General features: G+C 35.1%; 5 protein-coding genes across 6 annotated transcripts; 3 read left to right on the top strand and 2 right to left on the bottom strand.

Annotated features, from left to right (window-relative positions):
• The first annotated feature begins 48,996 nt into the window (after positions 1-48,996).
• Positions 48,997-49,653, top strand: LOC142225162 (cdc42 homolog). Its single transcript, XM_075294938.1, has one exon. It carries the CDS (start codon positions 48,997-48,999, stop codon positions 49,651-49,653), a length of 657 nt encoding a protein of 218 aa, XP_075151053.1.
• A 4,855-nt stretch (positions 49,654-54,508) lies between these two features.
• On the top strand, positions 54,509-60,651 carry LOC142225160 (cytochrome P450 6g1-like). Its single transcript, XM_075294937.1, has 2 exons — positions 54,509-55,582; positions 60,478-60,651. Exons 1-2 carry the CDS (start codon positions 54,509-54,511, stop codon positions 60,649-60,651), a joined length of 1,248 nt encoding a protein of 415 aa, XP_075151052.1.
• A 4,913-nt stretch (positions 60,652-65,564) lies between these two features.
• Positions 65,565-75,747, top strand: LOC142226707 (cytochrome P450 6g1-like). Its single transcript, XM_075296842.1, has 2 exons — positions 65,565-66,871; positions 75,387-75,747. Exons 1-2 carry the CDS (start codon positions 65,606-65,608, stop codon positions 75,696-75,698), a joined length of 1,578 nt encoding a protein of 525 aa, XP_075152957.1. The 5' UTR covers positions 65,565-65,605; the 3' UTR covers positions 75,699-75,747.
• Positions 75,748-80,057: 4,310 nt separating this feature from the next.
• LOC142226706 (32 kDa beta-galactoside-binding lectin lec-3-like) lies at positions 80,058-88,754 on the bottom strand. 2 transcript variants are annotated; one of them, XM_075296841.1, is made up of 3 exons: positions 88,626-88,754; positions 81,268-81,383; positions 80,058-81,199 (listed from the first exon to the last, which is right to left on the bottom strand). In XM_075296841.1, exons 1-3 carry the CDS (start codon positions 88,638-88,640, stop codon positions 80,278-80,280), a joined length of 1,053 nt encoding a protein of 350 aa, XP_075152956.1. In that variant the 5' UTR covers positions 88,641-88,754; the 3' UTR covers positions 80,058-80,277. The 2 variants fall into 2 exon arrangements, with proteins under 2 accessions (XP_075152956.1, XP_075152955.1); XM_075296840.1 differs by lacking the exon at positions 88,626-88,754 and adding an exon at positions 81,450-81,604.
• Positions 88,755-97,355: 8,601 nt separating this feature from the next.
• Positions 97,356-140,517, bottom strand: galectin. Its single transcript, XM_075294936.1, has 7 exons — positions 140,371-140,517; positions 133,626-134,447; positions 105,037-105,152; positions 100,130-101,126; positions 100,046-100,071; positions 98,122-98,728; positions 97,356-98,053 (listed from the first exon to the last, which is right to left on the bottom strand). Exons 2-6 carry the CDS (start codon positions 134,145-134,147, stop codon positions 98,200-98,202), a joined length of 2,190 nt encoding a protein of 729 aa, XP_075151051.1. The 5' UTR covers positions 134,148-134,447; positions 140,371-140,517; the 3' UTR covers positions 97,356-98,053; positions 98,122-98,199.
• Between the last annotated feature and the right edge of the window lie 3,662 nt (positions 140,518-144,179).

Below are 144,179 nucleotides of genomic sequence, written 5' to 3'. Positions count from 1 at the left end.
GCGCTAGCTTACATTTGACCAAAAACAACAACGTGTTGATGATTCTGAGCGGTGTTTGCAGCTGTTAACTCGTAATACACCCGAATTTTTCCGTCGATATGTGACAATGGATGAAACATGGCTCCATCACTACACTCCTGAGTCCAATCAACAGTCGGCTGAGTGGACAGCGACCGGTGAACCGTCTCCGAAGCGTGGAAAGACTCAAAAGCCCGCTGGCAAAATAATGGCCTCTGTTTTTTGGGATGCGCATGGAATAATTTTTATCGATTATCTTGAGAAGGGAAAAACCATCAACAGTGACTATTATATGGCGTTTTTGGAGCGTTTGAAGGTCGAAATCGCGGCAAAACGGCCCCATATGAAGAAGAAAAAAGTGTTGTGCCACCAAGACAGCGCACAGTGCCACAAGTCATTAAGAATGGCAATGGCAAAAATTCATGAATTGGACTTCGAATTGCTTCCCTACCCACCGTATGCTCCAGATCTGGCCCCAGCGACTTTTTCTTGTTCTCAGGCGTCAAAAGGATGCTCGCAGGGAAAAAATATGGCTGCAATGAAGAGGTGATCGCCGCAACTGAGGCCTATTTTGAGGCAAAACCGAAGGAGTACTACCAAAATGGTATCAAAAAATTGGAAGGTCGTTATAAAGGGTGATACGGTCAAAATTTGGTCAATATAAACTTGACGTATTTCTTTCAATTTTGCATTTAAAAAACCTGAACATCCCTCATTTTGAAGGTGTGTATGTGTAGAATGTTGCTCCTATTTTGATTTTGGAATTCACTCTTCAGTTGTCAAAATGCCGTCCAAGCAAGAAGAGCAGCGTATCAAAATTTTGCTCGCGCATCGCGAAAATCCGAGCTATTCGCACGCAAAGCTAGCAAAATCGCTAAACGTTGCCAAATCAACCGTTACAAATGTAATTAAAGTGTTTGGGGAACGTTTGTCGACAGCCAGGAAGTCTGGATCGGGGGGGAAATCGAAAACCGGAAGCCGCTGAGACGACAAAGAGAGTTGCCAGTAGTTTAAAGCGAAACCCTAACCTCTCTCTCCGAGATGCCGCAAATAAGCTGGGTGTATCGTCTACGTTGGGAGCCACCGTGGTGCAATGGTTAGCATGCCCGCCTTGCATACACAAGGTCGTGGGTTCGATTCCTGCTACGACCGAACACCAAAAAGTTTTTCAGCGGTGGATTATCCCACCTCAATAATGCTGGTGACATTTCTGAGGGTTACAAAGCTTCTCTAAGTGGTTTCACTGCAATGTGTAACGCCGTTCGGACTCGGCTATAAAAAGGAGGTCCCTTGTCATTGAGCTTAACATGGAATCGGGCAGCACTCAGTGATAAGAGAGAAGTTCACCACTGTGGTATCACAATGGACTGAATAGTCTAAGTGAGCCTGATACATCGGGCTGCCACATAACCTAACCTAACCTATCGTCTACAACCGTGCATCGAGCCAAAAAACGAGCCTGACTATCGACTTACAAGAAGTTAGTGACTCTAAATCGCGATGATAAACAAAATACGACGGCCAAAGCGCGATCCCGGAGGCTGTACACGACGATGCTGACGAAGTTTGACTGCGTGGTAATGGACGACGAAACCTACGTCAAAGCCGACTACAAGCAGCTTCCGGGACAGGAGTTTTATACGGCAAAAGGAAGGGGAAAGGTAGCAGATATTTTCAAGCACATAAAACTGTCAAAGTTCGCAAAGAAATATCTGGTTTGGCAAGCCATCTGTACCTGTGGCTTGAAAAGCAGCATTTTCATAGCTTCCGGGACTGTCAACCAAGAAATTTACGTGAAAGAGTGTTTGAATAAACGTCTGCTGCCTTTCCTGAAGAAACACGGTTGTTCCGTACTGTTTTGGCGGGATTTGGCATCTTGCCATTAAGGTAAAAAGGCCATGGAGTGGTACGCCGCCAATAACGTGCAGGTGGTTCGCAAGGACAAGAACCCTCCCAACACGCCCGAGCTCCGCCCAATTGAGAAATACTGGGCTATTGTTAAGCGGAACCTAAAGAAGACCAAAAAAACTGCTAAGGACGAGCAGCAGTTCAAGGCAAACTGGCTTTCTGCGGCGAAGAAGGTAGACAAGGTGGCTGTACAAAATCTGATGGCAGGTGTCAAGCGTGAGGCCCGGCAATTCGGATTTGGAAAAGCGAAAGCCTAACTGAATATTTTTCCTGAATTTTGTACTAATTGAACTTGAAAAAGAAATTTAATTTGATTTTTTAAATAAACGATTTCACCGATTTACACGCGTTTTCCCTTGGCCAAAATTTGACCGTATCACCCTTTAATCGTTGTATCGCTCTTGAAGGGAACTATGTTGAATAATAAAAACGAATTTTGACAAAAGAAAATGTGTTTTTCGTTGTTAGACCGGGGACTTCTCAGCCAACCTATTAATAACGAAAATTTCGTTGCCTTAACGAATTTGTTTCATTGGCTCACTTTTAATGACACATTTCGTTAATATAACTAAACTTGTTCTACCAGTATAAAGTCAAGACTTTTATCCAATCTATTATGGATATATTTTGCAAACTCACGCCAGGGAATTTCAATATCAGATAAGGGTATGGCTTAATCATTGGAGTACCATGTCCTTTGCAGCATATAGATAGTTGAGTATTTGCAGAATTTACTCCTAGACCATAAACTCTCCGCCATTTCCCACTCATCCGAAGAGCTCTCTGTACGATACCATAACTCCTAATATATTCGGGAATTTACCCCTTTACCTATTAGTAACCAGTGTAATTTCCCACAATTATCCACTATTTGCCTCGTAAATCGAATTTTAATCTCTTACCGGTAACCCTGGTCACGCGTCTTTATGGTATGAGAAAAACGCTTTAAATTGAAGTTTTGTCACAATCCACCAACAAAAACAACATCACTAAAATCACTTAAAACCTCAATCAAAAATTGCATCAATAAAAAATCTACTCCAAACGGCACCATACACATAAACGCACATAGAACTGCCAAAATAAACGTTAAAAAAAAAACTTAAAATTCAATTGCATTTCGATTTGAGATGAGAACACAAAAAAACGTTACGTTTTTGGTTTAGTTGACTGCGAAAACCAAAACAAATCGCGTAAAAAAAAAAAAACAAGAACGCTTAAATCAGTTTTGGAAATCAATCAATGTAACCATGTACATTCAATTCGACCGGTATCATCAGCTTAGCTCAGCTCAGTTCAATTCAGTATGCGTTGTTAGGGTTTTTGGTTCGGTTTTGTTACCTAAAATTGGCTTAAGGTGCGCCTTCTCATTTAATTCCCTTTTCCGCCTTTTTTTGCCATCTTTTTTAATGGAACATTTGTCCGGTTTTTGGTTGAGTACTGCAGTTTATAATACACTAAGAGAAGTTTGGTTAGTAGGTCGTTTTGTATTAGGAGAAATAAAAATATTTTTCGTATAGGTTGTAAAGGATGACGGACTTATCGACCTTTTTAATTGGCTTGTAAAGCCTGGAAATTGTAATTTTAGGGACGATCCTTCGTATTAACATTAAATTTCCAAAAATATTTCTTACTTGAGAAGAGGCAAAGAGCACAAGCACCATTTAAGAGCAAAATGCCATGTTACATTCTTCAAATCGAGTCCTGTGTAGTATCGAGTTTAGCTTTTGGATACCTAGTTCTGTAGTAGGATTGGTACCTTGTAGTTTCCGAACATGGTTGGTAAGGGGTGGATCCATCGCAAGTATTAGCATGCCGATCTTGCATAAAGTCAATCCTAGTTTCGGCGTTGGCTAATCTCCTCTCATTAACGTTGGTGAGTGTTTCAAAGCTTTTCTAAGTGGTTTTACCCTAATGCGAAACGCCTTTGGAATTCGGATATAATAATGAGGTCCCATTCCATCGGACAGCACTCATTGATAAGAGCAAAGTTGACCAGTAGAAGTAACACAATAGCCTGAATGGTCTAAAGTAGCTTAACCTAAGGGGCTGTCACTATAATGAACCTAACCTAAGGGAGGTACGTTCGGAAGGATTTCTCGCAATTTTTGCCTAGTTCGGATCTTCTTATGCTTAATAAGGCACTGCTGGGTCAAGAGAGTGCAATGTGACAACATCTTGGACTGGATATGCTGCTCAGATATCTTTGGTTGGCAACTTGTCGTGACCATCAGTGCGGTATTCTGGGCTGTCTGTAGGTTTCTTCTTTGCACACCACAGATGCGCAGGATCTTCTATACCTCTTATGCTTAAAAAGGTGCTGACGGTTTTGGATGGACAAAAGTCATATACCAACGACATCTCTGTACCGATTGATCAGCATTGTCTCCTACTCCGGTTCCGTATTATTCAGTTTCAGTGCCGCCTGCACTCATCATCGCTGTTGTCGTAAATCGGATGACCAATTGAGATTAATTTCGCCCTAAAGAAGCCACATGATTTTTGCATGATTGGGATGTTCAAGGTTATCATCCTTAATGAGGTACTGCGAGGCAATGCATATCACAGACTATCGGAGTCCCTATGAAGGCGGCGATGGACCGATTTATCAGCCATCTACACTCATTATTGCTACAGCCGCAAATCTGACGACCAATTGAAATTAATTTCTTCGTAAAAACCTGATGGGTGGTGGCTCGATCGAAAAGACCCAACCAGTTTGTTGGGATGTGTTTGGCTTCTGTTCTTAAGGAGGTTCACAGAATGCCTTCTGATGAATGACAAACTAACGCGATTTGTATACCGATCTAATGGGACGTCCCTAAGATTCTCCATTGAGTATAACTGACGATCGAAGTCCGGATGGTGGCGGCGCCATTATGACAGGCGTTTATTCAGCGGTAATCTAGGCCGTTTGTAGGTTTCTAAATTTCATATCACAGATAACCAGATTCTCGATAGGGGCGGCTTAGTCTATTATGGAAGACCTTATTGACTTCTTTGTTGTTCCCTGTACCTGGCCTTCATGGTTTTGGATGGAGGTGGTCTTACACCAAATACATCGCAATATCGATTGATCAGCATTGCCTCCTGAACCGTTTTCATATGAGATAGTCACAATGCCGCCTGCACCCATCATCGCTGTTGTCGTAAATCTGAGGACCAATTGAGTTTAATTTCTTCCTAAAGATGGGTTCGGAAAGAACCCACAAGATTGTTGCATAGTTGGGATATACTAGGCTACCGTTCTTAATGAGGTATTGCGGGGCAAGAGGTTTCTCCACTGCATATCATAGACGACTGGAATCCCAATGAGGGCGTCGTAGGTTCTATTGACTTGAAGGTCACTCAACGTCTTGCCTAAAGGGTGATACGGTCAAAATTTGGTCAAGGGAAAGCGCGTGTAAATCGGTGAAATCGTTTATTTATAAAATCAAAATAAATTTCTTTTTCAAGTTCAATTAGTATAAAATTCAGGAAAAATATTCAGTTAGGCTTTCGCTTTTCCAAATCCGAATTGCCGGGCCTCACGCTTGACACCTGCCATCAGATTTTGTACAGCCACCTTGTCCACCTTCTTCGCCGCAGAAAGCCAGTTTGCCTTAAACTGCTGCTCGTCCTTAGCAGTTTTTTTTGGTCTTCTTTAGGTTCCGATTGACAATAGCCCAGTATTTCTCAATTGGGCGGAGCTCTGACGTGTTGGGAGGGTTCTTGTCCTTGGGAACCACATGCACGTTGTTGGCGGCGTACCACTCCATGGCCTTTTTACCGTAATGGCAAGATGCCAAATCGGTATTATAGAAAAAAAACAAAAAATATTAATAATCGAAAATATTGTTTTGATCGACTTTTGCATGCCTATGAACCATTTGTGGAAACTCTTTTGCCATTTTGGTTCAGGTAACTTCAAAATATGCATTCTGAACGCTTCAACCGCTTCAGGTCGAAATCGTTGACGTCTCACTTTATTTTTGACGTACGGGAATAAAACCTAGTCATTTGGTGCCAAGTCAAGACTATACGCTAAACGGGTGCCCCATCAAATCGATGCTTTGAGTATTCAAACATGCAGTTGCTTGATGCGATGTGTGAGAGCTCGCATTATCGTGTTGAAGAGTTATCCATCTTCGGCGATTGGTTTTCGTGATTTCTTGGTAGAGTGATACGATTGTGACATGTCTAGTAAGTGGTTTGCTTGTAAGTGGTTCGTGCGCGAGCTACTTTTGTTGGATTTGGCTCATCTTGAAACACCCATACAGTCGACTGCTATTTACTTTCGGGCTCATAGCCCTAAATCCACGATTCATTACCTGTCAGAGACGTGCTTCGAAGCACCGCGATCATATTTTTGTAGCATTTCTTTCGACCAAGCGACACGAGCCTTTTCTTCGATTGACAATTTTTGTGGGATCCAACGCGAACAATTTTTTTTTTTTGACGATCAAATGTTCATGCAATATTGAATGGATGCTGGTCCAACTAATGCCTAAGGTTGTCTGAATCTCACTATTGGACGCATGAGTTGGCGAACAACATCATTGATTTTTGGGAACAACAGCTAATTTTGGAAGACCTTCGCGAAATTCGTCTTGGAGTGAATCAAGACCTCGATTGAATTCACTATGGCATCAATAAAACCTGGTCTTTGACGGAGCTTCATTGCCAAAAATTTAATTAAGGGAGTGAAGGGAGGGATTTTTCTAATGAAGATTAACTTTGCAGATGAGATTGGTACAACTACTTTTATCCCAGCTGAAGGACACCTATAAGTATTCACACATCTCGAAATAATGACAGCTGGGTGATATAGTACACAGACTGGACGGAGGGTTTCTTCCAAATCAGCATTAGCAAGGTACGATAAGATAGAGATGTAGAAGAGCACATTTTGATAGACATCAAAACTTTCAACTTCGTATGAGTATTCGTGGACTATATACACCCAAAGAAAATATACTAACTTTTGCTGTCAAATGTTAAGGCCATAATATATAATTGTGACATGGAAGGATCGGTTTATACTGGATCTACAAGAAACGTTTCGGGAAATGGTTTCATCAAATTGTATTGTAGTTATTTTCTCTAAGTGCTTTACTTTAGTGGCACTTGGCTTATTTTGATTTTTCTGTTTTTTTTTTGTTTATTTTTAGTGAACTGCATTCGGAAATTCCACATACAAAAATGTCAAAATCAATTACGCGCTTTTGTACGCGTGAATTGACAAGAAAATGTTTTGTTCTCCTGATTGTTTGGATTGCCTCAGATTGTTTGTTAAGCAAGCTGAGCGCTCCATCATCATCATCATCAATGTTGCGAATCTTGCGAATGAAACTGCTGGCATAGCATACATGCTGATGACTGTATGTCGATGGAAGCAAAAGGTTCGAAAGGATGAATGCATAAATTGCTGAAAGGATAATTTGAAAAATTTTAAATTGCAATGTGTAAATTGTTACAAAATCACATAAAAGGTAAAAACGCTTTATATTTATTTTACTCGCGATTTTCAGCCGTCTTTTGTGACGGTAAGAATATGTCGTGTTAATTTTTGCGATAGGAATCAGATGACGCAAAAACAAAACAAAAACACCAAATACCTCAATGTCATACATAAATGCCTTCATATCATTTTTGTTAATTTTTTTCTTTTTCATTTTGTTTTTATTCCAGATCCATCGTTGGTATTTGTTTCGTATAATTTTAATGAAGTTTCGCATTCCGAAAATTTGCTGGAAAATTTCGTTTTTTTTTATAAAATATCGTTTATAGATCAGTTTTTGCTAGTTTTTGTTCCTAGAAACAAGTGTTTACTAGTACTGATCATAGTCTTGACCTGTGATATGAATATCAGGTTGGTTCCAACCTTACGTGTGGACTTCTCTCACATCAACGAGTGCAGGGATCTCCTTTTTATAGACGATTCCTATTGGCGTATTGCATTACGGTAAAACCACATGGAGAAGATTTCAAACACTCAGAAATCCAACATTTCAGCGTAATTCACGGCTGAAAAATAGTGATGGGCATTGTAGTTCAATGAAATGATCGCTCACTTCAGCTCTTTTCCGGTCAGTGAACTAGTTCGGTCAGTTAGTTCATTGTCGGCCAGTGAGGGGTTCATTTCCAGTTCTTTTCTGGTTCATTTCAAATTCATAATAAATTACAAGTATATTGCGTTGTTTTATTCATTCTACAAAAATAAATATGAAAATAATTCCGAATAATTTATGTGCAACAAAAAGCGATATGAGTTTAAGGACTGAAAACTATGACAATGCCAAGAAAAGCAAAAAATAACTGAGCGAACAAACTGCTTAGCTAGCTGAACTGACATGGTGAATGAAAAAGAACGATTGATGTGAACTAGTTCAGTCCGTTCATTTCAGTGATCCGTTCACTTGAACTAGTTCGTTCGCGAACTACCCAACTCTACTGAAAAACTTGTTGGTGAACCCATGTCGCTTTGTCTGCAAGACGAGCATGCCAACCATTACCGCATAGTGGCGCCTTACAGGGTTAGTCCGACGGATCTTATCTGCAAGGAAGAGTTTGTAGTTCCATAGATCGAGTAAGTTATTGTAGTCACCCTCAATTCTTGTGGGGGTGGGGCGCTCAGTAGGTTAGGTTAGGTATAAAGGCAGCCAGCTACTTCAGTATCTCTAAGACTATTCAGTTCATTATTTTACAACCGTGGTGAACTTCATTCTTATGACTGAGTACTGCCCGATTCCATGTTTACCTTAATGACAATCGATTTCCTTTTAAAAGCGGAAGGCCGAACAGAATTTGGTCAAAACACTTTGAGACACTTGGAAGTACTCCTGCATTACTGCGAGAGGTGATATTGGAATTGAACCTATGATCCTTTTTAGTCAATGCGGGCATGCTAACCATTCCAATGTAGGAATCACCACCTTCATAAATTTGCTCTAAATGGAACACAGTTCAAACCATTGGGAGGTTAGGTTAGATTAGGTATAGTGGCAGCCCGATATTATAGGCTCACTTATACTATTCAGTCCATTGTGATACTACAAGTGACAAACTTCTCCCTTATATTTTTATAGGTGAGACCGCGTGTGGTTTCAAATTGCGGTGAAACCACTTGCAGAAGATTTAAAACACTCTGAAATGTCACCATCATAACTAAAAGTGGATAATCCACAGTTTCAAAATCTTTGGATGTTTGGTCGAAACTGAACCGCACGTTGGCTCCCTCCGCCACTGACATGTTCTTCCTTATAGAGAACATGTAAAAGATGGAGACTCGGATCCTCAATATTCGCCCAAACTTCCCTTTGGTGGCATTCGGGGGTATATAGACAATTAGTAAAGTACAGTTAGATGTTTGAACGCGAAAGCAAAAGGCTACCCCCTCGGATAGCCCCCAAATGAACATCAGCCAATGTCATCAGCGGCAAATGATGTGGCCACAAATATGCTGAATAGTATAGGAGAAAATGGTTCCCTATTCACCACGGGAGCCACCGTGGTGCAATGGTTACCTTGCCCGCCTTGTATACACAAGGTCGTGGGTTCGATTCCTACTACGACCGAACTCCAAAAAGTTTTTCAGCGGTGGATTATCCCACCTCAGTAATGCTGGTGACATTTCTGAGGGTTTCACAGCTTCTCTAAGTGGTTTCACTGGAATATGGAACGCCGTTCGGACTCGGCCATAAAAAGGAGGTCCCTTGTCATTGAGCTTAACATGGAATCGGGCAGCACTCAGTGATAAGAGAGAAGTTCACCACAGTGGTATCACAATGGACTGAATAGTTTAAGTGAGCCTGATACATCGGGCTGCCACATAACCTAACCTAACCTAACGCCTTAGTAATTTCGGACATCTAAAAAATAGGGAAGGCCTAGATCTGGACCCTGGAAAACCCAAATACCTTGCAGGCTCGTAACTAGTCGTTTACTGCTTACTGCTTAGCTTCTCAGAAAAGCACTCTTTGAATGGACACCAGCATGCTTTTCAAGTGATTAGGAAGTGTACCACTACACGTGGTGAGATTCTTATATTTACTACGCGAAACTACGAGACAAAAAGTCACGTTTTACAAGTATGCCCTCCCACCAATTAATATCCTGTGCGTCTCTCTCTTCCTCCAAGAGAACACCACCTACATTCAAGGACTATAAAGGGAATTAAAGAGCTCAACTTTCGCGAAAACCCCAAAATTCTTAGTATGGCGTCTTAACAGTCTGTTCCTCTTCAGTAATAATGCGCAAGTGGTTACCAAAAACGTGGAGAGTAACAACAAGATCCTGAGGCCATGAATTTGTTGAGCAAAGACTATGCGAAGGATATTTGAGTCGATTGTCCGTCCGATTATCTATTCTGAGGCAGCCGTTTGGACTCAAAGCATCAGTAACACCGGGTGGGAATTAATACAAACAGTATCCTACCACTTACTGTGGTTCGAATTGATGATCACCCTCAACATGAGCCCAAAGTATTCTTGTTGTAAGAGCACTAGTATAGTGCAATGGGATTATTCATCATGCTACCGGGGTGCAATGGCCCGCTTTGCATATGAATGAGGGCAGGCGGTTGAAAAACTACCTTTTTCTTCCAGTGGAGATTAATAACATACTGCATTGAAGAACACAACCCTTTTCAGGAAAATAAGAAGCGACAGTCTAAAGAGACACAATCGACGCTATCCCCGCTAAGATCATGTACATTCATTTATCTTGACAGCCATCTTTTCAAACTGAACCAAGCAATGAAGTATGGAAACCCGACCTCACCAATAGCTCGCCTCTTTGAGCTAGATGTAGACATGTCTTCATCCGGAACTATGACTAAACATCAAGAGTCCGCACAAATATACTGTTATCGTAGCATTGGATTTGTCCAAAACCTTTGGTGAGGTTAGAATTCCACCATCTCGAGAGATGTTATAGATACCTTCATCCATAGCAGACCTGATAACGTTTGTGGACGACTAGTGACTATGTGAACAGATGTGAAGTGGTGAACGTGCACACACATTTGTGGGCAGAGGATCTCAATCTTAACGACTCCTAATCCATCGGGGCTTCGGTCGTCAGTAATACCCAATGAAGAAACCTGTAGACGTCCCAGAATATCGGGAGATCTGCGGAGCGCCTCCAACACATGTGAGGGCACGTTGAACCCCTGTGACCCCAGTGTCTGATTAAGAACGTAGGCTAGAACACCCAAAACCATGCAACAATCTGATCAGATCCTGCCAAACGAACCTACCCCATCAGGTATTTAGGAAGAAACGAAGCTCAATTTGTCATCAGATTTGCGACAACAGCGATGATTGGTGCAGGCGGCACAGACACTGCGCATATTCAGGCAGTTCAGAATACAATGGTGATCAATGATTAGAGCGATGAATTTGGTAAAAGTCCACTGTCCATACGAAACCCTGACGACGCTGGCTGGCAACAGATGAAGCAACATACAGGACAATAGGGCCTTCCATTATATGCGAGACGCCTCCACCTCGGAACTCTGGCGAAACCTCTACCCACCAGTGTCTCGTTAAGGACGGCAGCGTAAAACAACACAACCATGGACCATGGACCTTCCGAACGATCCAACCTCATCAGGTCTTTAAAAAGAAATTAAGCTCAATTGGTCAACATATGGTAACATATTTGCGACAACAGTGATGATGGGTACAGGCGGCATAGACACTACCTCATATTTAGGCAGTTCAGAAGACAGTGCTAATCAATCGGTACACAGATGCCTTTGGTAAAATATCACAGTCCATCTGAAACCCTGAACACGTTGACTGGCAGCACGTGGAGGAACATACAGGACAATAGGACCCTCCATGATAGACTGGACGCCCCACCCTCGCTACACCGGTCTTCTGCGATATGCAATGGAGAAAAGTCTTCCCAAGCAGTAGACGTCCTACAATATCGGGAGATCTGCGGAGCGCCTCCAACACATGTGAGGGCACGTTGAACCCTTGTGCTCCCAGTGTCTCATTAAGAACGTAGCCTAGAACACCTCAACTATGCAAATATCTGGTGAGATTCTACCAAACGAGCCTACCTCACCAAGTATTTAGGAAGAATATAAGTTCAATTAAGACCATCATCCATCCAAAACTATGAAGGCGCTGGCTGGCAGCACGTGGAGCACTATTCATGTCAATAAAACCTTCCATGATAAACTACGCCGGTCCCTAGGGACTCCCGTCGTCTGTGATATGCAATGGAGAAATATACAGACGGCACTAAACACCGGCTGTGAAATTCGATTTTGATTCGATTTCATTCAAAGAAGCTATTCCAGCTCGAGTGCAAGATGTTGTCAGTGAGAGCACATTGCACTCGCTTGAGCCTCCAGCACATTATGAGGCATAACAGATATAGAACCTCCAATGAAAAAGATCCTTTTAAATGAACCACCACCCTTAAGATAAAATTGATATCAGTTGGTCCTCTGAAAACAGAAGCATTTCAGGAGAAAATGCTGACCTGGGTTGTCTACATTGGAAGACTGCATATATTTGAGAAAGAGAGAAGATTACCTAGGGAGACAACGTCGATGCTATCCCAGCTGTAGTACTGTAAGATGGATGCCCGACATATAGCTCCAAAGAAAGCATTTAATTCAAATCAACTTTGATCAAATATATTTTCAATATTTAACCAAATCTATGACTATTTCATCATTTTCTTTCCGACATTTGTACATCTATGGATGCAGATACTATAAATCTATTCAGAAGATCTTTGATCGAACCACTCGCAAAGATTTCTCGATCACTTTGGTAGTTTTCACGTTATGTTATTGCCGAAATGTGAAGTTTAAACAACAGAACATTTCCTGAACCAATGTATTCCTTAAGGCGATACCACTGTGTACATTGAAAAACTCCCAAAATTTCCAAAAGAACAAAAAAACTAAACCACCGAATAACAATTGCCGCATAAAAATATGCAATCAGTTAAGGAGGACAGACAACAAAGATTGCAACAACATGGAGAACATTTCTGAACGAGATTGATCGCATTGATATTCCAGGAAAACAGCCAAACTAACGTGAATAAATTTAGCCAACGGAGATTGGAGAACACTTCTTTCCATGTGCGAAAGGATCAAACGGTATAGAGCGGAACTCAATGAGCTAAGGTTGAGTTGACAATGCCAAAAATAAAACCAAAAAACAGGCACATTTTGGAAAGTCTCATTTGGAGCGGCTGGCCATAAGGGACTATGGCCTGGAAAGATTGAATAAAAATACTTGCGACAAATGTTGTATAGTATTTGGTACATATTTTTGGTCAAATGAAGTCAATGTCGGGGTATAGGGATGCCATCAAGAAATGGATTTTAAAAATCTCAAACTACTTGTCTAAGTTTTATTGTAAACGTTTTGGCAATTTTGAGATTCCTGAGTTTGCTATTAATTTATTTCTTTATCTCCATTTGGTTAATTTTAAATTTTGTATATGACATCTCTAACATCGTAACACATTTGATTTTGCTGGCTAAGAAGAAGGTGGGGCATACTGTTTTCCCCTCATCCTGTCGCTCCATTCGAACATCCCTACATTCGTCCACCTATTTGTCTGTCTGTCCGTCCTGAGACTTGTAGTAGGAATGTACGTAAATAATGCACCAGTGACTGACTGATCGCTTATCGATCGCCTTAAATATCACCATGTAACCAGAAGCAATATGTACGCATGCGCATTTCAACAGACAAATAACTTTGACCACTCTAGGGAATCACCATTGGCATAGAGTTCAGTAGCCGCGATCCAATGCCGCTGCGGGTACATGAAATCTTTGTGTTTTAACAGAATTTACGAATTTTTCCATTTCAATAGAATCCCATATCCCAGTGCGCCCCCAAAAGAATGGCTGAAAAGAATATTAACGAATATTGAATAAAACAATGAAACAATCACTATTGCTAGCGATGGTGATGATGGTAGTTGTATTTATTCTGATTTCATTGGAAACTTTAATGAGGCCTTGTGTAAAATCGCAAATCTCAATACGTAATTTGTTCTGGCAAATTTCGAGCAAGATATTTCCACAAATCTTAACTATGAGGCAATGGGGATTCTGAATAAATATCTCTACATCCAAAATTAAATTTCGAAATTAACAAAATTCTACAGATACAAAAAATGTAGCAAAATAAAAATGTATACGATAATCATTTTCTAAATGTTTTATATTATTGCCATTTATAACCGATACCAAGATTTGTCTTCTTGAGCTTCTAGACACCACCATTTTTAATCAATTTGTCAGTAGTTGTACAGGTTGGCTGATATGTATTACAGCCAAAATAATGTTGCCACCATTTCTAACCAGCTGCGTTGACATGTAAAAGCCAAGCAAAAAATGGAGCACTATCGCAGCAGGATTGTAAGGGAGAGAGGCTGTACCAACTGCTTACAAAACAACCGAATCAGCGCTGATTTTTGTGGGCGATGTCCCGATTTAGAGCAGCTTCTACATCAAAGGCCTGCACAAGCCTATTCGAAGTAATCGATGTTCTAGTGAAGGCAACACACTCCACGAATACTTCGATTAATGAATAAAACAAAACCACTGTAAAGCGATTACAGTGTCAAGCATTGCAGAGCCATCACATTCAAAAGGAATCGTTTTACAGTTCTTTTGAATATTTTCGTTTTGAAGTAATCGTCACGATACGAGTAAATCAAAACATTTTTGGTGAAGATAGAATCAGTGCTGCCGCTAGTGAAAAATTGAATGAAGTAGATTTTGGAAAAAAGTGGAGTAGATTGAATCAAATTGAAGTAGCATACATTTTTGAAAACAAAACAATAGAATACATTTTATTATACCCTCCACCATAGGATGGGGGTATATTAACTTTGTCATACCGTTTGTAACACATCGAAACATTGCTCTAAGATCCCATAAAGTATATATATTCCGGTTCGTGGTGAAATTCAGAATCGATCTGAGCATGTCCGTCCGTCGGTCCGTCTGTTGAAATCACGCTAACTTCCGAACGAAAGAAGCTATCGACTTGAAACTTAGCACAAGTATTGTTATTGATGTAGGTCGGATGGTATTGAAAATGGGCCATATCGGTCCACTTTTACGTATAGCCCCCATATAAACGGACCCCCAAATTTGGCTTGCGGGGACTCTAAGAGAAGCAAATTTCATCCGATCCAGCTGAAATTTGGTACATGGTTTCAGCATATGATCTCTAACAACTATGCAAAAATTGGTCTACATCGGTTAATAATTATATATAGCCCCCATATAAACCGGTCACCAGATTTGTCCTACGGAGCCTCTTGGAAGACCAAAATTCATCTGATTCAGTTGAAATTTGGTGCGTGGTGTTAATATATGGTCTCAAACACCCATGCGAAAATTGGTCAATATCAGTCCATAATTATATCTAGCTCCCTTATAAACCGATCCCCAGATTTGACCCCCGGTGCTTTTTGGAAAAGCAAAATTCATCCATCTGGTTGAAATTTGGTACGTGGTGGTAGTATATGATATTTAACAACCATGCCAAAAGTGGTCCATATCAGTCCATAATCATATTTAGACCCCATATAAACCGATCCCGAGATTTAGTTTTGAAGCCTCTTGGAGGAGCAAATTTCATCCGAGTCAGTTGAAATTTGGTACATTGTGCTAGTATATGGCCGTTAACAACCATGTCTAACTAGGTCCATATCGGTCTATAGTTATATATAGCCCTCAGATAAATCGATCCCCAATCACACAAAAATTGGATCAAGTTCATAATTGTATATAGCCCCCATATAAGCGACCCCCATATTTCAATTCTGGCCATATCGATTCGTAATTATTTGTAGACTTACCTATACATAACTTTTTTGTCTAATATATACCACGTATGGACTAACTCACAATTTAGAAAACGATGTTAAGAAGTTTTAAGATACCACAACCCAAGTAATTCGATTGTGAATGACAGTCTTTCGTGGAAGTTTCTACGCAACCCATGGTGGAGGGTAAATAAGATTCGGCCTGGCCGAACTTACGGCCGTATATACTTGTAAAAAATCAAAGTCTAGGTCGCAGTTTTAGTCCAATCGACTTCAAATTTGGCACAAGTAAGTGTTTTGGCTCAGAATAGAACCCTATTGATTTTGGAAGAAATCGGTTCAGATTTAGTATAGCTCCCATATATATATTTCTTCCGATATGGACTTATATAGCCCCAGAAACCAGAGTTTTACCCTAATTTGCTTAAAATTTTGCACAAGAAGAACAATTAGTACTATAGTAAAGTGTGCCAAATTTTATTGAAATCGGTTCAGATTTAGAGATAGCTCCCATATAAATCTTTCGCCCGATATGGATTAATACGGTCCCAGAAGCCAGAGTTTTACCCCAATTTGGTTCAGATTTCGATATATCTCCCATATATAGCTTTCGCCCGATTTACACTCATATAACCCTAGAGGCCAATTTTTACCTCTGATTTAGTTGAAATTTTGCACAGGGAGTAGAATTAGCATTGTAGCTATGTGTGCCAAATTTGGTTGAAATCGGTTCAGATTTGGATATATCTCCCATATATAGCTTTCGCTTGATTTACACTCATATGACCACAGAGGCCAATTTTTAACTCCGATTTAGTTGAAATTTTGCACAGGGAGTAGAATTAGCATTGTAGCTATGTGTGCCAAATTTGGTTGAAATCGGTTCCGATTTAGATATAGCTCCCATATATATGTTTTTCTGATTTCGACACAAAATGGTCAAAATACCAACATTTTCCTTGTAAAATCGCCACTGCTTAGTCGAAAAGTTCTAAAAATGGCTCTAATTTTCCTAAACTTTTAATACATATATATCGAGCGATAAATCATAAATAAACTTTTGCGAAGTTTCCTTAAAATTGCTTCAGATTTAAACGTTTCCCATATTTATACCCTGCGCCACACTGTGGAACAGGGTATTATAAGTTAGTGCATATGTTTGCAACACCCAGAAGGAGACGAGATAGACACATGGTGTCTTTGACAAAAATGCTTAGGGTGGGCTCCTGAGTCGATATAGCCATGTCCGTCTGTCCGTCTGTCCGTGAACACATTTTTGTAACCAAGGGATTAGGTAGTAATTTAAGCCCAATCGACTTCGAATTTGGCACAAGTATGTGTTTTGGGTCAAAATAGAACCCTATTGATTTTGGAAGAAATCGGTTCAGATTTAGATATAGCTCCCATATATATCTTTCGCCCAATATGCACTTATACGGCCCTAGAAGCCTGAGTATTACCACAATTTTGTTGAAATTTTGCACTAGGAGTACAATTTGTAGTATAGTCAAATGTGCAAAATTTTATTGAAATCGGTTCAGATTTAGATATAGCTCCCATATATATCTTTCGCCCGATATGGACTAATACGGTCCCAGAAGCCAGAGTTTTACTCCAATTTGGTTGAAATTTTGCACAGGGAGTAGAATTAGCATTGTAGTTATGCGTGCCAATTGGTTGAAATCGGTTCAGATTTAGATATAGCTCCCATATATAGTTTTCGCCCGATTTACACTCATATGACCACAGAGGCCAATTTTTAACTCCGATTTAGTTGAAATTTTGCACAGGGAGTATAATTAGCATTGTTGCTATGCATGCCAAATTTGGTTGAAATCGGTTCAGATTTAGATATAGCTCCCATATATATGTTTTTCTGATTTCGACAAAAATGGTCAAAATACCAACATTTTCCTTGTAAAATCGCCACTGCTTAGTCGAAAAGTTGTAAAAATGACTCCAATTTTCCTAAACTTATAATACATATATATCGAGCGATAAATCATAAATAAACTTTTGCGAAGTTTCCTTGAAGTTGCTTCAGATTTAAATGTTTCCCATATTTTTTACTAACATTGTGTTCCACCCTAGTGCATTAGCCTTAACTTAACTTAACGACTTAAATTTTGAGTCTATAGATTTTGTAGAAGTCTATCAAATTCTGTCCAGATCGAGTGATATTTAAATGTATGTATTTGGGACAAACCAACACATTTGACGGATGTGATATGGTATCGAAAATTTAGATCTACAAAGTGGTGCAGGGTATAATATAGTCGGCCCCGCCGACTTTAGACTTTCCTTACTTGTTTTTTTACTAACATTGTGTTTCATCCCTGGGCGTTGAGTCTATAGAAGTCTATCAAATTCTGTCCAGATCGAGTGATATTTAAATGTATGTATTTAGGACAAACCTTTATATATAGCCCCCAACACATTTGACGGATGTGATAAGGTATCGAAAATTTAGATCTACAAAGTGGTGCAGGGTATAATATAGACGGCCCCGCCCGACTTTTGACATGCCTTACTTGTTTTTTTTTTAATTCCTATAACTTTAAAAAAATCACCCTTTATATGAAGTAAAACATTAACATTTAATATTGACCCATAGTGCAGAATGACCCACGCTGGGTTTGGAAATAATGCTCATGTAGTAATAGATATATTCCATGCACGTTGATACAAAATAAATCAAATCCATCAACTAAATTTCTACACAATTGATAATAAAGTACACTGTAAAACATATATTACGTATACAAAGGGATATTTGCTTTTATCCATTGTAAATATAATGCAATCAAAGAGTATGTGTTGTACAAAAGGTGATATGATAAATCTATCTTTTTATATATGTAATAAGCCTATTTATTAGACTATTATTTCTATTTTTATGATTTTATGGAAAAACACAGTTAAGTTCGATTCAAGCTGACGAGAAGACAAATTTCAGCAGTCTTCTTTATTGCCTAATTAATTAACGCTGAGTGTATGAACTGATATTCATATCGAGAGTCTTGAAGTCAATTCCTTTCAAATTCATCTCAATTCATCAATATGTTTTCACTCACAATTTTTCTCTCAGTATCCTCTACATAATGATAAACAATTAAAGTAGAACAGAAAATATCTATAAAATTGTGGAATGCCTATACTTCATGTAGTTAAATAGATATCCAATGGCCATTTGCACAAAAAAAAAAAAAAACAAAAACAAAATATCCCACAGCATCGAGAAATCAATCTTGACATGATGCAACAGCAGCAGCCGCGCGTCGGCAATATTGACGTTCACAAAATGATATGAAGCGATACGCAATGCTGACTTACGCTCAAACTCATACTAGCACAAGTCATAAATGTCAAATGAAATGTCATTAAAACATGCGTACATGTCCATATTCAAGATGAGAAAGGCCTAAATCTAGAAATAACGAAAAGAAAAAAAAAAACTAAAAAAAACTGACGAGCAACATTGCCCCTAAGTTGTAGTAAATCAAAATGGTCTGTTTAGTGTGATAGTATTTGCGACAGAAGTTTCGTAAAAAACGATTCCAAAAACTACTATTTCACATTATTGTAAAAATGTAACAGTGTTTTCAGAAGTAAATTCGACTAATTAATTTTGAAAATTTTTGTGTGACATTCACCCTAGTCCGTTATAATTTGTAATATATGTAAATGTACCATACGCTATGGCACACACAAAACTATTATTCGTATAGGAAATTTTAACGGACAAAACATGCTACCCGTACTTCCGCCTAAACTCCAGAGCTTTTGGTATGAATGCTAATTCTGAACTTCGGCTGACTTTAAATTGCGGACAATCCGATACTAAAACCTGCAAACATTTTTACTGCTTCTGATATTCCGCCAATCAGAAGCAGGACAGGAACAAAATCTATGTAACGTGGGTTTTTCAGTAGACTGAGCCCTGTAGTTGTCCAGGAATATTTTTAATTCAAGATTGGCGTCGGCTACAGTTCGTTGTTGGTGATAACAACTGTCGGTAACTGTTACGGTGCAGGCGATTGTTTGGAGTTTCTGATTCAAGATTGTCACTGGTAATTCGTTGGTAATTCATTGGTAATTCGTACGGCGTGGGTGACTGTTCGGAGTTGCTGATTCGAGATTATCTTCCAAGATTTGTTGATACGAATTGTCGTTGAGTGGAACGGATGCTGATAATCGATCTGGCAGGTCGGTACAAATACTTGCAAGGGCCAAATACAGGGTTAAGGAAGCAAACTATATGCCGAAGCTACTATTATGGTATCCACCGTGGTGCAATCAGTAGCAAGCCATCCTTGCATACAATGGGTTTAGAATCCACGGTTCGGCCGGGCTGAATCTTAAATACCCACCACCATGAATCAAATATAATAGTTTCTTTGAAAACTCTTAGTCGTAGCGGGTTACTTGATAATACGAAATATATAAAGGTATAAAATGTACTAAAATTTGAAGAAAAATTTGCCAAAATACAACCAAATATGTTATGGTCTAAAATGAAAATTAAAATTTTTTAAGTTATTTATAGAAAATTTAGATAAAGTGTTATTTCTATAGAAAATTTTCTCAAAATTTTATTTCTATAGAAACTTTTCTCAAAAATTTTTTTCTACAGAAATTTTTGAAAAAATTTTATTTCTATAGAAAATTTTGTTAAAATTTAATTTCTATCAAAAATGTTGTCAAAATTTTATTTCTATAGGAACTTTTGTCAAAATTTTACTTCTATAGAAAATTTTGTCAAATTTTTTTTTCTATAGAAAATTTTGTCAAATTTTTTTTTTCTATAGAAAATTTTGTCAAAATTTTATATCTATAGAAAATTTTTGTCAAAATTTAATTTCTATAGAAAATTTTTTCAAAATTTTATATCTATAGAAAATTTTTGTCAACATTTGTCAAATATCTACTAAATAAAAAATCTTGTTTTGCAGAATTTAATAAAATTTTGGTAGTTGTTATGAAAAAACTGTTTCTTCACAGTGTTTTATTATTTTAGTTTATTTAATATTTTTTGATCACTCCTAACAGCGACAATTTATTTGAATGTATAAATATCCATTGAGACTTTCATAGTATGGTCTAAAACAACAATTAAATTTTTTAAAGTTATTTATAGAAAATTTATATAAAGTTTTATTTCTATCGAAAATTTTCTCAAAATTTTATCAAAATTTTGTCAACGTTTTATTACTATAGAAAATTTTGTTAAAATTTTGTTTCTATAGAAAATTATCTCAAAATTGTATTTCTATAGAAAATTTTATAAAAAACTAGCGTAACCCGGCCCGCTTCCCGCTTCCGCCTTCCGAAACGTATTTGGAGGAACATTTTGCGTTAACTTAGTCAACTATATCCTTCGTGCTGAAAACAAATTCGAAAAGATTTGAATTCTTTTAAACAAATCGGACTACTTGATTTTTCGTTTATAGGTACAAATGTTCTGTATTCAAGTAGTTGGACAATCTTCTATATTTCTTGTGAATTTTAAGTGTGGTTTGTCAAGGAAAGGTATCCTTCTCCTCAACATATCTGAAAATTAAGCACTATATTATAACATACAAAGAAGTACTGTTTCCCATCCAATAAATCGGAAAAAGCAAAAGTAGTGAAAAATTTTACCACATTAACATTTGCTAAAATGTTGGAAAATGATGCACCCTCTACGTTGGCTGCCAATTTCATGTAAATTTAAGTTCTTTACTAAAAAGAAGTCTGGCAGAAGCCTGTGCAAAAATCATAAAATTATGTACCGAGTTCCCATTTACGGACAACCCTCTACTTTCAATTTAAGAAAAAAAAAACGGACAAAAGGGAACCCTCTCCCCACCTTCGCTCCACTCCGACCTGATATCGGACTATCACGTACCCTATATTAACTTCGCAACGACTCAATGGTCCCTATAAATTCTATCGAAGTAAATCGACAAAGTTTATTTCAATCCCCAACCAGATATCGAAAAATCATATACTAATTTAAAAATCATGTATAAATTTAATCACCTCCTCCCACGTTCCCTGTAAATTTCAAGTAGATCGGCGATGTTTAAATTTTGCTCTATTGTTTTAAAGGGACGTCACTTTCCCCGATACAATATCGACAAACACCGTAGTGAATAGCACCCCTAACCTTCCCTGAAAATGCTTGAAACTTTCCTTCAAGTGTGGGGCAAGGAAGGTTGCCTCTTCGTTCATAAACTTCCCCACTGCCTATGTAAATTTCAAGAAAACTTAAGAATTGTTGTTTTTTTTTGCAGTTTTAGAGGAGGACCTCCTCCCCGACTAAATATCGAAAAGTGATGTAGCGTATCTTTTGTAAACGTCCCAGAAAATGTCAAGCAAATTATAAGCCTAAAAGAGCGGCCTCTCCTCCGTCCAAATATCACGAAATCAGGTACCAACTATTTATATCGTAACCTCTCCCCAGTCCTCTGTAAATTTCAAGTAACTCGGTAAAAGTTTAATTGTTTCTCTGTATGTACTTAAGAGAAGCGGATGTCTCCCTATGCTCTTTTATTTTTATTAAAAAATTAAGAACCTGATATAAATTTCATAACCCATGTTTTCCGTAAAATTTCAGTCGGGGGAGTTTAGTTTTGTTTGTACTTTCAAAAAAAAAAAAAAAAAAATCGGGCAAAGGGGTGGTCCCCCTCCCCGACCAAATATCGAAAAATAATGTAGCGGATTTTTGTCTAGATGCCAACCCCAACATTCAATGAAAATTTCAAGCAAATCGCATAATTTTGTTCCAAGTTTCAAAAAGTAGGGCAAGGGGGAGGTCCCCCTCCCCATCCACATATGAAATCATCGGGTACCCCATATTAATTCCATAACCTCACCACATGTTCTCTGTAAATCTCAGATAATTTAGAGAATTTTAGTTTTTTCACTGTACTTTAAAAAAAGTCGAACAAAGGGGTGGTCCCCCTCCGCCACCAAATATCGAAATATAAAGTAACGGATCTTTGTCTAGATGCCAACCCCAATCTTCAATGAAAATTTCAAGCAAATCGGTCAACTTTGGTCCAATTTTCAAAAAGTCCGACGAGGGGAGGCCCCCCTCCGCGACCAGGTGTCAAAAAGTGAGGTACCCTATTTTCAACACATGAACGCCCCCTACGATCTCTGAAAGTTTCAAGTAAATCGGTTTAGCCGTTTCGGAGCCAACTCGGAACATACAAACAAACAAACAAATAAACAAACATAGATTGAATTTTATATATATATATATAGATTTATAGATTTATTTCTATGGAAAATTTTCTCAAAATTTTATTTCCGTGCAAAATTTTGTCAACATTTTATTACTACAGAAAATTTTGTTAAAATTTTATTTCTCTAGAAAATTATCTCAAAATTTTATTTCTATAGAAAATTATCTCAAAATTTTATTTCTATAGAAAATTATCTCAAAATTGTATTTCTATAGAAAATTTTTGTTAAAATTTTATTTCTGTAGAAAATTTTTTCAAAATTGTATATCGATAGAAAATTTTTCTCAAAATTTTATTTCCATAGAAAATTTTGTCAAAATTTTATATCGATAGAATATTTTGCCAAAATTTAGTTTTTATGGAAAAACTCTTTCTTCACAGTGTTTTATTATTTTAGTTTATTTATTATTTTTTGATCACTCCTAACAGCAAAAATTTATTTGAGTGTATCCATTGTATTATTTGAGTATATCCATTGAGACTTTCATAGTATGGTCTAAAACAAAAATTAAATTTTTTAAAGTTATTTATAGAAAATTTATATAAAGTTTTATTTCTATAGAAAATTTTCTAAAAATTTCATTTCTATAGAAATTTTTCTCAAAATTTTATTTCTACAGAAAATTTTGTCAAAATTTTATTTCTATAGAAAATTTTGTCAAAATTTTATTTCTATCGAAAAATTTGTCAAAATTTTATTTCTATAGAAAAATTTGTCAAAATTTTATTTCTATAGAAAATTTTGTCAAAATGTTATTTCTATAGAAAAATTTGTCAAAATTTTATTTCTATAGAAAATTTTGTTAAAATTTTATTTCTATAGAAAATTTTGTCAAAATTTTATTTCTATAGAAAATTTTGTCAAAATTTTATTTCTATCGAAAAATTTGTCAAAATTTTATTTCTATAGAAAATTTTGTCAAAATTCTATTTCTATAGAAAAATTTGTCAAAATTTTATTTCTATAGAAAATTTTGTTAAAATTTTATTTCTATAGAAAATTTTGTCAAAATTTAATTTCTATTGAAATTTTTCTTTTATGTATAGAAAATTTTTGTCAAAGTTTTGTCAAAATTTTTCAAATATATACCAAATAAAAAATCTTGTTTTGCAGAATTTGATAAAATTTGGTAGTTGTTATGGAAAAACTGTTTCTTCACAGTGTTTTATTATTTTAGTTTATTTATTATTTTGTGATCACTCCTAACAGCGACAATTTAGTTGAGTGTATAAATATCCATTGAGACTTTCATAGTATGGCCTAAATCAAAAATTAAATTTTTTAAAGTTATTTATAGAAAATTTATATAAAGTTTTATTTCTATAGAAAATTTTGTCAAAATTTTATTTCTATAAAAAATTTTGTTAAAATTTTATTTCTATCGAAAATTTTCTCAAAATTTTATTTCCATAGAAAATTTTCTCAAAATTTTATTTCTATAGAAAATTTTGTCAAAATTTTATTTCTATAGAAAATTTTGTCAAAATATTATTTCTATAGAAAATTTTGTCAAAATTTTATTTCTATAGAAAATTTTTATCAAAATTTAATTTCTATAGAAAATTTTTTCAAAATTTTATATCTATAGAAAATTTTCTCAAATTTTATTTTTATAAAAAATTTTTGTCAAAATTTTATTTCTATTGAAAATTTTTGTCAAAATTTTATTTCCATAGAAAATTTTGTCAAAATTTTATATCGATAGCATATTTTTCCAAAATTTTATTTCTATAGAAAATTTACAGCACCTACAAAAATCTGATCAATGACATCTTTCTCTCAACTATAAATATAATATATATAAATATATACCATAAAATAATGCCTCTAGTGTAGACATTCGTCTTACATTCCGAGGCAAAATTTTGCCGGTTATACAAACGTAAAATATCTGACAATAATTTCTCCCTGAATGTATCAAAAGTTTACTGGTGGATTGATGGCAGCAAATATATATATATATATATATATATATATATATATATATATATATATATATATATATATATATATATATATATATATATATATATATATATATATATATATATATATATATATATATATATATATATATATATATATATATATATATATATATATATATATATATATATATATATATATATATATATATATATATATATATATATATATATATATATATATATATATATATATATATGATCCAAACTTAGAGCTTCCGGAACTCCGGAGAGCGAAGACTATAAGCATGTCAGAGAACCTCAGAAATATTTTATGATAGTGGGGAAGTGCAAAATCGTATCTTGACAAACGTTTATGACCCAGGGCTGATAAGAAGTTACTTAAAGGAAGACCATAAATACAATGGAACGCGATTCCTACCGATCTATGCGAGATTTTGCGGATTGCAATATAACAAACACATTCTAAATAGCCATATTACAAATGGTAGGTTAGGTCAGGTATAGTGGTAGCCCGACGCTTCATACTCACTTAGACTATTCAGTCCATTGTGATATCACAGTGGTGAACTTCTCCCTTATCACTGAGTGCTTCCCGATTCTATGTTGAGTTCAATGACAAGAAGGTCCTATTAATAGCCGACTCTGAACGACGTTCCATCAAAACTTGTTAGTATTCAGTCGAAACTTTGGTTGATCCCACGACTCTATGTATGCAAGGCGAACATGGCAACATTGCACCACAGTGGTTGCCATTACAAATGGTGCCAGACTGGGATTCATAGAAAGGGCCATGGATTCAATCATAGTTTCGACCAAATACCAAAAGAACTTCTGCGGTGGATTATCTCTTTTATAAAGGGTGATTTGTTAAGAGCTTGATAACTTTTTTTTTTTAAAAAACGCATAAAATTTGCAAGATCTCATCGGTTCTTTATTTGAAACGTTAGATTGGTCCATGACATTTACTTTTTGAAGATAATTTCATTTAAATGTTGACCGCGGCTGCGTCTTAGGTGGTCCATTCGGAAAGTCCAATTTTGGGCAACTTTTTCGAGCATTTCGGCCGGAATAGCCCGAATTTCTTCGGAAATGTTGTCTTCCAAAGCTGGAATAGTTGCTGGCTTATTTCTGTAGACTTTAGACTTGACGTAGCCCCACAAAAAATAGTCTAAAGGCGTCAAATCGCATGATCTTGGTGGCCAACTTACCGGTCCATTTCTTGAGATGAATTGTTCTCCGAAGTTTTCCCTCAAAATGGCCATAGAATCGCGAGCTGTGTGGCATGTAGCGCCATCTTGTTGAAACCACATGTCAACCAAGTTCAGTTCTTCCATTTTTGGCAACAAAAAGTTTGTTAGCATCGAACGATAGCGATCGCCATTCACCGTAACGTTGCGTCCAACAGCATCTTTGAAAAAATACGGTCCAATGATTCCACCAGCGTACAAACCACACCAAACAGTGCATTTTTCGGGATGCATGGGCAGTTCTTGAACGGCTTCTGGTTGCTCTTCACTCCAAATGCGGCAATTTTGCTTATTTACGTAGCCATTCAACCAGAAATGAGCCTCATCGCTGAACAAAATTTGTCGATAAAAAAGCGGATTTTCTGCCAACTTTTCTAGGGCCCATTCACTGAAAATTCGACGTTGTGGCAGATCGTTCGTCTATTCATGATGAAATGTCAAAGCATACTGAGCATCTTTCTCTTTGACACCATGTCTGAAATCCCACGTGATCTGTCAAATACTAATGCATGAAAATCCTAACCTCAAAAGAATCACCCTTTAGTAGAGCTGGACACATTTCTGAGCGTTTCAAAGTGGTATCACCGTAATGTGGCGATCGTATTTGGCTATAAAAAAAGAATCGGGTAGCACTCATTGATTGAGGTTTGCCACTTGTGGCATCACAATGTACTGACTAGTCAAATTAAACCTAAACTATATTTAATCTAAGCTAAGCTATGGATATAGGCTTCAAATAAATCGTCAAGAACCACAGAGTGTGTTGACAAGCGGTGACTATTTTGGCAAATTTTTTTGTGTCACTGTACTTTTTACGTTTAATGATTAAATATTCCCGATGTCAACAGAGCCTTAAAAAATAAACGTGTTTACGCTTCAAATACCATACATAGTGTATTATTTATTTATTTGTGAATGTATGCATATATTTCACCTTCGTAACCACAGTGCATAATAGTTAAGGTCATCAATTGCTGCAAACAGAGCCAGCAAAGAGCAAGTAATAAACAATATTTTAGCGATTTATTAAAAATGATAATCGATTAAATAAATGACCATCAGCGGCCATATGACAGCCAATCCCAATGTTTGAACAAAACACAGCAGGCAATGCATCTCGCATGCAAACAAAAAAAATCATACGCCACCAAATCGCAGTATAAAATATGGCAGCAACTGTTGCTCCAAATGAAGTTGAACATCACTGATGTCTTGAAAAAGAATGATGAGCCGCCGTTGCTGTTGCTGTCGTAGTTGATTTTCCCAAATAGTCAGGCGATCATTTTACGATGGCCTGCTCGCACGCTCGATTCCTCTATTGAGGAGTTGATGATGATCTTGTGATATGTTCCAAAGTTGACGTTGATGCTGATTATGATGCTGCTTGCTTCGTTATTAACTACGATGTGGCTGTTGTTTGTTTTTTGTGCCATCTCACAATTATGACTAAATGATGGACTTGGTGATGGCCATCATCGATCGATCGATCGATGTCTAACTTGCAAAGAGTTCATAATAAAATCTCAGTAACCATCATGAGGGAAAGAGGGATAAACACCAGGGCTGGCAGTAGGAGTAGGAGCAAAGTATGATTATGGTCTATTTAAAGCCGCGAGTAAAAATCTCAAAAGCGACATCTGACATTTATGTCTACATGTGTTTAGCAAGACAGTTGACATATGTTTGTTTGTTTGCTTTGTGGCATTTTTCTTTCTGCGCATGCGCCTCTCCTCTCCCTGGCAGTAGGAACATATGTTTGAGTTATTCTGGCATTTGTTTGGATGGAAGTTTACAAATGTGTATATGATATTACAACATCGTTCGAAATAAGAACAAAAAGTTTTATCGTTATATTGACGAGTCTTTTGCAACGGCTTTCCAACGCTCTAGAGGGATTTATAAGCTGGGAGATGGGATTAGCTTCAAATCCAGGGGGAAATGAATTTCATAACAATATAAACTCACATTTGGAATTCTACGTACATTACAATTCTCGGTCATCCAATGTACCCTCACTATCCATTACCAAATCACAATCTCGAGTCCTTCTCATCTACAGTTCCCCTACTGAGTTCTTCTTCTGATCTTCAATTTTCCCACTGTGTTCCTTAACTTTACTTCTTACTCTCTAAGTTCATCAAATCTTCAGTTCATTCTAGAGTACTTCAGACGATTAGTCGTCAGTAATACTCGTACTAAAGTCGATCTGAACCTAATATGGACCAGAAAATATAACCGATGGAAAGCTTCCACCGAAAAGTGTCCGATTGTATGCAAACTGAAGTTCTTGTCAACTACGGAGCCCATTGTCTACGTTTCAACAAATACACCAGTTCTTGGTCAACTATTGTCCAATCGACAATGTTTACGATTCTCAGGGTACCGATGTTCCCATCATCTACTTATCATCTAGGAACCACACTATATCCGATTAACTGCAAACTATCTTCATCTCCCAATCAACTTCAATTCAACAAAATCCTGAAGGCGACAGTTTCCAGGGAGCCACAATGGTATATGCCCACCTTGCATACAAAGGGTACCAATTTCGACCAAAGTTTTTGGGGGTTGATTATTCCCTTTTAGCAATGCTGGTGAAATTTCGGCTATAAAAAGGCGGTCGCTTGTCATTGAGTTAAACATAGAATCGGGCAGCACTTGATAAGATAAGAGAGTAGCCACCACTGTGGACGTTCCTCGCTTCATTTCTACTTCAAAATGGCCAAAAAAATCGGCGGAACTCATTCCCTTGGACTGTTTCGCTCAAGGGAAACAGTCACTAGGAAATATAAAGTGTCGATCATCTCAAGACGGCACTTCGCCAAGAATGAGACAAAATACTGCAAAGCCACTCCCCTGCAGGCTTTATCGGCCGCTTGAAAGCCACAATTCGTGCTAAAGATAGCCAATTTGAATAAATATTAGCTGATTGTAAAATTTCATGTTTTTTTTCATGTTTTGGAATTGATAGCTTCACAGACATAAAGGTGATCGGAAGTTGATGCTCGGAATTCGTTGATAGGTAGAGAATGGGAAGATGATTGGATTTTTTGTGGTTTGCAAATAATTGGAGGTTGACGAAGATCATTCATTGTAGGATCATTCGGTTCGTAGGTAACAGGTTGGCTGATAAGTCCCCGGTCTGACTCATAGATGGCGTCACTAGTATTAAATGCATATTATTTTTATATAGTACCAACCTTCAAATGATTCGTGTCAAAATTTGACGTCTGTAAGTCAATTAGTTTGTGAGATAGAGCGTTTTTGTGAAGCAACTTTTGTTATTGTGAAAAAAAATGAAAAAAAGGAATTTCGTGTTTTGATAAAATACTGTTTTCTGAAGGGCAAAAATACGGTGGAAGCAAAAACTTGGCTTGATAATGAGTCTCCGAACTCTGCCCCAGGGAAATCAACAATAATTGATTGGTATGCAAACTTCAAGCGTGGTGAAATGAGCACGGAGGACGGTGAACGCAGTGGACGCCCGAAAGAGGTGGTTACCGACGAAAACATCAAAAAAATCCACAAAATGATTTTTAATGACCGTAAAATGAAGTTGATCGAGATAGCAGAAGCCTTAAAGATATCAAAGGAACGTGTTGGTCATATCATTCATCAATATTTGGATATGCGGAAGCTCTGTGCAAAATGGGTGCCGCGCGAACTCACATTTGACCAAAAACAACAACGTGTTGATGATTCTGAACGGTGTTTGCAGCTGGTAACTCGTAATACACCCGAGTTTTTCGATCGATATGTGACGATTGATGAAACATGGCTCCATCACTACACTCCTGAGTCCAATCGTCAGTCGGCTGAGTGGACAGCGACCGGTGAACCGTCTCCGAAGCGTGGAAAGACTCAAAAGTCCAATGGCAAAGTAATGGCCTCTGTTTTTTGGGATGCGCATCGAATAATTTTTATCGATTATCTTGAGAAGGGAAAACCCATCAACAGCGACTATTATATGGCGTTATTAGAGCGTTTGAAGGTCGAAATCGCGGCAAAACGGCCCCATATGAAGAAGAAAAAAGTGTTGTTCCACTAAGACAACGCACCCTGCCACAAGTCATTGAGAACGATAGCAAAAATTCATGAATTGGGCTTCGAATTGCTTCTACACCCACCGTATTCTCCAGATCTGACCCCCAGCGACTTTTTCTTGTTCTCAGACCTCAAAAGGATGCTCGCAGGGAAAAAATTGGCTGCAATGAAACTGAGGCCTATTTTGAGGCAAAACCGAAGGAGTACTACCAAAATGGTATCAAAAAATTGGCAGGTCGTTATAATCGTTGTATCGCTCTTGAAGGGAACTATGTTGAATAATAAAAACGAATTTTGACAAAAAATGTGTTTTTCTTTGTTAGACCGGGGACTTATCAGCCAACCTGTTAATCGGTTAGAACGTCGGTTCCGTGACAGTCGGTAGTTGATGAAAATTCGGTTCGTTGACTATCGGTAGTGGATAAGAACGTCGCTTCGTCAATATTCGGTAGTTGATGGTAAATTCGGCTTGTTGATAATCGGTAATCGATGAAAACTGTGGTTCGTTGAACTGCTGATGAGATCTTGGGCTCTCAGACGGTTGCTTTAGTTGATTGTTGTTATTGTCTCGCCTATGATTCGTAGACGTGGTCTGGCCTTCTCGGGTTTGGCAGTAATATTGGATCGGTAGGGGTCATGGTAACTAGTCTACGTGGGAGCCGAACGATATCCAATGAGCCACAGTGGAGCGATTAACATTTGGCTGCACACAGAAGAAGATGCAGTGATGTCTAAAGTCTAACCCCCATATTCATAAAATTTACGTAAACTTTAAACCTACTATTTCCATACAAATTCCTTCGATAAACTGGCAGTAAATTATTGTGAATATGGGCATCAGTCTATAGTTTATCCGAACTTCCATTTTAACGGCTTCCATTAATTTAATATGGACGAATAATGTACAGTAAAATTACCTACTCAGCAAAAACCAAAGGGTGGTTAAATTGTAAGGGCCGATGTTGAATGTTAACCACACATAAACGATTTTTTCCGAATTTTATTTGACATTTCTCTATTTCAGACTTACTCAATTTGAACCATGGAGAGATACACAATCCAGCAACGTGTTAAATGGTTCCAAGAAATGGCAACAGTGGATGATCGAAAAAAATCATCTTCAGTGATGAGGCACATTTTCACCTCAGTGGATTCGTCAATAAACAGAATTGCTGCATTTGGGCGAATGGGAATCCAAGAGTGATTGTCGAAAAATCAATGCACCCACAAAGAGTGACTGTTTGGTGCGGTTTATGGGCTGGCAGCATCATCGGGCCGTATTTTTTCCAAAATGAGGCCGGTCAGGTAGTTACTGTGAATGGTGTTCGGTATCGTGAGATGATAACGAACTTTTTATGGTCCGAATTGGAAGATATGGATGTGGACGATATGTGGTTTCAGCAGGTGTCACTTGCCACACAGCTAACGAAACAAAGGCTCTTTTGCGCAACAAATTCAATGGCCGTGTTATCTCACGTAATGGCGATGTCAATTGGCCGCCAAGATCATGTGATTTGACACCGTTGGACTTTTTTCTTTGGGGTTATTTGAAAGAAAAGGTATACGTCGATAAGCCAGCAACAATTCAAGAGCTAAAGGATGAGATAATTCGGCACATTAACGGCATAGAACCTCCATTATGCCTCAGCGTCATCGAAAATTTGTACCATCGGATGAAGGTGTGCCACCGAGGTCGCGGCGCCCATTTGGCCGATATTTTATTTCATACATAATTGAGTAATACCAATATATCATAATAAAATAAAATTACAATAATTTCCTAAATAGTTTGTGTTTTATTCAAAATCAACATCGGTCCTTGAAATTTTAACCAACCTTTAGGTGTAGAACTGCTTACCAAGAGCATTTATGCCATACCCTCAGTAATATTGTATGATTGGCTAATGATTTACCACCAGAAGATTTCGATTACCTTACATCAGATTTTCATGAGTGCTATCATGTAGCGCATACATTTGTTGTTTGGTCATATCTAGTCTACGCTTGCAATTTAGCTCCTAGTAATGCTGCAGTACATTCACATGTCCTTGGAAAGGCTTCCATTTAAATGTAATTCCTTGCCAATTTTGGACTAAGTTACTTCCAATATTATTTGGTAATGATAGCTTTTGCTGGCTAAATTATTTTTGTCACGTTACAAGGCCTCTCCAACCACCCAATAATCTTGAAATCCATCAACACTCGATCAACAGACAAAAGAAGTGGCCAATAGTTTCCGATCGCATTAATCTTAGCGGGTGTACAAGTTCCCGATCTACTATAAACTGACGACTTCTTCAGTTTTCGAACATTCGCTCCAAAGATTCGCACCATTTTAGAGAGAGGCCTCATGCTCATGGTTATCTGCTTAACCCATTCCATTTTGTGTTAAACTTTCAACTGAAGATGTCTGTCTATGGTCTGGTAGACACAATTTATTCTTATTGTCTGGGCAACGAGGTGAATTCGCAAAGTCGTTGTCATCCCATCCAAGATTTATCCATGGAACTGTTATCACCATCCTCATTATTCAAAGTCTAATCGACTACTGAGTGGTTTACTACGGTTGAATCATTTGTACCTCCCATTTTTACCCAATGGACGTATTGTTCCCCTTTTGCTTAGGCTTGGTTTTGGTATCGTGGCAGCCCGTTATTTCAGGCTCACGTAGGCTATTCAGTCCACTGTGATACCATTTTTCTCTTATCGCCGATTCCATGTTTAGGTCAATGATAAGGGATCTCCTTTTCATATCCTAGTCTGAACGGCGTTTTACATTACGGTTAAACCGTTTAGAGAAGCTTTGAAATACCCAAAAATGACAACAGTATTACTGAGGAAGAGTTATCACCACTGTAAAAGATATTGGGGTTCGGTCGAAACAGGGCTTGAACCCATGATCCTTTGTTTGCAAGGCCGACATACTAACCATTGCACCACACTGCCTCCCATTGTTCCCCTTAATTATTTTTTTCATCATTCTTAATCCACCACGGGTGTATCATGCTTTCCATATGGTCTCTAAAGCCACACCCAGAAAAAATTGCCTTCGAAACTAAAGGAAAAAATTTTCATCAATATAGTTTATCCATTTTATTTCCATTAAGGTAAATTTTTGTGAAAAATAATAAAATTTACTCGTTTCAGTAAAAAAATCCTAAACTGTAAGCAGTTAGGAATAGTTCATTAACTAGAATAAGGCATGGAATTTTACTCATACTATTTTCTTCGCTGGGTATAAGAATTTACTACTGAAAAAGAAAATTTTATTCACCGATAACAAAGCATTCGTAAAAATAAACAAAAACCGAACTAAAACCAAGCTTCCTCAAAATTAGTAAAATTTCTTATAAAATGATAATTGCGACTTCCTTTATAATAGAAAGTTTTTCATACATACGAACAACACTTGGCATAGAAAAATATTTTAGTTCATTCGTACTAAGAAGTATGCAATCCTTTCAAAACTTAAGGAAACGCACTTGTTAGAATATAGCTACGACCGAACACCAAAAAGTTTTTCAGCGGTGGATTATCCCACCTCAGTAATGCTGGTGACATTTCTGAGGGTTTCAAAGCTTCTCTAAGTGGTTTCACTGGAATGTGGAACGCCGTTCGGACTCGGCTATAAAAAGGAGGTCCCTTGTCACTGAGCTTAACATGGAATCGGGCAGCACTCAGTGATAAGAGAGAAGTTCACCACTGTGGTATCACAATGGACTGAATAGTCTAAGTGAGCCTGATACATCGGGCGGCCACATAACCTAACCTAACCTAACCTAACCTAGAATATAGAAAATTTTCCTAAATTTCTATTGTCTACCTGTAATCGATACCTGTCATCGTAATCGATGTGTTTGCGCGTGGGTGTAATCGATATGTTTGCGCGTCGGTTGTTTTTTCTAGTTGGAATCGCGTTGTTTTGGTATACGGAGAGATTGTTAAAAAATAATATGGTAAAATAATATAATAAATAACAAATAAAATATATAAAATATTTGTTATTTTAAATTAGTGAGAAAAATTTTCGTTTTTAAAAATAAATCTATCAATGTTCGTGATAGTGTATAAAGGAAGAAAACACCAGCAGAATAACAACCCTTTCATTTGTCTTCATTTTGGAATCTTCAATTATCAGGTAATATTCAGTGACGCTAACCTTTTGGAACAAAAATGTTTTATGATTTTTTATATTTGTAGGTATTGAAATTGTAAAAGGATGACAAAATCGTTAGGCAGCAACTTATTAAAAGTGAAAAGTACAAGAAGAAGAAAAAGTGCGTTTTACAGTTGATAATATCACACGGAAATTGGAAATAGTGGAATAATAAACTAATATTTCAAAGAGATTCGATGCTGTTGATTCTTAATAATTATATTCAATATATTAATAAAACCTGTCTTTTATTGAAAGTTGCTTATAGAAATAAATAAAATTGTATTTAAAAACGAAGGTAAGCAGTTCTAATTATGAAGTAAAAGTTTTACCACAAATGTGTAAGATTTGTCCAAATGAATGAACAAATTTCAATAAAATCATTCCATATATGAATTCAAATTAGTTAAATTTTTTCATTCTGTAGTATAGTGGTACATAAATATAGGAAAATGTTAACTAATGTATGGAATACATTATTCCTAATTTCTACGAAAATCACATCGTTCAAACAAATAAAAATGGCTTTGGCGCTATACGAAGTTCAACTTTCTTCACAATGAGTTCATTTTAACTTAAAGAAGGGGTCACTTTTTTCTGGGTGTAGAGAGATCACCAAATATATGAAATTCAATTGATTATGCTACCATAAGAGCAACCCAATAAAATAATACAGTTCTCAAGGATGGTCAAGTTTATGCATTCATCACAAATATAAAGCTTAGGCAAACCAAAAAAAAAACTCCATGGAACTCCATGGAAGGCGGCATCTCTCTTTTTTATTCCTATATTTCAGGTTATATATGATTTTATTTAAAAAATTAAGTCAACTTCCAATTCAGTCAATCGATTGCATTATGGAAAAGAAACCATGCAAAAAAACTACAAAAATGAAGAACGCACACAATAAAAATTATGGCAACTTAAAATTGAATTGGAAATATTCTCAAATCATAAAAGCTTGCCTTTGAAATACGTGGTCATGGCCATCAACAGAAATCTCCAACATCGGTCACTAGGAAGCATAAACGAATCATCACCATCATCGTCATCAACAAATGTTTCCATAATTTCTGTTCACTGTAGACCAGACGGTAGATTTTTCAGTCCGTCCATGCACTCTTATGTCCGGCTATTCAGAACTGATGTTGATTCCGATTCTGATTCGGTTTTGTGACAAAAATAATATCGATGTGGAAGAAAAAAATGCGACCACAAAACTGCTCCATTATGATGATGATGATGATGCTGCTGCCGATGATGGAAATGATGATTCTATATGGACCCACTATGTGAACCAAGTCGATGTCCACGATTATGACGATGGTGATGGTGAAATATATGCATTAATTTTATTATTTATTACAGGACGTGCAATGCATTGTGACTTTTTTGACTAAGATTTGATTTGTTTTTCAATTTTTTTACGATGTTTTGAGGTTGTAATGAGACTGATGGTCAATTCATTTTGTGGTTAGGTTTGTAACAGTTTCAGATAGAGAGGTGACTAAAGCGATAGCTGATTTATCGTAGGCTCGAATTTAAAATTACTATTCATAGAAGATTAGTTGACCGATAATAATATACGAGGGTTGATATGATTTCAGATAGAGAGGTGACTAAAGCGATAGCTGATTTATCGTAGGCTCGAATTTAAAATTACTATTCATAGAAGATTATTTGACCGATTATAATATACAAGGGTTGATATGATAAGTATTTAGCCTACCGAAAATATAAGGTTAGTTTGGGTAAGGTTGAATAGTGAATACCGTTTTCACTTTCTAATGTCGGCTAATCTTTTGTACACCTTCCTCTTCCGTAAAGAAAATTTGGCCACGACTGTCATTCCCTTCTTCACACACGATTCCGCTCGATTTCTTCACATATCGGTCAATTTTGCCAATTCTCTACTAAGCTATGTTTTCCAGATAATCTCTTGGGGTGGTACTAGATCTTTCCAGTTCAATGTTCTCTTCTTCCGGAGAACGCCTATTCTTTCGTTTTCCCATGAAATTTTACGTAGTCTCAAGCTTCTCCTTTGGAACATCTTGATCCGACGCCTTTTTATACCCTCCACCATAGGATGGGGGTATATTAACTTTGTCATTCCGTTTGTAACACATCGAAATATTGCTCTAAGACCCTAAAAAGTATATATATTCTGGGTCGTGGTGTAATTCTGAGTCGATCTGAGCATGTCCGTCTGTCCGTCCGTCCGTCTGTTGAAATCACGCTAACTTCCGAACGAAACAAGCTATCGACTTGAAACTTGGCACAAGTAGTTGCTATTGATGTAGGTCGGATGGTATTGCAAATGGGCCATATCGGTCCACTTTTACGTATAGCCCCCATATAAACGGACCGCCAAATTTGGCTTGCGATTGCTCTAAAAGAAGCAAATTTCATTCGATCAGGCTGAAATTTGGTACATAGTATTAGTATATGCTCTCTAACAACCGTGCAAAAATTGGTCCATATCGGTCCACTTTTACGTATAGCCCCCATATAAACGGTTCCCCAAATTTGGCTTGCGATTGCTCTAAGAGAAGCAAATTTCATTCGATCAGGCTGAAATTTGGTACATAGTGTTAGTATATGCTCTCTAACAACAATGCAAAAATTGGTCCATATCGGTCCACTTTTACGTATAGCCCCCATATAAACGGACCCCCAAATTTGGCTTGCGATTGCTCTAAGAGAAGCAAATTTCATCCGATCCGGCTGAAATTTGGTACATGGTGTTAGTATATGGTCTCTACCAACCATGCAAAAATTGGTCCACATCGGTCGATAATAATATATAGCCCCCATATAAACCGATCCCCCGATTTGGCTTGCGGAGCCTCTAAGAGAAACAAATTTCATCCGATCCGACTGAAATTTGGTACATGGTGGTGGTATATGTTCTCTAATGACCATGCAAAAATTGGTCCACATCGACCTATAATTATATATAGTCCCCATATAAGCAGATCCCCAGATTTGACCTCCGGAGCCTCATAGAGGAGCAAAATTCATCCGATCCGGTTGAAATTTGGTACGTAGTGTTATATGGTCTCTAACAATCATGCAAGAATTGGTCCATATCGGTCCATAATTATATATAGCCCCCATATAAATCGATCCCCAGATTTGTCCTCCGGAGCCTCTTGGAGGAGCAAAATTCATCCGATCCGGTTGAAATTTGGAACATGGTGTTAGAATGTGGTCTCTAACAAACACGCAAGAATTGGTCCATATCGGTCCATAATTATATATAGCACCCATATAAACCGTTCCCCTGATTTCATCCGATCCGGTTGAAATTTGCAACGTGGAGTTAGTATAAGGCCGCTAATAACCATGCCAAAATTGGTCCATATCGTTCTATATTTATATATAGCCGATCCCCAATCACACAAAAATTGGTCCATATCGGTTCATAATCATGGTTGCCACTCGAGCCAAAAATAATTTACCAAATTTTTATAGAAAACATTGTCAAAATGTTATTTCTATAGAAAATTTTGTCAAAATTTTACTTCTATAGCAAATTTTGTCAAAATTTTATTTCTATAGAAAATTTTGTCAAAATTTTATTTCTATAGAAAATTTTTTCCAAATTTTATTTCTATAGAAAATTTTGTCAAAAATTTATTTTGTCAAAATTTTATTTCTATAGAAACTTTAAACTTAATTATATACGTATTTAATCGGCCCTTTTGTAGTTTAATATATACCACGTATGGACTATGTGGAATATATTACGTTGTTAGGAAGTTTTAAGATACTTTGCCATCGGCTTCAGTAGAAGTTTCTACGCAATCCATGGTGGAGGGTACATAAGCTTCGGCCTGGCCGAACTTACGGCCGTATATACTTGTTTGTTTATCGCCTGGTCCATCTCTTTCGACTTTTTTTTAATCTTACTGAGCCATAAGCACTTAGGTTATGAGAAGGCCGAAATTGAAGAACGAAATTGATGCTCAATTCATTTTGTGGTTAGGTTTATAACAGTTTCAGATAGTGAGATGACTAAATCTAGAGCTCATTTGTCGTAGGCTCGAATTTAAAATTCCTATTCACAGAAGATTAATTGACCTATGATAATATACAAAGGTGGTCCGAGAAGTATTTAGCCTACAGAGAAATACTAGGTTAGTTTAGGTAAAGTTGGAAAGTGAATCCAGCTTTCCATTTCTACTGTCGATTAACCTCTTGTACACCTTCCTCTTCCTTCCCTTCCTTACGCACGATTCCCCTCGATTTCTTCACATCTCGGCCAATCTTGCCGTACTCTACCAGCTATTTTTACCAGAGAATCTCTTGGACTGGTATTATATCTTTCCAGTCTATATCTCTCCAGCGCTCAAATGTTTTAGAATTTTTTTTCCGTCTACTACTTTTTCCGTCTTTCTGGCAACATATGGATACTGCGAAGAAAAAACGCCTCGTCTATTGGATAGTCCGCCCTAATTTTTAATTTTTTAATTTTTATAATAACCAAAATGCTGATCCAACTGATCAGCAAGGGCAATGTCTGCGCTATACGGCGGGTGGGGTAGAACTTCCCAATTCAGTTTATTCCATATAAATAAGTTTCTACGGGGTTTGCAAAATGCTCCTGTGATCATTGCACCCGGTTGCAGCAGCTCATAGTAACCTAGCCTCACACCTAGCTGGTTCCACCAAATACACTGAACTTCTTTTCATGGATATTCAACTTTGCCGCCGATGTTGAGGCATAACCGGGATATAGCTTTTCGCTTGGGATTGTCGTAGCGTATCAATTTTCACCAGTAACGATGCGATTCGCAATTGAAAATTCTCCATTCGACGTCCCTCGTCTTCAGCTCGTACGGTACCCAATTTCTTGCATTTGAATCATTCCAAATAGTTTCAATCGATAGAAGCTGGCTTGGCGTGTAACTTTGAACGGTTTTGGCAAGTTCTTCTTGCATTTGACACGAGTCCTGATAGAGCAATGTCTCCTATTCAGCATTATCAAACATTTTCGGCTATTCTTCCTTATGAAAAGCACCACTTCTGAAATGCCTCGCACATTGAAACCGAAAGAGCATACTCCCTATAAGCTTATGAGAGTACTCGATGCAATTCAGCTTCACTTTTCCTCCACTTAAAGAAGTAAATCAAAATTTCCCGGAAATGCTGTTTTGTGGGCACAAAACATGACATTTTGAGAGTCACTTCAAACGAATATAGTTTAAATATTTTCTAATATGTATATTCCGAACTACGCCATCCCGAGTTGTAGATGTCGTTGAGTCTAAGTAGTATTGCTAGTAGATGGACACAATGGCCTGAACGGGCTGCTCTATATCTAGTAGATTGTTGAGCAGTCGTATTCTCAGGAAAATCTATGTCCAATAGTATCACATCGAATATCTTCTGATGTTTTATTATAACCCGAATTGGGTGAGTGGCTGCTAATAGCTCCTAATATCCCCCCAGATTGTTCTTGTAGGCGTCCCATTGATCCGTTGCTCTAATGGGCATTGCTTTGTACCACATAATTCCTTAGACCAATACGGCGGTTGAGTTACACTCCTTTAGTCCTGTTTCGCTCCGAACCGAACTAGTTCCTATGAACATTCAGCAAATGTAACGACTGGTATTAGTTGACTATGTAGAGCGCCAGATTACAGATTACAAAAAAAAAGTCTCTAGATCAGGCAGCATACCAGACAGGACTGAAGATCTAGATACAAGCTGTTCTACCAAAAACGAAACGCAAAATCTGGGATGCCAAGTTCCTTTAAAATCTAACACTGAGATATCTTACTATTCAACTTCTAGGATATCAAGGTGACATCCAAAACCTTTGACTTTGACTCTACTTGTGGTTCTACTCTCCTATTAATTTTAATAATTATCCATACATTGTGAAGTCCTCAATCAAATTCTTTACGAAATGACGGGACTTCATACTCCTTTAGTGATTGAAGCAAACAAATATTGACATTTATCTATGTCTCTGTGTGTATTGCTCCTCGATGAAAGTGGAAATAAATTTAGATCCGTTTTAGCAACTATATAAACTAGATTTGCATCGTAGCCTGCAAGAATTTGAAACACCGAGTTCATACTTCACATATTTTGTTCTGATTAGAACTACAACTATATCTCCTTTTATCATGAGGACATTGAAGAACTGTAAAGCCATCAAGATTCCCCCGAATTCCCCCCGTCTTGATTGAATACCAAGAATATTATCTTCACAGAACTTGATAAAGTTTGCAACAAACCTCGGTTCAATATTGAAGAACTGTACAGCCATCACGATTCCCCCGAATTATCCGCCTTGATTGAATATCAAGAATATTCTCCTCACAGAACTTGATAAAGTTTGCAACAAACATCGGTTCAACATTGAAGAACTGTACATCCATCAAGATTCCCCCAAATTCCACCCGCCTTGATTGAATATCAAGAATATTCTCCTCACAAAACTTGATAAAGTTTGCAACAAACCTCGGTTCAACTTTCCTTAGTTTCGGCGGGCGAAATCTCAATCTTTTCACTTGTCACTTTCCACCTACCCGACTCACCACCAGATCACTCTGGACGCATCCCATCTTAGTCGCAAAGCTCCTTCATCTGGATACAACCTGATGTACAAAAGCGGAACCCAAAAATGTATGATTACTCAATACACTGTTACAGCATCAACAAATAAGGAATCAGGACCAAAGAAAATATAGGAATCCTAGAAAAGGAATGAATATCAAGAACATATTCTTCTGCGTGAAATGTGGTCAAACTCCACAGGAGCGAAATGGCAATCTGCGCTCTGATGTATAGAATAATAAATGATCAAAAAAGTTTGTAATCCATGAAGTTGGATTTGATTAGATTGAAAAGAAGATCCGCAGTTTCTTCTCTCATGTCAGCTGATATGGCACTAGTACTTTTGTGAGTTCTAACTCGTCCTCTTCATCGTAACTTCTCATCTTTAACGAATTCACTAATTTATTCCCTGTTCATCCCTAGTCAAAGTTACTGGATCGATGTCATCGATAAACGCCTTCCCGAAACTGATTTGCCCTGCGTGAATATTATTCCCACGATCTTCTTGATTTTTGTCCTACTCTCAATGGCCGATTTAGAACCTCGGTTCACCTTTCCTTAGTTTCACCTTTCATCATCGCAGGATTGGTAGAGAAATCAAACGTGGAATTGTTCCTACCAGAAAAAATAAAGGAGTTAGTAATATCTGAATCTTTGGTATCTCCCTCGCCACATAATAGAATTCTGGCTTTCTGGCTCAGTTTCTCCAGTTTCACAATCCTTCGACGGATGGATATTTTCATATCAACATCACGCATAGCCTTTTTGCAATGTTTATAAGAAATAACTATTCAGGGTATACACCAGTCGGTCTATCCTAAAAGTATTTGCTTACATGGTTTTTATCACTTTTGCTCTTCGATTCGCATGCCGAGCATTATGACATGAATGCCGATTGCTGCCCAGCCGGCAGCCGGACATCTCACATATACGTATTCAACTTTGCTGCTTTTATAAAACTTCTGTACGCATGCGTGTGTTATGATTTAAAATGCTCGCTCATACCAACTTGCAACTCGCATGAAATGTTTAAAAATGCGTGGCGCATAAGTGACAGTATTTAAGTTAAAGTAGTCATATGCATTCTTTATGTTTTTATCTTTGCTGCTGGATTTTTATTCAATATTCCGAAATTAAAAAAAAATGAAAATGAAATATGAAAAATTAAAGCAAGAGAAGAGATTCAGAGATTTGATCGATTTTAGTTGGGAGATGGAAAAATGGTTACTCTACAATGGGTATTATGACATTTCAAGAAACTCCATCATTACTAAAAGGAATAAAAATAGTTGCCAGCGTAGAATAGCTGACTGGGGTAAACAGCTTAATCAAGGAAATATATTATCGGAATATGACGAGGTTAACAAGCTGGACAATGAGGTCACCCAAAATTGACCACAAAAACAACAGAACATATAACGATGCAATTTGAAAAGTATAAAGTAGATGGTGAAACATAAGTCAACGGCTCAAGTAGAATCTTGTAGTTTCACCGGTAAATACAGGAGGATAATATCAACGGATGAGCTGGTCGGAAACTAAAAATAACGACGCCCCGCTTCCCAGTGTATTGGAAAATCATATGGAAGATAGCAGGTTTCTTATAGAGAAGAAGTATGAATGCTTCCTCACAAACATATATGTATAATAGACGCTGCCGGATTGGACGCGCAATAACGAGAGGTCTTTCAAGAAAAGACGGAAAGAGGTTGTACCATTCCTTCGTTGGTCTTGACTAAAGCTATTTTTTTTTTCAAAATTTGAAAGACAAGATTTGAGGGAGTCAACCATTTAACCCAAAAATTCTTGGGGTTAAATTCGACATCCTGCCCTTGTCCACTGCAATTTGTGATAAGTCCCACGGTAGAAACAAGGTCCACGAGTCGTTTGGTGTAAGCCCCTGGGTGCGGACAATGAAACTTTGTTGACTACGTATAAGCCAAATGGCCGGTTAGTGGTAAACTATGCAGCGCCAGTGTGGACACTTTAGCAAGGGGAATCACAGACCTGTCAGAACGCTATCCTTAGAACTGTGACAGAATATATCCGTAAGATCACCCCTGGATCAACTTTATGTGGAGACCAACATCATCCTTCTGTTTAGTCCCATTTACATGTTGTCAAAGCAGTATCTCATGGGTGTTTATCGCAGTAGCCATCTTGGGAATAGGTAACCATTACTCCGGAATATAAGGTTTGATCTTCACCGTTTAAAGCACGATATCCAGCGTTATAATCCAGACTCTCTAGATCAAGTAGCATATCAGACACGACTGAACTGTATTCATATGTAGGATACTCGAGCGGTGAGAAGCTACCAAGTTCTCGCTCTATTCTCGCAGTTCCGCTTGCCCAATCAAACTAACTCGACTCATGACCAGATCACTCTGGTCGCAGAGCTCCTTGATCTGATGTGCCAACTGATGTGCCAAAGCGGAACAGAAACATGTATGATTACTCAATACACTGATACATCAACAACCAAGACATGCTAAGGAATCAGGACCAAAGCAAATATAGGGAGCCAAGAAAATAAATAAATGATAAATGATTGACAGTGGCATAGGAAAAGAGATATGTTTGTTTCGAATTTATTTCGGCATACGCCGGCTATCAATGTAAAACCTTTTTTCGGAGGGTTCAAGTGTGGTTTTTGTTGGGTTTAATAAACTGCCTGAATTTATTCTGATAATTGGTTGATAGTTTTGCTGCAAGTAGAGGATGCTGATGAGGAATGTGGTAATTCCGAAACGTGCGTCCATCCAACCATCTTGCAGTCTATAGGGCTTTGCCCAAATAAATTTGACAAACATTCTTTTCCTCTGTTGGTTAAGCTACTCTTGTAGTTTAGTCAATGTATGGTTTTAAGATGAAATAAAAAAACAACAACAATGCTTAAAGAACAAAACCAACAATAACAAAACAAAACAAATGGAAATGATAAAATAAAATAATTAGATTGAAGACAAGATCTGCAGTGTCTTGTCCTCCTCTCCTAATCTTTAACGAATACCCAAATTTTTCCCTTGTCCCTGATTCTAAGTTGGGTCAGGATCTGAACCATCCCTTCCCCAAGCAGTGCGACACGCGAGACAGATGAGTTGACTTTAGCCATACATAGCGCGTGAGAGGAAGTTGGATCTCATCTGAGTGTTTCAAAGATTCTCGTTCTCACCACACTGTGGACAAACTCAAATTGTTTTTGCTAGGATGTTTCGCAATTTACTCGACCAACTATAGGGTATTGTTGCCACAATACTCTATAAGCCCTTGTATAATTATGTTAATGCTGGCAGTCTCTCCTATACCATTTATGATTAAATTCATTTAGTGTTCGCTTTTAATGAAGACTTATTTGTAATGACTTTTTCAAATTAATGTTAAATTTTTTGTCTACCTATAAAATTCTTTCAAATTTGTCCAATGGCAGGTGGAGCATGTCTGGGATCTGCAATGGAAGTTAAAGGAAACTTTTGCAAGAAAGACAAGACTTCGATGAAGCATAGACGCCAATAATTGCCTTCGTAGTAGGTCTAGAAATATTCCGAGTTTGACCACATCAAAATAATGAATATTGACTATTACGCATTTTTCCGTAATTAATTCCTTTTAGAATGGTCTTTATGATTATAATATAAACAAAAAGACATTGTTGGGTATTTAAAGAACGTCAACTATTTATTGAAGACCTTTTTTAAAAGAATTTTTCTCATCCTTTAAAAATCAATCAAAAGTCCAAACTTTATTAAATATATTCGAGAGAGGCCTTTTGAAAACAAAGGCTTTACACATACGTATATTGGTACGTAATGCCGAAATGCATGCGATTCACGAAAACTTGTGGTAACAATTTTTGAGGAATGACATCCTGACCCCACAGGCATCGGGCTTCATGGCAGCGGAAGCTAGCCAATATTGGCCACCTTCTACATTAGCTTCTACAGTACAGTGGGACGTAGGCTGCGACAAACATTTACCCCTCTCATATATTATTGGTCTGGACTGAATATTCTAAGTGAGCCTGAAACTTAATCGGACTGCCACTTAACCTAACCTAACCTATATTATTGATGCCGTCTTAAGACTTTAATCCCAGACGCAAAACAATGGTACCACGGAGCCCTTCGGGCCTACGGCTCCCAAAGAGACCTTCGGGCCTTCTGTTCCCCACAGAGACCTTCAGGCCTACTGTTTCACCACAGAGATCTTCGGGCCTATTGTTCCACCCCCAGCAAAAAATGGAGCACTATTTCAGCAGGATTGTAAGGGAGAGAGGCAGTACCAACTGCTTACAAAACAAGCGAATCAGCGCTGATTTCTGTGGGCGATGTCCCGATTTAGAGCAGCTTCTCCATAGCGCTGATATAATTGCTCATATTAATAGAAATATTGCTCAGAAGTGAAGGAAAACAGCACTACATTTCATGCATCTATACTGCATGGATTGGTTGCAATAACGTAAACGAATTATCATCACCGATTCATGCAGTGTGGATGCACTGCCTACTTTATCAACTAAACTCTTACTGCTGAAGTATTTTTTGCTGGGCCATAGAGACCTTTGGTCCTACTGTTCCCCACAGAGACCTTCGGGCCTACTGTTCCAGCACAGAGACCTTCAGCCCTACTTCTCCACCACAGAGATCTTCGGGCTCACTATTTCACCACAGAGACCTTTGGGCTCACTATTTCACCACGGAGACCTTCGGACCTACTGTTTCACCACAGAGGCCTTTGGGACTACTATTACACTACAGAGACCTTCAGGCCTACTGTTCCACCACAGAGACCTTCGGACCTACAGTTCTCCACAGAGACCTTCAGGCCTACTATTCGACGACACAGGTTCTATTGTTTCATCCCAGAAACCTTTGGAACTACCATTCCACCACAGAGACAATCGGGTCTACTGTTCCGCCACAGAGACCTTCATCCCTACTGTTCCACCACAAAAGCCTTCGAACCTACTGTTCCATCCCAGAGACCTTCGGGACTTATATTCCACCACAAAGACCTTTTGGACCTATTGTTCAATCGTAGACTAGCTAGCAGCCTTAGTAGTAGTTTGCATTATAGTCGTCAGTAATACTAAAACCGACCGTAATCGATTACCAACCCCGGACGACTATATTTCGATACCGAAGCTAACACTACACCACTTCTACAACAATCAACTGTAGCAACACTAGCAACCATTGGAAAACCGAAGATTTCATCAGAAGTTCCCAACGACCTACAAATTGACAAATAAAAAGGTCCCAATCAATTAAAAACCCACGAATAAATATCTTCCCAATCGCGAACTACTCAGCAACGACCAATCATCCATGAAAGCCCCCACTTATTAACGAACCGTCTACTACCGATCATCGACGAACCGATGTTCACCTCCACTATCGATGATTAACGAACCACATGTCTCATCAACTACCGATCATCGACGAACCGACGTCCTTCTCCACTATCGTTTATAAACGAACCGAACTTCACATCGAGTACCAATTTTCAACGAACCGTAAGTTAGGTTAAATATAGCGGTAGTCTAATACTTCCAGCTCACTTAGACTATTTAGTCCTTTGTGATTACACAGTGATGAACTTTTCTCTTATCACTGAGTGATGGCCGATTCTTTGTTTAGCTCAGTGACAAGGGACCTCTTTTCTATAGTCGAGTACGAACGACGTTCCACATTCGGGTGAAACCACTTAGAGAAACTTTGAAACACTCAGATATGTCACCAGAATTACTGAGAGGGAATAAATCCACGGTTGAAAACGTGTTTTGGTTTGGTCGTAACTAGGAATGAATCCATAACCCTTTGTATGCAAGGCTGGCATGTTAACCATTCACCATGATGGCTCAAAGGATTCGTATTCCTCATCAATTACCGAATCTCTACGAATTGACGTTCTCATACACCACCGATTATCAACGAACTGAATTCTCAACAACCACCGACGCACTCAACAACGAATCGAATCTCTCGCCAAAAAAGATCATCACGCAATAAAAGAATCGAAGTCCTTATAATCTGCCGAACCGAAGTCCTTCTTCATCTCAACGAAGAAATCAATTCCCGATTATCTGCAAAATCGACGACATCCTGAATACCTACTCCCATCAAATACTGATCATATTAGAGAGATTTCCATATAAAGGGTCATTAAATTGTAAGGGCCGATGTTGAATGTGAACCACACCTAAACGCCAAGTTTTTTTCCGAATTTTATTTGACATTTCTCTATTTCAGACTTACTCAATTGGAACCATGGAGAGATACACAATCCAACAACGTGTTAAAGTTATCCAGACTTATTATGAAAATTTTCGAAGAAAATCATCTTCAGTGATGAGGCACATTTTCACCTCAGTGGATTCGTCAATAAACAGAATTACCGCATTTGGGCGAATGAGAATCCAAGAGTGATTGTCGAAAAACCAATGCACCCACAAAGAGTGACTGTTTGGTGCGGTTTATGGGCTGGCGGCATCATGGGCCATATTTTTTCCAAAATGAGGCCGGTCAGGCAGTTACTGTGAATGGTGTTCGCTATCGTGAGATGATAACCAACTTTTTATGGCCCGAATTGGAAGATATGGATGTGGACGATATGTGGTTTCAGCAGGACGGTGCCACTTGGCACACAGCTAACGAAACAATGGCTCTTTTGCGCAACAAATTCAATAGCCGTGTTATCTCACGTAATGGCGATGTCAATTGGCCGCCAAGATCATGTGATTTGACACCGTTGGACTTTTTTCTTTGGGGTTATTAGAAAGAAAAGGTGTACGTTGATAAGCCAGCAAAAATTCAAGAGCTAAAGAATGAGATAATTCGGCACATTAACGGCATAGAACCTCCATTATGCCTCAGCGTCATCGAAAATTTGGACCATCGGATGGAGGTGTGCCACCGAGGTCGCGGCGCCCATTTGGCCGATATTTTGTTCTATACATAATTGAGTAATACCAATATATCATAATAAAATAAAATTACAATAATTTCCTAAATAGTTTGTGTTTCAACATCGGCCCTTGAAATTTTAACCACACTTTATAACGCAAGAAAATTATAAAATAGTTTTAATCAGTAAAGCCGAATTAATTAATATTAATATTTAACTCGAAAGAGATAAACACTTGTGTTCTGATTCCAAAAATTTAAGTGGGTCCTGGAGGTGACAAAGCTTACCTCAGCCGACGAACTCATCAACGAAGCTAATCTCTCACCAAGCAATAGAAGAACTTACAACCTGCCGATTAGCTACGAAGCGAATTCCTACATCTTCTCAATTGCCGATTATCTGCAAAATCGACGACATGCCGGCTGCCATCAGATCCCGATCATTTCTTATATCACATAGCCATATTATTAAATAGTTTAGTTTTAGTTTAAACCCGAATTAATTAATATTTAACCCGAAAGAGATAAACACTTGTGTTGTTTTCTTACGAAGACCCTGGAGTCTTGCCTCAGCCGACGAGAAAATCACATTACACCTCTCCGTTACCTTTTCTCTCCTGAATCTTCCTTTTAAACTTTAGTCGCTATTCCCTTAACAAAGCCTTAATATTGACATAAATAGTTCTATTATACTACTGACCTACTCTACGTTTCTCTAAGAAAGCGATATTAACTCTATCATTTACACCTGAGTAAGAATCAATTATTGTTCCTGATTTTGAAGGATGGAATAAAAAACTTAACCACAAAAAATCTCTTTCTAGTGTAGACGTGACCTCGGCTATTTGGTGTCCATATTGCTGCCTTATCAATCAGATACAAATAAATATATTCTGCACTCCAAGATATGAGAGAGAAAGTCATCATTGTACCAAAAAAAAACCAAACGTACTAAAAATGGTACATTTGCACCAATTTTTCCACCTCTTTTGTTTTCTGAGTATTAGGGGTATATTATGAAAGTCAACCAGATCCGCATGTATTTATTTTTATTAGATTCATAATGAGTAACACATATGTCTCATGTGGTTTATTACAAAAACAGAAACCAAACAAAAAAACTACACCAGTAGTCTCAATCAAATCGTCATTCAACGATGAACTGTAGAAACTCTTTGAAATGTCTTCTAATGGGAGATGAAGGTGTGGGCAAAACATCACTACAAAAAGTCTACATGCATAACTTTGGCTTAAAGCACCATGATCATCGTTACGATGGTCAACGATATCAAATTGAAGTTATGGAAGTCCTCACATTCAATCAACTCCATCAATACCATTTGTATGAAAACGAACGGGATATGATCATCAATGTCCTGTGTTTCAATGTAACGGAACGTAAAAGTCTAGCCACTTTGCGTCGTGAATGGATTCCGGAACTGTTGACCATTAACAAGAAATGCAAATTATTTCTTATGGGTCTACAGTGTGATTTACGTGAACAATTTCTCACACGTTTGACACAGAAGTGTTTCAATTTTGAGGATGGCATACAAATGTGTCTGTACTATGAAAATCTTTACTATGTGGAATGTTCCAATCTAAAGTTGGCCAGTGTTAAGGAGGCTTTTGATAAGATTTTGGAAATATTCTTGTATGCTGATATACAACGGCAAATGGAGGAGAGAATAATACGATTGTATACCACTATGAATATTAAATTTGAATTTTATGGAAAAATCAATTGGATTAATCAGCATGACGAAGTGGATACGGTGGATAATTCACATCCCGATGAGGAAAGTTTTTTATAGATAACAATTAGACAAATGTTTTGATACCATACTGATTGGCAAACTTTTATTTTTATACGTAAATAAATATATATATAAGCACTGAAAAAAATCTTGCCCGATTCCAAAGATTTTGTCAAAATGTTATTCTCGTAGAAAATTTTGTCCAAATTTTATTTCTATAGACAAATTTGACAAAAAAAAATGTTCTATAGGAAATTTTGTCAAGCTTCTATTTCTATAGAAAATTTTGTCAAAGTTTTTTTTTTATAGAAAATGTTGTCAAAATCTTATTTCTATAGAAATATTAATTACTTTAGAAAATTGTGTCAACATTTTATTTCTATAGAAAATGAAATAGAAACTAAATTTTCTATAGAAATAAAATTTTGTCATAATTTCATTTCTATTGAAAATTCTGTCACAAGTTTATTTCTATAGAAAATTTTTTCAAAATTTTATTTCTATAGAAAATTATATTACTATGCAAAATTGTGTCAAAATTTTATTTCCATAGGAAATTTTGTCAACATTTTATTTCTATGCATAGAAAGTACTATTAATTGAAGAGAAATATTTTGCAAAATCTACGCAAACGTCAAATTTTGTCAAAATTTTATTTCTATAGAAAATTTTGTCGAAATTTATTTCTACAGACAATTTTGTCAAAATTTCTTTTCTATGGAAAAGTCTGTCAAAGTTTTTTTTTATAGAAAATGTTGTCAAAATCTTATTTCTATAGAAAATTTAATTACTATAGAAAATTGTGTCAAAATTTTATTTCTATAGAATATTTTGTCAAAATTTTATTTCTATAGAAAATGTTTTTAAAATTTTATTTCTATCGAAAATTGTGTCAAAATTTTATTTTCATAGGCAATTTTGTCAACATTTTATTTCTATACATAGAAAGTACTATTAATTGAAGAGAAATATTTTGCAAAATCAAATTTTGTAAAAATTTTGTTTCTATAGAAAATTTTGTCAAAATTTCTTTTCTGTCACAATTTTATTTCTATAGGCAATTTTTTCAAAATTTTATTTCTATAGAAACTTTTGTCACAATTTTATATCTATAGACAATTTTGTCAAAATTTTATTTATATAGAAAATTTTGTCAAAATTGTATTTCTATGGGAAATTTGGTCAAAGTTTTAATGCTATATATAATTTTGTCAACTTATTATTTCTTTTCTATAGAAAATTCTGTCAAAGTTTTTCTTTTATAGAAAATGTGGTCAAAATTTTAATTCTGTAGAAAATTTAATTACTATAGAAAATTGTGTCAAAATTTTATTTCTATAGAAAATTTTATTTCCATAGAAAATTTTGTCAATATTTTATTTCTAAAGAAACTTTTGTCCACATTTTTGTTTTCTATATAAATTTGGTCAACATTTAATTTGTATAGAAAATCTTGTCAAAATTTTATTTTTAGAGAAAGTTCTGTCATAATTTTATTTCTATAGAAAATTTTGTACAAATTTTATTTCTATAGAAAATTTTGTCAAAATTTTATTTCTATAGAAAATTTTGTCAAAATTTTAGTGCTATAGGAAATTTTGTCAAAATTTTATTTCTATAGAAAAATTTTACTCACACGATCAGCGAGCACATCTATAGAAACTTTTGTCAAAAATTTATTTCCATAGAAAATTTTGTCAAATTTTATTTCTATGAAAAATTTTGCTAAAATTTTATTTTTATGGAAAGTTTTATCAAAACTTTATTTCTATAGAATATTTTGTTAAAATTTTATTTCTATAGAAAATTTTATCAAAATTTTATTTCTATAGAAAATTTTATCAAAATTTTATTTCTATAGAAAATTTTGTCAAAATTTTATTTCTATAGAAAATTTTGTCCAAATTGTATTTCTATAGAATTTTTTTTTTTCAAAATTTTATTTCTATAGAAAATTTTGTCAAAATTTTATTTCTGTAGGAAATTTTGTAAAAAATGTTATTGCTAAGAAAATTTTGTCAAAATTTTATTTCTACAGAAAATTTTCACTCACACGATCAGCGAGCACATTGGAAACTATATGGTTGATGCCTTAGATAAATCTCAAACGAAAACATAATTAACATAATTAATTAATAAATTCTTCAACACCCTGTTTTTCACATGAAGTAATTCAACACGATTGTCTTAGCCACGACCACCACCATACACCATAGACAACACTCATTACAATATTTTCACCACACTACAGGATGATTCATAGAATGTTTCGCGATTAAATTTAATAAATAGCCACAGAGCCTATAAAAAACATAGTTTTAGTTTTATTTTCATAAATTTTCTTAATTTCAATATAATTTGATTTTCATATAATTTTTACTACTTCAAGATTTTTTTCTGTTCACAGACCAACGTATCCAGGTCTGTGAATACATTTTAAGTCTAAAATATTGCACCAGTTCATTTTATGGGTCAGAATCGATTCCTATTAGTGGAAATCGATTCATTTGGCCCAAAATGCACTATGGCCTTTGCGGTCATAATTTCGACCAGCTAATTGTCATTTTTAGCATGCGCAATAATGTGCAAGGCTATTTTTTCGTTCGAATTTTGGCAATGTTGACACAACACAGTGTTAACGTTTTCTCTTGTGCAAGTCTGCACTATTTGAGAGAAATTGTTCCGCAAAAATTTTTGCATTGCGGTATTCACTGGCCAAGCAGCTCCTGTACTCATCACAAACAAATGTCCTTATAAAGGGTGATACGGTCAAAATTTGGTCAATATAAACTTGACGTATTTCTTTCAATTTTGCATTTAAAAAACCTGAACACCCCTCATTTTGAAGGTGTGTGTGTGTAGAATGTTGCTCTTATTTTGATTTTGGAATACACTCTTCAGTTGTCGAAATGCCGTCCAAGCAAGAAGAGCAGCATATCAAAATTTTGCTCGCGCATTGCGAAAATCCGAGCTACTCGCACGCAAAGCTGGCAAAATCGCTAGAAGTTGCCAAATCAACCGTTACAAATGTAATTAAAGTGCTTGGGGAACGTTTGTCGACAGCCAGGAAGTCTGGATCGGGGGGAAATCGAAAACCGGAAGCCGCTGAGACGACAAAGAGAGTTGCCGGTAGTTTCAAGCGAAACCCTAACCTCTCTCTCCGAGATGCCGCAAATCAGCTGGGTGTATCGTCTACAACCGTGCATCGAGCCAAAAAACGAGCCGGACTATCGACTTACAAGAAGGTAGTGACTCCAAATTGCGATGATAAACAAAATACGACGGCCAAAGCGCGATCCCGGAGGCTGTACACGACGATGCTGACGAAGTTTGACTGCGTGGTAATGGACGATGAAACCTACGTCAAAGCCGACTACAAGCAGCATCCGGGACAGGAGTTTTATACGGCAAAAGGAAGGGGAAAGGTAGCAGATATTTTCAAGCACATAAAACTGTTAAAGTTCGCAAAGAAATATCTGGTTTGGCAAGCCATCTGTACCTGTGGCTTGAAAAGCACCATTTTCCTAGCATCCGGGACTGTCAACCAAGAAATTTACGTGAAAGAGTGTTTGAATAAACGTCTGCTGCCTTTCCTGAAGAAACACGGTTGTTCCGTACTGTTTTGGCCGATTTGGCATCTTGCCATTACGGTAAAAAGGCCATGGAGTGGTACGCCGCCAACAACGTGCAGGTGGTTCCCAAGGACAAGAACCCTCCCAACACGCCAGAGCTCCGCCCAATTGAGAAATACTGGGCTATTGTCAAGCGGAACCTAAAGAAGACCAAAAAACTGCAAAGGACGAGCAGCAGTTTAAGGCAAACTGGCTTTCTGCGGCGAAGAAGGTGGACAAGGTGGCTGTACAAAATCTGATGGCAGGTCTCAAGCGTGAGGCCCGGCAATTCGGATTTGGAAAAGCGAAAGCCTAACTGAATATTTTTCCTGAATTTTATACTAATTGAACTTGAAAAAGAAATTTAATTTGATTTTTTTAAATAAACGATTTCACCGATTTACACGCGTTTTCCCTTGACCAAAATTCAGCACTCGAGTAATGCATACATCCAAACATGTATATTTATACAACAGTATGTGATGCACGCACACGCGCATTTAAAGAAACTTCGTTTATAACTCTAGATGCAAACATCTTATGCTTCCTTTCTTAAAAATGTTATACAAAATGCATATTTTGGGAAGACCTAAAAAATGAAAAAAACACCTATTCCAAATTTCTTCATGCTTCATGCATTTAGGATATATGCATTGCATTACTCACATTTGCGGTTAAAGCAATTCGCTTTAGAAAGAAAGCAGCGTTTTGATATGAACGAAATCCACAATATTTTTTCGTGTGCTGTATCATTATCTTTAACTTCACGTGCCAATTAACCTATATATTCCTATGAGGACAAATGGTTATTTATATATACGCTACGGACAAATGTTTATTTATTTATACGCTACAAATTCAGATATGATATGAAAAATTGGGAATCGTTTATATTTAGAATTCCTGCAAACTGGTATATAATACCAGTATCATTAACCTGCAGCACAATTCTATTCTTTGTTATTTGTAAGAAGCCTATGTATGGGTTGTTTTTATTGTAATTTGATTGAATTATTAAAGACCAATGTACCTTTCTTTACAATTCAGTGTTTCGTGAGCTTTTCAAGAGTGAAAGTTAATTTAAAATATCAAATTTCCCTGACATCAAAATGGGGAAAAATAACGAAGCTATCTTAACGTTTCTAGGATTAGTTATCCTTGTCGTATTTCTATGCTATCATTTTTACAGAAAACATTTCTCCTATTGGCAACGCCAACCAGTGATACCCAGTGTTCCAGGACATATATTCAGCGGATGTCTTAAAGACATTTTGAGACTAAAAACAAATCTTGCATTTCATATGAAAACCATATACGATGATCCGAAATTTGACCATGAAGCTGTTGTGGGTATATATACCGTTCGACCAGCACTTTTGATACGAGATCCCGAATTGATTCGATCAATTTTTATAAGAGATTTTGATTGCTTTCGCAATCGTTATATTAGCAGTGATCCCCACAGTGATCCCATAGGTGGATTAGGACTATTTATGTCTCGCGATGCTTTTTGGAAAGAGTGGAGAGCCAAATTGGCCATCATATTCACTAGTGCTAAAATGAAACAAATGTATCCGTTGGTGCAAGAAGTTGGAAAAAATTTGGAAAATTATCTCAGCACACATGGTGAACGATTTATATGTGAAATGAAAGATCTAGGATTTCGTTATGTCAGCGATTCCACAGCTACTACAATGTTTGGTTTTGAATCTAATTCTTTGGAAAATCAATACGACGAATTACATTCACAATCACTTCGTATATCAAAATTCGATGCGCATAGAGGCTTTAATTTCTTGATAATGAGTGTTATGCCTAAATGGAATCGTTTCTTTAGTACATCGGTATTCTTCAAAGACACTGAGGAATTTTTAAGATCAGCTAGTGCTATGGCGATGAAGGAGCGTGAAGCCACTGGACTAAAACGTAACGATTTAATAGACCTCTTTGTTAAACTCAAAGCTGAGGTTATTGCTAGCAATGGGGATTTAGAGGAATTTATGGAAATTATTGCTTCCCAATTGGGTATATTACTAGGAGCTGTTACCGATACATCTTCAACGACCATAGCAAATGTCCTATTGGAAGTGGCCAAACATCCAGATATCCAGGATAGATTGCGTAAAGAGATTTGTGCGGCTTTTGTACAGGGAAATGGAAGTATTTCATATGATGCCATCAACAATATGACCTATTTAGATATGGTTGTGGATGAGACTTTACGTTTGTATCCTGTTCTTCCAATGCTCGAGAGACAATATTCGAAGGGAAGTAAAGACACCAAAGGATATTCCCTGAAACCATTCTATGACTTTAATATACCAGATGGTATGGCGGTTTATATATCAGTTTATGGATTGCATTATGATCCCAAGGTAAGTAACATATGTACATGATACTCTGCAAAATTGGTGATGGTACAGTATGGTACCTTTGACCAAAAAATGGGAAATGTTATAAGTTAAAAACTTTGACCTCTATGGTCATACGAATGTAAATCAGACGAAAAATATATACGCCAGCTATATCTAAAACTGAACCGATTTTAATCAAATTTAGCACACTTGACTACATTATTAATTGTACTTCTTGTGCAACCTTTTAACCACTGAAATTTGAATTTTTTGGGACCATATAAGTGCATATCGGGCGAAAGATTTATATGGGAGCATTGTCTAAATCTGAACTGAATTCTGCCAAAATTAAAATTCTGGCCGAATTTGAATTCGTTTGGACTAAAACTTCAACTCAGACATAGATCATAAAAATGTGTTCATACTACGGTATTTGAATTCGTTTGGACTAAAACTTCAACTCAGACATAGATCATAAAAATGTGTTCATACTACGGTTGCCACAGATGGTAGAAACATGGTGGATTTTTTACTGTTTGGTAGATTTCCTTGTGTTTTGGTAGATTTTGAAAATTATTCCTCTCCAACTAAGAGGTACTACATAAATTTGCAATAGCAATAAAATTTAAAAAAAAAATCTATAGAAATAAAAATAAGAAATAAAAATTTTAACAAAATGTTTTATAGAAATAAAATTTTTTTCAAAACATTTTATAGAAACAAAATTTTCTGTAAAATAAAATTTTGACAACATTTTCTATAGAATTAAAAATTTGACAAAACTTACTATAGAAATAAAACTTTATCGAAACTTTCTATAGAAATAAAATTTAGACAAAATTTTCTAAACACGGACGAAATAGACTGTTTTTCATATGTTTTTGGAGCCAAAATTATATGTTTTAGCACATTTTTTTTAAGTGCAAGTCTATAATGTTCATAAACAAGCACAACATGTTTGGCACATATAGGTTAATATGTTAAAACATATTATGGGTGGGACAAAACATTTTTGTAAATATGGTATGTTTTTCTATAGAAATAAAATTTTGACAAAATATTTCATTTCATTTCACTTTATTTATAATTATAATCAGAAGCTCAAATAAGGCCAAAATTGATTACAAAAGTTTTACATTGGTTTGACACTTAATTATAAAATATAATTTAAGCTCATCAATATCAATACTATATATAATTATACCCTAAACCACATAGTGGTCAGGGTATAATAAGTTTGATCGGCCAAAAAATGTGCCTACCAGAAATATTGATTTTAGACCCCATAAAATATATATCGATCGACTCAGAATCACCTCCTGAGTCGATCTAGCGCTTGGTGTCCGTCCTCCGTCTGTCCATGTATTTGTTGTTCACAGGATTCCGGTCGCAATTATTAACCGATTTTGATGAAATTCGGTACAGGGAGTTTCTTGGGCACAAGGGCGAACGCTATTGAATTTGGAAGAAATCGGATCAAATTTAGATATAGCTCCCATATATATGTATCGCCCGATTTCGACAAATGGGGTCACGTTGCCCGTTTTTTCAAACGGATCGTCACCAAATTTGGCAAAAGGTAATCTTTTCAATCGCCCTTCAAGTCTGCAAAATTTCATCCAAATCGGTTCAGATTTAGATATAGCTCTCATATATATGTATCGCCCGATTTTCCCAAATTTGGCCACAAAACCTTTATTTATCAACCGATCTTACTCAAAGTTGGCTAAATATAATCTTCTATAGCACTAACTATATGTGCAAAAAATCATCGAAATCGGTTCAGATTTAGCTATAGCTCCCATATATATGTACCGCCCGATTTTTATAAATTTGGCCATGAAACCCTTATTTATCAACCGATCTCACTCAAATTTGGCTAAATGTAGTCTTCTATAGCACTAACTATATGTGCAAAAAATCATCGAAATCGGTTCAGATTTAGATATAGCTCCCATATATATGTATAGCCCGATTTTCCCAAATTTGGCCATAGAACTCTTATTTATTAACCGATCTTACTAAAAGTTGGCTAGATCCAGTCCTCTATAGTACTAACTATATGTGCAAAATTTCATCGAAATCGGTTCAAATTTAGATATGGCTCCCATATATGTATCGACCGATTGTGAAAAATTCGCCCCTAATAACTTTATGTTTGACCATACAGGCCTCATTTCGTAACTGATCTTACTCAAATCTTGCACAAGGTAACCTTTTGTAGTATTAATCAAACCAGCAAAATATTATGCAATTTGGTTCAGATATAGATTTAGCTTCCATATATATGCATCGCTCGATTTTCCCAAATTTGGCCATAGTACTCTTATTTATTAACCAATGTTACTCAAATTTCAAATTTTGATGTACTAGTCGATCGTACTTATACGTACTTGTAGCACTTACTCGATTGTTACAAATTTGTATTTATTACCCACACTAATTTAACGATTTTCTCTTTTTTAATAATGGGCTCAATATTAGTGGCATACTAACTCCGTAGGCGCAATATCAACACAGCCAGTAGGGGAAATTCCCTATATGTAGGGTTTTTTTTAAAATATTGAGCGTCTTGTAGGGACCTAGGACCACAATGTAGGGACATTTTCACTCAACACAATTTGTAATAATTTTTACATTTTGGTGGCTCTAGAGGAGGAAATTAGAAGCCGGCAAGGCTTGATCTTAAACAAACAATTTCATAAAGACTAACTCAAAAAAAAAAAAACATTGTTTTCTTGCTAATTGCAGTTTTCCTCACATCTTTCTCACATCCACGAGGTTTTTAGTTCTTAACACCCTTTCCTGTAATACCAACAATGTAGAAGAAATTATACGATTTTATAAATTTTTAAAATTTTTTTTACCTTTCGCCTGGACGGAGATTCTAACCGCGGACCATGCACTTTGTAAGCCAACACACTAACCACTGAGCTATGTACCTGTTATGGCAGTGTTGCCAGGTGATTTTTGATTCTTCCCCCCAAATCTTAAGAAAAAAACCTAAATTGGTCTAGACTTTTTTCGAAAACCCCCAAAAAATTTAAGAATGTTAATAAATCAAAAAGGTGTCCCAAATTTCGTTAAAAAAATCGTGCAGTGATACACTTTACAAATTAAATTTAACACAAATATATATACTGAAAGATTTTTTTTCTGAAGAACAAAATTTCTTTTGAAGTAAATAAAAATCAGTAGATAATATCATTATACCACTTTTCACAAATTCGGGTTTATTTGTCTAAAATTTCGTTCCTGAGGAAAGTAATTTTTCTATGGGTATAATAATAAAATAAAAAAAAAAATTAAAGTTCAGTAAATACATACATTATTCGCCAAATTGTAGGCGTGAAATTATGAGACCAATAATTCAATGTTACAATACCATTTCTTAATTTGTTTTTAATTGTATCAAATATTAAAAATGCCCCTTCAACAGATGCGTTTAAAACAGAATGCCATTGCTTACTTGCTTGTATTTAAGAACATTGGTTGACTTCCCTCATTTTTTTCAAAATTCATGCCAGAATTGTTCCAAATTTTGTTGGGAATTGCTCCACTTTATAGGGTTTAAAATAATTTTTTACCCCCAAAAATCCCCCCAAATAAATGTTACCCCTAAAAATCCCCCTAAACGTGTAAAAACCCCCCAACCTGGCAACACTGTGTTATGGTCATCAATAGATAAATATCCATATAAGTTATATTTATATAGCATAGCTTGCGGCGCCCACGAACCGAATAAACAAAGTTTATTTAACAGAAACAAACATTTAGTTTGGCACCGTGGAGCAGTGGTTGCTACGTCCGACTTGCATGCCAAGTGTCGTGGGTTCGATCCCTGCTTCGACCAAAGTTTTTGTTTTGTTTTTTTTTTTACATATATTCCAGATATGTTCGGAAGATTCCGAAAAAATGTTCAACAATACATTGTACTATATTAAATTTTGAACTGTAAAATGTGTCTTATTAAAGACCTAAAGTCAGAAAAGAACAGTGTTTGATATGAACGAAATGGACTGTGTTGTTGTTTCAAAAATATCTTTTTTTATTGAAAAAATAAAAATTTTGTAACAAACGATTTTTTTGGCGATAAAAGTTTAAAAGCAATTCAAAAAACGAAGCAATTCAAAAAACTCTAACAAAAGAAAAACGTTTTCGGTACACGTTTTCCAAACGTTTTTTTCTTTGCGTCTATAGAAAAATTTCTCACAAAAATTTGTTTACAGAAACTTTTTCCAAAATTTTATTTTTATAGAGATTTTACAAAAAAGATTACTAATTTGGGTAGAATTCTACCAACTGTGGCAACCGTGGTGGTAATACAAATTTATATTCTAAGTTATATACGTCGCATATTCATGTTTTAAGATAATAAAGTACTTAGAACCATTTTTGTTTTGTAAAATTTTTTAAATTTAACGAAAAATATAGTAGGGAAATTGTTTGGGAATGTATGGGAAAGTAGGGAACTTTTTTTGTCCTTGTAGGGTAAACCGAACATTTTCCCTGGCAACATTGACACAAAGCACCCATAGACATGTACCCCTTAATTTTCTTAAATATGCTACTGCGGTTTATCTCCCAGACCTATATGTTACCCCACAAATGCTTATGATTACTAATTCTGTAATGGTGGTTTAGGGTATGATATAGTCGGCCCCGCCCGACTTTCTACTTTACCTACTTGTTTTTGAATATATTATTAATATACTATTCAAGATTCACGAACCTAACACGAAGGAAGGAAAAAGAGATGTTTGTAGCGTAAACACAGTTCGAAAAATTTAAGTGTTAGCTATGGTAGATGTTCATAACCGAGATAAAACGATGTCCTTAAACTTAAAACATGGCAAATCAAAATTTCTATTTTCGTAAGTTATTAAGGTATTCCATAAGCGTGTGACTCGAATTAGGAACGATCGCTGCATCACCAAAGTCTGAAAACGAGGCATTACCAACGCATGCATTCTACTCGAACCTCCAAACTGGAATCTTTCTGCCAGATTTGGCGGTGTCCTAAATTTAAGTACTTTGTAAAACAGCATCATGGTTCTAAGCTTCGTGAAGTTATCGAATTTACAACCTAGGAGTTCAATTGAGCGAGATGTGACATAATCATAACAACCCAAGTGATTATGATTATGTCACATTATTTGAGCGATTAAAACACATTTTCAAATGATGAAGGCTACCTGAAGTGGATCTTGAGAATACCTCAAGTCCATATGTAATATGCGGCAGAATCAAACTAGTCCCAATCTTCTTACTTACACCAAATGGTATAGCGGACGATGTGTTATATACCCTTCGCAGAATGGTAGTGACATTTGATATAACCTTGTTCACATGCTTATCGAATTTCAAGTGATTATCCAGGCAAAAACCCAATACTCTCATTTCACTTACGTTATGAAGAATATTACCGCCAATATTAAAACGTAACGACATGTTACCGTAGATTTAAATATCATAGACTTCGACTTGCCGGCATTCACATCTATGAAATTATCCAAACACCACACAGAAATCCTTTCAAGCTCGGCATTAACAGCTTGCTGAAAGTTTACGTCCTCAATTCCGACCACTAACAACTGCAAATCATCTGCGTACAAATAATGTTTAGCAAAATTTATCACATCAAAAATATCATTCATGTAGATGGAAAACAAAATTGGGCCCAATATATATCCCTGGGGAACACCACGGTATACGCTGCGGACATCAGAAGTAACACCCTTCCACTGCACATACTGAGTTCTGCTACACATGAATGTCCTAATAAGATTGCAAAACCCAGAAGACAATCCAGACACTGCATATAGTTTGTTAATCAGTACTTCAGGGCTAATTGAATCGAATGCTCTACTAAAGTCCAAACTTAATAAAAGCGTAAATCGTCGATGATCAATATTCCCCCTGATATCATCAACAAGCTCGGCCATGAGGGTTGTGGTACTGTAGCCTTTTCTAAAACCAGATTGACAAGGAGAGAGGTAATTATTATCTGACAAGTGCTCAGAGATTTGGTAATTTATAAGAATTTCAAAGACCTTTGACAGACATGGCAGAATACTAATAGGTCGAAAGTAGGTATAGCTCTGGGGATGACGAACCTTAGATATGGGTACAACCCTAGCACATGCCCACTGCTTAGGAAATATTTTAAAATATTGTATAGAAATAAAATTTTAAAAAAATTTTCTGTAATATAAAATATTGACAACATTTTCTATAGAATTAAAACTTTGAAAAAACTTGCTATCGAAATAAAACTAAAACAAAATTTTCTAAACACTGACGAAGAAGACTGTTTTTCATATGTTTGGGTGTAAAAATTTAATATTTGAAACTCAATTCTATTTTAACACATTATTTTTAAGTGCAAGCTTATAATGTTCATAAACTAGCACAACATGTTTGGGACATATATGTTATGTTAATATGTTAGAACATATTATGGTTGGGACATAACATTTTTGTGAATATAGTATGTTTGGATGCAAACATATATTAATTTAGAAATAGACTATAAACATATATGTGTTTAGAAAGAGAGACCTAGAGAGTATGCTGCAAGTAAAAAAATTGGCGCCTTAAAATTATATATACACAAAGAAAATTTTATTCAAATTTATTTTTAGTAGTGTACGTCTTAGGCAAAACATAGTATGTTTGAACAATACAAATAATATTTTGCTTGGACTAATCCTGAAAATATATATGCTTGAAGCAAAATGTGTTTGGGGTATATGTTACAGAAGCGATTTTTTTTAGGGTGTAGTCAAAGGGTTAAATCAGAAACAGGGATTATTTTTTTAAAATGTTAGTTGGACATTTACTTCAAAATAAAATAAAATCCCAAATTGAAAATGAAATATATTTCTCTTTAAAAAAATTTGGGGGCATATTTCAGTTTTCCCAAACTGGAAAATTATTAACCCCCAAAAAATCCTTGCTTTTATTCTCTGTAGACAAATTTGGGAACATATTTCATATTGGAGACATATAACAGGTTAGCTGATAACAAAGAAAAACACATTTTTTTTGTCAAAATTCCTTTTTATTATTCAACATAGTTCCCTTCAAGAGTGATATTTCCAACGATTATAACGACCTTCCAATTTTTTGATACAATTTTGGTAGTGCTCCTTCGGTTTTGCCTCAAAATAGGCCTCAGTTTCGGCGATCACCTCTTCATTGCAGCCAAAATTTTTCCCTGCGAGCATCCTCTTGAGGTCTGAAAACAAGAAAAAGTCGCTGGGGGCCAGATCTGGAGAATACGGTGGGTAGGGAAGCAATTCGAAGCCCAATTCATGAATTTTTGCCATCGTTCTCAATGACTTGTGACACGGTGCGTTGTCTTGGTGGAACAACACTTTTTTGTTTCTTCATATGGGGCCGTTTTGCCGCGATTTCGACCTTCAAGCGCTCCAATAACGCCATATAATAGTCACTGTTGATGGTTTTTCCCTTCTCAAGATAATCGATAAAAATTATTCCATGCGCATCCCAAAAAACAGAGGCCATTACTTTGCCATCGAACTTTTGAGTCTTTCCACGCTTCGGAGACGGTTCGCCGGTCGCTGTCCACTCAGGCGACTGTCGATTGGACTCAAGAGTGTAGTGATGGAGCCATGTTTCATCCATTGTCACATATCGACGGAAAACTCGGGTGTATTACGAGTTAACAGCTGCAAACACCGCTCAGAATCATCAACACGTTGTTGTTTTTTGGTCAAATGTGAGCTCGCGCGGCACCCAATTTGGACAGAGCTTCCACATATCCAAATATTGATGAATGATATGACCAACACGTTCCTTCGATATCTTTAAGACCTCTGCAATCTCGATCAACTTCATTTTACGGTCATTCAAAATCATTTTGTGGATTTTTTTTGATGTTTTCGTCGGTAACCACCTCTTTCGGGCGTCCACTGCGTTCACCGTCCTCCGTGCTCTTTTCACCACGCTAGACTTTTGCATGCCAATCAATTATTGTTGATTTCCCTGGGGCAGAGTCCGGAAACTCATTATCAAGCAAAGTTTTTGCTTCCACCGTATTTTTTCCCTTCAGAAAACAGTATTTTATCAAAACATTTCCATTTTTTCACAATAACAAGAGTTGCTTCACAAAAGACGCTCTATCTCACAAACTAATTGACATACAGACGTCAAATTTTGACACGAATCATTTGAAGGTTGGTACTGTATAAAAATAATATACATTTAATACTAGCGATGCCATCTATGTGTCAGACCGGGGACTTATCAGCCAACCTGTTAGCATCCGCCAATAAGGATAGAAATCAGAGCACATTTAGATAATATCCCTTATTTAAAAATTAACATTGAGAAATAAGTCGAAATTATTTATTTCACAACAAAATAAATTCTCAAACTAAAAACTGAATTCTATTTCTCTGTAGACAAGTTTGGGGCATACTTCAGTTTGTGGACATATTTCATGGAGACTTATTACGTAGAAATAAACTGAAAATTAGATATATTTCTCAATATTAAATAAATTCCGAAAAATTGAATAACCCCCAAAAAATCCTTGCTTTTATTCTCTGTAGACAAATTTGGGGACACATTTCATTTTGGGGACATATGTATGTCTTGGGGACTTCTTTCGTAGAATCCACATTATGAGTGTCAATTAAGATTTGAATTGAACGAAATAAAATCCTAAAAATGGAATAACCACCAAAAAAATTGATTTTGTTCTCTATAGACAACATTGGGCACATATTTCATTTTGGGTACTTATTTCATGGGCACTAATTTTGTAGAATTGGAGGCTTAATTTAATGAAATAAATTCCTTAACTGAAAATTAGATATATTTTTCAAAATTAAATAAATTCCTAAAAGTTAAATAATCCCCAAAAAATCCTTGCTTTTATTCCACGTAGACAAATTTGGGGACATATTTCTTGAGGATTTATTTCTTGGGGACTTCTTTCGTAGAATTCACGTTTTGAATTCAATTTATTTCAATTATTCAATTAAAATGTCAATTAACTGAAATAAATTCCTAAACATTGAATAACCCCCGAAAAATCCTTGCTTTTGTTCTCTGTAGACAAGTTTGGGGACATATGTCGGTTTTCATGGGGATTCATTTCTTGGAGACTTATTTCGTAGAATCCTCGTTATGAGTGTCAATTAACACTTCAGTTGAATGAAATAAAATTCTAAAAATGGAATAACCCTAAAAAAATTCTTGCTTTTGTCCTCTGTTATATCACGGGGACTTTTTGCTTAGAATTCGCGTTTCGTGTGTTAGTTAATATATCAATTGAATCAAATCAGTTTCTAAGAAAGGAATAACTTCCAAGAAATCATTGCTTTTGTTCTCTGTAGACCACTTTGGGGACATTTTTCAGTTTGGAGACATATTTCATAGGGACTTCTGTCCTGGAAACCAAGTTTCGAGTGACTAATAATATTTCAATTGAATGAAAAAGTTCCTAAGAATGGAATAAAACCCAAACATCATTGCTTTTGTTCTCTCTAGACAAATTTAAGGACATTTTTCATTTTGGGACTTATTTCATGACGATTTATCTCGGGGACTTCTTTCGTCAATTAACATTTCAATTGGAAATATTTGCGTTTTACATATTTTGTTTTGAATAATTGAATTAATTAAATATTAATTGGTTTAATTTGTTTTGTGCATGACGACAAAAAATATTTGTTCCTTTTTAACTAACATATATGGGCCAATTATCCTATATCCGTTAGAACAAATATTTATTTATAGATACGCTACATAATCAGATGTGATATGAACATTTGGAAATCACGTATATATAATTCCTGCAAACTGAAATAAAACACGAATATCAAATGACTTGCTGTTTTTCCACCACAATTCTAATCTTTGTTATTTAGTGGAAGCCCGTTGTATGCATTGTTGCTATTGCAATTGAATTAAATTATTAAAATCAAATTTGCCTTTGTTTATACTTCAGTATAACGTGAGCATTCCAAGAGTGAACATTAAATTGAAATATCAAATTTTCGTGACACAAAAATGACAAAATATAACGAAGCTACCTTAACGTTTTTAGGATTAGTTATCCTAGCCGCATTTCTATGCTATCGTTGGTACAAAAAACATTTCTCCTATTGGCAACGCCAAGCAGCAATACCCAGTGTTCCGGGACATATATTCAGTGGATGTCTTAAAGATATGTTGGCATTTAAAACAAATCTTGGATTTCATATGAAAACCATATACGATGATCCGAAATTTGAACATGAAGCTGTTGTGGGTATATATACCGTTCGACCCGCACTTTTGATACGGGATCCCGAATTGATTCGGTCAATTTTGATAAGAGATTTTGATTGCTTTCGCAATCGTTATACCAGTAGTGATCCCCATAGTGATCCCATAGGAGGTTTGGGTATATTTATGGCACGCGATGCCCTATGGAAAGAGTGGAGAACTAAATTGAGCACCGTATTCACTAGTGGTAAAATGAAAGAAATGTATCCGTTGGTGCAAGAAGTTGGCAAAAATTTGGAAAATTATCTCAGCAAAAATGGTGAACGATTTGTATGTGAAATGAAAGATCTGGGGTTACGTTATATCAGTGATTCCATAGCTACTACAATGTTTGGTATCGAATCCAATTCTTTGGAAAATCACAATGACGAAGTATATTCACAATCCTTACGTATAATTGATTTCGATGCCCATAGAGCCTTTAATTTCTTGATAATGGGTCTTATGCCAAAATGGAATCGATTCTTTAAGCCTTCGGTATTCTTCAAGGACACTGAGGATTTTTTAAGATCAGCTAGTGCTATGGTCCTGAAGGAACGTGAAACCACTCGACTAAAACGTAATGACTTAATAGACCTCTTTGTTAAATTCAAAGCTGAGGTTGTTGCTAGCAATGGGAATTTAGAGGAATTTATGCAAATAATTGCCGGCCAATTGGGTGTATTTATAGCAGGTGATACCGAAACTTCTTCAACGACCATAGCAAATGTTTTATTGGAAGTGGCCAAACATCCAGATATCCAGGATAGATTACGTAAAGAAATTTGTGATGCTTTTGTACAGGGAAATGGAAGTGTATCATATGATGCCATCAACAATATACCCTATTTAGATATGGTTGTGAATGAGACTTTACGTTTGTATCCTGTTTTTCCTATGCTCGAAAGACAATATTCGAAGGGCAGTAACGACAGCAAAGGTTATTCCCTGAAACCATTCTATGACTTTAATATACCAGATGGTATGGCTGTGTACATATCGGTTTATGGATTGCATTATGATTCAAAGGTAAGTTCATGGTACTCGGTTAATTCGGGCACGAATTTAAAATGCATTGATCCGCTCATGCACGATCAGCGAATTTATTTAGGCATAGCAGACTATCAAAACCCTTTTTCCGGGAGGTTCGAGTGTAATTTACTTTGAGTTTAGTAAATTGGCCAAATTTATTCTCATAATTGGTTGATAGTTTTGCTGCAAGTAGTGGATGCTGATGAGGATTGTGGTAATTCCGAAACGGCCGTCCATCCAACAAACTTGCACTCTATAGGGCTTTGCCCAAATAAATTTGACAAACCTTATTTTCCTCTGTTGGTTAAGCTACACTTATAGTTTAGTCAATGTATGGTTTTAAACTATGGTTTAAAGTTCACCAATGTGGTATCACAATGGACTGAATAGTCTAAGTGAGCCTGGTACATTGGGCTGCTACATAACCTAACCTAGCCTATGGTTTTAAACTGAAATCAAAATCAACTAAAATGATTAATTTTAATAATATCGAATTAACATACAGGAAAACAATATTTAATAAATGTTATATTCCTCTAATAAAAAACACAGTAGTGGGTTCTAGCCCAAATTTTAATATTTTTATTTATATTTCAATAGACTAGTATACTTAAAAAAGTTTACTTTGATCCAAAGATTTTGACCTTCCTTTAAGGATTTTGGTATTTATTCCGAGCGGCTTCTTTAAAATAAAGACATTTTTAGAGACCTCCCTGGCTTCAAATCTTGGATCGATAAAATTAAAATTGGATACAGATCCAATTCATCAAATTGTTATTCTCTGTTTGCGATATATTAATAAAAGTATTAATGTACATACAAATTCCAGTTTCCAAATCCAAATTATGCCAAGAACTTCAAAGTAAAAACTGTTTTCTTAATGCTAAAAAAAAACTTTAAACCAAAGATGCAAATCTTTAAAATAAATCTTAGCCTATATTTGAAACATTTTTATTTTAAATTTAACAATTCAATATGTCAGTTGAGTTAAAGACGATTTCTTTAAATTAAAAATGTTTTTCTTTATTTTAAGGAACATTTGTCTTACTTTAAAGATCTACAACTTCAACAGAGGGACGCAAAATTTCAAGATTTGTGTCCTAAATTTAATGAAAACAATTTTTGAAGCTAGGATTATAAACTTTCTTTTAATTAAAATGTCATTATTTTAAAGAATTTTGTCCTTAGAATTGCGTAAATTTCGAGTCCTAAAATTTTAGTTGCATAATCTTTCATATTAGGTCAATATTTTTATATTTTTTATTTTTATATTAATATTTTTTTCAGTGTAGCTGTACCCCTACCATGGATTGCGTACAATTTTTTTTTACGGATGGCAACTTCATAAGATTTTTTTCTTAACTGGAAGTTAGCTTACGTAAAGAAAAAAATTATTACCAAAATTTTTCCAATTAAAATTTTAATTGAATTTCAAAAAATATACAATAAAATATTTAAATGGTTCAACGAATTTTGTTAATTAAAACAAAAATCAATCACAAAAATGAATTGTACCACTTAATTTTTTTAATTGGAACAATTAAATGTTTAATTGACTTTGGAGGTTCTTACTATCATTTCTGCAATTGAAGACATTTCTATTAAAAATTAATTGAATTTCGTTATTGAAGACAAAAGCTACGTATGGAGCCTAAATTAGATTCAACAAGTATATACGGCCATAAGTTCAGCCAAGCCGAATCTTATGCACAATCCACCATGGATTTCGTAGAGAGTTCTACAATCGAGTTACTCGTGTTTTGGAAACGCTTGACGATGTCAAAGTATCTTAGAGGCCATAGACTAACACGGTGTACTAAATTTTCTGCCGGATCGAATGGAATTTGTGTCAGCAGGAATCTCCGGAAATCAAATCTGGGTATAGATATATTCCACTTTTGCCACAGATTAACATCGTGTGCCAAATTTCAATCGGATCGGAGCCAGAACATAAAGGGTGATACGGTCAAAATTTGGTCAAGGGAAAACGCGTGTAAATCGGTGAAATCGTTTATTTAAAAAATCAAATTAAATTTCTTTTTCAAGTTCAATTAGTATAAAATTCAGGAAAAATATTCAGTTAGGCTTTCCTTTTCCAAATCCGAATTGCCGGGCCTCACGCTTGACACCTGCCATCAGATTTTGTACAGCCACCTTGTCCACCTTCTTCGCCGCAGAAAGCCAGTTTGCCTTGAACTGCTGCTCGTCCTTAGCAGTTTTTTTGGTCTTCTTTAGGTTCCGCTTGACAATAGCCCAGTATTTCTCAATTGGGCGGAGCTCTGGCGTGTTGGGAGGGTTCTTGTCCTTGGGAACCACCTGCACGTTGTTGGCGGCGTACCACTCCATGGCCTTTTTACCGTAATGGTAAGATGCCAAATCCGGCCAAAACAGTACGGAACAACCGTGTTTCTTCAGGAAAGGCAGCAGACGTTTATTCAAACACTCTTTCACGTAAATTTCTTGGTTGACAGTCCCGGAAGCGATGAAAATGCTGCTTTTCAAGCCACAGGTACAGATGGCTTGCCAAACCAGTTATTTCTTTGCGAACTTTGACAGTTTTATGTGCTTGGAAATATCTGCTACCTTTCCCCTTCTTTTTGCCGTATAAAACTCCTGTCCCGGAAGCTGCTTGTAGTCGGCTTTGACGTAGGTTTCGTCGTCCATTACCACGCAGTCAAACTTCGTCAGCATCGTCGTGTATCGGGATCGCGCTTTGGCCGTCGTATTTTGTTTATCATCGCGATTTGGAGTCACTACCTTCTTGTAAGTCGATAGTCCGGCTCGTTTTTTGGCTCGATGCACGGTTGTAGATGACACACCCAGCTTATTTGCGGCATCTCGGAGAGAGAGGTTAGGGTTTCGCTTGAAACTACCGGCAACTCTCTTTGTCGTCTCAGCGGCTTCCGGTTTTCGATTTCCCACCGAGGTGTGAGAGCAATATTTTAATGTGTCACAAAACGAGTGATAAAGTTTTTTCCCGGTATTCGGAAAGCATTTACTGACATCTCATACCGAATTTCCAGCGGATCGCATGAAATATGCGGAAACTCAATAAATCAAACATGACATCGGTTAAAGTTATCGATTGATATGGATTCATTTTTCTATCATATACTGGACCCAATAAAAAGTACAAATCTGTGGATCGGTTTATGGAGGCTATATGTACATTAGATAGGGTCACGAAAAAAAGTTGATGCGGTCACCCCCCAGTTTTGTAGCATATTCGAAGACAATTTCAGAACACCAAAGCTTTTTTTCCGTGCACCCTACGACCCCCCCGAAATACAATTTATTGTGCTGTGTCGTCATTTGAAGTCCGATCGGAAAGAAACGCATATCGTTGTTCGTGGTTGATCAGGGGCTATATTTCGTGCATTGGTTATTCTTGACTCCGACGTCAAATTTGATTTTTAATTTTTTTATTTCGCTTCGTATACCCCTATGATGCCCATTTCTGATAACCATTACAAAGATCTTAACAAAATATGAATCTTTTGCTTTTGAAGTATTTACTTATATTCATAAACAAAAAAGTTACAGAGATTTTAAAAAGTCAATAGGTCACAAAAATATGATAAGATAAACAGGTTTTTGTGTTCTAAATGCCTTATAAATTAATTTCGTAGATGTGAATAACGATGTGCATGTGGTTTCGATCGGACATCATGACAACACAGCAAAAATTATTTGGTGGTGTGTAGGGTGACCTATTGACTATTTAAAATCTCTGTAACTTTTATGTTTATGAATGTAAGTAAATACTTCAAAAGCAAAAGATTCATATTTTGTTAAGATCTTTATAATGGTTATCAGAAATGGGCATCATAGGGGTATACGAAGCGAAATAAAAAAATTAAAAATCAAATTTGACGTCGGAGTCAAGAATAACCAATGCACGAAATATAGCCCCTGATCAACCATGAACAACGATATGCGTTTCTTTTCGATCGGACTTCAAATGACGACACAGCACAATAAATTGTATTTCGGGGGGGTCGTAGGGTGCACGGAAAAAAAGCTTTGGTGTTCTGAAATTGTCTTCGAATATGCTACAAAACTGGGGGGTGACCGCATCAACTTTTTTTCCTCTAGGCCGTGACCCAATCTAATGTACATATGGATAGATATGATTAGAGTGCTCGCCGACACAACCTGTACCAAGTTTTATTACAAACAGATAATTTTTTGCTTTGTTCACTACGCATTAGAATAATAAAATGCTGCTTTGATATTTGGAGAACACTTCCGGCAAAAAGTGTTTATAGTTTACAGGAAAATAGGAACTAAAGCTCTGTGTGTTGCATTTCCCAAGTCTGTACATTATTATATTCCATATATCAACTTGATTGATGACTCGCCATCTCAAATGTAAAATAGCCCAGTGGTGAATATGGAGACATATGGCATATATTATTTAATGCCTCACAATGCATACGGTAGACATGAGTCGCTTTAAGATTCACAGTGTATGTAAATCGTGCATATCCTTTTGTGTGCACTAAAGCAAGTTTTAGTATACAAACAAAGATTACGAAAATAATTAATTGTTTAAAACATAATCACACCAAAAAAAGAAAAAAACATGAACTCTCCATTTCACTAAAGCCAATTAAACTTTACTTTATTTCATGGAATTATTATGTTTTTTTTTTGTGTACGTTAGTTAAATTAACTAAACCCGAGGAAAAACAAGTATATACGGCCGTAAGTTCGGCCAGGCCGAATCTTATGTACCCTCCACCATGGATTGCGTAGAAACTTCTACGAAAGACTGTCATCCACAAATTTCAACTCACTCGGATGAAATTTGCTCCTCCAAGAGGCTCCAAAACCAAATCTCGGGATCGGTTTATTTGGGGGCTATAAATGATTATGGACTGATATGGACCACTTTTGGCATGGTTGTTAAATATCATATACTACCACCACGTACCAAATTTCAACCAGATCGGATGAATTCTCCAAAAGGCACCGGAACCAATTCCTGCATGGTTGTTGGATACCATATACTAACATCACGTATCAAATTTCAACCGAATGGGAAGAATTTTGCTCTTCCAAGATGCTCCGGAGGTCAAATATGGGGATCGGTTTATATGGGGCCTATATATAATTATGGACCGATATCGACCAATTTTTGCATGGATGTTTGAGGCCATATATTAACATCACGTACCAAATTTCAACTGAATCAGATGAATTTTGGTCTTCCAAGAGGCTTCGGAGGTCAAATCTGGTGATCGGTTTATATGGGGGCTATATATAATTATGGACCGATATCGACCAATTTTTGCATGGATGTTTGAGGCCATATATTAACATGTACCATCGGATGGTGTTTGTCGGATGAAATTTGTTTCTCTTAGAGGCTCTGCAAGCCAAATCGTGGGATCGGTTTATATGGGGGCTATATATAATTATGGACCGATGTGGACCAATTTTTGCATGGTTGTTAGAGACCGTATTCTAACACCATCTACCAAATTTCAGCCGGATCGGATGAAATTTGCTTCTCTTAGAGGCCTTACAAGCCAAATTTGGGAGTCGATAGCTTGTTTCGTTCGGAAGTTAGCGTGATTTCAACAGACGGACGGACGGACGGACATGCTCAGATCGACTCAGAATTTCACCACGATCCAGAATATATATACTTTATGTGGTCTTAGATCAATATTTCGATGTGTTACAAACGGAATGACAAAGTTAATATACCACCCATCCTATGGTGGAGGGTATAAAAATATACTCCAATGAAGCATAAAGATGAACTAAATTCGTGTCTTCCACAAAATAGTTCAGAATTTCTTTAAATTTGTAAGTTTTACCAAAAATGCGTCCATCGTGAACATCGTATGTCACTAAAGATATTCTTGCAATTTTGAACTCCAAGTTTTTCCTTCAAACTAAAAAAATTTCTTTAACAAATGAAAAAACTTAGTTATGTCTAATAAATTTTCTTGAATTTGTCGAAAAATATGTACTTATTTTTATAACATCGGCGTTATGCCAACGTTTGTAATACTGTTTAGTTAAAATTTTCTACAAATATTCAAAATTTTCTAAAATTAACCGAAGTTTTCTTCCTGGTGGGTTCACTGTTTTTTCAGTGCAATTAAAAATTAACTGATTTAGTTAAATTAAATCATACAAACTTTTATAAAATTACAAGAAACTCATTTCATCAAAACGAAAATTAATAACAAATAAATAAAACTACACCCAAAAAAAAGGGCTCTAATGCAAACTGAACTTTATTTTAGTTCATGAAGATTACTTGATTTTAGTTAAATTTTGCACAATATGAGTAAATGTTCCTTATTTGAATAATCTTTTGCTAAATTTAATGACGTGAACTAAAAATAAGAAAAAAAGTTGTATACAAATATAGTGCACAATTAAAAAATAAAATAGTTCATATTTTCCTAAAATAGTAGAAGTTTGCTTAAATTGAGTTCTTAAGTCTCTCAAATGAGTAAATTTTACTAAAATTGTACCTGTCTCGAACTTCGTACAGCGCTAAAGACATTTTAAATCCAATTTTTTCTTTCAACATATGAAATTTTCTTAAACAACAGGAAAAAATTTATTATTTTTTAAAAAATTTCTTCAATTTGACCAGAAGTATTAACTTATTTGTAACATGTTGCAATTAGAAAACTATTTTAGTTAAAATTTTCTCAAATAAACCCTCATTTTCTTTCACGGTGGGTTCACTTTTTTTTGGGTGTATGAGGAATATTTGTTTTTTTTTTTTTTTTGCATCAAAATCAATTAAATTTTTAAGAAGCTTATGTTTTTGTTGCAGGTTGTGTGTGTGCCGTACATTGAATCTGGAATCCTGCGAAGCTTTTTAAATTTAGCCAAATCAAATAGACAAGTTCATGCGCGAAGGCAGGTCAGATCTGTTATCGGTTTTTATGGGGGCTATATATAGTTATGGACGCATTTTTGCATGGTTGTTAGAGGGCACAGATTAACATCGTGTACCAAATTTCAACCGAATCAAATCCAATTTGATCCTCCAAAAGGTTATGCAAGCCAAATCTGGGGATAGGTTTATGTAGGGGCTATATAAATTATGAACCGATATGGGCCTATTATTGCATGGTTTCACTGTATATGCCCTCTAACAAGCATATACAGTGCAATCGCGGTAACGTGAACACCGCTTAACGTGAATACCGCATAACGTGAACACCACATAACGTGAACACTAGATAGGTTCACGAAAAAAAGTTGATGCGGTCACCCCCCAGTCTTGTAGCATATTCGAAGACAATTTCAGAACACCAAAACTTTTTTCCGTGCACCCTACGACCCCCCGAAATACAATTTATTATGCTGTGTCGTCATTTGAAGTCCGATCGAAAAGAAACGCATATCGTTGTTCGTGGTTGATCAGGGGCTATATTTCGTGCATTGGTCATTTTTGACTCCGACGTCAAATTTGATTTTTAATTTTTTTATTTCGCTTCGTCTACCCCTATGATACCCATTTCTAATAACCATTATAAAGATCTTAACAAAATTTGAAACTTTTGCCTTTGAAGTATTTACTTATATTCATAAACAAAAAAGTTACAGAGATTTTAAAAAGTAAATAGGTCACAAAAATATGGACAGACTTAAAAAAATCATGTAGCGAAAGTGATTGTTAGAATTTGAAAACAGTAGGCTCTCAAATTGTTCTAGCAAAAACACATGCACTTTGCATAACGCAGAAAATGCCGTAGTGCAAACAACGAGTATGTATACAAAGGTACCGGTAGAAATTTACAGATAAACAGGTTTTGTGTTCTAAATGCCTTATAAATTAATTTCGTAGATGTGAATAACGATGTGCATGTGGTTTCGATCGGACATCATGACAACACAGCAAAAACTATTTGGTGGTGTGTAGGGTGACTATTGACTTTTTAAAATCTCTGTAACTTTTTTGTTTATGAATATAAGTAAATACTTCAAAAGCAAAAGTTTCATATTTTGTTGAGATCTTTATAATGGTTATCAGAAATGGGCATCATAGGGGTATACGAAGCGAAATAAAAAATTAAAAATCAAATTTGACGTCGGAGTCAAAAACGACCAATGCACGAAATATAGCCCCTGATCAACCACGAACAACGATATGCGTTTCTTGTCGATCGGACTTCAAATGACGACACAGCACAATAAATTGTATTTCGGGGGTTGTAGGGTGCACGGAAAAAAAGTTTTGGTGTTCTGAAATTTTCTTCGAATATGCTACAAAACTGGGGGGTCACCGCATCAACATTTTTTCGTGACCCTACCTAATGCACATTGTATCATTCTAATCTGTTGATGAGTTCTTCACTCGCTGAAACATAAAACAGCCCAATGGTGAAACAGGGGGTAACCTTTCTTGGCAGCATACGTATCTATCATCCCAACGTAGCGCTTTTCTAATTTTACCAATATTGAAATAAGTAGCCTAAAACAATATTTGGAAATATGTCTCAGTTAATTTTTATAATTTTTTTCTTTACAGTACTGGCCCGATCCAAAAAGATTTAATCCTGAGCGCTTTGTACCCGAAAATAAGAAATCTATGAATCATATGATTTATCTGCCATTTAGTGATGGTCCCCGTCATTGCATTGGACGTCGTTTAGGTTATCTACAGGTTAAAACGTGCGTTGCCCATATGCTTAAAAATCACCGAGTTCAGGTGTGCTCCCAGACAAATTTGAATGCTGAATTTAATCCCAAAATATTCGTTTTACAAACTATTGGCGGTACACATTTGGAAGTTGTTCGAGATGATTTGTATGATCGAAGCAAATGTAAAGAAAACAAATAAGAGAAAATTATAATATATATATTAAATAAATAAAAGTCAATAAACAAAAGTCAATTGAATCAATTGTAATACAGTTGATCGAGGAATCAAATATATTACAATGAAAGCATGTCCAAATTGGTAATATACACTAAAAGAAAAGGTTTTGATGATGTAAGATTTTTCTCAAAGCTATTAAAAAGGCTAGAGTACGTATTTCCTCTTGAAGAAAATAATAATATAGTTGTTAACTACTGTGCTGCAACGTTCTACCTGCCTTGTATACAAAGGGGCATGAGGTCAATTCCTGTTTTGACCAAACACCAAAAAAAATTTCAGCGGTGGATTTTCCCTTCTCAGTAATGCCAGTGACATCTCTGAGTTTTTGAAAGATTCTGTAAGTGGTTCCACTGTAAAGGCAGCTCTCAGTGATGAGAGAGAAGTTAACTACTGTGGTATCCTCAAATAGCATGCTGCCACTATACCTAACCTGATCTAATATATTTGCAACAATATTGTTCCAGTAATGTCGGAGACATCTCTGAGTTTTTGAAAGATTCTCTAAGTGGTTCCACTGCAAAGGCAGCTCTCAGTGATGAGAGAGAAGTTAACTACAGTGGTATCCTCAAATAGCATGCTGCCACTATACCTAACCTGATCTAATATATTTGCAACAATATTGTTCCATGATTCCCGCGAAAGAGAGACATTTCTTGATACAGGCTTGATGTGATAATGTTCCTTCTCTTCGATTCGATTCTTTAACGGAAGGAGATTTTGGAACGTTTTGCAGTCTAAACAATGTTCGTTGGGGACAAACGTATCGTAACGACTGATTTATTTACCTTTGAAGAGACATCTTTCTTTATAAAAGGTGACTTCTTTGGTTTTGTGTAACCTAACCGATGAGATTATCCACTGATTCGGTAGCCGGAATAGATTTTCCTCGTTCAGCCCAGCACAATCTATCTTATTCCTCATCTCCGCGAAATATCACCCATTTGTCCATGGCTATTATTCTGTCGACCCAACAAAGCCTCTTGAATGCGTTATGTCGCAAATTTTCTGCCCCATCCTATTATATAAAATTTAGTTTCCGTTAATCGGAGCGAAAACTTCTCTACACGCAATAAATAATTCTTTCCTCCCAAACGAAATTTTAGATAAACAAAGATCGTTTCTCATTTTCTTTTCGCTGTAAGGAAGTTTATTTATACTTTTGTGATAAATAAACTATCACAAAAGTATATACACTTTTTGTGATAAACGTTTATTCTTTTCCAAGATGTAAAAACAATTTCATAAAGACTAACTCAAAAAAAAACTATATTTTCTGGCTAATTGCTTTTTCCCTCACATCTTTGTCACTTCCACGAGTTTTTTTAGTTCTTAGCACCTTTTTCTGTAATACAAACAATGTAGGAGCAATTAATCGAGTTTATACATTATTTAAATATTACCTTTCGCCTGGGTGGAGAATCGAAAAGGTGTTCAAGATTACATACTGTAAAATGTGTCTTATTAAAGACTTAAAGTCAGAAAAGAACAGTAAACGAAATGGACTGTGCTGTTGGTTCAAAAATAATTTTAATTATTGAAAAAAAAAAAATAAAAATTTACCCCTGTAAAAATTGGGGGATCTAAGTAGATATGATTAGATCTCAAAATTGGCCGCCTTGGATCCAAGCAGACTTACTTAGATATGATGAGACACTATTAGATATTATTATATTCAATTCCACATATGACGAGATCAAACATTAGATCCAACTGTATATAGGGATAGATATAATCATATCTAAGACATTAGATCTAGGCCAATTTTGAGATCTGATCAGATCTAATTCCATAGTAATTATATATGATTAGATCTTACCATTTTTTGGATCTACTCATATCTAATTGTATCAAATTAGATCTCTCAATTTTTACTCGGGTAGTAACAAGCGAATTTTTATGGTGATAAAAGTTTAAAATTTTCGAAGAGTTAAAAAAATTCGTGTAGTTTCAATAAAAATGGGGATATAATCCGCTATACTCTATAAAATCTTTATACAAGGTTCCAACATATTCCTGAACTTTATTATGAACGAAGTCCTCTTTGGCTGCCTGCTGGTTTTCAATGATTTTGTCAGATCCTCTCAGTAGGATCTCTTGGCATATGAAAGTGGCGTCAAACAAAACATCACATTTTTATTATTCGCGGAATAATTCGAGACCACCCTTGTTCACCCTGAGTTTAAGGTGAGAGTATCTTTAGTTTTAATTTATAGAATTTAAGTTTTTTGTTTTATTATTTTACGTGGTTTGTGGACGGTTTATGGCAAAAAGAAGGATTAGTAAGAACACGCATTCAATTCGGCGGTACACACAAAAAAATATTTTTCTGATTCAATCACGAAATTAATTGATCCAATTAATTTTTTAATTGAAATGTCTTCAATCACAGAAATGATAGTATCAATTAAAAAATTAAAAAAGTCAATTAAAAAATTAATTGATCCCATTAAAAACTTAATTGATACTATAAATTTGTGTGATTGATTTTTATTTCAATTAAAAAATTTGTTGAATCAATTAAATTGTTAATTGAATATTTTTTAAAACTCAATTAAGATTTTAATTGGAAAAATTTTCGTAATTTTTTTTCTGTGTAAGTACTATCTAATTTTATTACTTCATTTCATATTTTTAATTCTAATTGTTCCTTCATTTACAATATTTATACAATTCATTTACTTAATATTACAACTGTGATGAACTCATTTGACATACGTTCATTTTTAGAACAGACTAATTCAATATAAGGAAGTTCAGCAATTTTATGAAATATTGGCATTAAACTCCAACAACCCTCAAAAATCGAAAATCCTGAAAAAATCGAATTTTTTATATGAAAAACGTATTTTGCCTATAGCTCTTAAACTATGGGCCTTAGATGAGCTTCAATCTGTAAAAAGATCGAATTGTGAATTACCTATATCATCCCATAGCGAAAAAGAATTGAAATCATTACCACCGTGGTGCGATGGTTAGCATGCCCGCCTTGCATACACAAGGTCGTGGGTTCGATTCCTGCTTCGACCGAACACCAAAAAGTTTTTCAGCGGTGGATTACCCACCTCAGTAATGCTGGTGACATTTCTGAGGGTTTCAAAGCTTCTCTAAGTGGTTTCACTGCAATGTGGAGAGCCGTTCGGACACGGCTATAAAAAGGAGGTCCCTTGTCATTGAGCTTAACATGGAATCGGGCAGCACTTAGTGATAAGAGAGAAGTTCACCACTGTGGTATCACAATGGACTGAATAGTCTAAGTGAGCCTGATACATCGGGCTGACACCTAACCTAACCTAACCTATTACCACTTTTAGAACCCACAAATTCCTTCTAAATCCTGAAAAAAAAATTATTTATATATGAAAACTTATTTTTCCCGTACCACCTAAATTATGCGTCCTAGGGTAAAAAAATCGAAAAAATCGGTTTTTATACGAAAATTTAATTTGCTAATATCTTCTAATCTATGGGCCTAAAGCTTATTTTGCTTATGTTATATCTCCTAAACTAAGCGTCGTAGAGCGAAAAGCAAGTTAACTCGTGACTACAACCAAAAAATCAATTTTCAGATAATCGAAATTTTTATATATAGAACTAATTTTGCTTATATCTCCCAAAGTATGCATGCGCCCCCCAAAGCGGAAAGGAATTTAATTCGAGGCCATATCTAAAAATCGAGAATTCCATCTCAATCTTGAAAATATCTAAATGCAAAATTTCGTTTGCTCATATCTCCTAAACTAAGCGACCCAGAGCGAAAAGGAGTTTAATTGCCTACAAAAAATCGAAAATTCCATTCAAAACTTGAAGAACGGGAAATTCTTATATGAAAAATTTATTTTGCTCATATCTCTCAAACTATGCGACAATGAGTTTAATTCGTGTCCACGCCCACAAAGCTAACACACCATCCAAATCCTGAAAAAAATCTCAATTCTTCTATGAGCTCAAATCGCGATTAACTTCAAAAAGCAACAATTCCATCCAAATCGTGAAAAATATCGATTTTTTATATGAACAACTTATTTTAATCATAGAGCGTATTGGAGTTTAGTTCTTGACCGTCTCCGGCATTTCAAATTTTTTACTGTTCCTGAGATCTTACATTCTTTATCATTTTCCATATTTAAGTTTCTCCATCGAGCCGCCAGTCGCCTTCTTATTCAGAATGATATCTTCTGTTTTGTGGCCAGTTTAATGTTTTCCTCAGCCAGTTTGTTGATCGTATTTGTCCGCCAAGATGGGAATACTTACGTACTTGTTTCAGTATGGTTCGGAATCAGGTATTCTTCTTTCTGTAAGAATTTCAGCCTTGTATGATAGTTAATTTTTTTATATTTAGTTTATTTTAGTTTAATTATTTTTTTGGTCAATATTATTTAACAGTTTAGTTTGTATTTTCTCATAGTCAACAAAATAGGATTTTAACAATATTTTAATCTAGAAATAATCAAGGATTTATAATTGATATAGGGTTTTTGTTTTACTAATTGCATTGCTTTATCACGATTTATTTTCGAGCATACCAAGCTCACAACCATCTCTAATCACCTTCTTCAATTTCGATATCGAAGAGTTTGATATCACCGGCCACCACCAAGGTATCGACATTTTTAGGATTGACTTTATAGGGATAAACCATTATGGGTTTACGATTGATATAGATCTCGAAGGCCTTCTTTCCACGAACTAGCATCAGATGAAATGCAGCACCAGGTCTTAGACCAGTGGATAATTCCGATTTATTTTCTCCCGACCAGCGGCCATTGGCAAATGAGTTACGAGATACAATCGGTTCACCAGTTTCTCCATCGGAACGAGCATTAAAGTGGAACTCTAGCAATAGAGCCACTGTAGGTTGGGGCCATATGTGTTGACCCACCTGGAGACTTAATCTAAAGGCTTTGGCTTTGGGGCGTATACGCCCCGTCACAGCCATGCTATAGCCATACTCTAGGAACCCTCGGGGAAATGAGGCAAAATAAGGCAAAGGAAGGGAACGTTCTACATCTTTCTCATTATCTTCATCTTCATAATCCTCATAATAATCATAGTCCGCAGGATCATAGATACCCGTCTCTGCATGACGATTGCTTATATGCACGAAATGTTTCGATTTCTCCGCCCGCTGAGGATAGTCTGTAACAATTTTCCTTTCCACATGGATATCCTCAACATCTCCACGAATCTCTATGGCACGTATATCATGGAAAGGTAAACGATGTTGATATTTGGCAACATGGAAACCATCAATGGCTATAAGAAATGCATCGACAGTGAAGAGTATTTGTAGTAGGAATTCAGAACCAGTATGGAGGGTAAATGGAATTTCCGCTTGGGTTTCTTCGGTACTCCAATAGCCTTTAATGCGGGAATTACGGCCAATAATATTGCGATTCATAATGCTAGCCATACGCAAAGCAATATCTTTGGATGAATTCTCCAAACAAAAATCAACAATGAATCTAAAATCAAAATGGGAAGGGACATTTTTTGTTAATTTTTATAATCATTGAGAAATAAGCCCTCTTACCTTTCTCCATTTGCATGTGTTGTCCCCCGTATTAGAAATGTCAATCCCTCTTGAATGTGACCAAGTTTGTTATTTGCATAAACAGGATCTCCACTAATGTCTTCATTTATCGAGTCCTACAATTAAACCAAAGAAATATTTCTCATTAGAAGTTTTGGAAATAATGCCCTAATTTATCTCACTGTAGATCCAGAGCCCCAGCCAAAGCATAATGAAAACATTTTCGAAATTTGAAAATTCCCTTATAGTTAATATTTTTTTTTTATGTAATAAAATTATAATTTTGAAAATTTCCAAAAATTCTATAAATACATTTTTTTTTTGATATTTCTTATTTGTGTATGACAAATAAATACAAAAAAAAAACAAACAAAATAAATGAAAATTTCTGAATGGGCCCAAAATCCGTGTTGCAAATATTGGAGAATTTCCTCCAAAATGGGTAACTTGTGTATTTAGAATAAAATTGTAATTCACACATACATGATTAGTTTTGGGACAAAAGCCTCGCATTTTGTGGACAAGAACCATAAATATACTGGCAACACTACTCTAAACAAGTGAATGTACAAGAAATTTTTAAGAAAGCATTATCAAAATGACATTTTGTCAAACTGGCATAATTAATATTTTAATTAGAAGCGTAAAAACCTAACTGGCTTTATTTATTAATTTATTAAAAAAATTATTTCCAATTAAAAATATTATTGAAACTTTTTGATAGCAAATAATAAGTTTCTATATATTTTCTATATACTTTATATTGGCTAATTAAATTATTGCTCAAATCCAATAAAAAAAATAAAATGTTTAATTGGATCAATTATTATTATTATTTTTTAATTTCCTATACTACTAACTGTACATGCAAGGAATCATAGCAATCGGTTCATATATAGATATAGCTCCCCTATTTTCCTATATTATCGTCTCCATAATTGGAGAATTTGCTATTAAAAATTAATTGAATCAATTAATATTGTGATTGAAACCAACGGTTTTTTACTGTGCACATAATTGACTGTCTCAATGAAAAACTGAATTCTTTAAAAAGAACTTTAATAAGGAGTATTTTAATTAGGTATATTTTTTATACCCATAGGATGGAGGTATATTAACTTTGTCATTCCGTTTGTAACACATCGAAACATCGATCTGAGCATGTCCGTCCGTCCGTCTGTTGAAATCACGCTAACTTCCGAACGAAACAAGCTATCGACTTGAAACTTGGCACAAGTAGTTGTTATTGATGTAGGTCGTATTGTATTGTAAATGGGTCATATCGGTCCACTTTTACGTATAGCCCCCATATAAACGGACCCCCAAATTTGGTGTGCAGACCCTCTAAGAGAAGCAAATTTCATCCGATCCGGCTGAAATTTGATACTCGGTGTTAGTATATGGTTTCTAACAACCATGCAAAAATTGGTCCACATCGGTCCATTATTATATATAGCCCCCATATAAACCGATCCCCCGATTTGGCTTGCGGAGCCTCTAAGAGAAGCAAATTTTATCCGATCCGGCTGAAATTTGGTAGATGGTCTTTGTATATGGTCCTTAAAAACATGCAAAAATTGGTCAACATCGGTCCATAATTATATATAGCCCCCATATAAACGGACCCCTAAATTTGGTTTGCAGACCCTCTAAGAGAAGCAAATTTCATCCGATCCGGCTGAAATTTGGTACATGGTGTAAGCATATGGTCTTTAACAACTAAGCAAAAATTGGTCCACATCGGTGCATAATTATATATAGCCTCCATATAAACCGATCACCAGATTTGACCTCCGGAGCTTCTTGGAAGACCAAATTTCATCTGATTCGGTTGATATTTGGTACGTGGTGTTAATATATGGCCTCAAACACCCATGCTAACATTGGTCGAAATCGGTCCATAATTAAATATAGCCCCCATATAAACCGATCCCCAGATTTGACCTCCGGAGCCCCTTGGAAGAGCAAAATTCATCCGATTCGGTTGAAATTTGGTACGTGATGTTAGTATGTGGTATCCAACAACCTTGCAAGAATTGGTTCATATCAGTCCACAATTATATATAGCCCCCATATAAACCGATCCCCAGATTTGACTTCCGGTGCTTTTAGGAGAAGTAAAATTCATCCGATCTGGGTGAAATTTGGTACGTGGTGGTAGTAGGTATATGATATTTAACAACCATGCCAAAAGTGGTCCAAATCAGTCCATAATCATATATAGCCCCATATAAACCGATCCCGAGATTTGGTTTTGGAGCAAATTTGATCCGAGTCAGTTGAAATTTGGTACATTGTGCTAGTATATGGCCGTTAACAACCATGCCTAACTAGTTCCATATCGGTCTATAGTTATATATAGCCTACAGATAAATCGATCCCCAATCACACAAAAATTGGTCCATATCAAGTTCATAACTGTATATAGCCTCCATATAAGCGATCCCCATATTTCAATTCTGGCCCCCTACGTACCGTGCAAAAGTCCATATCGATTCGTAATTATTTTTAGACTTACCTATACATACCTTTTTTGTCTAATATATACCACGTATGTACTAACTCACAATTTAGAAAACGATGTTAAGAAATTTTAAGATACCACAACCCAAGTAATTCGATTGTGGATGACAGTCTTTCGTAGAAGTTTCTACGCAATCCATGGTGGACGGTACATAAGATTCGGCCTGGCCGAACTTACGGTCGTATATACTTGTTTTTGTTTAATATATACCCCGTATGGACAAACTTACAATTAAGAAGACGGTGTTAAGAAGTTTTAAGATACCTTGCCATCGGCAAGTGTTACTGCAACCCAAGTAATTCGATTGTGGATGGCAGTATTTAGTACAAGTTTCTATGCAATCCATGGTGGAGGGTACATAAGATTCGGCTTTGTTAATTTTCGTAATTGTTACCACAATTGCACCCATCTTGAACTTCGTATGGCGCTAAAGTCATTTTTGCAATTTTGAACTCAAAATGTTTCCTTCAAACTATAAATTTTCTTTAAAATGTAAAAAAAAATAATTGCGTCTAATAAATTTCTTTGAATTTGCCGCAAATTATTATATTTTTATTTTTGTGATATCGGCGTTTGTAATACAGGTTTGCTGAAATTTTCTAAAATTAGCCTAAATTTTCCTTCCTGGTGAGTTCTTTTTTTTTTTTTTTTTTGAAGGCACACCCAAAAATGAAAGAAAATGTCGGTTTATTTTAGAAATTGTAAATGAAAAAGGTTTCAGATTGTAGCATGTGACAAATAAGTTAATATTTTTTTGTCGAATTAAAGAAAATTTGTTAAAAATACTAGCAAAAAAATATGGAAGTTGTTCCAAAGGTACAACGTTAAAAGCACTTCCAAAAATGTCCTCACAAAGATGTTCTTTTTTAACTACGTAGGAAGTTATATTAATTGAATTTTTTATAAGTCGCTTTTTATACCCACCACCATAGAATGGTGACGGGGGTATTATAAGTTTGTCATTCCGTTTGTAACACATCGAAATATCGATTTCCGACTATATAAAGTATATATATTCTTGATCAGGGAGAAATTCGAAGACGATATAACGATGTCCGCCTGTCCATCTGTCTGTCTGGCTGTCTGTCTGTCTGTTGTAATCACGCTACAGTCTTCAATAATGAAGCAATCGTGCTGAAATTTTGCACAAACTCGTCTTTTGTCTGCAGCCAGGTCAAGTTCGAAGATGGGCTATATCGTTCCAGGTTTTGATATAGTCCCCATATAAACCGACCTCCCGATTTGGGGTTTTGGGCTTATAGAAATCGTAGTTTTTATCCAATTTGCCTGAAATTTGAAATCTAGAAGTATTTTATGACCATAAAGAGGTGTGCCAAAAATGGTGAGTATCGGTCCATGTTTTGGTATAGCCCCCATATAGACCGATCTCCCGATTGTACTTCTTGGGCTTATAGAAACCGCAGTTTTTATTCAATTTACCTGAAATTGGAAATCTAAAGGTATTGTAGAACCACAATCACATGTGCCAAAAATTGTGAGTATCGGTCCATATTTTGGTATAGCCCCCATATAGACCGATCGCCCGATTTTACTTCTTGGGCTTATAGAAACCGCAGTTTTTATTCAATTTACCTGAAATTGGAAATCTAAAGGTATTGTAGAACCACAATCACATGTGCCAAAAATTGTGAGTATCGGTCCATATTTTGGTATAGCCCCCATATAGACCGATCGCCCGATTTTACTTCTTGGGCTTATAGAAACCGCAGTTTTTATTCAATTTACCTGAAATTGGAAATCTAGAGGTATTGTAGGACCACAAATACGTGTGCCAAAAATTGGCACATTGAAACCGTAGTTTTTTCTGATTTGCCTTAAATTGTAAATATTCTGGTATTTTAGGCTCACAAAGACGTGTATCGGATTAAGCTTTTATCGGTTCATTTGGTAATGCCTCTATATAGACCGACTTCACTTCTTGAGGGTGTAGAAGGCGCACTGAGATATATGGGAGATATATCCAAATCTGAACCGATTTCAAGCAAATTTGGCACGCATAGTTACAACGCTAATTCTACTCCCTGTGCAAAATTTCAACTAAACCGGAGCAAAAAATTGGCCTCTGTGGGCAAATGAGTGTAAATCGGGCGAAAGCTATATATGGGAGCTATATCTAAATCTGAACCGATTTGGCTGATATTTTGCAAGTTTTTCGAGACTCACAAAATATTCGGATGTACGGAATTTGAGGAAGATCGGTTGATATACACGCCAATTATGACCAGATCGGTAAAAATATATATGGCAGCTATATCTAAATCTGAACCGATTTTTTCCAAAATCAATAGGGATCGTCTTTGAGCCGAAACAGGACCCTATACCAAATTTTAGGACAATCGGACTAAAACTGCGAGCTGTACATTGCACACAAAAATACATCAACAGACAGAGAGACAGACGGACAGACAGACGGACAGACAGACAGACGGACATCGCTAAATCGACTCAGAATTTAACTCTAAGCCGATCCGTATACTAAAAGGTTGGTCTATGATTACTCCTTCTTGGCGTTACATACAAATGCACAAACTTATTATACCCTGTACCACAGTAGTGGTGAAGGGTATAAAAATATGGGAAACGTTTAAATCTGAAGCAATTTTAAGGAAACTTCGAAAAAGTTTATTTATGATTTATCGCTCGATATATATGTATTAGAAGTTTAGGAAAATTAGATTAATTTTTACAACTTTTCGACTAAGCAGTGGCGATTTTACAAGGAAAATGTTGGTATTTTGACCATTTTTGTCGAAATCAGAAAAACATATATATGGGAGCTATATCTAAATATGAACCGATTTCAACCAAATTTGGCACGCATAGTTACAATGCTAATTCTACTCCCTGTGCAAAATTTCAACTAAATCGGAGTTAAAAATTGGCCTCTGTGGTCATATGAGTGTAAATCGGGCGAAAGCTTTATATGGGAGATATATCCAAATCTGAACCGATTTCAAGCAAATTTGGCACGCATAGTTACAACGCTAATTCTACTCCCTGTGCAAAATTTCAACTAAATCGGAGCAAAAAATTGGCCTCTGTGGGCAAATGAGTGTAAATCGGGCGAAAGCTATATATGGGAGCTATATCTAAATCTGAACCGATTTGGCTGATATTTTGCAAGTTTTTCGAGACTCATAAAATATTCGGATGTACGGAATTTGAGGAAGATCGGTTGATATACACGCCAATTATGACCAGATCGTTGAAAAATATATATGGCAGCTATATCTAAATCTGAACCGATTTTTTCCAAAATCAATAGGGATCGTCTTTGAGCCGAAACAGGACCCTATACCAAATTTTAGGACAATCGGACTAAAACTGCGAGCTGTACTTTGCACACAAAAATACATCAACAGACAGACGGACAGACAGACGGACAGACGGACAGACAGACAGACGGACATCGCTAAATCGACTCAGAATTTAATTCTAAGCCGATCCGTATACTAAAAGGTTGGTCTATGATTACTCCTTCTTGGCGTTACATACAAATGCACAAACTTATTATACCCTGTACCACAGTAGTGGTGAAGGGTATAATTACAAAATCCACTTTTTCCTAATGTGAACACTTGAGATTTCTAATTAGATTTCGGTACTACAAAAGTGGATTTCGAGCCTAGTGTGAATAGCCCATTCACATTAAATTGGCTTAGTGAAATAGAGGGTTCACTTTTTTGAGTGTTTGTAATACAGTTCAGTTAAAATTTTCTAAAATTAACCTAAATTTTCCTTCCTCGTGAGTGTAGTGATATGATAAATTTCTCATATAGTAACTATTAAAGTGATATTATTATTATTTTTTTTTTTTATTGCTAAACATATTCACGATATTTGAGAAAAAAAAACATGCCTATTCTTTCGTTTTATTATGAAATGAAAATTGCCGGTAATTTCCCAACAATTGTTTACCAATATAAATGTACAGAAATATTTACTTCCACAATTTCATCTATCAACGGCATTTAAATTTCTGCATGTATTCAATGTAAGCATAAACAAAATCTTCATATGTATGTTCACATGACGCCGCTTGCAGCACTAGACTAGGTGTTTTAGAACACACAACATATTTATTTTCAGTGTATTGTTTTACACGCACAGTAATAAATTTTATTTTCTTACATCATTTTGGTCACAATTTAAAAATAATTCCAAAATCTTGTGGATCACGTCATTTGAGAACGATGTTCAATGAAGGTGATTATGATGTTGTTGTCTATGATGATGATGACGACGACAATCATTGCTAGCAGCAATGATTTGCACAATTCAAAACAGTGATTTATACGTTGTGTGCTATAATGTTTCGGAACTTTTATTATTTTTTTTTTTTTCCTGAAGATGTAATAATAAAATATCTAAATATAAGCAGTGGATATATAGGAAAAAAACACATTATGGGTATGTATGTTAATTGCTCCCTAATTTCGGTTGATGTTACCAAAAACAAAATTCAAAACAACAAGCACCTGTTAAAATGAGCGTTAGGTCTCAAGGTGGCCAAACGTTATCTCATTTAACTGGCTTTATAACGTTAGAATTCACACAAACACTCACGCACGCACACACATATGCACACCCACTTGTTTCGTATATTTCAATGACCTTGATATAGAATGCGTACAAAATATAATCGATTTTTTCTCTCGCTTGCTCTCAGTTGTTTGTAACCAATGTTTTTTTCTAATTAATGAAATATAACGTAATTCTTGTATTATTTTACTTAAAGATTCAAAATAATCAGCACTTTCTTTTATAGAAAAACATTTTTACTACATTGTGGTTTACATTAATATTCACTCACATCTATAATTTCCATTTTATTTTTAGATATTAACAAGTGTTGAACCTATTGTTTTGGTTTGTGTTACAACAGTACAAGTCTTCTAATGTTTACGTTTTAACTTGAACTGCTATTGGCTCTCTGGTGTCTCTATGACAGGAAATCAAAGCCAAAACAGGGGGTTGCCATTTTGACAGCATTGATTGGGGGCCAAACAGCTTTGCCACCTTTCGCTATTTTAGTTGTGTGAGAGTGAGATGTTGTCCAGTGACCGTTACATTTATGCATATTTGAATTTGGTAAATGTGAAACATTTCTACTGAAGTAAGAATTGATTGAATGTGCTATAGAATGACAATATTAGAATATATTATTGTAATTGGAATATTGGAGAGAAAATATTACAATTATTTGTTATTATTGTTATTGGTTATTTTTTATTTTCCAGTTGGGAATATTTATATATTAATAAAATAGTCATAATTGTGTCAGCGCACTCCTATCTAAATATAATTTAAAATGTATTTCGTTAAAAACTAAAAAATAAATAAATAAAAACAAGTATATATGGCCGTAAGTTCGGCCAGGACGAATCTTATGTACCCTCCACCATGGATTGTGTAGAAACTTATACGAAAGACTGTCATCCACAATCGAATTAATTGGGTTGTGGTATCTTAAAACTTCTTAACATCGTTTTCTAAATTGTTAGTTAGTCCATACACGCTCACAAAAAATCGCTTCTGTAACATATACTCCCAAACATATTTTGCTTCAAGCATATACATTTTTGGGTATTGCCCAAACATTTATATGTTTGATCTCTTCCAATATATAATATGTTTGAAAGCATATTGGTCTAAACAATATATGTTTGGGTAGTCTAAGTTCCAAACATTTTGTATTTTTGCATCCAAATTCAATAATGTTGTCTTCCAAAAAACAATATGTTATTATGTGAACATATAATATGTTTGGAAGCATTTTGCATCCAAAAATATTATATGCTTAAAAAAAATCTCCCAAACAATATTGTGCTCAAAATTTTATTTATTTATTTATATATTTACAATCATAATGAATTATGAAAATAAACAGGTAATATAGGTGCTAACAACATAGGTTTTCGACCTGAATGCTCAAAATTTTGTTTCTGCCTAATTGTATATTCCCTTCACATCTCACTTCCACGAGATTTTTTAGTTCTTCGCACCTTTTTCTGTAATACAAACATTGTAGAAGAAATTATTCAATTTTATGATTTTTTTATTTTAATTTTACCTTTTGCCGGACGGGGATTCGAACAGCGGACCACACAGTTTGTAAGGAACAAAGAAGTAGCTGATCAATTGCCCAAGGAAAAATAAAATGTTAATTTTGTAAAAACAAGCAACAACCACCAACTTAATTCAATATCGCTCCCTGTTAAATAGCGCTCCAAGCTACTAAACACATATATGTTTATAGGCTATTTCTAAATTAATATATGTTTGCATCCAAGCATATTATATTTACAAACATTTTATGTCCCAAACATAATATGTTCTAACATATTAACATATATGTCCCAAACATGTTATGCTAGTTTATGAACATTATATGCTTGCAATCAAAAATATTGTGTTTAAAAATTTGTATTCCAAACATATAATGTTTATAGCCAAACATATGAAAAACAGTCTTTTTCATCCGTGTACGTGGTATATATTTGACAAAAAAATTATGTATAGGTAAGTCTACAAATAATTACGAATCGATATGGATTTTTGCACGGTACGTAGAGAGCCAGAATTGAAATATGGGGGTCGCTTATATGTGGGCTATATACAATTATGAACTTGATATGGACCAATTTTTGTGTGATTGGGGATCGATTTATCTGAGGGCTATATATAACTATAGATCGATATGGACCTAGTTAGGCATAGTTGTTAACGGCCATATACGAGCACAATGTACCAAATTTCAACTGACTCGGATTAAATTTGCTCCTCCAAGTGGCTCCAAAACCAAATCACGGGATCGGCTTATAGGGGGGCTGTATATGATTATCGACTGATATGGACCACTTTTGGCATGGTTGTTAAATATCATATATTACCACCACGTACCAAATTTCAATCAGATCGGATGAATGTTGCTTCTCCGAAAGGCACCCGGGGTCAAATCTGGGGATCGGTTTATATGGGGGCTATATATAATTATGGACTGATATGAACCAATTCCTGCATGGTTTTTAGATACCATATTACTAATATAATGTACCAAATTTCAACCGGATCGGATGAATTTTGCTCCTCTAAGAGGCTTCGGAGGTCAAATCTGGGGATCGGTTTATATGGGGGCTACATATAATTATGGACCGATATGGACCAATTTTGGCATGGTTGTTACAGACCATATACTAACACCACGTACCAAATTTCAACCGGATCGGATGAATTTTGCTCCTCTAAGAGGCTTCGGAGGTCAAATCTGGGGATCGGTTTATATGGGGGCTACATATAATTATGGACCGATATGGACCAATTTTGGCATGGTTGTTACAGACCATATACTAACACCACGGGAATTTGACGGCTCTTCTGGGAATCCCCAAGACGTCACAAACAGTCGTATATGATATCTAAAACTCGTCGCAAAAGTTCCATCACTATTGAGAAGTTGTACCACACCAAGTTACTACAAAAAAGCATCGCATTAGTGAAATTATTAGGTGTCTTTTTAGATACATTTAGAACGACGCTAATAGGAGCCCCTTCAAACTGTTAGACAAAGTGAATTTTAATGCGTTCTACAGAATGTGAGTTTATCCGGACGGAATGTCTGTGTTTGTAAAGAATCTTACAATGTGTCCAATTGATTTTCGGCCATGACTAAATAATCGGTAAATGTGTTATCGATCCCATAAACATGCAGCATTATCGATCCATAAACATGCCTTCGGACTTAATTTATAATGTGGCCAATATAGGGGATACGTACGACACGAGCACTGTAGTCCGGATAAACTTACGAGTCTGTGGTAGCGATGAGGATGAAATGGAACTTTGAAATGCTGGCAAGGTATCTACTTTTATATTTTTGTACTTCGGGGTCTAACGAACAATAAATTATAAAATTTTAAGGTTATAAATTTTTTCCAAAGTATATTTTGAAAACCAAAATACTTACAAGCTCTCAAATACACACAAAAAAATTTCACGAAAAATTTTCCAATTAAAATTTAATTGAGTTTTAAAAAATATTCAATTAAAAATTTAATTGATTCAACAAATTTTTTAATTGAAACAAAAATCAATCACAAAAATAATAGTATCAATTAATCTTTTAATTGGATCAATTAACTCTTTAATTGACCTTCAATTATTTTCTTTAATTGATACTATCATTTCTGTGATTGAAGACATTCCAATTAAAAATTAATTAGATCAATTAATTTCGTGATTGAATCAGAAAAAAAAAAATTTTTGTGTGTACGTTCAGCAAAAATTTTGTTTGCTGTTATGCCTCAATTTGATAAATACTCAGATTTTTGGGTAAGTACTATAGATATTCATAAAATATTTTTTTAATTGTGTTACAATAGCTCCGAAGTTGACATTTTTATTTGTTTCAGCCAAACTAAAACATGTTTAATGTAATCGAGCTTAAAAAATAGCAGACAATGTTTACTATTTCAGCAAACATTGATTGCTTTCCCTCAAAATCTTCCTTACCGTTTTCCCACACTTTGCTTGGACTCAAAGAAGTTGAGTTACTTTCGAGTCAAACACACGGCTACTGCGATCTGATGAGGATGTGAAAATCCGAAAGAGCTCCGAACCATTTTGGCCAACATTTTTATATTTCCACAACACCATGAAATCAGTTATGAAAGGCCATCGTGGTGCAATGAATTCAATCCTAATTTCGACCGGGCACCAAAAAGTGTCAAGCGTTGGATTATACCCTCTCAGTAAAGCTGGTGCCGCTTCGAAGAGTTTCAAAACCTTTCGGACTCGACTATAATAAGAACTATTGAGCTAAATATAGAATGCTGCATCACTCATTGATAAGAGAGAAGTGGTATCACTGAATATTCAACATAAATTATACTAATGGCCATTTCCTGTATACCGAACGAAAGCTTTCTTTCGTATTCCAAACGAAAGAAAATTGATTTTGCTTCCTCTACAGGGTGGCCCAAAAAGGACTGAAGGATTAAAAATAACTGTATTTTTTGTTTTTATATGTATGCGCAGTTGCCCCATCTTCCTGGAACCATATGTTTTGATTATTCTCAACATGTGGACGCAAAAAATTGTCTATCATAGTCCTATACAGAGCCCCGTTAACCGTTTCTGGGCGACCCTCCACATCTTCGAAAAAATATGGACCGATAATTTTATCAGCCATAACACCGCACCAAACAGTACATCTGGCGGGGTGTAATTCACGCTGATGTAATGCCCTAGGATTGTGAGTGCCCCAAAATCTACAATTTTGTTTGTTTACATAGCATTTTAAGTGGAAATGAGCTTCATTGCTCATTACAAGATTGTTTAAAAAGTTATCATTTTCTCTGGCTTCCAGAAGAATAAAAAAATTTAATGATTTTGACGCGTTGATGCACATCATATGTAGCCATGATTTATCTCCAAAAACCAGTAAATAACCTGCAAAAGACAAAAAAAATATTAAAAACAAAAAAGATAAAACCATTTTTAATTCATCAGTCTTTTTTGGGCCACCCTGTATTTCGAAAGTCTTTTGTATACATCTTCTTGTAATTTTATAATTGTTAGAGCTGATAGACTTACCAAAATATTAAGGCCCTGTTTGGTCACCTGAACTTTTCACAGGCCCTGAAAAATGTATTATCTTGGATTGTTTTTCTATTTAAATTTTGATACAGCCCTCATGTATTCAATGTTCTTTCTTATATTCTCCCTTTTCAAAGAAAATCACATAAATTCTTCTCTGCTCTGGCATCACGATTTGTTTTTTATAGTTTTATTTTGCGATAAAAATTTACAATCATTAGAAAAAAATTGCACTTTTTTCTTACAAAGATTAATGTTGTATGTCTTGCTATATGCTGTTTGTTTAAAGTTTTATTTAGTAAGGGATTTGTTTTGTTATATATTATTATTTTTGTTTTTAACAATTAATTTTTCCAAATGTTTTTCTTTTTGGGTATATTGGACTCTTCGGATTCGAAACTTAAAAATAAATCTCATATTAAAATGGTAAAATTAACACATACATTCATACATATTTATGAGAGTATACATTTTTCTTTTATTATTATTTTTTTATTTTGTTATATACTTATATTTTTATAAAAAAAGTTATAACATTGGAATATTATATAATACATATCAAAAAAACTAACCGATAGAAAAAAAATTAATAATCTAAAATTTGTGTGTTAAAAAAATAACGCTGCTACTGTTGTTCTTGTAACAATTTCTACAGACCGTGGACTGAAGAAGAAATAGGCCAAGCATTTTTTAAAAAGATTTTCTCTTTATTATTACTATTATTTATTTATTTATTTATTTATTTATTTATTAATGTATTAGTTTATTTTTTTTTTAATTCTTGTGTTATATTTAAATTTTATTTTGTTTGATTTAGTTTAAAAATTAAATTGAGTTTGGAAAACAAACAAAACAAGGTTTCTATTAAAAACAAAGCGTATTCCAATTGGAATTCAATTCCACCATTATAAAATAATTCCCAGGTAGTTGCAATATTACAAAAAAAAAACAAATTCAAGTACATCCAAATGTCGTTTTGTTTACAAATTTAATGTTAGTAACAAGACATATTTTGTATTTTTTGACAGTTGAATGTACTCAGCTGACAGTGATGTAGTATCTTTAGTAGTTTTATCATAAATTCCACATAGAAAACATGTTGGCTTTTCGTTTCACTCACCAAATTAATTTATGAAATAATTCAAATTTTAATTTAAATTTCTTCAATCATGGAAATGATAATACCAATCAATGACGCCAATTTCAAAAATCTATGATGTGTTTTCTGTGCACAGCACAATGAGTAGAGACTCAGCAAAAATGGAGCACTATTTCAGCATGATTGTAAGGGAGAGAGGCAGTACCAACTGCATACAATACAACCGAATCAGCGCAAATTTTTGTGGGCGATGTCCCGATTTAGAGCAGCTTCTACATACCGCTGATATAATTGCTCATTTTAATAGAAATATTGTCAGAAGTGATATATAATCTTGAGTATAGCATTGTTGGCGTGAAGGAAAGCAGCACTACCGTTCAAGCATCTATACTTCATGAATTGGTTGCAATAACGTAAACGAATGGTCATAAACTAGTTTGATTACTCGTTTATATTATTGCCACCGATTCATGCAGTGTGGATGCACTTATTGTATACCAAAAAGCGAAACTAAACTCTTACTGCTGAAGATGGTCTGTCGTAAATCTTAAGAATTCTAACATACATTTACGACGCATGTTTTATTATATGTCACATTTACGACATATTTTACGTTGCAGAAAAAAGTCGTAAAACTTCGTAAAAGACTAATTCTTTGACAATATAAGAATTGTTTATGGTATATACTTATTAGAAACATTTATTTCATACTTTTCTTTTTTATGAATGTATTTTCGTTATAGAATAAAGAGTAAAAAATGGTAATATCAGCCTACTATATAGAAATAGACAAAGGCAAACTTTGTGCCAAATTTCATAGACGAGCTATTTCCAGTTTCATTTCACATAATCATATGAAAATCGGGGTTATAATAAATAAATCTAAATTACCGTGATAATTTTAATTACCAATTTTGTCCACAACAATTTTACAATTTCAATAAGTGGAAGCCAATGTTTTTTTTCGGGAAAAATTGCAAATTACTTTTGAGTAATAATTTCCAAAAATTTTAAATCAAATCTAAGAACGTTTTAAACGTTTACAACTTTTTGACAGTAGAAAACCAAACAACATATAGTGGGTATCAAAATAAAGTCTACAATGTGTTTCTTTTAAAACGAAAAGTTTTGGTATAAAATTATTACTTTTGATTTTTAGATTTAAGTAGAAATTTAAACACTCTTTTGGTAAATCAAAAATTCTCAATATAAACGCTAAAGAAAAGGCATTTGAAGCAAGTGATTGTGTACACCTTATGATGACGCTCTTTTGGTTAACAAATGCATGTTTGGGACATCCTACACTGAAAAAAATATTGTCGTGAGGTCAAAGATTTCATGTCTTTAAAATACGAATACAAATTTTGCTTATCATAGAAGACGCATTTTTCTAAAATAAAGTTATTTTCCTTGTCCAAAAGTCGATAAACTTTTCAATGAAGTCGTATTGTCCTTATAATTAAGTGATTTGACTTAAAAATGGGTATCTTAACATGAAAGAAAAAATTTATAGGCTAAGGTCAACTTGACTTTAATAATTCAGAAAAATTCTTTAAATTTAATGAAATTGTCTTTAAATTTGTTGTCTTTTTGCATCTTGACTACAAAGCAAAAAATCGTTCAAATATAGGACATGTTTTTCAAAACTTTATTTTAAAGAAGTTTTTTACTTGAAACATAGCATAATTTCTACTGGAAGTCGAGTCTTAAGTTGAAAAATAAAGTTGTCGTTAACTCGTTTTTAAAGGACTTTGATAGCATATGAAGAAAAAAAGATGAGAAAGCAAAAAATTAAAATTTGCTTCCTAGAAGCAAGTACACAAAACCCAAATTTAAAAGAGAATTGTGTCTTAAAAGTATCCTTACTTGTATTTTCCGCTTCTTTGGCTCGGAATCAATACCAAATTTTTTAAAGTAAAGACAAAATCTTTGGAACCGAGTATGTTTTTTTTTCAGTGTAATCTAACGAATGCATTCGTTTCGTTAAGAGAAATTGGGCGTAAGAATGTCGACTTCTGAACAAAGAATAAATCCCTAAGTTGGCTGTAGCTTTAAAATAGGGACCAAAAGTCCACTCTAGCAAAGATGGAATGGAATTTAAAAGTCATTATGTACACTTTATGATGATGCTCTCTGTACAGGACTGGAAAGTCGAAATTAGATGATTTGTCTCAATAAATTCAGCTGATTTAGATATACGAATATAAGAAATGCAGTCGTTTCGTATATGAGAAATTGGGCGTAAAATTTTCGACTACTGAAAAATTAAAAGAATAAAGCCCTAAGTTGGCTGTAGCTTTAAAATAAGGACCGAAAGTCCACTCTAGCATAGATGGAAAGGCATTTGAACCCATAATTTGGGTTCTCAATCATTGCACCACTTGGATTGCAGTCGACTTTCAGATGAGTAATGAAAAATCTTACAAAAAAATTAAAAGTACATAATAATATACAGTGGGATTCAAAATAAAGTATACAATGTTTAAAAAAAATTGATTTTTATTTTTGATTTTTAACTTAAAGTAGAGAGGTAAATCAAAAATTCTTTAATAAAATCTTCAACATAAAGGCTGAAATAAAAAAGGTATTTGAAGCAAGCATATCATATTCCATATATTGGGCATAAAATATCTATAAGTGGAGATCGAAGATTTTTTTTATCGCTAATGAGCTCCTTGCGTATTCTCCTTGATCTTTAAAATCAACTTTTTATGCTGAAGAAAATTATCTAGGCGATTTTCATTTAAATAGTGGTTATCAGCTTTAATAATGTTTGGCTATCCTTGGAATTCTAATTGAATTCAAACAAAATTATTTTTAAACTGCAAACAAAAAAATAAATAAAAATTTATCTTTAAATGCTTAACCTGTTTCTCTTTTCGTTTTATTTTTGTGATCTCATTACACAACAAAATATGAGCAATTAGTATAGAAGATAGAAAGAAGATGATAGAGTTTACAAGAACTATAGATAGATAGGTATATATAATAAGAGTTAGTACATGGTTTGTGGTATTGTATTAGAATGGTAATAAATATAACTGCGCTCTTATCTTTATCTGCTTTTCATCATTTGTTTTTTTTTTGCGTTTTTTTGTTACGACAAACATTTCATAGAAGTAAATTTATTGTCTATTCTCTTTTGGGAAAATTGGGATTTTTTCATCAATTTTTTTTTTCTTTTTAAAAATAATTTGATTCAATTTGGTTTTCATCATATAAAGGGTATAGATTGTATAGGTTTTTTGATCCTGAATCTTTGGGGAATAAGCCAATTTTAGATTGTTTGATTAACACGAAATGTTAAGCCTAGAAAACTAAATAACAAAACGTAAACATTTTAGAAAATAAACGAAATTAAAATTCTTTCAAGGAAAAACACTTGAAAACACATTGAATTCAAACAGGTTTCAAACATATATATATATAGTATGCGTTCTGCTCGATCGTTTGTTTTTCGAGTACAGGAATACAGGGATGTTTGTCTTGAGTTTTGTCTTAGGCTAAGCCAGTCTATCAACCATTATAGAAAAATTTAAAGCAAACTGCAAAAAAACGAAAGAAAAAATCCATTATTAAAATTTCTATACTTTCAAAAATCATCTCTACTTACTGCATTACAGCTCTTTTTAAACTCCGCTCCAGTAACCAAACATTTTCAAATTGTCATCACATCTATTGCGACATCAACTTATACGGATTTGGTATAAGGTTCCAAGGCTACATCGAAAAGTTTTATATCACCCTGTATATAGATTGTATCAATGGTTTTGGGACTAACACGAAACTTATATTCCGTTAATAGCTGATGATTAACATAAATCTTAAAGGAATCCTGTGCATGGACAATGGCCAAACTAAATGGTTTGCCTGGTAAGAATTTCGTTTCTAAATCGGATTTTTCCTCTTGACCCCAATTACCATCGATCCATGAATTACGTATAACTGTGGCCCGGCCTATGGCTCCCGATGTCTGTTTGGTAAAGCGTGGATTTAAATGCAATGCTACGATGGGATGTGGCCAACAATTGTGACCCGACTGCATATTAATGTAAAACGATTGTGGCAGTAGCCGTACTCGTCCCTCCACCTTCAAGGCTCGACCCAATTGGAATGAGTTCAGTGGTATGGTACCATAATAGGGTAACTTAATTTCATCTATTGCTAAAATTTTAGGTTCATATTCGATATCTCCATTGGCTTTTCGATATCTCCTGTAGCTTTAAAATAAGGACCGAAAGTCCACTCTAGCATAGATGGAAAGGCATTTGAACCCATAATTTGGGTTCTCAATCATTGCACCACTTGGATTGCAGTCGACTTTCAGATGAGTAATGAAAAATCTTACAAAAAAATTAAAAGTACATAATAATATACAGTGGGATTCAAAATAAAGTATACAATGTTTAAAAAAAATTGATTTTTATTTTTGATTTTTAACTTAAAGTAGAGAGGTAAATCAAAAATTCTTTAATAAAATCTTCAACATAAAGGCTGAAATAAAAAAGGTATTTGAAGCAAGCATATCATATTCCATATATTGGGCATAAAATATCTATAAGTGGAGATCGAAGATTTTTTTTATCGCTAATGAGCTCCTTGCGTATTCTCCTTGATCTTTAAAATCAACTTTTTATGCTGAAGAAAATTATCTAGGCGATTTTCATTTAAATAGTGGTTATCAGCTTTAATAATGTTTGGCTATCCTTGGAATTCTAATTGAATTCAAACAAAATTATTTTTAAACTGCAAACAAAAAAATAAATAAAAATTTATCTTTAAATGCTTAACCTGTTTCTCTTTTCGTTTTATTTTTGTGATCTCATTACACAACAAAATATGAGCAATTAGTATAGAAGATAGAAAGAAGATGATAGAGTTTACAAGAACTATAGATAGATAGGTATATATAATAAGAGTTAGTACATGGTTTGTGGTATTGTATTAGAATGGTAATAAATATAACTGCGCTCTTATCTTTATCTGCTTTTCATCATTTGTTTTTTTTTTGCGTTTTTTTGTTACGACAAACATTTCATAGAAGTAAATTTATTGTCTATTCTCTTTTGGGAAAATTGGGATTTTTTCATCAATTTTTTTTTTCTTTTTAAAAATAATTTGATTCAATTTGGTTTTCATCATATAAAGGGTATAGATTGTATAGGTTTTTTGATCCTGAATCTTTGGGGAATAAGCCAATTTTAGATTGTTTGATTAACACGAAATGTTAAGCCTAGAAAACTAAATAACAAAACGTAAACATTTTAGAAAATAAACGAAATTAAAATTCTTTCAAGGAAAAACACTTGAAAACACATTGAATTCAAACAGGTTTCAAACATATATATATATAGTATGCGTTCTGCTCGATCGTTTGTTTTTCGAGTACAGGAATACAGGGATGTTTGTCTTGAGTTTTGTCTTAGGCTAAGCCAGTCTATCAACCATTATAGAAAAATTTAAAGCAAACTGCAAAAAAACGAAAGAAAAAATCCATTATTAAAATTTCTATACTTTCAAAAATCATCTCTACTTACTGCATTACAGCTCTTTTTAAACTCCGCTCCAGTAACCAAACATTTTCAAATTGTCATCACATCTATTGCGACATCAACTTATACGGATTTGGTATAAGGTTCCAAGGCTACATCGAAAAGTTTTATATCACCCTGTATATAGATTGTATCAATGGTTTTGGGACTAACACGAAACTTATATTCCGTTAATAGCTGATGATTAACATAAATCTTAAAGGAATCCTGTGCATGGACAATGGCCAAACTAAATGGTTTGCCTGGTAAGAATTTCGTTTCTAAATCGGATTTTTCCTCTTGACCCCAATTACCATCGATCCATGAATTACGTATAACTGTGGCCCGGCCTATGGCTCCCGATGTCTGTTTGGTAAAGCGTGGATTTAAATGCAATGCTACGATGGGATGTGGCCAACAATTGTGACCCGACTGCATATTAATGTAAAACGATTGTGGCAGTAGCCGTACTCGTCCCTCCACCTTCAAGGCTCGACCCAATTGGAATGAGTTCAGTGGTATGGTACCATAATAGGGTAACTTAATTTCATCTATTGCTAAAATTTTAGGTTCATATTCGATATCTCCATTGGCCGTCTTGACCACACGCCATTGCGTTACAATTCTATCCTCTGTCTTTTCTTGTGTTGCCACTCTATCCGTTTCATCGATTGCAACATCTGGCAGTGTTGTGGATTCCCTCAAGGCACGACCCAAACGGACTTTTTGTGGTACAGATTCGGGCAATCTTTCGGGATATTGCTGTACTTCCATACGATCAACTGTTACATCTTCGATTTCACCCTTAACCTCAAGGGTTTGAACACTTTCGTAAGGCAGACGATGATAGAATTTACAAAAATGATAACCATTCACTGAGATCATATAACATTCATCGGTGAATAGAACTTGTACGGAAAACGGAGCCCCACGCCTTAGGCTGAAGGGCAATGCAGATGCTACCTCTTCTCGGCCCCATGCATTGCGAACTTTGGTATTGCGGACAATGTAATTCTGAGGTAGACGAGGATTTATGTGGAGTGCCACATCACGTGTGGCATTTTCAACGATGAAATTGATGGAAAACCTGCAAGAGAAAAGACATTGATTAAAACCAAAAGAAATCTTATCGAGGAATCAAGATAATATGCAATGGGATATAAATAAAGCAAAGCAAATGTGCTACCTCAAGTCCTACGGCGACCTACAAATCAATAGAACGTCTCTTAATAAACTTCACTCCTTCCATGGGAAATCCATCCATCACAATGGAGAAACCCATAGAACACCGCGCTTCTGTAGTCAATTCTGACATATCGGTTTAGCGTAGTCCTTGGTGATACATCAACAGCCATTAGTGAAGACAAAAAACGGTGCCCTAGGGATATCTGAAGCCAGGACTCAGCAAAAAAGGATGAGAGAAATGCTGCGTCGATGTGAGATGTGCGATGTGAGAAACGCTGCGTCTCGGCCCACATCACCATCTCAGTTTCAATTATTTCTTTCCGAGTCCCCAAGGGTTAATAAAACAATAACGCATACTATCCGAGACGACTACTTGAGATACCATAACGGTACTATGTAAGGTTATCAATATCATATGAAATTCAGAATGAATGGCCGAAATTTTGTCATTTACCTCAGGGGGTTCCTAATGGTAAATTCACTTTAGTTCTGCAGTGAAGGCAGTAGATGCAACATGGCATTTAGGGCTGTACCGGAGACAATAATAAATGCAATATAGCAAACCCGAAATTAGGAAGCTAAGAGCCTCTTACGACGTTTTCAGATATTATGCCCACTATACCTGAAGTTGGTATTTGCAATATAAGAGTAAGGACATCGGTTAATGTTTCAATAACTGCGTCTTATACCAAAGGCGATTTGTTGCACGATTTTTAAAGTCGCCCGGAGAGTAAGAACCCCAGAAACTCAAGCGCCATCTGAACCGCAGAAACACATACGACACCTGTAACTCAAAGCAGCATAACTCTCCTAGGATATATTGCTGTGTAGTTATTGTTATAACAGTTCATTATGTGATTTCATCAATTTTTTACGCTTTGGTACATCAGCTTATATCCAGATCAAGGAACACTGCGACAACGATAGGATGTATCCCGAGTGATCTAGTGGCGAGTTGGAAATGTGACGGTAATGTGGCCCTTGGTTACCAATGGAACACACGTCAGCTACGCTACTATCAATCACTGATAGGTATGAATTGAAACGTCTGCAATTGCCTGATCTTCGTTGAGCCAAAACTACCCTGATCTGACGCGGTAGGTCTCATTCTTCCGGTACTATGGACGGTGGTCGACCTCCTAGAACAGAATTAACCTCGTGGTTACAGATGGAACACACGTCACCTACGCTGATATCAATCACTGTTAGGCAGGAATTGAGGCGTCTGCACTTGCCTGATTTTAGTTTGGCCGAAACTACCCGGAGGTGTCGCGGGAGGTATCTTTCCCCCTGTGCTATGGGCGGTGATCAAGTTTCTAGAACAAAATTAACCTCGTGGCTACATATGGGACACCCGTCACCTACGCTGATATCAATCACTGTTAGGTAGGAATTGAGGCGTCTGCACTTGCCTGATTTTAGTTTGGCCGAAACTACCCGGATGTGCCGCGGGAGGTATCTTTCCCCCGGTACTATGGGCGGTGATCAAGTTTCTAGAACAGGATTAATCTTGTGGCTACTGATGGGACACATGTCACCGACGCTACTATCAATTACTGATATGTAGGAATTGATGCGACTGCACTTGTCTGATCTTAGTTTGGCCGAAACTATCCTGATGTGCAGCAGGAGGTCTCTTTCCTCTGAGAACAGATGAACCTTGTATCTTATCACCGATTCAGTAACAGTCTCCTCATGAATCCCGTTTAGACCTGTCTGCTATGCTGCATGATCTAGAGACTGATTTGTAGCGCTGAATCTCAGGCCTGTATGGTGGTGTTGAGGTATCCATACTGGCATGTTTAATTTGCCTCTGACTGCCACATTGCCTTTATGTAGTCAACAAGGTTTCTTTGCCCGCAACCCAAGTATTGCAGACAAGCTACTTGAGGACCTTGTCTCTTCAGCGGAGCTTATCACAAATTGCGGTGGCATGGCCATACGACTTGAAAAAGTGGTCGAATGTGACCCCTAGGCTAGGTGGCAGCCCGATGTATCAGGCTCACTTAGACTATTCAGTACATTGTGATACCACATTGGTGAACTTCTCTCTTATCACTGAGTGCTGCCCGATTCCATGTTAAGATCAATGACAAGAGACCTCCTTTTTATAGCCGAGACCGAACGGCGTTCCACATTGCAGTGACACCACTGCTTTGAAACCCTCAGAAATATCACCAGCATTACTGATGTGGGATAATACACTGCTGAAAAACTTTTTGGTGTTCGGTCGAATCAGGAATCGAACCCACGACCTTGTGTATGCAAGGCGGGCAAGCTAACCATTGCACCACGGTGGCTCCCGAAGAGGTTAATCGAACTTTGGTTTATAATATATATTCTTGTGAAGAAGTCCAGTATCTTATATTAGCAGACAAATTGGCGTTTGTTAACTACGGAATGTAAGCGCATCCGTTAGACCACGACCTTCTGAATACAAGGCGAGCATGCTAACCATTGCACCACGGTGACCCCTAGAATGGGCATTATTTCGTCTCAATCGAATCTGACATTCAATTGCATACGTATTTCTGCCGTCCTTATACTGGAAAGTGTGACCAAGGATTTGTTGGCGGATACTCTCCAAATGTCTAGCAGTGAAATAATTGGTAAGAAAGGTAGATGTTTAATCGATCCCATATGTCATCAGCAATGGGCCCATGATTGTACAATCGTCAGCATATGCACAATCTCAACGCTGCCAGGAGGGGCTGGAATAAAGGATAGATAGAAATTGAACAGTGCTGAGGATATCACCCCCACCTTGGGGAATTCCCAGTTTAGCTCTATGGGGTCCGCAGAGATAATTTAAAATTCAACGCTTGTTCCCTGCCGGTAGGAAAGTATTTTCATATCCTCGAAGAACCTGCCATGGTTGAGCATATCAAATTCCTTCGATAGATCTAAACTACTAATATGGTATATGCTGAAATGACATGCAATCGTCGTGCAATGTACTTTACGGAAAAATGTTTACGATTGGAAAATTCTCCACAAAATGGGGGAGGAGTAGTGCCTCCAATGTCTTGGCTACTAGCGAGAGAAGGGAGATCTCCCTGTACGATTTACCCTTACTCGAGACTTGTTGTGTATTATTTCTGTCTACCGCCGTTACCTCTATACTGTTTTGATTATTTGTTTTGTTTCCTAAATCACTCTACAATCCATCATTCTAATCGCCGCAATTAATTTGCTTCATTTTCGTACAGCCTAGTCCTAAACGGTGCTTAAAGTATCAATAGGATCTTATATATTTAGATTTTAAATACAAATCCATGATTAATATACACTAATAGAAAAACTGACGTTCCACAATCATGAACGGACGGTAACCAAATGAAACGGAAACGTTCACAAAATTCAAAACGGGTTCGTCCAAACGATATCGGCGACGGGCGTTCACGATTTCATGAAGGTCATTCATCTTTTTTAGGCCATGAAAAGTCTTAATATATACGTTAGATGTTGTTATGGCAACTCCGCCGGTGGTGCAATGTGCTGAGGCGCCTGTTAACGCGAACCAGTGCAGACAACACAGGTTCGAGTCGTGGTAGCGGAAATCATTTTTTTATTTGTTTATAAATTCGTAACCATTATGTTTTCAGACCATGAACACTGGTTGTGTTTTTTTTTTACAACGCATGGTTTTAATCGTTGCCAAATTGACACTGCCAGTGTTGATTCACTTTCATGAACGGATCGTTTTAAAATGAGCACGCCTTTCAAGATTTTTTTTATGAGTGTAGGTATGTTTATCTTGAAACTAAACACCGTTCCGTAAAAAAACTCCAAATTATATTCCATCAACTCACCTTTCACAATGTTTCTTTGTACGTCCTTTCACCGTAAAACTAATGCCCTCATGTAATCTGCCCAAGGATGGATTTTGATAGACCGGTTCATCGTCGCCATCTTGATAGAGAATAGTCTAAAAAGATACACAATAAATAAAATCAATTAATATATAAAACTACACAAGCAACACAATTTCTATGTTATTCTATTAATATTTAAATATTACAATTTTTCGCCTTTTTCTTCTGATGCGTTGACACCAGGATAGCATATTTTCAAATTTGTTAATGCATTTCTGTGCAGCTTGCTTCCGATAATGATTTTTATTAGTAAACACCTCGTTCTCTTGATTTATATAGTTATTGAATGAGATTAATTGACTTAAACACAAAGGTTCCAAATTAATTAACATTTTCAAAAATATAAGTCCTATTTTCTGTGAATATTGTAACTTATTTGGAGTGATTTAAAAAATTGACAATTGACAAAACTTTATTTTGTTTTGAGAACTCCAATTTGGATATAACAAGGAAAATGGTTAGTGTACCCTTTCCACCAACGGTAAAGTAAGACTGGGACTTTTTAAATATTGAAACAAGTTAGTCAACTGAATTTACAAATGAGTAGACCATGATTTTCCCTTTGGAGCGGGGTTATTGAATTTCTCCCAAACATTATCTGATAGCAACTGATAAGATACATGTAATACATTGGAATTGAATCTAAATCGGCGACCGATATAGAATTATTAATAAATGCATTGACCTTATATAAGGTTCGACGTCAAAATTCTACAATAAATAAAATCGGCGTTAAAGAATTCAGGTCAATGTACTATGCGTAATGCGGTGATGGGAATTTGTCTACTGATTATTTTTCCGTATTTATTTTTTTGAAGTAAAGGTCCGGAAGATAGGTCTGGGACTCATAAATTGTATTTTTGACTACATCTCGATTTCTACTATCATTCCACAGTCCACCTATTTTCAGTTGGAAGAAATTTGAAGATTTCTCTCCATGATGTGAGGCCTACAAGATAAAACGCCCTACCTCGACACCCCAGCGAATTGAGTAGATCTCGTTTTCTACTTCCATTCTACGCTGATCTGGTCTGTTCACATATTTCCATGTGGAAAAAATGTTGAGGGTTCTCAAGAGCATTTGTGGCTCATAACAGAAAATTTACAATAAATTGACTTTTTAGCGCATATGGTAAACTGGTATTGCGTTTTTTTGCATTGTAGACCTCTAGTTTATACTTCCATTCCATGCTAGTTTCCAATTTGAGGTTTCTCTGCAGGACGTGACAAAATAAACAATCACCCTTAGTCTTGAAGACGACGTCGCTTTTCGTCTGTCGCCACAAATTGGTATTCCGTTCGTCGATATATTCTTCTATCGACGAAAATCGGTATTCCTGGTGTCGCTTTTTGTCACCAATATAGTCGCTTTTTTGTCGCAGTTAAATTTACCAGCGACGAGTTTAGTGATTAATTTTTGAAGAAGTTTTTTTACACTTTATTGAACAATTGAAAAATAAATTCAAACAAGTATATACAGCCGTAAGTTCGGCCAGGCCGAATCTTATGTACCCTCCACCATGGATTGCGTAGAAACTTTTACGAAAGACTGTCATCCACAATCGAAATACTTGGGTTGTGGTATCTTAAAACTTCTTAACATCGTTTTCTAAATTGTGAGTTTGTCCATACGTGGTATATATTAGACACAAAAGTTATGTATAGTTAAGTCTACAAATAATTACGAGTCGATATGGACTTTTTGCGCGGTACGTAGAGAGCCAGAATTGAAATATGGGGGTCACTTATATGGGGGCTATATACAATTATAAACTTGATATGGACCAATTTTTGTGTGATTGGAAATCGATTTATCTGAGGGATATATATAACTATAGACCGATATGGACCTAGTTAGGCATGGTTGTTAACGACCATATACTAGCACAATGTACCAAATTTCAACTCACTCGGATGAAATTTGCTCCTCCAAGAGGCTCCAAAACCACATCACGGGATCGGTTTATATGGGGCTATATATGATTATGGACTGATATGGACCACTTTTGGCATGGTTGTTAAATATCATATATTACCACCACGTACCAAATTTCAACCGGATCGAGTGAATTGTGCTCTTCCAAGGGGCTCCGGAGGTCAAATCTGGGGATCGGTTTATATGGGGGCTATATATAATTATGGACCGATGTGACCAATTTATGGAACAATTTTTGCATGGTTGTTAGAGACCATATACTAGCACCATGTACCGAATTTCAGCCGGATCGGATGAAATTTGCTTCTCTTAGAGGCTCCGCAAGCCAAATCGGGGGATCAGTTTATATGGGGACTATATATAATTATGGACCGATGTGGACCAATTTTTGCATGGTTGTTAGAGACCATATACTAGCACCATGTACCGAATTTCAGCCGGATTGGATGAAATTTGCTTCTCTTAGAGGCCTCGCAAGCCAAATTTGAGGGTCCGTTTATATGGGCGCTATACGTAAAAGTTGCAATACCATCCGACCTACATCAATAACAACTACTTGTGCCAAGTTTCAAGTCGATAGCTTGTTTCGTTCGGAAGTTAGCGTGATTTCAACAGACGGACGGACGGACGGACATGCTCAGATCGACTCAGAATTTCACCACGACCCAGAATATATATACTTTATGGGGTCTTAGAGCAATATTTCGATGTGTTACAAGCGGAATGACAAAGTTAATATACCCCCCATCCTATGGTGGAGGGTATAAAAAGCCGATTAAATACGTATATAATTCAGTTTGACAACATTTTCTATAGAAATAAAATCGTGGTAAATTATTTTTGGCGATATGAACCAATTTTTGTGTGATTGACCAATAATTGCATGGTTGTTAGCGGTCATATACTAATGAATGTACCAAATTTCAACCGAATGGGATGAATTATGCTCCTCGAAGAACTCTGGGGATCAATTTATATGAAGGTTATATATAATTATAGACCGATAGGGACCAATGTTTGCATGGTTGTTAGAGACCATATACTAACACCATGTACCAAATTTCAACCGGATCGGATGAATTTTGCTCCTCCAAGAGGCTCCGGAGATCAAATCTGGGGATCGGTTTATATGGGGGCTACATATAGTAATTATGAACCGATATGGACTAATTGCATGGTTGTTAGAGAACATATACCAACACCATGCACCAAATTTCAGCCAGATCGGATGAAATTTGGTTCTCTTGGAGGCTCCGCAAGCCAAATCGGGGGATCGGTTTATATGGGGGCTATATATAATTATGGACCGATGTGGACCAATTTTTGCATGGTTGTTAGAGACCATATACTAACATTATGTACCAAATTTCAGGTGGATCGGATGAAATTTGCTTCTCTTAGAGGCTCCACAAGCCAAATCTGGGGATCGGTTTATATGGGGGCTATATATAAATATGGAACGATGTCGACCAATTTTGGCATGGTTGTTAGAGACCACCATGGTGCAATGGTTAGCATGCCCGCCTTGCATTCACAAGGTCGTGGGTATGATTCCTGCTACGACCGAACACCAAAAAGTTTTTCAGCGGTGGATTATCCCACCTCAGTAATGCTGGTGACATTTCTGAGGGTTTCAAAGCTTCTCTAAGTGGTTTCACTGGAATGTGGAACGCCGTTCGGAATCGGCTATAAAAAGGAGGTCCCTTGTCATTGAGCTTAACATGGAATCGGGCAGCACTCAGTGATAAGAGAGCAGTTCACCACTGTGGTATCACAATGGACTGAATAGTCCATTGCCACATAGGGCTGCCACATAACCTAACCTAACCTAGAAACCATATACTAACACCAGGTACCAAATTTCAGCCGGATCGGATGAAATTTGCTTCACTGAGAGGATTCGTAAGCCAAATTTGGGGGTCCGTTTATATAGGGGCTATACGTATAAGTGGACCGATATAGTCCATTTGCAATACCATCCGACCTTCATTAATAACAACTGCTTGTGCCAAGTTTCAAGTCGATAGCTTGTTTCGTTCGGAAGTTAGCGTGATTTCAACAGACGGACGGACGGACATGCTCAGAATTTCACCACGACCCAGAATATATGGGGGTCTTAGAGCAATATTTCGATGTGTTACAAACGGAATGACAAAGTTAATATACCCCCCATCCTATGGTGGAGGGTATAATGAGTATAATTTTTAATTAAAATATTAATTGATGCAATCAATTTTTTTATCAAACTAAAAACACTAAAGTGATTGTAAATACTTCCATTTTTAATTTAAATATTTATTGAGCTTTGCAACCAATATCAATTAAATTTATGATTGCATCAATTAAAAGATTAATTGAGTCTATCAATCAAAATCAATTAAATTTTTAATTGAATCAGTTAAAATATTAATTAATCGATTTATTTTATAATAACGTATTTGTTTATTTCTAATTATTACTGTGATTGATACTGTCATCAGATCAAGCCATTTCAATCAAAAGAAAAAAATCTTTGCCAATTTTCTAGAGCATAGCCTATTTTTTATATTTTTTAGTGAATATTTTATTGGGTATTTTTGTGAGGGATTTCAATTTAAATTGGGGATGAAAGGGTCTTTATTTGGTTATCACAATGGACTAAATAGTATAAGTGATCCTGAAAATAAAGCGGTATGCCACTTTAACCTTAATTTGGGGACTAGAGCCAGAGAAATACTGGCATAACTACATCAAGGAACGATTTGTAATGAACTGCAAATAAAATAATTGTTTGGTTAAATTACATATAGTTCAAAAAAAAAAATAAAAAACTCATATAAAAGGATTTCATTCTTTGTGAAAGCCACTTTTAGAAAAAAATTAAAAACTCATATAAAAGGATTTCATTCTTTGTGAAAGCCACTTTTATTGACACTTTTTTTTAAATTCAGCTTATCTCTTCTCATAAAGCATGCAACTTTTTGTGCCACTCATAGAAAATTCTCAACGATAACACTGTCTTGCAGTAGATGACCGTTGGACGTCTATGTTATTGACAGTTAGTTATCATGGTATTTCGCCGAGACAGCAAATATCGCAATTACTCGGCATATTTTCCGATTTTAAAATAAAAACAACTCTACATCACCCAGTAAAGAAAATAATGCCCCCCAATAAAACACAAATATTGTATAATTGGCCTTTAGTACAATAACCATGGCATTACAGGTATTGAACTTCAATTTATGGCACTCTGATAAACCTCCACAATCAATGATAGTCAAAGGGTCCACAGGGGAAAATATAATGTGAAAGAAAAGTCATTGACATCCTAATAATATATTTCATAAAGGGAATTACTTAATTATCGACATTGTTAATAATAAGCTTCTTTTTTCATACACTACAACATTTCAATTATGGATGTTGCCTGTCTATGCGATATGGTAATGACAATAAAGTGGCAACAATTGAAACCAAAAAAATCCCCAAAATCCCAAATGGGTAATTGTCAAATTGAGCAAATACCGATATGGGCGCAATGTTATAATGGTTTTTTTACCTTAAAAATCATTTCAAATGTGCACAAGTAGTAGTGGGTGGTCAACTTGACGGCACATACATACGTACAAATATGTACATATTTAACTACCCTCATAATTGTTGAGATGTATACCGTACTACAATAAATAAATAAATATGGTTATGTTCACAAAAGTATACAAATCTAACAACAACAACAGCAAAAGTATATGGAATTTTTTACTGATAACGTCATGAGTCCCAAAAACACAGAGAATAAGTCGCAATTATAGGTACAATGAGCAAACATCTTAGACATTTACAGGGTGTGACAAAGTAAAACAACAAAATAAATAAATAAAATAATTAAATTATATCAAACTTCTAAATGATTATCTAAGGAAAATTTAAAATGTCCTTTTAATTAGCGTTACAGTTAGGTTTTTCTAAAAAGTCATACAAAAGAGGCACCAAAAAAGAAAATTTTTGTAAAGAACAAAAAAATACGAAGTTTTTGTCACGTTTTTTAAACCAACAATCATTTTATCTCCATTTCATTGAAAATCATTCCAATGATATTAACGGCTTATTGCAGAACCCGATTTACACAAAAATTCTTTTGCATATTTTCAGGCGTCAACATTTTCACACACTGAAAAAAAAGCATACCCGGTTCCAAAGATTTTATCTTTACTGTAAAAAATTTGGTATTGATTCCGAGCCAAAAATCGGGTTTTGTGTACTTGCTTCTAGGAAGCAAATTTAAATTTTTCGATATTTCAGCTTTTTTTCTTCATATGCTATCAAAGTCCTTTAAAAACAAGTTAACGACGACTTTATTTTCCAAATTAAGACTCGACTTCTAGTAGAAATTATGCTGTGTTCCAAGTAAAAAACGTCTTTAAAATAAAGTGTTGAAAAACATGTCCTTTTGTATCATCAGAGTTTTACCCCCGACTTTAGACTTTCCTTACTTGTTTTTTAATTGACTTTGGTAATTGATACTATCATTTCTGTGATTGATGACAAAAAATATTTTTTCTTGTAATTTTCCCTAATTTTAAAGGGATCCGGGATCAAAATTTACGAAAACTATTGCACTAAAAAAAAAATAATTAATTAAAAAGCGAATTAATTAAAAAGGTCGTAAAGCTTCTCATACAAACTGGAATTCTAATTCCAAACACATTGAAAAGCATTTTGGCCCATAGAGAAAAAGATGAGAATTATGTCCTTATGAAAGTACATGAAAAATAAATGATTGGTATGGTGCAACAGCTGTTGCACTGAATTTGCATCACTTCTTAAGGTGTGACCAAAATTCAGTGTTTTAGATGTGAATTGACCAACTTTGTGATATTTTGCCAAATAAATAATTTAAAATGTTAAACCTTTTATATCCTCCACAATAGGATGGGGGGTATATTAACATTGTTATTCCGTTTGTAAAACATCGAAATATTGGTCTACGACCCCATAAAGTATATATATTCTGGGTCGTGGTGAAATTCTGGGTCGATCTAGCTATGTCCGGCTTTCCGTCCGTCTGTGGAAATCTAATCCGAACGAAACAAGCTATCGACTTGAAACTTGGCACACTGAAAAAAAAGCATGCCCGATACCAAAGATTTTGTCTGTACTTTAAAAAATTTAGTATTGATTCCGAGCGAAAGAAGCGGAGAATACAAGTAAGGACACTTTTAAGACACAATGCTCTTTTAAATTTGGGTTTTGGGTACTTGCTTCTAGGAAGCAAATTTAAATTTTTTTTCAGCTTTTTTTCTTCATATGCTATCAAAGTCCTTTAAAAACGAGTTAACGACAACTTTCTTTTCCAAATTAACACTCGACTTCCAGTAGAAATTATGCTATGTTTCAAGTAAAAAGCTTCTTTAAAATAAAGTGTTGAAAAACATGTCCTATATTTGAACGATTTTTTGCTTTGTAGTCAAGATGCAAAAAGACAACAAATTTAAAGACAATTTCATTAAATTTAAAGAATTTTTCTGAATTATTAAAGTCAAGTTAACCTTAGCCCAAACATTTTTTCTTTCATGTTATGATACCCATTTTTAAGCCAAATCACTTAATTATAAGGACAATACGACATCATTGAAAAGTTTATCGACTTTTGGACAAGGAAAAAAACTTTATATTAGAGAAATGCGTCTTCTATGCTAAGCAAAATTTGCATTCGTATTTTAAAGACACGAAATCTTTGATCTCACGACAATATTTTTTTCAGTGCACAAGTAATTATTATTGATGTAGGTCAGATGGTATTGCAAATGGGCCATATCGGACCACGATTACGTATAGCTCCCATATAACCGACCCCCAGATTTGGATTGCGGAGGCTATAGGAGGAACAAATGTCATCCGATCCGGTGGAAATTTGGTACTTAGTGTTAGTATGCGACCTCTAATATCCATACAAAAATCGGTTCATATCGATCCATAATTACATATAGCCCCCATATAAACCGACCCCAGATTTGGCTTGCGAAGGCTCTAGGAGCAACAAATTTCATCCGATCTGGCTGAAATTTGTTACGTAGTGTTAGTATGTGACCTCTAATACCCATGCAAAAATCGGGTCCATATCCATCCATTATTTTTATAAATCCCCCATATAAACCGATCCCCAGAATTTGCTTGCGGATCCTATTGGAGGATCGGTTGAAACGGGGTATGTGGTTTTAGTATATGGTCTCTAATCACCAGGCAAAAATTGGTCCATATCGGTCCATAATTATAACAGGTTGGCTGATAAGTCCCCGGTCTAACAAAGAAAGACGCAGTTTTTTGCCAAAATTCGTTTTTATTATTCAACATAGTTCCCTTCAAGAGCGATACAACGATTATAACCACCTTCCAATTTTTTGATACCATTTTGGTAGTACTCCTTCGGTTTTGCTTCAAAATAGGCCTCAGTTTCGGCGATCACCTCTTCATTGCAGCCAAATTTTTTCCCTGCGAGCATCCTTTTGAGGTCTGAGAACAAGAAAAAGTCGCTGGGGGCCAGATCTGGAGAATACGGTGGGTGGGGAAGTAATTCGAAGCCCAATTCATAAATTTTTGCCATCGTTCTCAATGACTTCTGACACGGTGCGTTGTCTTGGTGGAACAACACTTTTTTCTTCTTCATATGGGACCGTTTTGCCGCGATTTCGACCTTCAAACGCTCCAATAACGCCATAGTCACTGTTGATGGTTTTTCCCTTCTCAAGATAATCGATAAAAATTATTCCATGCGCATCCCAAAAAACAGAGGCCATTACTTTGCCAGCGGACTTTTGAGTCTTTCCACGCTTCGGAGATGGTTCACCGGTCGCTGTCCACTCAGCCGACCGTCGATTGAACTCAGGAGTGTAGTGATGGAGCCATGTTTCATCCATTGTCACATATCGACGGAAAACCTCGGGTGTATTACGAGTTAACAGCTGCAAACAACGCTCAGAATCATCAACACGTTGTTGTTTTTGGTCAAATGTGAGCTCGCGCGGCACCCATTTTGCATAGAGCTTCCGCATATCCAAATATTGATGAAGGATATGACCAACACGTTCCTTTGATATCTTTAAGGCCTCTGCTATCTCGATCAACTTCATTTTACGGTCATTCAAAATCGTTTTGTGGATTTTTTTTGATGTTTTCGTCGGCAACCACCTCTTTCGGGCGTCCACTGCATTTACCGTCCTCCGTTCTCATTTCAACACGCTTGAATTTTGCATACCAATCAATTATTGTTGATTTCCCTGGGGCAGAGTCCGGAAACTCATTATCAAGCCAAGTTTTTGCTTCCACCGTATTTTTTCCCTTCAGAAAACAGTATTTTATCAAAAGACGAAATTCCTTTTTTCCATTTTTTTCACAATAACAAAAGTTGCTTCACAAAAGACCCTCTATCTCACAAACTAATTGACTTAGAGACGTCAAATTTTGACACGAATCATTTGAAGGTTGGTACTATATAAAAATAATATGCATTTAATACTAGCGACGCCATCTATGTGTCAGACCGGGGACTTATCAGCCAACCTGTTATATAGCTCGCCTATTACCAGATACCCAGATTTAACTTCCGGCGCCTCTTGGAGTAGAAAATTTCGTCCGATTCGGCTGAAATTTGGTATGTTGTGTTAGTATATGGTCGCTAACAACCATGGCAAATGTAGTCCATATCGGTCCATAGTTATATATAGCCCCCAGATAAACCGATCCCCAGATTTTACTTCTTCCAGAGAACAAATTTCTTTTGATTTGGTACTAATCACACAAAAATTGGACGATACAGATATATATAATTGTATATAGCCCCCATTTTTCACTTCTGTCTCTCTTTTACCGCACAAAAACTCATACTGGCCTAGAACTGAATTATGTAGGTTTTGCCTTTTTTGTCTAATATATACTCCGTATGGACTAACTTCCAATTTAGACGACGATGTTAAGGAGGGAGCCACCGTGGTGCAATGGTTAGCATGCCCGCCTTGCATACACAAGGTCGTGGGTTCGATTCCTGCTTCGACCGAACACCAAAAAGTTTTTCAGCGGTGGATTATCCCACCTCAGTAATGCTGGTGACATTTCTGAGGGTTTCAAAGCTTCTCTAAGTGGTTTCACTGCAATGTGGAACGCCGTTCGGACTCGGCTATTAAAATGAGGTCCCTTGTCATTGAGCTTAACATGGAATCGGGCAGCACTCAGTGATAAGGGAGAAGTTCACCAATGTGGTTTCACAATGGACTGAATAGTCTAAGTGAGCCTGATACATCGGGCTGCCACCTAACCTAACCTAAGGAGTTTTAAGATACCTTGCCATCGGTATTACCACAACCCATAACAGTCTTTAGTAGAAATTTCTACGCAATCCATGGTGGAGGGTACATAAGATTCGGCTTGCCTGAACTTACGACCGTATATACTTGTTTTTAATGCATTCTAACGCTTATCTGAAACGTTTGAATATTTTCAAAAATTTGAAATTTTTCTAAAATGGTTTAAGCTTTTTTTTCGATAAAATGTAAATAATTTGTACCATTTACAATTTCTTACTCTGTTTTAAACCTATATGAAACAAAAAATTTACAATTACTCATAAAAGATATGGAAAAGCGAGTTATAAAAAATTGAGTTAAAATAACTTCCTACACGCAAAGAAAAAAAAAACGTTTGGAAAACGTGTACCAAAAACGTTTTTCTTTTGCTAGAGTTTTTTAAATTGCTTCGAAAATTTTAAACTTTTATCACCAAAAAAATTCGTTTGTTACAAAATTTTTATTTTTTCAATAAAAAAAGTTATTTTTGAAACAACAACACAGTCCATTTCGTTTGTATCAAATACTGTTCTTTTCTGACTTTATGTCTTTAATAAGACACATTTTACAGTTCAAAATTTAATATACTACAATGCAATGTTGAAAATTTTTCGGAATCTTCCGAACATATCTGGAATATATGTAAAAAAAAAACAAACAAAAAAAACTTTTGTCGAAGCAGGGATCGAACCCACGACCCTTGGCATGCAAGTCGGAAGTAGCAACCACTGCTCCACGGTGCCAAACTAAATGTTTGTTTCTGTTAAATAAACTTTGTTTATTCGGTTCGTGGGCGCCGCAAGCTATGCTATATAAATATAACTTATATGTGTTGGCTTACAAAGTGCATGGTCCGCGGTTCGATTCTCCGTCCAGGCGAAAGGTAAAAAAAATTTTAAATTTATAAAATCGTATAATTTCTTCTACATTGTTGGTATTACAGGAAAAGGTCTTAAGAACCAAAAAACCTCGTGGATGTGAGAAAGATATGAGGGAAATTGCAATTAGCAAGAAAACAAAGTTTTTTTTTTTGAGTTTGTCTTTATGAAATTGTTTTTACATCCTGGAGAAGAATAAACGTTTATCACAAAAAGTATATAATTTTCTTCCAAATACACTTCCTTGCAGCGAAAAGCAAATGAGAAACGAACTTTGTTTGTCTAAAATTTCGTTTGGGAGAAAAGAATTATTTTTTTGCGTGTATATATTTAAAATAAAGAACATCTTTGGGAGGACATTTTTGGCAGCGCTTTTAAAGTTATGCCTTTCGGACAACTTCCAAGTTTTTGCTGGGTTGTTAAAGAAAATTTTCTTTTTTGGGGGAAAAATGGAGTTCAAAAAATGTTTAGTACCATACGAAGTTCAAAATGGGCGCAATATTGGTAAAATTTACAAATTTTAAGAAACTATTTTGTGGTTCATTTTTAGTTCATGTAACTAACATACGCAAAACATTGTTTAAAATCAAGGAAACTTGATAGTAATTCCATGAACTAAAATAGAATCGCAATGGCTGTAGTGCCATATGAAGTTCACATTTGTTTGAGTGCGCACCTTATACAAAATCGTTATCTCAATAGACTACACATGCATTACCTTCTACTAAGTGGCCAGTGGCCACTCGTTAACGAGACACCCTGTGTCATATCAAACAAACATATAAACTTAGATCATAGATAACGTTATTATAATATTTTCACTTTATTTAATTAACAATTAATTATACATGAATTATTTATAAAATTCTTAACGAACACAAAAACAATTAAGCTCATATTCATAGTAGCTTGCATGCGATAGATACACTTTGTACCAGTCCGCGAATGGATTCGTCCCAATGCTACACCCATAAGCTAAGTTTTTTTAAGGTGCTATGAACCAAAACGGATATGTCGACATATATTGCTCATTTCCTTTACCTTACGAGTCATTGTGGTCGTCGCATCTACACCCCCAACAAACAGGTGTGCAATTTATAATCGTAGTGAATAGCGCCCCACCCCAAGCTAATATTTTACACGTTGAGCTATTTAAGTGAACGACTAATAACCTATTATACGTTATCAGTATAGATTTATTTAATGATAATAAAATAACATTGTCATTATTTGTTTGTACATACATATTTTGTTTTTGTTTGATGAATTTTTGAAAATATCTTGATTCTTGGTTCTCACAAAAGAAATGTGTCAAAGAATAATCGAAATGTCAATAAAAGAAAGTGATACAGATATGTACAGTCAAAAAAATTCAGTCTTTAGCACGAATCCAAATTTTTAGACCAATGAATTTTTCTCTTATTGGTAAAATTGTTTAATTATTGTAACCATTGAGATTATACATTAAAACCTCCAGGCTTGGATAGAGTATACCCATCTCTGCTTCAGGAGTCTTTCGATCTCCTGAGTCGATTTGGGTAAAAAACAAAAAGTACCGAATATTAACGGGAAATTATCGTAAAGGCAGACAAAAAATTCGGCCGCTGACCATGAACATTTCAACAGGACTTTTCACCATCACACTCAACGTGCGTCAAGAATGACTTAAAAAGGTTCCAGGAAAAGGAAAAAGTTCCACACTTCATTTGTACCGCACAAAGGCCACCAGAATCTGTGAATCTCAATCCGTTGAACTGTTGCGCTTGGGGATTTTTGGAGAGTAAGTTTGGTGCTAAAAAACACCAAAATGTCGATCGCCTTAAGACGGATCTTCGTTCAGAATGGACCAAAATACTGCACATTGACTTTTTGATGGTCATATTTCATGCCAAAAGTTTCCAATTCAAACAAATCCAAATTGATCAGAGAACTGCAACCGGTGGCTTTTTTATACCCTCCACCATAGGATGGGGGTATATTAACTTTGTCATTCCGTTTGTAACACATCGACATATTGCTCTAAGACCCCATAAAGTATATATATTCTGGGTCGTGGTGAAATTCTGAGTCGATCTGAGCATGTCTTTTACGTATAGCCCCCATATAAACAGACCCCAAAATTTGGCTTGTGATTGCTCTAAGAGAAGCAAATTTCATCCGATCCGGCTGAAATTTGGTACATGGTGTTAGTCTATGGTCTCTAACAACCATGCAAAAATTGGTCCACATCGGTCTATAATTATATATATCCCCCATATAAACCGATCCCCAGATTTGAACTCCGAAGCCTCTTAGAGGAGCAAAATTCATCCGATCCGGTTGAATTTTGGTACGTGGTGTTAATATATGATCTCTAACAACCATGCAAAAATAAGTCCATATCGGTCCACTTTTACGTATAGCCCCCATATAAACGGACCCCCAAATTTGGCTTGCGATTGCTCTAAAAGAAGCAAATTTCATCCGATCAGGCTGAAATTTGGTACATGGTGTTAGTATAGGGTCTTTAACAATCATGCAAAACTTGGTCCATATCGGTCCACTTTTACGTATAGCCCCCATATAAACGGAACCCCAAATTTGGCTTGCGATTGCTCTAAGAGAAGCAAATTTCATCCGATCCGGCTGAAATTTGGTACATGGTGTTAGTATTTGGTATCTAACCACCATGCAAAAATTGGTCCATATCAGTCCACTTTTACGTATAGCCCCCATATAAACGGACCCCCAAATTTGGCTTGCGATTGCTCTAAGAGAAGCAAATTTCATCCGATCCGGCTGAAATTTGGTACATGGTGTTAGTCTATGGTCTCTAACAACCATGCAAAAATTGGTCCATATCGGTCCATAATTATATATAGCCCCGATATAAACCGATCCCCAGATTTTAACTCCGGAGCCTCTTAGAGGAGCAAAATTCATCCGATCCGGCTGAAATTTGGTACATGGTGTTAGTCTATGGTCTCTAACAACCACGAAAAAATTGGTCCACATCGGTCCATAATTATATATAGCCCCCATATAAGCCGATCCCCAGATTTGACCTCCAGAGCCCCTTGGAGGAGCAAAATTCATCCGATCCGGTTGAAATTTGGTACATGGTGTAAGTATATGGTCTCTAACCACCGTGCAAAAATTGGTCCATATCAGTCCACTTTTACGTATAGCCCCCATATAAACGGACCCCCAAATTTGGCTTGCGATTGCTCTAAGAGAAGCAAATTTCATCCGATCCGGCTGAAATTTGGTACATGGTGTTAGTATAGGGTCTTTAACAATCATGCAAAAATTGGTCCATATCGGTCCACTTTTACGTATAGCCCCCATATAAACGGAACCCCAAATTTGGTTTGCGGATCCTCTAAGAGAAGAAAATTCCATCCGATCCGGCTGAAATTTGGTACGTGGTGTTAGTATATGGTCTCTAACAACCATGCAAAAATTGGTCCATATCGGTCCATAATTATATATAGCCCCTATATAAACCGATCCCCAGATTTGAACTCCGGAGCCACTTGGACGAGCAAAATTCATCCGATCCGGTTGAAATTTGCAACGTGGTGTTAATATATGGCCGCTAATAACCATGCCAAAATTGGTCCATATCGGTCTATAGTTATATATAGCCGATGCCCAATCACACAAAAATTGGTCCATATCGGTTCATAATCATGCTTGCCACTCGAGCAAAAATAATCTAGCAAAATTTGTCAAAATTTTATTTCTATAGAAAATTTTGCCATATTTTATTTCTATAGAAAATTTTGGCAAAATTTTATGTCTGTAGAAAATGTTGTCAAAATTTTAAACCTTTTGAAAATGTAGTAAAAATTTTATTTCTATAGAAAATTTTGTCAAAATGTTATTTCTATAAAAATTTTTGTTAAAATCGTATTTCTATAGAAAATGTTGTCCAAATTTTACTTCTATAGAAAATGTTGTCAAAATTTTATTTTGTCAAAATTTTATTTCTATAGGAAATTTTGTCAAACTTAATTATATACGTATTTAATCGGCCATTTTAAGTTTAATATGTACCACGTATGGACTACGTGGTATATATTACGGTATTAGGAAGTTTTAAGATACCTTGCCATCGGCAAGTGTTACCGCAACCCAAGTAATTCGATTGTGGATGGCAGTGTTTAGAAGAAGTTTCTACGCAGTCCATGGTGGAGGGTACATAAGCTTCGGCCTGGCCGAACTTACGGCCGTATATACTTGTTTCGTATTGCAATCTTACCCAAAAAAATGTCGGTGTCAGTGAGTAAGACACCAATTACCATGCGTTCTTTTACATTGATACAAATGCGAGAGAATAAAAACACCAATAGTATATAACAATGTTCGTATGTAGTGTCTTGCAATCTTAAACCAATCGACATCGTAACAATGCTCGGTAAACAAAAAACGTGTGTGGCACTTAATGGCGTTTTCTTTTCTTATGAAAAATGCGCACTTTTTTTGCATTTTGGCCGGAAAATGTACTTTTTAGGTTCTTTTCTAAAAAAACAGGCAAAAGTGCGAAAAGGCTTCGAATTCTGTTGTGAAAATAGTGCCACGCATAGAGGCAAATTACGGGCATTTTCAGCACTGCCAACAAACGAGAGTGCTGCGATTGCCCTGTTTCCTTCTTTGAATTTTTTTCTGCCCGCTGAAATGATAGCATTTTTTTAGGTTGCTGGTAACATTTTAAAAATGCGCATTCTGTACAGACAAAATGACGGCAAAGCACTTTTTTCAGAAAAGAAAACACCATAAGTGTGATTGCACTCAACAACAACAATTACTAGCAGTTGGCATTAGCTCAAAGGAATTGAGAGAGTACCAAATAAGAGAATACCAAACTGCTGAGATATGGGTAACCAATTTGCGTGATTACTTTACTACGGTGTTTTCGAGAGACCAACACTCATACTAACAAACACCGACAGTCGTCGTTTGCTGGTTGATTCATGGTTGATTTTTTTTACCAATTGGTGTTTTAAGATTGCAAATATTGGTGTTTACTAAATACACTGGTCGGTTGCGGTCGGCGCAGCCGTTCTCTGGAATTGATTCTAATATTGGATGGTATTTCCGGTATATTTTGCTTAAAAAGAAAATATATAACGTTTTACGTTTTGGATAGCATTAAAGCCACCCTGTATATGGGAGGTATATATACTCTCAACTGATGTGTCAGATATTGTGGAAGCTATGGGAATAGAATAGAACATTGGGAAATTTCAAATATGAGTACGAGAGTCTATCAGAGAATACACCCGAATTAGAAATAGACTTTAAATAGAAATTGGGATGGCTGTATTAAGTAAAAAAACGACTTTAAAATAAAGTGTTGGAAAATGTGTCCTATTTTTGAAGGCTTTTTTGCTTTGTAGTCAAGATATAAAAAGTAGCAAAGACTGGGTCCGACTATAAAAAGAAGGTCCTTTACATAGAATCGGGCAGACCTCATTGACAAGCGAGAACTTCACCACCTGTGGTTTCACAATGTACTGAATAGTCAATGTGAGCCTTAAATAACGGTGTACACTGAAAAAAATATTGTCGTTAGGCCAATGATTTCATGTCTTTAAAATACGAATGCAAATTTTGCTTAGCATAGTATATAACGTTTTTATCCTTGTCCAAAAGTCGATAAACTTTTCTATGAAGTCGTATTGTCACTTAAAAATGGGTATCATAACATAAAAGAAACAATGTTTGGGCTAAGGTCTACTTGACTTTAATAATTCAGAAAAATTCTTTAAATTTAATGAAATTGTCTTTAAATTAGTTGTATTTTTGAAAAAAAATCGTTCAAATATAGGACATGTTTTTCAACACTTTATTTTAAAGACGTTTTTTACTTGAAACATAGCATAATTTCTACTCGAAGTCGAGTCTTAATTTGGAAAATAAAGTTGTCGTTAATTCCTTTTTAAAGGACTTTGGCAGAATATGAAGAAAAAAAGCTGAAAAAGTGAAAAATTAAAATTTGCTTCCTAGAAGCAAGTACACAAAATCCAAATTTAAAAGAGAATTGTGTCTTAAAAAAATCCTTACTTGTATTCTCCGCTTCTTTGGCTCGGAATCAATACCAAATTTTTTAAAGTAAAGACTAAATCTTTGGAACCTGGCATGCTTTTTTTCAGTGTACCACTATATCTAACCTAAAAGTCTAACCTAATATAACCATGGATTTTGCATGGAAAATTTAAGGGTATTGTTTCCATCATTAATGATTTCAAGTCCGGCAAGTTGGCTGTGATTTCACTAGATAGTAGATAGGAACAGTAGGAATCTCGTTTGTACACACATTTGAATATTTTTTAAAAATTTTGGGAAATTTTACCAAATCAGCATTCCTCTACATTCTCTTAAAATTACACAGAATATTAGCTGTAAATAATAAATTTATATGAATTCTTATATAATAAATTTATATAACAAGTTCCCAACGATTCCTTTATTCACGTTTCAGGCTGTTAGCACTTTTACTTTTTTTTAATAATATGACATTACGTGTTATGACTACAACAATTACTATTGTTGTCCACTTTTTGTTTTCTCTTTTTTTAATTTCTGCATGGTCATGACCTCACCCAATTGTTTAAGCCTTCATTATGCGGAAGGATATATCGACATCATTGAATCACTGCCAATTAAAACGGACTATCAATAGTTTGCCAAAAAATTAACTTTTGGTAGATCTACATTGGATATTTCAGACATTACGAGAAGTCTAATAACTCTTCAACCTATTTTTTTTTGTAACATTGCTATGGCAATGGCCCCTACCATATTCGTAGCTCGTATTCATATCCATAACATTGTATACACCATGGATTTGTCATCATCACATTTGTCCTACTTAGAAAACAAACAAAAAATGAAATTTTCAAAGAAAACAAAGTAGTTACGTTTTTTGTCATCATAATAAACATGGGTTGGGAAAATATGAAGAAAATTCATTTTCATCTTTGTTACTTTTTTCCCAGATATATGTATGTATGTACGTGTGTTTCCTTGGCTATAGAACTATAGAGATACACCATACACATTGTTTATTCCCTTCCCTGGTCTTTCCAACTTGTTCTGATATCTGCCTATGTACGATGTCCTTAAATAATAATACTACATGGCAAATTGGAATCAAGGACTTCCAAGGAATAAAAGATTAAAAATAGCTTTTTAAGGACGATACAAATTAAAAGCCCTGACCTTCCATCTCCATCTCCACCTCCTACCCAATTCCATTTAAAGTAATAGGATATTGTTTACATTGGTCCTCTTTTGTATCTTTATTCAATGTAGTCATTTTGATAACGCCCTCTTAAAAGGAAAATTAATTAAGTGGCTTAATGACCCAATGAGGTAATTGAAGATGTTAATGGTATCTGCATTGTTGATGCTAGTTCACTTAATCCCCTGATACATTAAATAGTAATGAAAGAAATGCTACAACACTAAACGAAGTTAATAAAGAATATTAAAAGAATACACAGAGAGGCAAAAATGTATATGAAGCATAGAAAGATTCCCGTACACTGAAAAAATCTTATTCGGTTTCAAAGATTTTGACTTTACACTAATGATGGTATTGGTATTGATTCAGAGCAAAAAAAAAAAAAAACAGAGGAGAATCGAAGTAATAATAAATTTAAGACATGATTCCAATTTAAATTTAAGTTTTTCGTATTCGATTCTAGGAAATAAAGTTTAATTTATTCGTTTTTCAGCTTTTTTCCTCATGTCCTATCCGAGTCCTTTAAAACCGTATTAACAACAAGTAGATATTAACCTTTGTTTCAAGTTAAAAAAATCTTTAAAATAAAGTGTTGAAAAAATTTTAAATATTTAAACGCTTTTAGCCAAGATGCAAAAAATCAACAAATTTAAACACGATTTCATTAATTTTGATCAAATTTTCAGATTAAAGTCATGTTATTGAAGAGTTTATCGACTTTTGGACAAAGAAAAAAAAACGTTATACCTTATCACAACAATATTTTATATCCCATCAAAGAAATCGTCGCCAAAAAAGTAGTGAAAATGTTCTTTTTGGATCCGGAAGTGGTGCAAAATTGGCGCAGAAGCGATGAAGTTCTTCTTAAGGCACAACTTTAAGAGCACTTCCAAAAATGTCCTCCCAAAGATGTTCTTTATTTTAACTGCACAGGAAGTTCATTTGAGTCAATTTTTTATAACTCGCCTTTTTCATATTTTTAATGGGAAATTTGAAGTTTTGTTGTTTCAAATGAGTTAAAAACGGATTAAAAATTAATAAAGTAGTGAAAATTATTTAAATTTTGCCGAGAAAAAAAATCTAAATTCTTTCTAGAAAAATTGCGAATTTTTGAAAATATTTCATGTCAAACATTCCAGACAAGCGTTATAATACATTAAAAATCATAAAAAAAAAATAAAAATTATTTATTTGTCAAAATATCACAATATTTCTTTATTCACATTCATATCACTAGATTCGCATCACACCTTAAGAAGTGATGCTGTGAAGTGATGATGATTTTTGGATCCGGAAGTGGTGCAAAATTAGCGTAGAAGCGATGATTTTAACATGGGCTTGTCATAGGACGGATGTCCACCATTTCAACAGCCGCTGCACTGAATTTTCATCACTTCTTAAGGTGTGAGGCGAATTCAGTGTTTTGGATGTGAAAAAAGAAATTTTGTGATATTTTGACAGATAAATTTTTAATTGTTTTTTTTTTTTATTTTTATGCATTATAACGCTTGTCTGGAACTTTTGTGATCAAATATTTTCAAAAATTCGAAATTTTTCTACAAAGGATTTAGAATTTTTTTCGGCTAAATTTAAATAATTTGTACCATCTTATTAATTATTAATCTGTTTTCAACCTCTATGAAACACAAACAAATTGACTCAAATGAACTTCCTGTGCAGTTAAAATAAAGAACATCTTTGGGAGAGCATTTTTGGAAGTTCTTGTAAAGTTGTGCTTTGAGAAGAACTTCCAAATTTTTTTGCTGGGTTGTCGTAAGACGGATGTCCACCGTTTCAACAGCTGTTGCACTGAATTTGCATCACTTTTTAATGTGTAATCCGAGTTCAGTGTTTTGGATGTGAATTAAAAAATTTTGTGATATTTGGCTAAATAAATAATCTATTTAATTTTATATGATTTTTTATGCATTCTAACGCTTGTCTGAAACGTTTGACTTCAAAAACTTACAAAAATTCGCAATTTTTCTAGAATGAATATTGCATTTTTTTGACAAAATTTTAATAATTTGTACCATTTTATTAATTCTTACTCAATTTGTAACTTATTTAAAACAAAAAAAGTTAAAAATACCCATTAAAAATATAAAAAAGTCGAGTTCTAAAAAATTTAATTAAAAGAACTTCCTATGTAGCTAAAATAAAGAACATCTTCGAAAGAACATTTTTGGAAGTGCTTTTAAAGTGCCTTTAGAAGAACTTCAAATTTTTTGTGCTGTGATAATGTACAATGAGGCGATCTCCTTTGGTGGTATTGCAACCAAGGTTGCCACAGTTGGTAGAATTCTATCACAAATGGTAGATTTTTTATTGTTTGGTTGATAGGTAGAATTTTTACGCTTTGGTAGATTTTGCAAAATTTTGACAAATTTTGACACAATTTTCTATAGAAACAAAATATTGACAAAATTTTCTATAGAAATAATCTTTTGACAAAATGTTCTATAGAAACAAAATTTTCCCAACATTTTCTATAGCAATAAAATTTGACAAAATTTTCTATAAAAATAAAGTTTTGACAAAATTTTCTATAGAAATAAAATTTTGACAAAATCTTCTATAGAAATAAAATTTTGACAAATTTAAAACATCGAATTCTTCGCATTTATATTTTAAAGGACACCCCTAAACTTACCCCAATATATTAAAAAAGTTTAAATATTTCTGAAGTTGAAAGCAAAATACTTTTTCACTGTGATTATTTCATGTAAACTTGAGGTAGGAATTTATCCAACGCTGTGAACTTCTTTCGTATGCTTCGAGAGGCCAAAGATGTCATGTCCTTAAAATACGAATGCAAATTTTGCTTAGCATAGAAGACACATTTCTCTAAAATAAAGTTTTTTTCCTTGTATAAAAGTCGATAACTTTTCACTGAAGTGGTATTGTCCTAATAATTAAGTGATTTCACTTCAAAATGGGTATCATAACATGAAAGAAAAAATTTTTGGGGTAAGGTCATCTTGACTTTAATAATTCAGAAAAATTCTTTAAAATTAATGAAATTGTCTTTAAATTTGTTGTCTTATTGCATCTGGACTACAAAGCAAAAAATCGTTAAAAAATAGGACATGTTTTTCAACGCTTTATTTTTTACTTGAAACCTAGCATATTTTGTACTGTAAGTCTAATCTGAAATTGGAAAATAAAGTGTTCGTTAACTCGTTTATAAAGGACTTTGACAGCATATTATGAAAAAAACTGAAAAAACGAAAAATTAAAATTTGCTTCCTAGAAGCAAGGACAAAAAACCCAAATTTAAATGATAATTGTGTCTTAAAAGTATCCTTACTTGTATTCTCCGCTTTTTTGGCTCGGAATCAATACCAAAATTGTTAAAGTAAAGACAAAATCTTTGGAACCAGGCATGCTTTTTTCAGTGTAGAAATAAAATGTTGACAAAACTTTCTATAGAAATAAAATTTTGCCAAAATTTTCTATAGAAATAAAATGTTGACCAAATCTTCTTTAGAAATAAAATTTTGACAAAATTTTCTATAGAAATAAAATTTTGACAAAATTTTCTATAGAAATAAAATTTTTACAACATTGGAAATAAAATGTTGACAACATTTTCTATAGAAATAAAATTTTGACCAAATCTTCTATAGAAATAAAATTTTGACAAATTTAAAACATCGAATTCTTCGCATTTATATTTTAAAGGACACCCCAAAACTTACCCCAATATATTAAAAAAAGTTTAAATATTTCTGAAGTTAAAAGCAAAATACTTTTTCACTGTTATTATTTCATGTAAACTTGAGGCAGGAATTTACCCAACGCTGTGAACTTCTTTCGCATGTTTCTTTCGAAAAGAATGCAAAATACATAAAATTAATTACTATCCAACATGTGAAAATAAAAGCAAATACGCTCTAAGGTTTGTTTCCCTTAAAAATATCCCCTGAGATACACAGATTTCGTATATTATGAGACTTGAGCACTTACCTCATTCTGTGTGGCCTTTTGTTTTGATTTACAACAGCAAAAGGCTTTACGTAGTATATCGGCACAATTCAAAACACTCATGTATTGAAAAGGAGGAATACAACCCCGTTACAAGGTAGAGTGGACAAAATCAAAACAAACAAAAACGGCAATCCCAAAAAAAACCAAGTTAACAGTACACACAACGATGCCGATGATGACAATAACAATAAAGTTAACTACACAGCAGAAATATTTGAAGTCCTCAAAAGAGGATGAGTGTTGCTGTAGGCTTGTGTAGGCCGATGGGTGAGTGAGAGAGAGAGAGCGCGAGTGAGAGTTGAAAGAGGAAGAATACAATAAAGTCTAACGAAATTTGTTTTTGGCCAAAACAACTTTACAAATATGGAGAGTTATGCGAGTAATTGCCTGTCTTTGGTTTTACTCGTATATGATGCAGCCGATGAAGTCAGTGAATAATAAATATGGCTCTCTAATTAGGGGGTTTGTGGATTGATGATATTGAGAGCAGGATTTTTTTCTTCACATTTGGTTTATGAGTAATGCCGGGTTTTAATTTGGTAAGTGCAGGTTTTCAGATTTATTTTGTATACTTCTCGTTTTAAATTGTTTTTATTTTTGTTTTTACTTTTTTAAATTTTTTTAATTTTGTATGCTGGTCACACATAAAATCTTGAATGGTCGAAGTTTGTTATTGAAAAATCACCAAGTGCTAAATGTGTTATATAGCCTGAATGAATAATCAGTAACTGAAGGCGATCTTATTTTGTTACTGCCAATGTTTTTGTTGTTGCTGTAGTTGTCGTTATTGGCTGTTTTTTTTCATCATTTATGGTAGTAGTTGCATTAAAATTTTCAAATATTGATAGTTTGGTTGTTTCATAAGAGACGAACTTGTTTAATATGTCCGTCCGGTGGACCGAAAGCGTGTTTTGCAATTATTTAAAAACAAACAAATAAAATTATATAAAAACACTACAAGATGACATATAGGCAGCCCCCAAGAAAGTGAATCACAATAAAATTGCCTTTATTATTTTTAAAATCTTTTTTTAACAATAACTGATTTTTTTATTATTGATGTTCTTTTTTTATAAAATATATATCTTTTCCAATAATTATCTAGATTTGTAAAATTTTTTCCATTCTATTTTTATTGGTTTCACCTTAGAGATTCTTGTTTACATGGGATTTTTAAAATTTTCTATCACCGAAATTTTTTCTATTATTTCTTAGAAAAAAAAACAATTTACAAAATAAAATCTATTAAAAATTTAGTTAACATCACAGTGGCACTATTTCTTCCTCTTTCTCCCTCTATTTGGTTTTCACATGCAATTTGTTGGTTTAGCACAACAAAATCGATTTTCTTTGAATTTTTTTTTCATTCGCGTTACATTTCCTTCTGTGCTGGGATTTTAGGTTTCTATCAGATGTTGGTTGTTCGTTGTATGGCCGTGTTTCTTATCTCAAGAAATAACTTCCAATGGTGGCGGCTTCATTTATTCCTAATCTTTGGATTTTTCGAAGTTTCATTTCATTTGTTGAAGATGTTCTTGAATGATTTTTCTTTTTTTTATCACAAATTTACATTGCCTTAACCATAAAATTTTCGATTTTCTTTTCTCTTAAACCTCTCCTTTCATTTTTTATTGTTTTCTTCACTTTTGTATTTTGTTATTGTGCCATGAGTTAAATTCCTTTTTTTTTTTGTAATGGTAGCCAACGACAGTCTCGACTAGATTGCTTTTTTTCTCGTGTGCGACAGCTTCTAATGTTGCTTGCTATTGTGTTTCGTCTTTGTAATGTAACGCGCGACTGCTTGAGTGAATGTTGAAAATCTTGTTAGAAACACCCTCTCATCATATAATAACAGAAATAAAGCTTGTCCCCAAAAATGTAGTTGGAGTCATTATCTCTCTTCTCTCCCCCTTTATCAGTACTCGACAAAACTTATAGCGGTCTCTGTTTGGAATACAAAACAAAGTAAATCGATTTAACATGCATAAAATATCTATTGAATGTCATAAACATTTGGGGAGAGAAGCTTTTTAAAGCTCTCTTCTTTAACAGCGCCAAAGAGAACAAATGCATTTTTTGAGGAATAATGTTACCAGAGTATAGGATTTTTTAATCAAATGGGGATTTGTAATGAATATTGATTTGTAAAAAAAAACATTGACCTAATATAGAAGATTATGCAACCTAAATTTTAGGACTCGACATTCACGCAACGTTAATTAATTAAAAGAAAGTTTATAATCGTTGCTTTAAAATTTGTTTTCATTAACTTGGAAGTAAGGCAAATATAATGAATCTTTAGATTTAACCCATTACCGCACTCGGCCCCATATGAAGACACCTGTTTAGAGTCAAACAACTATGAGGTACCCGTTATTTTTGTAATTTTTAATACACGTATGACCGCTTTATACTGCATCTGATCTATAAACAAAGACAATTTGTCGCATTTGATAAACAAGAGTCATATTCAGAGCGTTATATCCTTGTTATTATTCGGATAACTTTCGTAAAATACTTTCAATAGTTTTATGTGTACCAAATGATCTAAAATTTATAATTGTTCGCACATAATATCTCGATTGTGTGTAGATAATACTGTTAAGTTTATTGTAATAAAAAGTTTAAAATTGTACTACCAGGAGTTTTTTTTTTTTTTGGAGAATTTCGTATTAAATCTGCCCAATTTGCCATAATTTAGAGTAAATAGTAAGTTTATTTTTACGTCGGAACTTTCGATCTACCCACATCCTCATTTCAATTTAGAGTTATTTTTTCGATTCTAGCATGTCTGAAACATTTGACCTCAAATAATTTCAAAAATTCGCAATTTTTTTTAGAATGGATTTAGATTTTTTTTTCGACAAAATTTGAATAATTTGTACCATTTTACTAATTTTTACTCTGTTTTTAACCTATTTGAAACAAAAAAGTTAAAGCAAAAAATATGAAAAAAGCGAGTTAAAAAAATTGAATTAAAAGAACTTCTTGTGTAGTCAAAATAAAGAAAATCTTTGGGAGGACATTTTGCTTTTAAAGGCGTGCCGTTAGAAGAACTTGCCAAGTTTTTCAATATCCGGTTTGGGTAATTGAATCCAGTTAACTGGTGTCGGTGGACACCCTAATATTTTACTTCCAGAGACTCTTGCAGTTGAAATTGGGTACGTGATATTATTAGACGTCCTATAACAATCTTACCAAAATGGGTCATACATGGGCCATAATTACATATAGTCCCCATATAAACCGATCCCCAATCTCCTCTTGTAGGAGAGAATTTTATCCGATCCGGCTGAAGCCATTTTTATGTAGAACATAATTTTAAGAAGTTCTGAGAAAAGATACATCGCGGCAACTTTTGCCATATGCCAAGTAACTCGATTGTGGATGTCTTTAGCAGAACTCTACACACAATCCATTGTAGGGGGTACATAGGATTCGGCCTGGCTGAACTTTCGACCGTATATACACGCTCAAAAAAAATCGCTTCTCTAACATATGTTCCAAACATATTTTGTAGGAAACACATATATTATTGAATACAGCCGAAACATTAATATGTTTGTTTTATGTGAACATATTATATGTTTGGAGGCATTTTGACCCCAAAAATATTATATGCTTGGAATAATTGGGGAATAATTTCCCCAAAGAAGATTGTACTCATTCCCTCACGTAATTTTCACTTCCACGAAATTTTTTAGTTCTTGACACCTTTTTCTGTAATACAAATAATGTTGAAGAATTTATTCAATTTTATAATTTTTTTAAATTTTACCTTTCGCCTGGACGGAGAATCGAAACGAAGACCATACAGTTTGTAAGCCAACCCTTGGCTACGTAACTGTTATAGTCACCAGTAGACAATTAGCGTTATAAGTTAAATTTATATAGCATAGTTTGCAGCGCCAACGAGCCTACGCAAACATAACAATATTTAACAGAATCATATGTTACATTTGTTGGCCACGTGGAAGTGGTTAGCATGTCTGTCTTGCATGCAAAGGGTCGTCGGTTCAATCCCGAATATAGACCGAACACCATTTTTTTTTTTTTTTTTGAATTTACACATTTATATGTTATTTATACTATATTATTTTTTTATAATGAAACTTCGAAATGTGGGTTATTAAAGATTTACAGTAAGAAAAGAACAGTGCTTTATATAAACGAAATCGACTGAGCTTTTGTTTAAAATACTATTTTTTTTATTGCAAAAATAAAAATTTTGTAACAAAAAACAGTTTTTGGTGTAAAAGTTTGAAATTTTGTAAGGAATTCAAAAACTCTAACAAGAAAAAATTGTGTCCATAATGCCAAAATGATAAATACAAAAAAACACATGTCCACACATACAAAAAATGCTGCTCTCAATGCGAAAACACATGCTGTTTTTGTCTATTCTCTTTACTCCGAATTCTCATTCTAATATTCGAATTGAATAATATTTAGACTTAAGTATATCAAATGTTTGGCCTTATCATAAAACAGTTTTCCGAAACAACATACAACCAGTTTCACCAGTTTCTCTCTATGTCGCTCTCTGAATAAAATATCGCAACATAACAATGTATATATGTATGTTTACTCGAAACTTGTAAATGTATATATGTTTACATTCACATATATTGTTTTTATGAAACATTCATACCCCAAATATAATATATTCTAACATATTAACATATGTGCCCCAAACATTTAGCGCTAGTTTAGAAATTTGTTTAAAATTTGTGCCCGAAACACATTTTGTTTATAAACATATTTTTCTAACAGTATACTTGGGAGCCACCGTGGTGCAATGGTTAGCATGCCCGCCTTGCATACACAAGGTCGTGGGTTCGATCCCTGCTTCGTCCGAACACCAAAAAGTTTTTCAGCGGTGGATTATTCCACCTCAGTGATGCTGGTGACATTTCTGAGGGTTTCAAAACTTCTCTAAGTGGTTTTACTGCAATGTGGAACGCCGTTCGGACTCGGCTATAAAAAGGAGGTCCCTTGTCATTGAGCTTAACATGGAATCGGGCAGCACTCAGTGATAAGAGAGAAGTTCACCAATGTGGTATCACAATGGACTGAATAGTCTAAGTGAGCCTGATACATCGGGCTGCCACCTAACTTAACCTAACTAACAGTGTACTTGGTTTCTTTAATTTTAGTTCATTTTTACGTTTATGAGGTGTAAGAATTTCGTAAAGGCATTTAAAAAACAAAAAAATTAAATAGTGTCGTTATTTTAATAAAATGTAGTTCAATTCTTGTACGAGGAAGTTCATTTTCCCACTAATAATGTTTACTTTTTGTGTAGTCGACAATACCATTATTAATGCCCTCATGTCGCTTTTTCACAAAGGAGGCTAGAAATCATTAATCTATTTTTTGGGCATTTCCATGACTTCCTAATCCATCATTCATTTTTTGAGGCCACTGTTAGCTCGCATTGTTTAAGGCAACTGACTTAACAGTAATGTAGGTTAAGACCAAACAAACGCCAGTGTGATTACCTTTCATTAAATCGACCCCAAAAACGAATATCAATCAAATGTAACATTTTTCTAAATACATCTAAATTCTCATATACACACTCTCTCTAACCATGGTGGAAAAATATTCTTCAGAGGTGAGTAAAGTCATACGAAAGCTTATAAAATGTAAACAAATGAAATACTAAAAAAACAGCTGGTGTTATTCATATTAATCAACAGCTGATTAAGGTGAATGGAAGCTATTCACCATTTGCTTGTGGTGTACTAAAACGACTTTCTTTAGTACATTAACGGCAGACATAGCGAAATGTCAAAATTAATACAAAACAAAGAGAAGCAAACAAATCATATGAGTTGTACTTCTGCCCAACACCTTTTGCAACCGCTAAGGGGGAAGAATAAATGAATATGTAGCGCGGTGCAAAATAATAAATGCGATAAAAAAAAAACGAAAAGCAAAACAAAATATAATAAGAAAAACACGGACACACATACACTCATACATATTTAGAATACAAACACCATAAACTGCTGCCGCAAAAAGGGGGAATTTTTAAAGAATCGATAAGACCGAATAAAAATTGAATTTTTTGCCCCCAGAGAAAATGAAGTAAACTATGCTTAAACTAAAATAACTACGTTCGTAGAGATAATACATCTATATATATATATAAAAGATATGCTTACATCATCCTCGAAACCTTCTATGATTTCTATTTCATCGGGATAATAATAGTTTTCTCTAAACTCTGCTGCATTCACACGTTCCGCTTGAAGGAAATCCTCAGTACTGGCACCTTGTGATTTGATGGCAAATGAATCGATTACCTCAAAGGCTTCCGCAGAAGCCTCTATAGCTGCAAAATCTATACCGGTTCGATGCATATCTTTTGTGGCACTTAATGGAATATAATCGACTTGGTCTTGTACCACCTCAATTAGTGTGGGTGGATGGTCGCTTTTACATAGACTTTTGGCACTATTGCTTATGGTTGTATTCACTGCTATCTTTTTGCTGAATTTTATTCTATTTTTACAGTTGTAATCCAAATGGAATTCACGCAAATACTGATAGAATAAATGAATGCGTTTTCTGTATCTGAGATACTTCAGGGTTCTTCGATAGTCACAATTACAATGCTGGAAGGCATTGGTAAATACGTACAGATCATTCACTGCACTGCACAGACAGAAGACTAATGCGGCCATAATGCTTGATAGCTGGGGAGAGCCCAAAGCTGAGCAGCTTCGTCTCACTACTCTTCTCTGGCACTTGGTAGTTACGTTTTATAATTTTTTGTTTGTTTTGTTTTGTATTCTTCTACGTTTATTCTTTTTTTTTTCACTTTATGAAAATTACCCTCACACAGGCACACAGCTTTCGAGAGCGTAATCTCTTGCTGAGATATGTATTAATTGTTGTTGTTGTTGTTGCTCTCGGGAGTCATTTGTTTTGGCGGTGTGTATGGTCACTCAAATATGGTTCAATCACTTGTCAACAGTAGCCGGCTAAAATATTGTGAATTAATTTGATGAAATTCGAAAACAAGTATATACGGCCGTAAGTTCGGCCAGGCCGAATGTATGTACTAGAGGTCTGCATCGAATAACTTTTCACAACATGCATGCAATTCGCTGTCGAATATAGTACATACACTGTCTTTCTCTCAGAGCGCAAGTAGTGAAGTGAAGAGAACACTTGCTTGTCAAATACCACCAAGTACTTATCCGAAACAATATGTGTTCCGAAAAAAAAGGAACAATAAAAATGTAAGTACTTGAGAAAAAGTACAACATGGATTCTCTTCACTTCACGTGGTACCACAAGTATTTCTCAGTTATGTGCGAAGCAAAACTTTCCATTATTATTAATCATAGATATGTATGTATATCACATATTTCATATATTTATGTATGTCACACACTTACCATAACGTTTGCCGTTCCTTATAACAAACCAAAACATATATTATGGAGAGTAACTGTTTTTTTGTATTTCTGAAACTGCACGTGGTACATGGAGTACTCTATGAAGTTTTGTTCTCGCAGCATACTCGACGTGATCACTCTGAGTACACTTCTATAAGAGAGAAAGAGGAATATGTGTTTGTTGTTAGTGACGACATCAGAGTAGCAACAAGAAGTTACTCGTGGCTTTTGGTGTTCATCAAAATGTGTACCAAAAGTTTTGCGACTCTCTCAAATAGATGTACTCATGTAGCAAGTACACGTGTACTCTGCATTTACAAATGGAATTGTGCAGACCTCTAGTATGTACCTCCACCATGGATTGCGTAGAAACTTCTTCTGAAGACTGTCATCCACAATCGAATTAATTGGGTTGTAGTATCTTAAAACTCCTTAACATCGTTTTCTAAATTGTTAGTTAGTCCAAACGTGGTATATATTAGACAAAAAAGGCGTGTATAGGTAAGTCTACAAATAATTACAAATCAATATGGACTTTTACACGGTACGTAGGGAGCCAGAATTGAAATATGGGGGATAAATAAATATAATTATGGACCGATTTTGACCAATTTTTGCATGGGTGTTTGAGGCCATATATTAACACCACGTACCAAATTTTCGAATCGGATGAATTTTGCTCTTCCAAGGGGCTCCTGAGGTTAAATCTGGGGATCGGTTTATATGGGGGCTATATAATTATGGACCGATGTGGACCAATTTTTGCATGGTTGTTAGAGACCATATACTAACACCATGTACCAAATTTCAACCGGATCGGATGAAATTTGCTTCTCTTACAGGCTCCGAAAGCCAAATCGTGGGATCGGTTTGTATGAGGGCTATATATAATTATAGACCGATTTCGACCAATTTTTGCATGGTCATTAGAGACCATATACTAACACTATGTACCAAATTTCAGCCGGACCGGATGAAATTGGCATCTCTGAGAGGCTCCGCAAGCCAAATCGGGGGATCGCTTTATATGGGGGCTATATATAATTATGGACCGATGTGGACCAATTTTTGCATGGTTGATAAAGACCATATACTAACACCATGTACCAAATTTCAGCCGGATCGGATGAAATTTGCTTCTCTTACAGGCTCCGAAAGCCAAATCGTGGGATCGGTTTATATGGGGGCTATATATAATTATGGACCGATGTGGACCAATTTTTGCATGGTTGTTAGAGACCATATACTAACACCATGTACCAAATTTCAGCCGGATCGGATGAAATTTGCCTCTCTTAGAGGGCCTGCAAGCCAAACTTGGGGGTCCGTTTATATGGGGGCTATACGTAAAAGTGGACCGATGTGGCTCATTTTCAACACCATCCGACCTACATCAATAACAACTACTTGTGCCAAGTTTCAAGTCGATAGCTTGTTTCGTTCGGAAGTTAGCGTGATTTCAACATACGGACGGATGGACGGACATGCTCAGATCGACTCAAAATTTCGCCACGACCCAGAATATATATACTTTATGGGGTCTTAGAGCAATATTTCGATGTGTTACAAACGGAATGACAAAGTTAATATACCCCAATTCCATGGTGGAGGGTATAACAAATAAAAAACGTATCTAGGATTTATATTCCCGTTCATCTCATACTGCCTTGATCAAAAAGTTCCCGAAACTTATTCAGGAAATTAAATATAATAGATTATTATTCCCCTTCAACTGAAACGCACTTATGCCAGCGCTTGATCCAATCCTCGAAACATTTTCGAACATTTATCAATAACATCATCTCGGGGACCGAAACTCGTTCCCCGGAGCTTTTTTTTTAATCATCCGAATAGGAAATAGTCACGGATAAAAATGACTTTGTGTGATGGTGCGCTATCTAGGTACAAGATCCACGAGTTTTTTGCCCACAAGTCCGGACTCTTTTGGCGAATTGCTTGACGCAAACTTCCAAATAATATAACTTGGACCTTGTGGAAGTAATTCATGATATTCATCACTATGGATTACATTCTTGTAATCGATGAAAACTGTGAGTGAAACCCTGTAAAATGGTAATTCATTCCGCAACGACATTGTTTTGTTGTTGTTGTTTTTTATATATGACGTTTCGAGAATGTCTTATGCTATATTCCCAATGACTCGTTTTCCTCATTCGTTTTTCACAAACATTTCACCGTTCACACTGAATGTAAATTTGTTAGTTTGACGGTTGCCATGGAAACTCGAAATTCTCATTTACTCTAAATTCAAGTATACGCACCGTTTGTTCAAATAAATAGCGCGATCGCAAAGGGAAATAAGTAGGGTGCACTTATTCGCAAAGGGTATAAGTGTACCCTACATGGATACGCTCTGGTAGGCACCATAAACCTTTTCATTCATACACCGTTCGTTCATACACCCTACATGCATACGCTCCGGTTGGCATTCTAACATTTTCATTTGTAGCATCGACTCACCGTGCACCCTACGTGGATACGCTTCAGTAGGCACCCTACAATTTTCATTCATACACCGACTCGCCGTGCTCCCTACATGGATACGCTCCGGTAGGCATCATAACATTTTCATTTGTACATCGACTCGCCGTGCACCCTACGTGGATACGCTTCAGTAGGCACCCTACATTTTTCCTTCGTACACCGACTCCCCGTGCGCCCTACATTTTTTATCATTCGTACACCGACTCGCCAAATACCCTACGTGGATCCACTCTTGTAGGCAACATCGATTTACCTTCGCCCAGCTAGTTCGCGGACGCGCCTTTGTACACTCTACGCGGACATACCAGGCAACTCCGTTCAAATGACACGACCTGTAAGACACCGTTTACCCGACACAGACGACGGACTGAGATCTCCGCAAATCAAAACGGCAGATAAGTAGTGGAATTCTGTATTTCTTGACGTTGACGTTGTCTACGAAAAAACGTGATTGCACTAGCGGTCGTATCATTCTGTAACTAATCTGTAGCAAATGTTGTTTAAGCTGCGTTGCGCCTTGCAACTCAACAAAAGTTTGCAAAATTGGATATTGTTTGTAAATTTAAAAGAAATACACAAAGCCGAAAGGGAGATAATCTCAATTTATATGAAATTCCTTTTAATTTAAGACCATTTAAGGCAGTTCCGCCCGACAAAACTCTTAGAACGGCTTTTCACTTTTTGATTTTTCAAATATTCCAGGAAACTCTTTTGTAATAGAAAAGGGTTCCATTTTTATACCCTCCACCATAGGATGAGGGTATATTAACTTTGTCATTCCCTTTGTAACACATCGAAATAAGACCCCATAAAGTATATATATTCGTGGTGAAATTCTGAGTCGATCCGAGCATGTCCGTCCGTCCGTCCGTCTGTTGAAATCACGCTAACTTCCGAACGAAACAAGCTATCGACTTGAAACTTGGCACAAGTAGTTGTTATTGATGTAGGTCGGATGGTATTACTAATGGGCCATATCGGTCCACTTTTACGTATAGCCTCCAAATTTCATCCGATCCAGCTGAAATTTGGTACATGGTGTTAGTCTCTAGCAACCATGCAAAAATTGGTCCACATCGGTCAATAATTATATATAGCCCCCATATAAACCGATCCCCCGATTTGGCTTGCGGATCCTCTAAGAGAGACAAATTTCATCCGAGTCGGTTAAAATTTGGTACATGGTGTTAATATATGGCCTCAAACACCCATGCAAAAATCGACCTCCGGAGCCTCGTGGAAAAAAAATTCGGTTGAAATTTGGTAAATTTTGGTGTTAATATATGGCCTCAAACACCCATGCAAAAATTGGTCGAAAATTGGTTCATAATTATATATAGCCCCCATATAAACCGATCCCCAGATTTGACCTCCGGAGCCCCTTGGAAGAGCAAAATTTATCCGATTCGGTTGAAATTTGGTACGTGGTGTTAATATATGGCCTCAAACACCCATGCAAAAAATTGGTCGAAATCGGTCCATAATTATATATAGCCCCTATATAAACCGATCCCCAGATTTGACCTCCGGTGCCTTTTGGAGAAGCAAAATTCATTCGATCTGGTTGAAATTTAGTACGTGGTGTTAGTATATGATATTTAACATCCATGCCAAAAGTGGTCCATATCAGTCCATAATCATATAAACCGATCCCGAGATTTGCTTTTGGAGCCTTTTGGAGGAGCAAATTTCATTCGTGTCAGTTGAAATTTGGTACATTGTGCTAGTATATGGCCGTTACCAACAATGCCTAACTATGTCCATATCGGTCTATAGTTATATATAGCCCTCAGATAAATCGATCCCCAATCACACACAAATTGGTCCATATCAAGTTCATAATTGTATGTAGCGCACATATAAGCGACCCCCAATTCTGGCCCTCTACGTACCGTGCAAAAGTCCATATCGATTCGTAATTATTTGTAGACTTATCTATACATACCTTTTTTGTGTAATATATAATTCGTAGGGACTAACTCACAATTTAGAAAACGATGTTAAGAAGTTTTAAGATACCACAACCCAAGTAATTCGATTGTGGATGACAGTCTTTCGTAGAAGTTTCTACACAATCCATGGTGGAGGGTACATAAGATTCGCCCTGGCCGAACTTACGGCCGTATATACTTGTTTTCCTATTAAAAGTAGCCTACATAATTAAAGACCCTATTTTGCATGAATGAAATTTTCTGCTGATAACGTCAATGCATTTCAGAAAATAAACAACCAAAAAAATCTTCGTTGTTTACTTAACGATGTATTTATTGTCATCTGCAACAACAAAACTGATTTTAAACGATTGGAGATGTAGTTTAATAGCTTGTTTTTTATTTTTCTTATTATCCCTTCTTAACAATGTGATTCATCGTCCACATTGAATACAGAATCCCACTATAGGCTATATGGACCAAAATCGCAACGCGGCTCCTTAATGTCTAGTGGTGAGTTTAAAAAATATTTAGTCAATGGCAACATTATGTCTGTTATCGCCTGAATTAAAATTTCAAATTGGCGACATGCCGTTAATTACTGCGAATATCCTTCACGGGTTTCGGGCTTAAAGCGTTCACCTCCCAAAGTCACTGTGGTTATGTTTACACTTTTTAACAAATCTTCGAAACCGTTTCACAATAATTGAGCCGATTACTGTTACAAATAAAGCTCTCAAAATAGAATGTTATTGGTTGCAAATGACGTCATTTCATACAAAACTATCTAGAAATGACAAATCTCGCTCTCTTTTCTCCGAAAGACCAGATGTTGCAGATGTCAATGTGTTTTGATTTTGTATCGTAGATTGTAGCTTATGTTTGCAACTTTAAGCAAAACAGCTGTCAAAAAGTTCTAAACACATATTTGTTTGAAAAAAAGTTGGTGGTGGTATTACTTAATTGCGCACATAAAATTTGTTTTCAATGCATAATTTTAATATTCACAATTTCATCATATTTATGAAAATTTGCACATTGCACATATGTTTTCATTAATTTTTCACCTATGTGTTATTGAATTGTTTTTGTTTTGCACTTTATTTATTCGATTTCATTGAAATTCTTTCTCTTTTCATTTCGGTCACATATGTTTTGGTATATTAGCTAAGGTAACGGTAACAAGATTGTATTGTTCGCTTGACAATGTGCGTTGGACTGAAATCCCCTTCGTTTGTTTCATACCATTTACATTTCGGTTGTCAATCGGTTCTGCCGTTAGTCTATTGCTTTTGCCGGCTGTGCCAACAAATAGAGGTATTGGGGTGGTAAAATCGTGATATGATTTTTGTTTTTGGTTTGTTGTTGGTATGAATGAACCGTTGCATACTTTTGATTGTATTGGTATCTCTCAATTGAGAGTTTCAAAATCCATTCGTTCCTCTCTTGGTCTACGTCAGTTTTAATCGAAAATTTACCAAAAACTGGTAAGGATATTTATGTTTGTATTTCGAAACCGTTATCACTAACCAATTTCGAAATTTAGAAAACAACTATTAACTCTTAAATAGATTTTTCTATAAATCGGACGAAAAACCCCTTCCTCACTTGACCAAAGTGACGTGAAAAGTTTTCCACCTGAGCATAGTGCCGTGAAAAGGTTCGAATATTTTTCGAAATAAAATTACGCCCTCACAAAACAATTATTTCACCAGAATATAGTCAATTAAAAAGTTGAACCATTCCCGACATTGATTTCGATAGTTTTCTTAAACAATCGTTGTGTTTTTATATTTGTCGATTTATTTTCTCTCTCGATAATCTACAACAGTCATTCGTATATCTTAATATGGCATCCTCAATGCACATTCCGAAGTGTTAATGACCGGCTTGTTCTACTTAGACTACCAATTTTGGTAAAAACAATAATCTTGACATTAGTTAAGAACATGGCATTTGGGACATCAAATTAATTAAATATGGAATTATTGTATAAAAATGTTTCTATCGACAGTTGTATTCGGGTGCGGAATTTTATCGGCATATGTGATAATAATTTGATAAATTGTCTCATTGAATAATGGATTGGTAGCACGGTTGTCACAGTTGGTAGAATTCTTCTAAAAATGGTAGATTTTTACTGTTTGGTATATTGGTAAAATTTTCTATAGAAATAAAATATTAACAAAAATGTCTGTACAAACAAAATGTCGACAAAATTTTCTATAGGAATAAAATTTTGACAAAATTTTCTATGGGAATAAAATTTTGGCAATATTTTCTATAGGAATAAAATTTTGACAAAATTTCCTATAGCAATAAAATGTTGACAAAATTTTCTGCAGAAATAAATTTTGACAAAATTTTCTATAAAAATCAAATGTTGACAAAATTTTCTGCAGAAATTATTTTTGACAAAACTTTCTATAGGAATGAAATTTTGACAAAATTTTCTATAGGAATAAAATTTTGACAAAATTTACTATGGGAATAAAATTTTGACAATATTTTCTATAGAAATAACTTTTTGACAAAATTTTCTATAGAAATAAAATTTCAAAAAATTTTCTTTAGAAATAAAATTTTGACAACATTTTCTTTCGAGATAAAATTTTGACAAAATTTTCTATAGAAATAAAATTTTGACAAAATTTTCGATAGAATTAAAATTTTGACAAAATTATCGATAGAACAATGACAAAATTTTCTATGGGAATAAAATTTTGACAAACTTTTCTATATGAATAAAATTTTGACAAAATTTTCTATAGAAATAAATTTTTATAAAAATTTTTATAGAAATGAAATTTTTACAAATTTTTCTATAGAAATAAAATTTTTTCTATAGGAACATTTTGACAAACTTTTCTATAGGAATAACATTTTGACACAATTTTCTATTTTTTTTTTTTTTGACAAAATTTTCTATGGGAATAAAATTTTGACAAACTTTTCTATAGGACTAAAATTTTGACAAAATTTTCAGCAGAAATTATTTTTGACAAAACTTTCTATAGGAATAAAATTTTGACAAAATTTTCTATAGGAATAAAATTTTGACAAAATTTTCTATGGGAATAAAATTTTGACAATATTTTCTATAGAAATAACTTTTTGACAAAATTTTCTATAGAAATAAAATTTTAACAAAATTTTCTTTAGAAATAAAATTTTGACAACATTTTCTTTCGAGATAAAATTTTGACAAAATTTTCTATAGAAATAAAATTTTGACAAAATTTTCGATAGAATTAAATTTGGCAAAATTTTCTATAAAATTAAAATTTTCTATAGAAATAAAATTTTTTAAATATTTTCTATAGAAATAAAATTTTCATAAAATTTTCTGAAGAAATAAATTTTGACAAATTTTTCTATAGAAATAAAATTTTAACAAAATTTTCTATAAAATAAAATTTTGGCAAAATCTTATATAGGAATAAAATTTTGACACAATTTTCTACAGGAATAAAATTTTGACAAAATTTTCTATGGGAATAAAATTTTGACAAAATTTTCTATAAAAATAAAATATTGACAAAATTTTTGTGCAGAAATAATTTTTGACAAAATTTTCTATAGAAATGAAATGTTCATAAAATTTTCTATAGAAATGAAATTTTTACAAATTTTTCTATAAAAATAAAATTTTTACAAAATTTTCAATAGAAATAAAATTTTGAGAAACTTTTCTATAGAATTAAAATTTTAACAAAATTTTTCATAGAAATAAAACTTTGACAAAATTTTCTATAGAAATAAAATTTTTTTAATATTTTCTATAGAAATAAAATTTTCATAAAATTTTCTGTAGAAATAAAATTTTGACAAATTTTTCTATAGAAATAAAATTTTAACAAAATTTTCTATAGAATAAAATTTTGACAAAATCTTATATGGAATAAAATTTTGACACAATTTTCTATGGGAATAAAATTTTGACAATATTTTCTATAGGAATAAAATTTTGACAATATTTTCTATAGGAATAAAATTTTCATGTGTAAATCAAAGAAAACAAATTAGGAATAACATTTTGACAAAATTTTCTATAGAATTAACATTTTGACAAAATTTTCTATAGAAATAAAATTTTGACAAAATTTTCTATAGAATTAAAATTTTAACAAAATTTTTCATATAAATAAAACTTTGACAAAATTTTCTATAGAAATAAAATTTTCTTAATATTTTCTATAGAATAAACTGTTCATAAAATAAAATATTGACAACATTTTCTATGGGAATAAAATTTTGACAATATTTTCTATAGGAACAACATTTTGACAAACTTTTCTATAGGAATAAAATTTTGACACAATTTTCTATATGAATAAATTTTTGACAAAATTTTCTATGGGAATAAAATTTTGACAAACTTTTCTATAGGAATAAAATTTGACAAAATTTTCTATAAAAATCAAATGTTGACAAAATTTTCTGCAGAAATAATTTTTGACAAAACTTTCTATAGAAATAAAATTTTGACAAAATTTTCTTTAGAAATAAAATTTTGACAAAATTTTCTATATAAATAAAATTTTTACAAAATTTTCTATAGAAATAAAATTTTCATAAAATTTCTCAATGTCTTTCTTGTAATTTATTCTCTCGTCAGGTGGAGTGTTGATAATGTGCAGCATTTCAAGAGTAAATCTGCGTCTGTAGTTGTTTTCGTGGTCTAGAATTTTTACGTCTTCTAAGTTTGGCTTGTGAACTGTCAGCGCACAGTGGGCCGCAAGCGCTGTTTTTTGCTCCATGGGTTTGTCAGTGGCTTTAATATCCGATTTGTGATTTTTATGGGAATAAAATTTTGACAACATTTTCTATAGGAATACAATTTTGACAAAATTTTCAATAAAAATAAAACTGACAA

This window comes from Haematobia irritans, chromosome 2 (genome assembly GCF_050003625.1).
Source record: "Haematobia irritans isolate KBUSLIRL chromosome 2, ASM5000362v1, whole genome shotgun sequence".
Taxonomy (NCBI): domain Eukaryota; kingdom Metazoa; phylum Arthropoda; class Insecta; order Diptera; family Muscidae; genus Haematobia; species Haematobia irritans.
This window is presented reverse-complemented; position numbering and strand designations above follow the sequence as displayed.

Excerpts from the sequence above, each read along its gene's own strand:
- LOC142225162 (XM_075294938.1), top strand. The coding sequence starts at position 48,997 with ATGAACTGTAGAAACTCTTTGAAATGTCTTCTAATGGGAGATGAAGGT.
- LOC142225160 (XM_075294937.1), top strand. The coding sequence starts at position 54,509 with ATGAAAACCATATACGATGATCCGAAATTTGACCATGAAGCTGTTGTG. Across the intron at positions 55,583-60,477 it reads GATTGCATTATGATCCCAAG|GAACGATCGCTGCATCACCA; the intron begins GTAAGTAACATA and ends GACTCGAATTAG.
- LOC142226707 (XM_075296842.1), top strand. The coding sequence starts at position 65,606 with ATGACAAAATATAACGAAGCTACCTTAACGTTTTTAGGATTAGTTATC. Across the intron at positions 66,872-75,386 it reads GATTGCATTATGATTCAAAG|TACTGGCCCGATCCAAAAAG; the intron begins GTAAGTTCATGG and ends TTTTCTTTACAG.
- LOC142226706 (XM_075296840.1), bottom strand. The coding sequence starts at position 81,488 with ATGTTTTCATTATGCTTTGGCTGGGGCTCTGGATCTACA. Across the intron at positions 81,384-81,449 it reads GCTGGGGCTCTGGATCTACA|GACTCGATAAATGAAGACAT; the intron begins GTGAGATAAATT and ends GTTTAATTGTAG. Across the intron at positions 81,200-81,267 it reads ACACATGCAAATGGAGAAAG|ATTCATTGTTGATTTTTGTT; the intron begins GTAAGAGGGCTT and ends TTTTGATTTTAG.
- galectin (XM_075294936.1), bottom strand. The coding sequence starts at position 134,147 with ATGGCCGCATTAGTCTTCTGTCTGTGCAGTGCAGTGAATGATCTGTAC. Across the intron at positions 101,127-105,036 it reads ACAAAGAAACATTGTGAAAG|GTTTTCCATCAATTTCATCG; the intron begins GTGAGTTGATGG and ends TTTCTCTTGCAG. Across the intron at positions 98,729-100,045 it reads TTAAAAAGAGCTGTAATGCA|CTACAGGAGATATCGAAAAG; the intron begins GTAAGTAGAGAT and ends CTTATTTTAAAG.